This window comes from Micropterus dolomieu, linkage group LG22 (assembly GCF_021292245.1).
Source record: "Micropterus dolomieu isolate WLL.071019.BEF.003 ecotype Adirondacks linkage group LG22, ASM2129224v1, whole genome shotgun sequence".
NCBI lineage: Eukaryota > Metazoa > Chordata > Actinopteri > Centrarchiformes > Centrarchidae > Micropterus > Micropterus dolomieu.
Window position 1 is genome coordinate 12539819 of NC_060171.1, and position 140310 is coordinate 12680128.

Below are 140310 nucleotides of genomic sequence, written 5' to 3' on the forward strand. Positions count from 1 at the left end.
GAGAGGATGCTCCCGAAACCCAAACACATTTCCAGTCCCCGGAGATGAGTGTATGGTAATAAACTCACACACTCCAACCCGATGCGGTTGTGGCTTTTATCTTCAATACCATCTAAGGAATAGGAGTCTGACTTGGCATGTTCACATCGACAACCAGCTTTTCCACAGACAGACGTCTGCTCAATGTATGAGTAACAGAAACTAAAGTCAAATTATAGTAGTGACTGCTGTGTTGGACAGAGCAGATGCAAGTGCTAAGCCTCAAGGAAAGGGAAAAAAAGAGGAATTTGGAATTTAAAAGACACCGATTTGTGGACAGATGCACCATCAAATTGCATGTTTAATTATTTCATGAAAGGGAGGAGGAAAAGGAATTTGCCACTTCTCTGTCCTCCCGTTACAGCAATACAGGTCCTGCCTTCCTAATACCATTTTATGTATGATTCTTGGATGCAGTGCCTTCCAGTTCCCATCCACTTGCAGAAATATACAAAAGGATACAACTTTATATTTTCATCTTTCAAAGAATCTTTTAAAGAGTTAACTGGATGAGCCTCCACAGAAAGGAATTGCCGTTTAACTGTCTTTTACATCTACAGTAAAGAATTTATTGCTTAGTAGTTAATATTTACAGATTTTGTTCATAGAATAAACTATTTCTTTGCAGCTGTTACTCTGCCTGAGGATGTCAGTCTCTCCAGGACCCTCCTCAAGCCGGAGCACATATTTGTCTAAAGAGGGGAGACGTTTCAACATCCTGTTCAGTCCCTTGAACATCTATTACTTTAGCTTATTCTCTGCTTTTTCCCAATGCATTTCTCAACATAAGATTCATAAGAGGTATATGAATAATTCACTTGCAGCCTGTCACATCATTATCTAGATTAAATCAGATCAGATAAAATATTTTCCCTAAGGGGAGTGGAGGAGTGAGGCATCCATAACATATAACCTTATTTCTGTCAACAAGTAAGTTTATTCATTGGAATTTAGAGCATCTGTTCCCGATCTAAACTCCTTTAAGTCTTAATGAGCCTTACACCTTGTCATGACATCAAATGATGTATTGACACCACCACAACTTTGTGATCACTTAGTGTTGACACAGCTCAGTCAGTGCCAGTAATTATTTGCTCAACCCAGATTACAAATATCTGATTCTTCCACCTAAGTCACGCTAAATACAAAAAACATTGATTGATCTACATTAACAAGGTTATAAGATAGCATTACAGTTTAACATAATCAAACTTACCAGGCCGACACAAAGTGACTGTTCGTGCAGGGAATCAGCAGCTGGAGAGCAACCAGAGGTTTATAAGCACAGCATGCAGTGTACAGCCCCGCCTGTTCAGGCTGCAACTCAGTGAAGTTCAAACACGGCTGATGTGTGCGTGCAGTTTGACTTTAGGTATGTATTTAAATTGTAATGCTATTGATACATCTAATTTCAATCCAATCTAAGTTCTATTAGGAAATGTTTTTTCTGAGAAAATTATAAACTTTGAGTTTTTTGGTGCACCACTAAAGCACTGTATGCAATGCATAAGAATTATCTGAATGATTAATAAAATGCTGTCCTAATATATTTATTTTTTCAATTTTATCATTATTTTCAAAGCAATTCATGAACAGGCTTGAGTTCTCTTCCACTCCCCTGGTGTGAATGCAGGTTTGGAAAGAAATGTAAAAGACAGCTATACTTCAGATGCCTGACTGAAATGACATGATGGACCTCTGCAATATAAATTATGCCAATGTCTACCAACATACATGGTATCAGTGCTGCAACATAGATGCATGCATGGGAACCAGAGCATTTCCATCCAATTAGAGGGTTTCTCCCTGGCTCAGCCCCACTGGTTTGGCCAAATTACAGAAATGCTTGAGAAATGTGGAGCCACTCCTCTGGACCCATCTGTGGTAGTCAGACAGACTCAGTTGTTTGTTGTTTTCAGTGGGTTTATGGCGACCAGAATCCAAATTGCAGGCATATCTGTATTTCCCAAACAGCATTGTTGTTGTTTTATAATTTGTTTCTATTGCTCCATCACATCATTTATAACTTTAACTATAACTTTATGTGAGCTTGACATCTGACACGCCTTCCTGTTGTGAAAATTATCAACTATCTTATAAAAATTAAGTTTAAAATTAACACAGAAAGAAAATAAAAATAAAATAGAAATAAATATAATAGAAATAGAAATAATATATTGGGAAAATTTGAATTCCCATTTATTTCAACATGCATACTCTCTCATACGTTAAGGTGGGAACTGCGGGGAAGACATTACATCATCTGACAGAAATTACAAATATATCAGAGTGTTCAACTCTTACTACTCTTAGTATCTACAAACGCATGTTCTTAACTTATCTCTTTTTCCTTTATGACCTAACAGACCAGTGTACAAAATAACAGCGGCAGAGAAACACAACAAACAAACAGGAGACACAACTGAAGCATAGTGCCATACATCTACAAACAAGAGACGCATTACAACATACAGTACAATGAAGTAGCCTGCGCCACACACAGTGGTAACATGAGATGACAAGTAAGGTAGTGCTGCTGTAAGATATAATGTTCACACAAAAGAGTGGCTCGTAACATTTTCACTTGTGTTATTAACATTACCAAAGCAACATGAAATTTCACATACATGATAAGAATTTAGAATTTAAAATGAAGAAAAAAAGTGTGCTTGTGTTTTACCACTAAACTCTGGTTTTCATATTTATCGAAAATAAGGGTATTTACCATTTACATGTTCATTTGTTGCATTTAATTAAGAAAAATCTTAATAATAAAATCATAATATAATAAATAGTGCAAAGCATAACCCAGTTATCACACCAAATAGGCATGTTTGTTAGCCACAGCGCTTTAAACTCAACCGATTTTGTGTGAGTGAATGTACTGAATAAACCTTATATAAAAACATCTTCAGCAGTCTTATACTTAATGAGAAGGCCATTTAACAGTATGAGTAACTCATATGTGTGGGACAGAACAGAATTGCAGTGGTTTTACATATTTACAACATTTCTGTGGCTCACAATTACCCCGTTGTTGGAATGAACAAGCTGGTTTTCAATATCTATTAAGTAATATTTGTTAACGGAGGGTTTTATTCCTTAAAAAGTAGCTGAGCACTATGTTAATACTGAAGGCACAAGTTGAAACGCGAGGAAATAACCCTAAAGCTTATCAATGTAACCAAAAAGCATCTTTAGGAAAGGAGATTTTCCTATTTCTGAATATGAAATATTGCAGGATTTTTCAGCTGCACCAATCTATTATAAATCTTCAAGGTAGAGTTAATGAGTAATAAATAAATAACCGTACAGGCATAAATAAGGACAACTAGCATAAAAATCAGACACAATACAAACACTTCCTCAATGCTTACATATAATACAACTCAACACCGTGCTTAAACATTTACAGTAGTTTCTCCTGCCCCTGACAGACCAGTCTGACCTGTGACATACACATTCTGCATTCATGTCAGGCCACTACAACACATACAGCTACTTCACATCTATCCTTTAAATAGTATTAACAACAATTTGTTGTTGTTATCGGCTGATGTTATAATGAGTTATGTTCAAGCTTTTCATTGTACCTAATAAAAATGTGGCTCTGTCAAGTCTTACAGGCAGTTTAGCGCATTTAAGTTGATGGTTTGGCTTTTCCCTGGTCCTCCACCTTTTTAATTGCCGCCTGAATCTTCGCCTGGTCTCCCAAGAGCTGCCGGGGTTTCACAGGCTTGAGGTTTTCATCCAGCTCAAGCAGCACAGGTATCCCTGTAGGTAAAGTCACGTTGGCAATATCCTCATCTGATATACCTATCAAAATAAGGACAGTAATAATATTAAGATCACACCAGACAAACTAACCACAACCAGGCTTGATGACAGTTGCAGTCTCTGTTTTGTAATAGTACATAACATACATATATACATATGCCTGAACAATGTAATGATATCCTGTTTATTACCTAATGTGTGACACAATTCCATATATATATAGCCTGTGCTGCATAATATTAAGTAATAGGTGATATGTGTTAAATTACAGAGTGCCCTGCGGCATATGGAGGCTCTAAAGCTTATGAGTGCGATTAAAGGTCAGTGTGAACTTCATCGCCACAACCAAATGTAACATAAACTCACTGGCCTTTTTGCACAAGTTCAACCTTCCATTTCTGGAACTTGAATGTTCTTCCTATTTCAATGACTGATGACTAGAAACAGCAGCCTGTAGAATCCAGAAGCTGTTGCTGAATTCAACTCAATGTATTTCCCGCACAAAGACAAAAGCTGAGGGAACACCATTTAGAATAGCTTTGGTCTGTTCAGTAACATACCTTCCAGGTGTTTCAGCAGAGCCCTGCAGCTGTTTCCATGAGCAGAAATGAGCACAGTCCTGCCTTTCCTTATCTCTGGCACCACAGTGCTGGTCCAGTATGGCAGCAGCCTGTCCAACACCTCCTTTAGGCTTTCTGCTCGGGGAAGGTTCTCCTTTGGCACGTCACAAGTGGTGTATCTGCGGTCATTGTAGATTTCCAGAAAGTAAGGGTGGGAATCATCAATCGAAGGTGGAGTGATGTCATAACTCCTTCTCCACAACTTCACCTTTTCATCTCCATGTTGTTGAGCCATCTCTGTCCGGTTCAGGCCAATCAGGGCACCATAGTGGCGCTCGTTCAATCTCCAGGACTTGACCACAGGGACCCACTCTTGACCCATAGCCTCCAGCACCAGCCATGCTGTCTGAATGGAACGGCTGAGTATGGAGGTGAATACTATGTCAAACTTGTAGCCCCGCTCCTTCAGCAGCCTACCACAGTCCTGGGCCTCCTTCACCCCATCCTCGCTCAGCTTTTGGTCAACCCAGCTGCAGAAGCGGTTCTCTTTGTTCCAGGCCCCCTCCCCATGCCTCAGCAGAAAGAGTTTGTACTTGGACATTGAAACACCAGAAGCAGAACCCTGCACACATTCAACAGAAATTAACAAAACGTTATGCAGTTAGTGCATTAAAAATGTGAACATATTACACAAATTCAAACATAATATCACCACTAATATTCAGCTTACAATACACAGCCTCATTTAGTCACAAGTATGTCTATCTAATGTCAGTTCAGGCGCAGTAACTTTAACTTAACTTACTTTAGTGCCAGCAAGAGGCTAGAGCTTCTCTTAAAAAGTGACAGGTTAAATGCAGATAGATACAACAACAGTTACCCTTATTTACTAGCATTATAAAGAGACTAGCCACAAAACAATGTTAGATAACGTCAACTAACTACTATATGCAAATAAGCCATTGGATGTTGCAAGCCTTTATTAAGGTGAAGATAGATGGACGTGTTGCTGTGTAAATAACTGTTAGCATATATTATTGCCGCTCAGATCAAGGTAAATACATAAAACGTATTAAAAACAGAATACAGGCATGTAACACCTCGCGCTAAAACGATCAGAATCTTATGGAAATGTCGTCTTACCCTGTGTGGGATTTAAATCCGGTCTAAATGTAGCTACTACAGTCGAAAGTGTTGACAGTCTTTGGCCGGCCATGTACAGCAGTGTTCCAGTGAACGTTGATGATTGACATTGCGTTCATCCAATCAGAATGGCGTATATCACATGTGGGCAGTGCCTTTTTTTTAATGTTATGCCCATATTAGGAGTTGTATAAACGGCCGGCTAGTCACGTAGGAGGGAGAAGAAGGGTAAATCAATGGATGTGCTAGAGGTATGGTCGGCTTTTTAACTGATGACTGGTGATGTTTTGTTGAAACGGATTTTTTATAGTTTGGAGAGGATTTAGGATCTTTGTAAGAGAAGAACAGCATTTTAAGACTACTTTGTTTAGAGACAGAGGCAAGGGACCATCTAAATGTTATTTGATGCAAGTGCGTGGGAAAACAGTAGGGGGGAATGGAACCAAATGAAACCTTTTATTAGTGTCTTAAAGAACCAATAGCCAATAGCTTAACAGCAAGCTTAACAACAAGCTTAATATAATGTACAGTAAAGCTACTTTAGAAAAAAATTTAAGTTTTTGAATGTTTCAACACAAAAATTGCCGCATCATTTCACATACACACTCTTCCTTTGTCAATAAACAGGATGTATTGATTTACATTGATTCCCTTTAACCCAACTCAAACCCTTAACCAAAAATCAAATCACCACCCCAAAATGTAATGGTTTACCTTGTGGGCAATAGTCTTTTGACCCCAAATGGCATGTGAGTTCCTGTAACATGACTAAACAATTTCCCATATAATAGGGGCAGACCTGTATTAATCCCATCACAGTAGGCCTTTATTAAGTTTTATATTAATATATGTGTCTGTGTGTGTATATGTTTGTCTAGTGCTGTAAGGAAAGCAACAGCATTTCAGTTTAGGCACAGAGGACCATTCTCTGAGCAATGTCACTTACATTTTATTGTTTGATATACAGTTTATAACACTGCTCCTTCTCATCACAACACCACTTAATTTGCTCATCATATGTGACTCCATTGTTTTCTCAGTAAATACAAGAAAACATGTAAATGTTGTTTTCCATGTTTTTATGTTGTTATCCAAAGGCCCTAATTCAAACTATGCTTTTGTAGGCAAAATGGGCAAAGCATAAATTGGACAAATTCAGAACCATAATTGTAGACAAATGTGCGCATCTGCATTTTCTCTGATTCTTGTCTGTTTATTGTTGTATATAGCAGATGTCAAAAAGCAAGCCAGTAACATTACTACAGGTGACCTGGACATCCACTAGTGGTGCAGTGTTCATGAATTCAAAAGTGTGCTAAAAAGTAATACAGTGCTGAAATACTGTCTTTTAAATACATATGTTTTTTATAATACATCATAATTAATGTAAACAATATGTATTATTTGAATTATCATAAAGTTAAATTGCAATTTACAAATAAACTTGAAACAAACTGTGCCAGACCCTTCTTGTTAACCTGGTCTTCATGTTCACTGCCATTATAAAGTGTCACATGATTCACTGGTTCCATCTGTTTTAGACCAGCAAACAACTTCACAAAGACATTCACCACATAATCTACTGCCCAGCATCAAACAGCTTCTTTCTGCCCTCCATACCAGACATGGCATCCACATTCTTACGCCAGTCGGTCACTTCCTCTTTCTGTGGGATGAAAAGAGGATGAGTTTGGATCAGCTCAGTCTGATTAAAACTTGTGTATTTGTAGCGATTTTGTATACCACAAATAGGCATACAGTGTTGGGGAATATTGGGATACATGCTTGTTAATATTAAGCAAAGAATGACATTCCTGCATTGAACATTACTGCCTCAGAAACTGTACAACTGCATTCTTACTTCCTCTGCATTTTCGAAAAAAAATTAAAGGTTGTGTCAGTCTACGTTCTAGTTCCTTTAAAAACATTTTAGTTCCGGTTTTACATCAGGGTTTCATTTTAGGCATCATGTGACGCTGCCATCTTTCATATCTGTGTATATGCAGATATGGATAGTAACACTAATGCTAAAGCTAAAGGTACAAATTCCATTAACTTTAGCATTAGTGTTACTATCCTGGATTCGAGCTGGTAGGTCTAAGCTTCCTTACCAAAACAGTGCAGACTGTTAACAATTATGTGCTGTTGTGGCTGTTTTCAGCCACTAGGGGGTATTTTTGAGTCTTAATTCGGCCATAACTTTTTCTGTGTTTCAGCAAATGGAATGATTTTTGGTGACAAATCTTATTTTGACACATATTTTGGGAAAATGCTTTGAAAAATTTCAAAAACTCAACAGTACACTGTGGGCAAATTCACTACCCTTTCGTTATGTTCGTGGCTGAAAACAGCCACTACTTTAAACTGCTGTAAAAATGTATCGGATAAATATTTAAAATTTTTTTTTTTGCATAAATCTATTAATCAACCTCAGTCCTTATCAAAACTACTATTTAAAAAAAAAACAAAAAAACAGGATTTTAACTCTTTAATTGCCAAATTCATAAATGATGTCACTGATTTGGGAAAAAAACTACACAAAATGACTTATTTTCAATATAAAATGTAATTATGGACTGGATTTTTTTTTACCTTTTATCACAGTCTTGGACATGTCAAAGATTAGAAACAACATTGTTTTTGATGCATTGTTAGTTTCTGTGCAGCATCAGATTTTAACTTTTTCTACCTCATTTACTGTTCGTGGCTGTTTTTGCCCCATTGAATTCCATTATAACCACATTTTTTGATTGCAAAGCCATGATACCAGATAATCATGCATTTTTGATTGTTGGTGGTTTTCCCTGTTGGGAAGAGGTAAAAATTGTAATATTTACTGTTTATAACCAGGTGGCACCATTAACCCTTTATAGGCCTGTGCAAAAAAACAAAACAAACAAAAAAAAACACTAAGCATCTGCATCAGATATATGAACACTTTATTATGAACCAAAATGCAACAACAACTTCAAATAAACTGAACAATGGTTCAACAGTTGAGGATGGATGAAGAACTAAACAATTGAACAAACCACAAACTCTGTGTGTGTGTGTATTTTCAGTCTTTCCAGCAGGACTTGCAGCATATCACTTGGTGCTCTTTGCAAGTGTGTCCACCACAACGGATGCAAGATGCAAAATCCTGATTTTTTTTAAAACATTTAGTAGTTTTGATCAGGACTGAAGTTGATTAATAGATTTATGCAAAATAATTTTTTAAAAATGTTTATCCGATACATTTTTACAGCAGTTTAAAGTAGTGGCTGTTTTCAGCCACGAACATAACGAAAGGGTAGTGAATTTGAACAACGCACTGTTTTATGTATGCTGTACTAATATATGTACCCAGAACTCACAGGAAAGAAACACTAATACAGAGTTGATTGTATTAAATAAAGCAAACTGACTCAAAGTGACACCACATAATATTAAGCAATAAATTGAAGTTAGCAGCCCTTACCTTCTCCTCCTCCTTCTTCACAGTCTTGAGGTTGGCCTTGAAGTCCACAGACTCTTTGACCTTAGCGCCCAGCAGAGCTCCCAGCATGGCGTCAGCAGACACCCTCACCCTCTTCAGGTTCGGTCTTTTCATTTTGCCCTTCAGCTCAAAGATCTTCTGAGACAGGTCCCGTATCTTTTTCCAACACGACAAACCCACCCTCAATGTTACTTTAAATGTATAATTCCCTCATGGTATTGGTGACATACAGTATGCATCCCTTAAATGTGTCAGATGCTTTATGTGAAATGATAGAACTCAAAACTATAAGCTATTCACAAATATTACATACCTCTATTTCATTTTTCATCACTTTAGAATTAATGTCATACCGCTCTTCATCAGCCACATCGATTTTCTGGTGCAGCTCTTTGCAAAGATTCTGTGCACAGAAACCTTTAATTAATGTATTACACTTGTTTAAGTACCAATTGAACAATTTAAATGTAACTTCATGGAAATACTGACACGGTAAGGAACTATGTACAGAGATATTGCAGTATGTGTATGTAAATTTTTTCATGAAAAATGACACAATACTGATTTATATACATACACAAGGGATTTGTAGTGGCATTTTTATGTTCTGGAGATTAATCTAAGTACTGTGCTGTTAACAGTTTACATTGGAAGTGTTATCTAATAAGTCCCTATTAAAACTATTCACATTGATGTCTGTGGATTATTCTGACTAATTCTGAGACATTGTTCTTGGAAAGAGGCACTGTTGTTGAGATGTTCACATTTTTCAATGCTTTGAGCACCACAAACCAAATTCACCTCAACAAATTGCTTGCGGCTAGATACCACTAGGGGTAGGTGAAGTGACCCTTTTAAAGTTTTGTGATTTCAATGTTGACTTTTTTTAGAGCCAAAAACAAAACAAAAACTCCATATGTGGATTAAATGGTACAGTGATAAATATACCTGTAGATCCTGCATAGACAGGTTTGACAGCTGGAGTTCTGGGACTCTCTCGGTGAGGGTTCTCTCTCGTTCATCTTTTCTGACTTGCTTATCATTCTCCAGCATAGTCATGGCCTTCTTTAGCAGTTTAGTCTGGTGCACATACAAAATCACACCTTAGTCAAAGAAAGTAAATTCTTGAACAAGATTGATTGATTTACAGCATTATCATCCAAGATTAACACACAGTAGCACATAATATACCTTCAAGAACAGTCTGCGAGATGCAGAGATCTTTGGCTTTGGTTTCTGGAAAAGACGACGATGTACATGTTAGATTTCTGGCAAAATCTTTAATATATGCAACAGTGGGTTTCCCAGTGTTCATTTTTCTGTGCAGGGTTTGCACATTAGTCATGTTATGATTCATTAAACACACAGAATGACAACATACTATATATATATATATATATATATATATACTACAGCCTGAGTAGAATTATATTATATACCATTGTTATAAGTTAATTGATTTCACGCATAATCAAAGCATTTACGCATATTTGTGAATTTGGCGTGCAGAATATGCAATTTTTTATAATTCAACACAAGTGCAGTTTGCAGTCCTACATACGATAAATGACTTAATATTTATGTATGTTGATATATGTTTAAGACGTTTGTTCTGTCTTTGACAGTAGAATCAACTCACTGAAGACCTGTCCAGTTAGGACGGTGGTGTCCATAATTCAAGCAGAGAAAGAGAAAAAGGTGCAATTTATTACATTTAAAAAAAAAAAATTCTAGTTCTAAAATGTCAGTTATTGTGTGATGAAAGTAAGTGAGACGTGTACTTACGCTTCAGACATGGTTGAAGTTCTGTGTGTCTCCCTGTCTAATCTATCAAAGTAAAAAAGAAAGGAAGAATAACACATATTTCAGCTGATTCTCTGTGAACACACAAAAAAGCTAAATTAAGCAAAACTGACCATTGTTTTTCATCACTGAGAAATCCTATATACCGTAGGTTACAATTCCATAGCAATGGAGACAAACAATGTGTGACATTGTCTAAAGGTCAAACCTATGACTTCTAATTCTAATCTCTAAAATGAATCCAAAAATTTTTGTAATTACCTGATCAGTCAAGACCAGAGAGGGCAGGATTCATTTTATTACATTGAAATCACACAACAACATTATAAACAATGGGAATAGGTTGAAAAGAAGAAGAACACATAAATCAAATCCACACTGGGATGTGTTATTTATAACTTCTACTTGGACTTCTGTTCAAGATCTGAGGAAGCCAGCTGATCTCAAACGTGAACCAAAAAAAACCCTCTCCTCCCTGACTCACTTGTTTAAAATGAAATAGCATTCAGTTGAGACCAACAAATGACATTCAGATGTAAAAAATCATAACTTGCATTGACATAAATGCTGCTTTAAAGTAAAACAATTAAATCCATGCTTTTTAATTCTGATTGATTTGGAGTATTGTAATGAGAAACCTCCATCTGTTGTTTTATCTTGTTTTGTAATATTTCAAAATAAAACTCCTTACCTTATACAGTAGGCAGCAAATACTCACAGGCGACTTTTTCTGAGACGAGAAGGGCAGAAAGAGGTTAGATATATAGATTCTTGCGCTCATGTGAGTGGCTCACTAAAATAGCCCCTCCGTCCGTCCTCACCATTCTTGCACTGCGTCTCTCACATCCCATAAGTATGAGGTGTGAAAGTTCTTACTGGGACTGTCCACCTGTGATGCTTTCTTAGTGCCTCGAGCCAGATAAGTTTGAAGGAGGTTTAATTCAGTATTATGTGTGTGCACATAAAAGTTAATGCCACATACAGTCCAAGACTTTATTATTTATTAGATCACACAGTGGAGAAAAACAATGGCAAGATTGTTATACTTTTTATTGAGAGAACATTGCTGGTTTCGTGTTTGTATCAAGTATGTAAACCAAATATGAAGATAACATGCTTTCACTGCAATAACTTAATCAAAGACTCCAATCCAATCCAATTTTGAAAGTCTGACAAACTACATGACAATGAATCACAGCTAGCCGTTGTTAATTCATGAGCGACAAACAATATTTCTCCAAAGTCAACATGCTATTCTGTATATCCAGTAGTGTCTTAAGAATCTTGTGATGGTCTGAAAGAGTTATGCTGCCATCACAAGGCTGCAAACAGTCACTGCATCACTACTACAAAAAAAATACAAAAAAACTGTTCCTAAATATAACCTACTGATTTATGTTGAGTATTTATATTGAATATAGTATAGTTCTTCTCAACATTTGTTACTTTACCTTTATTTTTATTAAATTACAAGCAAGAGAAACAAGGGTTTTAAGGGTACTGATTCAATGATGCAATTCCAAAGTCGGTAAACTATAGGTAAGACAGTAAGTAATGTTTACAATTTGCTCTACGTAGATCTCATAAACAAAAATATATGTTTCTTTAGTTGCCGGAGGCATCAAACAGCTTCTTCCTGCCCTCCATACCAGACATGGCCTCCACGTTCTTACGCCAGTCAGTAACCTCCTCCTTCTGTTGGAAATATATCATAACGTGGGACATTCAGCTAAAATCAAACCAATCATTTGACCATAAATAGCCGTTACCTGGAAGTTTCCAAGACCCTGAAGCAAAAGCTAGTCTTACCTTCTCCTCCTCCTTCTTGACAGTTTTGAGGTTGGCCTTGAAGTCAATGGACTCCTTGTGTTTGGAGCCCAGCAGGACGCTCAGCATGGCTTCAGCTGAGATCTTCACTCTCTTCAGAGTTGGTTTCTTGAACTTACTCTGAATCTCAGTGATCTTCAATTTCAAGTTGTCAATCTGGCCAGGGGATCATGTCATAGAAAATATTGTATTATGATGGTACCCTCACTGCTATTTTTTCATTTACATGAACATTATATTAAGACATAAATAATACCATGTTTTATTCAATTGCTACTTTTACAGATGTTTAATAATTTGTGGTTAGGAAGTAATCTCTGTTTTATTGCCCATGAACCCAATGATTGCTCAATATCCTGTATTTGATACACAGCTGATCTTGCCCAATGTATTATTGTTCTAACCCTAATATAAAATATAAATGTCACTCTCTGGGGTTTTATATATCATTATATCAGTGTAATAATTCAATGGTTCCAAACATAATTTACTGCTGTGTTGTATCTGCCATGGATTACAATGGAGCATATTGTGTGCTCACAGTTGAATCACACATTTCCAGTTTCTTCCCAGCTTACTGTTGATGTTGTGAAAAACTGTTTTTTTGGGGGGCACTGTTTGGTGCTGTAACAAAGTCACAGAGTATATCTTAGAAAACACAACAGGCTGAAGTCTGCTGTATTCTTATTCTCAGTGCTGCCACTTGGTGACAGTGTTTTTAATTGTTAGCTGTGTGGTGTTGCGACTCTGTCTTCATAGTAAAAACAGTGAATGCAGTAACTTTAGAAACATTCCCACATACATACATCATTTTATCTTTCTATTGAGCTCACCTCTTTGTCATTTTTGGCCACCTTGAGGCCAAAATCATACCGCTCCTCATCTACAACATCAATCTTGTGGTGCAAGTCTTTGCAAAGATCCTTTAAAAAAGTAAATGACCCCCTCTAGTGGTATTAGAATATAACGTGAACTCAAATAGAAATAATTGTGAAAAACTATAATGAAATGAAATACCTGCAATTCTTGCAAAGACAGACCACACAGATTTAGAGGAGGAACTATTTCTGCCAGAGCAGCTTCTCTTTCTTTCATCTTCTGCTCTGTCTCTTTCTGCAGCATCTGGGCAGCAACTGCCAGCAGTCTAATCTGAGGAAAAAATAAAACATTTATAGATGAAAAGGCCTGTTTTTTCTCATATCAGTAGAATCTCTTGAACAGTTAGACCAAATATCCACATAAATACGCACATTTTTAATTTGCTGATAGATACCACTTGACTATAAGTAAGATTCATCCTTCTAAAAATATTTATACATGAATACCACATATGTAAACTGAATGTATAATAGCTAATATTTACAGTCTCTGTTTTTGTTTTGAGAAGAACAAAGATATACATTCTAACATCTTAAATGAAAATCCAATACATTAGAATAAATGGAGAAATACATATTATATATATTAAATAAAGAAAAACTTACCTTCAACCCCAGCCTTCTGGAGGATGAGATCTTTGATTTTTTCTAGAATTTTACACATAAAAATGTTCATTGAAGTCTATACTCTATATACGATATATTGAGGACACAAGGAGGGGTAAATCGAGGGCAACTGGACTTACCTGACATACCTGAATTTGACATTTTGCCTGTCATCCAGTTCTAACTGGCTCAGCAGTTTACCTACACTTGAAGGATAAGGGATGCTCTTTATATGATAAAAATGTTCATATTTTGCATACAGAGGACAGATGGTTTGAAAGAGGAGTAGATGAAGCCACATGCACCAAAGAGCTCAGAGCCAAAGTAGAAACCATCTCTCAACAGGGTTTGGGTTAGGATTGGGTTAGGAAGTCTGCTGTCCTTTCATCTCCTTCCCAGGAGATTCAACAAACACTCATATCTGGCCTTATGTGATAATGTGACAGCGGTCGTTCACACTTGGCCCTGGTGACTCCAACGACCACAACAACTATTGTTACAACAGCCAGGAGCACTAATGAACCAAGTTGTGTCCATCCCCTTGATAAAGACCCCACAGAGGTTAAACACCTGGGACTCCCAACCAGCCAGTCAGAACTTTAGAAGCCTCTTCGGTGGGAGGAAATGTCTTCAAGTATCTGCAGTTATCTTCAGTCAATCCCGTTGCCCTTGATTTAACCCTCCTTAGATAACTATGACATGGATGACTGAGAATCTTCACAGATATATAGGTGCATTAAAAAAAAATTAATATTGTGAAAAAGTTAATTTCTTTCCGTAATTTAAGACAAAATGTGAAACATTTATATATTCTAGATTCATTACACATAGAGCGAAATATTTCAGGCCTTTTTGGTTAGTTTTTTCGTGATTATGGCTTATAGCTCATAGCTCATAGAAATCATAAATCCCTATCTCAAAATATTAGAATATTAGAATAAAGAATGTATACTACAGAAATGTCTACTTTCTCTAAAAAGTTCTGAAAAAGGTTAATTTATGCCTTTAGTACTCGGGTGGTAATCGGCTGCATTGACTCTGTACTGGAGAAAACATGGTGGACCAACATAGCAGATGACTTGGCACTCCAAATCATCACTGACTCTGGAAACTTCACACTGGACTTCAAGCACCTTGGATTCTGTGCCTCTCCACTTGTCCTCCAGACTCTGGGACCTTGATTTCCAAATGAAATGCAACATTTACTTTCATCTGAAAAGATGATTTTGGACCACTGAGCAACGGTCTAGTTCTGTTTCTCCTTAGCCCAGGTAAGACGCTTCTGACATTGTCTCTGGTTCAGGAGTGGCTTGACACTAGGAATGCGACACTTAGAGCTCATTTCCTGGACAAGTTTGTGCCTTGTAGCTCTGACTCTTGTGGCACTGACTCCTGCCTCAGTCGACTCCTTGTGAAGCTCCTCCAAATTCTTGAATCTTTGCTTGACAATCCTTTCATGGCTGCGGTCATCCTTGTTGCTTGTGCACCTTTTTTCTACCACACTTTAACTTTCCAGTCAACTTTCCACGAATATGCTTTGATCCAGCACTCTGTGAACAGCCAGTCCTTTGAGCAATTACTTTTCTGTGGCTTTCTGTTACTTTTACTGAACCAGACTGAGAGATTAAAGGCTCTTCTCAGGTCAACAATTAATTATTTATTCTAACATTCTTATATTTAGAGATGTGGATTTTTGATTTCAATAAGTTGCTAGCCGTAATCATCAAGATTAAAACAAAAAAGGCCTGCAATATTTCGCTTTATGTGTAATGAATCTAGAATGTATGAGCGTTTTACTTCTAATTTTCTGAGATGCACCAGTATATTGTGGAGCACATCACATTTGCATATGTGATTTTATATCCTTCATAGACAAATGAAGGATTGAAAAAAGGTCTTATTAAAGATGTTGTGTGATAAATACTCACAGGTCTGTTGGCCCATTAGCAAGAGGAGGAAAGTACATGTCAGCATGATTAATATTTTCTGTATACTTTGAAGCTGTCAATGAAGACAATAAAATAGAGAAAACAATATTATACTCACGCATCAGCCATGATTGATTTAAATTCCAGCACTAAAATAGGAAAGGTAAAAGAAAATAAAAAGTTTATTTGTAAAAAATTAAAACTGTAAAATCTAACCATCATGCAGTTAATTGCAAACAGAGTTAATTTCCTTCACCTTAACACCTGTGCAATTGAGCTCTATGCTGAAGATTGATGATGTCTTTAACATCCCTGGTCAAAGTATTTCACCCACTCCAAGCATTCATTGGCCCATTATTGGCCCGAGTTATTTATTGTTCACTCTGTTGTTCCCCCATGTAATCAAAGAATAATATAAATTTATAAATAGGTGTAGATTATTGTTACCATCATTCAGGTGGAATTAAAATGAGAATTAAGTAAATGTTATTAGAATTTTAAATACATATTACAACTAGATTAAATAATAGGTTAAGTCAGGCTTTAGTTTGCTGTTTCATATGCACGCATGATACGTCTTTCAAACACACAATACCTTTAAAAGCACTTGTCTCATAGGCAAAGTACAGTTCAAAGTGCTTTGTCAGTGGATGTGTTAACATAACTGACAAGAGTCTCTGCATAGGTGACAAAAAAAGGTGAATGGCCAGATAATCCACAGGCATGTAATATTCAGCTTGCTGTTAACCTTAATCTAAATGATGTCAAAATAAAACAACAAAGTAAAAACAAGACACTACTCTGAATTAGAGATTTTACACATTCAAAATTAGTAATTGTTTTAAACTCATAGCATGCTGACAGGTTACTAGAAGTACCATAGTATTAGCAACTTTGTACCTTGAAGCTGAACAGTCGTATCTCAAAACTGAAGAAAAGCGTGTGTGAGGGAGGCAGCAAACAACTTTCTGAGAGACGATGGAGAAAAATCAATCAGGTTTATAGTGTCTGTGCCAAATGTGAATGGCTCACATAAATAGACTGCGTCTACTGTCTGTCCTCCAACAGTGACATTTACTGTTGCACATAGCATCGCCACAATATTCAAACAGAAAGAGGGTAATAAAACTTCATTTATGGGCTCAATCATGTGGGTATCCTGTGTGGTTTTGACAACACCTGTTGGTGGAAGTGACGGTGAGCATTTAAAGAGGTGACCACATTAATGCTGGGTCAGTGTCACACATTCACATTTGACCAGTGCCAGCTTGTTGGAGTTTGGATCAAGTTGTCAAAGAGTCAAATAGAAGGAAGAACACAAATGTGCAGTGTCAGTACTTGTTGTGTGCCTTTATTTATAGAACAAACAACCCAGTCCAAGTGTGAATCGCATCCATCTCAAGATGTCCATCTATAGCCATCTAATAGTGTCAACAGCAGAGACAGAAGAGGTTTTTAATACCCATTCCCATATCTGCGTTTGTAGTGGCCACATCAACTGTATGTCTTAAAAATGAAAACATTTCTCATTGCTTTGTTTATGGCAATTTGCAAATTCATCCTCGGATTTTAAGAAACAATATAGACCAAAAGAATGATCAGTGTTAATGTTTTTGACAATGTAAACACATTTGCCATTCATTTAAAAAATGTGGAGTGATGTAGTGATTTTTGCGCCACATTTGAAGGTCTGCTTTGAACCGTTGTCACAGCTTTAAAACTGATTTGCGAGTTGCTTTATCTTATTGCATCAGTTTGAAATGAGCTATTTTTTTTCACGACATCATTGCAAAAAGTTAGAAGTAGTATAATGTTCAGTGCACATCTTCTATCCACCTTACTGTATACATCGCCATTCCTTTGCTTTCCTGGGATGACTATTGTCGTCTGAAAACACATTACAGGACTACGTCGAAGGTAAGAACGCCAAAAGTTAGTCAGGTTTTATTTAGGGGACCCGAGGAACAAGGACAGGTGCTGGTTAGGTTTGTAAACTGAGCCAGCCAGAGTTCAATCTGCGTCATTGTTTTAGCATGGAGTCAAATGTTCAGACCCTGAAAGGGCTGCGACTCATGCCCTCACGTAAAGATAGGTAGGCAGTAAACGATTAAACAAGAACAGCAGTTCAAACCTTAGTCAAATACTTTTTTAAGATCACTTCTAATAGTTGCTTTAAAGGAGTATTCAAGCAATTTCCTATTGCACTTCCACAAAGTTGGGATAGTCACAAGAGACAGATAAAAAAAGCATGGTCAGTAGTGATGCAGAAGAGGCAGAGATATCCTGACTGTCACTGGATCCTACATTTCCCATAATGCATCCAACAGCCTCTGAGAGAACAGGAAAACTTCCTGTTAGTGTTCATGCATGGTTACCTTCACTGTTGTCGTCACATCATTAAAATAGTATAAATCTGCAGCTTTACAAGCTTAACGAGTGAAAACAGATACAAAACTGTATTGCTGCTTTTAATTTTACTGAGTCAATTGTATTCGTGTTAATATTTTATTTAGCTGTCACTGCAAGTGATGCAGCCATTTTGCCATCATTTCTTTTTTACATAGCTGTAGTTCATTTCCCCATGTGGGAGAAATTGTTGCTGTCAGAAATTCCCCAAAACTGCGACTTGCACTCATAACTCAGAGGCTGACAAAAAATATAACGTGAACACAGCATTAGATCACTGCCTGATAAACTTCATGCCTCCAGTTTGTGACACAGACATTCTACCACAGAAGGCATTATGTAAAAGTTTAAATAGGCCAAGTACTACTTGCTTTGATTAGTTAACTGACTTTTATGTGTAAATCAGTAGTGTTCCCTCCCTAATACAGAATACTTTGTGTATCATCGCTGTCCTGTATGATTTACCACAGTAGAAATCTTGTCGAGAGAGTTACTAATACTTCCATAGTTCACCCACTGTTAGAAGTCCGTGGTACTCAAAGGTGCTTTGGATAAAAGCATTTACTAAATGGCATCCTTTTTTAACTCACTGAATGGAGTTTATTTTTCAATTTAATGGGACTTTGTTGGCATGGGAAACCGACCTTTACATTGCTAAAGCAAGTGTGAAATGAAAACATGTACACAAACAGAAGACTTGCGCTCAGCGAAACTGGAACCATCAATTTTTTGGTATTTTTGCTTGAAATGTTTAAACAATAATCAATAATCAAAATTGTTGCCAATCAATTTTTTGTGATTTAATTGACAAATTGTCTGAGTTAATGATCTTTTCAGCAGTTGTAGTGTTGATTGTAAATGTATGCTCCAGCTGCTCCTTGTTTCTTTACTGAGAGGTTTATTGCAGCCCTGAACCTGCGACCTCTCTTATTTTTGGACCTTCACAGTTCTTAATGGGAATGTTACTTCTGCTTTGATTTACAAAAGTGATTTAGCAACAGCTGCTGTTGACGACAATGAGGTCGTCAACATGGTATTATTACCAACCGCACTGACGTTGTGTCCCAATCTAGTGTCAAGAAGCAACTAGGATGATAAAGTAGATAATTATTTAAAAAGAAAAGTGCAGTTTTCTGTTTTAATCAAACCTATTTATTATCATGACAGAAACTTTCCAGACATTCAAGATCAAGAAACACAGCAAATATCACTATATGCTTCTCTGTTATGAAAAGACAAATTCAATGTTTTCCAAGTCTGAGTGCAAAATATTTGAATTACAATTCCCTTATTGAATGTTAATATTTTTGCATATTGCAAAAGTTGAAGTTTAGACACTCACACATACACTGTCAAGCTACTATTGTGAACAGTGACATTAACTTCTACCTCTCTATTGCTGCTCACTGGAAAACAGCATTCATATTTATTTCAATGTCCATAAATATTAAATCTACTGTCCAGCATTAAACAGCTTCTTCCTGCCCTCCATACCAGACATGGCCTCCACGTTCTTACGCCAGTCAGTCACCTCCTCCTTCTGTTCATAAGAAGAAAATAACTCTCAGTGAAAATAACCCCAAAATAACAGAAGCAATACCACAGCATCGTGTTATAAAAAATATTTTATATCTTTAAAAACGTAAAAACTAAACTTACCTTCTCCTCCTCCTTCTTCACGGTCTTGAGGTTGGCCTTGAAGTCCACAGACTCTTTGACCTTACAGCCCAGGAGAGCTCCCAGCATGGCGTCAGCTGAGATCTTCACCCTCTTGAGAGCGGGTCGTTTCATTTTACCCTTCAGCTCAAAGATCTTCAGAGAAAGATTTTCAATCTGCAAGAAAAAATTATAAATGCAAGTAAAAAAATATGCAGATTACAATGAAAATACATTAAAACAATGAATAAAAACTTAAGTAAGCTCTTAACCACAGTCAATTAAAATAAACAAGACAAAATGAAACATTTCTATTTCCAGGTGCTGCTTTTTGCAAAGTATCCAGTACAATTAACTTGTTATCATTTAAAAAAACAATAAACACATGAATAAAGTAAACATAGACTTAAGTTCACATTTAAATAAAAAATCCAATAAGTTACCTCCTTGTTATTTTTTTCCACTTTGACATTAATGTCGTAACGGTCTTCATCTACCACATCGATCTTGTGGTGCAGTTCTTTGCACAGAGCCTGCAGACAGAAAGAGAATCATATCATGTCTCAGTGTCATTTATGTATTGATTGTTATACTAGCATTATATTACACTAGGACTACTGAAAATCACTATTGAAATCATTACTTTTCTAATTGTATGACTAAATGATTTGAAAGTTGTTCTAAATGATGGTGTCATCTAAGTGCCCACAATAAAAAATGAAGAGGACGAGGCATCTGTACTCTAATGCATCTACTGCATATGAACATACTGTGTGCATGGCCTCTACGTACATTGGGTGGATGCTTGCGTATAGAGCATTTCAACAATGTTTCATCATAGTATGAAGGGCGGCTCGCGCAGTGACCTGCACATACCTGAAGGTCCTGAATGGACAAACCAGAAAGCTGAAGTGGAGGGACTCTCTCACTCAAAGTAGCTTTTCTCTCCAGCTTCTTATCCTCCTTCTCCTTCTCCAGCATCACAGCTGCCATTTTCAGCATCTTGGTCTATAATTGAATTGATATTGATTAACTTTGCAGCGCAGACCACTCTTATTTTGTGAACTTGTGGGTGATGTAAATACTTTGTATATGTGGTGAATTGTTACCAGTTGTAGTAAAGACAAAGGAGACAATACCTTGAGCGCTAGTCTGTGAGATGCAGTGATCTTTGATTTCTTCTATAATAAAGCAGTAGACAAAAATATTATGTGGCAACAGTTATGCAAAAATAAATAATAACAATTAGCTGCACAACTTTGTAAATAACCTACCTGTCTATAGTGTACATTATGATGTAAGAAAGAGGAAAATATAAGATAAAAGTTAAGATCAATATGATAGATAATTACTCTGATTTTACAAATACTTGTTATAAAAATTATAACAACTTACCCCTCAGACATGGTTGGTTTTTGTCTGTAAAAAATAAAATAATTCATACCAAAGACAAATGCAATATTCATAGACAGTACTAGTTGCAGTAGCAGCAGTGCATAAATGTAGTACAATAGTATTTTACTGGCTACTTAGTTTTTATAAATGTACTAATAGTTTGTAATATCTATTTCTACTACTGTACACACTGTTTATTCGTCTCTTGTTGACCGAGTCAGTCATCCAGACCTTGGTATGGTAACATTAACCAGTCCGACATTAAGCTGTGAAATTAGCATCACTGCACGCTTGAAAGCTGCAGATTGTTTGGATGATTATGATTCTTTTTTTAAACCCAATTGGAGTCGATCCATTTTCATGGCAGTCAGATCAGAATCAAAATCAGATTTACCTTATTGCCAAATAAAACCAAAATATGTAGCAAAATGTAAGTGGATCATATTTGTAATAAAAACTATTTCCCAGTAGCATTTGTTAAAATTATTAAATATTATAAGCTTTCCTGCTTTGGTAATAAAGTGCACATTGCCATTTTAATTACTTGATAAGTGAATTTAATCGTGAAATATACTTTAAAGTAAATACATAGATTTTATAACAAAGTTTTTAGATTCAAATGTCTTATTTTGCACTTGTCATATCTAATATTTTATAAGATCAAACTGTATTAAATAAGGTTTCGGCTGTTCTTTAAATGAATCCAGGTGCAACTGCAACAGGTGAAACTGTCTAATTATCTTTTAGCCACACTGTCGTCATCAGAAAAATCAACATACCTTTTTTTTTTTTTTAAATCTCTGTAGAAATCCTTGAGGTAAGCAGCAGCGGCTGTCTTTAAATGACAAGAAGAAAACTTGAGTCAAATTTATTGGCTTCTATTGCCTTCTGTGAGTGGCCAACTAAAATAGCCTCCTGTGTCCTGACAGCCAGTATACTGTATCTCTACACTATGGCATCCACCAACACCAGGTGTACCACTATACTCCCATTGTTCAACAGTAAGATTGCAGGATGTTAAGACAGCCTCAACTCAGCGATTAACATCTATTTTGGGGGTTGAATACATCATCATGATTATTAATGTTATTGGATAGATTAAAAATAAAAATCTGAACAAACCAAAGAAACCAAGCAGAAAAGTTGTTACAGTGGTTTAATCAGCATCACATGTCAGCATCACATGTATCTCAAATAGTGGGACAGCACCATCATCTGTTTAACATAAATACTGCACTTTGAAAGACAAACTCATAAAGCTAATCAGTCTTCATCAAGCACAATTTCAATATGCAAAGGGAACTGTATACTATACAATTTATATATGGCTATTTTTACATACAGATTTACAATAAAGCAGTGATTCTCAAACTGGGGGGCGTAGAGCCACTTCAGGCGGGTTGTGGATGTTGACTGGACCTAAAGTTACATGAAAATGATTCATGTGGTGACATTAAAAAGTGCTCTGATGCTAGCAAGGCTATTTTGCTAACCTGAATCTTGTCTATTTCAATCGCCTGTATTGTTAATGATTGATAAAAATGAAATCCATTTGTCCAGATTTATTTGATCCTGTAATGGAAATCGTCTTGACTTTGCACAATGATTCTGATATAAAGATGAACAAACGGATTTAATAAAAACAAAGGCATTGAACATAGACCAGACTTAAGGTTTAACGTTGCTTTATTTCACACAGGCACCTGCTTATTGTCCAGCATCAAACAGCTTCTTCCTGCCCTCCATACCAGACATGGCCTCCACGTTCTTACGCCAGTCAGTCACTTCTTCCCTCTGCAAAGACAGAGATACAGATTGTAAGCTTCTTTTTATGTCCATAGCACTGGCTCAGCTGTCCTCGACCAGTTTGAGCCTGTGTCACTCTCAAACCTCACTAAAATAGTGACCCAACTAAAATCCTCACATTGTCCCACTGACACTGTGCCCCCTCGCCTCTTTAAGGAAGCCTGGGAGACAATTGGCCCAAATGTCCAAAAAATCATCAATAGTAGTCTGGCAGCAGGTGTCCCAACATATTTCAAAGAAGCAGTTGTGGAACCCCTGATTAAAAAAAGAAATCTGGATTCCTCGGTTTTATCCAACTACAGAGCTATCTCGAAGCTTCCTTTTATCTCAAACATTTTAGAGAAGCCTGTACTTCTACAGCTGCAGTCTTTTTTAGATGTACATGGTATTTTTGAGATTTTTCAATCTGGTTTTAAAGCATTTCACAGCACTGAAACTGCACTTCTAAGAGTTTTTAATGACCTCTTATTAACCACTGATTCTGGTAATTCTGCCATACTAGTGCTTTTAGACCTCACCGCTGCATTTGACACAGTAGACCATGCGGTTCTTATCTCTCGTCTAGAGCACTGTGTTGGTATCAGGGACACTGCTTTGCAGTGGTTTAAGTCCTATTTGTCTGGGAGATGCTTTTCAGTAAAGCTTGGGGACTTTGGTTCATCCACTGCCCCCCTTCTTTGTGGTGTTCCACAGGGCTCAATTCTTGAACCAATTCTCTTTTCCCTGTATCTCCTCCCCTTGGGAAGCATAATTAGAAAGCATGGTATCTCCTACCACTTCTATGCGGACGACTCCCAAATATATCTGCCCCTCAAAAGAGGTGAAAACTCCCTCGTACCTCTACTAGAGTATTTAAAAGATATTAAGGCCTGGATGGCTTCTAACTTTTTAAATCTAAATGAAGATAAAACTGAGGTCATTGTGTTTGGACCCAGTCGGACTGGTGATATCCTTTCTGTTGACCTGGGCTACCTGCAACAATATGCGAAACCCGTAGTGACAAATCTGGGTGTGAAAATAGACAATGGTTTTAAACTTGATAAACAGATACATAATGTTGTTAAATCCAGTTTTCATCACCTGAGGCTTTTATCTAAAATCAAACCTGTTTTATCTCGTAAGCACTTTGAACATGTGATTCATGCTTTTATCTCAACTCGTCTGGACTACTGTAATGCACTTTACATTGGAGTTAACCAAACCTCTCTCTCACGCTTACAGTTGGTACAAAACTTGGCCGCTCGTCTTTTAACTGGAACTCGCAAGCATGAACACATTACACCAGTGCTGGCCTCGTTTCACTGGCTCCTGGTCCATTTTAGAATACATTTTAAGATATTATTGTTTGTTTTTAAGTGACTGAACGGGTTGGCACCTCACTACATCTCAGACCTCTTACAAGTCTACACCCCCCCACGGTCACTTAGGTTTACTGACCAACTTCAGCTGGTCGCTCCAAAAACCAGGTTAAAAACCAGGGGCGACCGTGCTTTTTTGGCAGCAGCCCCTTAACTGTGGAATGAGCTACCTCCACAGGTCAAATTGGCCCCGACCCTCGAATGTTTTAAATCCCGTCTTAAAACCGACTTGTATTCCCTGGCTTTTAACCCAGCATGAGAGCTGTGTAGTCTTATTGTTTTATTTGTTTCTATGTGTTTCTATGTGTTTTATATGAGTTTTTATGTTTTATTTCTTGTTCAGCACTTTGTAAACTTTTGTTTTTTAAATGTGTTATATAAATAAAATGGATTGGATTGGATTGGAATGTAGTTTCTAATTTAGTAGACAATTGTCTCAGCCACAGGCTTCACCTTTTCGTCCTCCTTCTTCACTGTCTTAAGGTTGGCCTTGAAATCAGCCTTCATGAGTTTGGAGCTGTCGGTGTATGCACCCAGCATGTCATCTGTAGTTTTCTTCACCCTCTTCAAGTGTGGCCTCTTTACCCCCTTCAGCTCAGTGATCTTCTGATTCAGTGCCTGAATCTGTGCAACAAACATCACGGCTTAAGAAAAAACAATAACCACACAACTACAAAATCATGATATGTCAGTAAATGTATTAACTGATATTTGATTCAGCTTTACTGTACCTCTTTTGCATTTTTGTCTACCTTAATCTGCATATCGTAACGTGCTTCATCTACAACATCAATCTTACGATGCAGATCTTTGCAAAGTTCCTGTAAAGAAAAAAAAAACTGTCAACATGATGTTGAACAATAATGTCTGAATCAGCATGATGTGCTACGTCAATACCTGGAGATCCTGGACTGACAGACCTGACAGCTTCAGCGGAGGGAAGCACTCATTCACAGCTCTCTCCTTCTGGTGTTTCTTCTCTTCACTTTCAGCCACCAGCATAGAAGCTGCCTTCTTCAGCAGTTTCGACTGTTAAGATAGTAAGGCGTTAATAAGCCTGGATAACAAGGAAAGAGGTCTTAGATCATGTGGCATACGGTTAAATACTGTTCACATAAAGGTTTACTAGACCTACCTTCAAATGCAGTCGGCGTGTTGCTGAATATTTTGGCTTTCTCTGTGAGAAAGATAAGAATACTTTATACATCAAATAGAGTCATTAATAAAGGTTTTCAAATGTATTTTTAAGCATAAAACGTACAATTCTGAATCAATACTGATGACTGCTAATGATAGTGCAAGAAATCATTTTCACTCACCGGTCTTCATGAACATGTGGCAAGAAAAGTAGACAATATATATATATATATGTTATTATTTAATATACAAACAGTGTGCAGAATTGTAGTGACCTTTTAGAGGCGAATACTCACCCCTCAGACATGTCTACAACTTACAGAACCTGTGGAGCAAAAGTAACATTGTTTATAATTAATTTTAACTGCATTGCACATATTTTTAACACATGATGTACTATAGTTTTACAGACTATATCTTGTATAAATAAATGTAATGATTGTTAAAGTGTAGTTAATATCTGTGATGAGAATCCCACTAGTTTAATAGATTGATTTAGTCTAATTGTCCTCAGGGGCTTGGAGATACGTATTCAGTATTCTTCCAGGACCAGATAAAGGACTGATGAGGGGCCAGTTGCATGGCTATATTTGGCCACATTGCCATCATGCTTTGCTGTGTCCCAGCAGCTGCTGTGACCTGTGCCAAGCTGAGAGAGAAACAGCAGCAAAACTGTGGAGACTGTTTTCTCAGTCCCACTCCTTTAGCATCAACAACCCTGCTCATTTTCTATTTTACTAGGTTGTTAATTGCATGTATCTATCGTCCAAGTATAAAGTTCCCGATTATGGCTAAAGTGAAAATAGTTTGTAAACCAACACTATCTTTCTCTATCACATCTCCTTCCTGTCTGTCTCACTTTCTTTTGTAACATTGGCTTTACAACTACATTAGCTCCTATCTGTAATGAATTTACCATGGTATTATATATAAATAGATTAAGGTGATACAAAAGGATGAATGCATGTAAATGCTTCTGACACAACACAGTAATATATCCAATTGAAATTAAACCAGCCTGACAGGGTGCTAAAGTCAAGGTAAACAAGCAACGCAGGAGGTTGCCAGTTCATACGAGCGAGCCATCATCACTTATCACACCAGCTTTTCGGCAACAAGGATGGGTCAAGCATGTTGTTACCAGCCGCCAATACTTTGGCAGGCCGTTTAAGCATCAGGTTACATTTCTTCATTTAGAGGATCAAGAGATCGTCAAGAAGCTTGAGGTGTTGCAGAAGTCAACCCCCAAGAGCCACATTCAAAATGCTGCTTTAAGACCTTGACAAAAGTAACGACATAGCAGGGATTCCCTCACATAAATACCAAACGCAGTAGCTGTGTCAGGGTCATGCTGGTATGCAGTCTTTACTAATTACTGCATTAAAGCCAGACTCAGCGTTACCCAGAAAAACATACGACTGTAGAGACATGTCCTCAGATACCCCGGCTGCTGTCACAGCAGGAGAAGAGGTCCGTTAATCTTGCAATGTCAAGATAAAGAGACCCCTTTAATGTCTATAATAAATCTGATTGATTTTGTTATGAGTCTTACCTTGAAGGTGAGATGAAATCAGCGAGGGCAGCAACAGTGGTGAGTCAGGAAAAGAAAAAGCACTTTATGGTTGTTAGTGAAAGATTCATATATTCAAAGTCTCATGTGAATGGCTTGCTAAAATAGACCCCCTGTCCACCTGACAATTGCTGCAACACAATGCAGCCCTTTTTGATTTGCCTTCAACCCGTGACCCATTTATTTCATGTGATTGCATTGCACAAGAGCAAACCTCACATGTCACTCACACTAACTGACAGCTGAGCTATCCTCTCAGCAGATAACAGGTGCTATGAGCATGTCTGCTTTTTTAAATTGTGTCATGAGGTGCACTGGCATAAGTTAACATCAAAGACCAGTTGTTTTAAAGGTGCCTTTTAAAGTCATTTTGATTTGATAGGTTGAAGTTTATTAAGTTTTATGATAAAACAGTATCCTCTACATGTGGATGTCTACAGCCACCTGTAGGCTATGTTGTGATATCTTGGTTAAGCATATTGGCATGTTTGCATTTGCTAATTAGCACTAAACACAAAGCTGAGTCATAATGCCCTTAGATTTGCTGGTATTTGGTCAAAAAACAAAGTATTGAAGTTAAGTTAAAAGTTAAGAGCCACACAACTAGCATGGCTAAAACTGTAATTATAGAGCTTTAATGCCATCCAGTATTGAAAAGAATTTACTCCAACTAATTTGCACTAAAGTTGTACGTGTAAGCAAATACAACTTTTTCAAGTGTTTTTTTTTTTTTGGTCAGTGATCAGCAATGATAGGAGAGGTGAAATACATGAGAATTAATGACAGTGGCTAACAAAATCCAACACCACAAAGGCACATTATGTGAAAACGTGTCAAAGTGCATGTGCATTAATCAGTGTATCCACGAGGTAAACTCATCATTTCTTCTACTGTGGCTGTTCACATGTCTGATGGCCTCTGGAAAAAAACTAAACTTCTGTCAATACAGGCAATCTAAAAACGCCTTCCTGGTGACATTAGGAATAGTTATGGATGCTTCAAGGTTGCTTCTGAAAACAATATGCCGTGACACCACTCTCACACATAGGAGAGATCAAATACAGTCTCTACTGTCTATTCTAGTCAGATTTGAGTGGCACACGACTGTCTGTCTGTCTTAGTGTTATGTAAAGTGATACAGTTGACTTCCACGTCCAGTAGGAGACACAGTAATAATGAGACAAAGTGATAGGAATTAACACTTAACTGCAGCCACGTTTCTGTTCTATAGAATTTAATCCCTGATGTCCAAGCAGTGAATAGCTCAAGCTTTAGTGGTCATAATCCAGGCCTTCATGTGTTTATCCTCTGGGCTATGTTCTATTATCTATATATTTAGGTAATGTTGCCTGTGGGTTATGTGAGGTCATGCTGGATGCTAAAAAGTGGTTTAAGAGGTGAAGTGGTGGAATCTAGAGATTTAAGTAGTGGTGGAACAGCGCAGTATTAAAGACCAAAATGTAAAAGTAGCCATTGTGCAGAACGGCCCCTTATATTATTAGATTGTAATTATTGATGTTTTGATATGTATCTGTAAGCATCACTTTGATGTTGCAGCCAGAAAAGGTGGAGCTAATTCAAACAAATGTATGTACCGCGTTGCTTAATCTATAATACAGTAATACATCATAATTAATTTGTTAATTATGATGTATTACAAATCTAAATCTGCAAAGTAACTAATGTTAACTATAGTTGTCCAGTAAATGTAGTATAAATGTATTTCCCTTAGAAAAGTACTGGAGTAGAAGTAAAAAGCATAAAAGCATAAATACTCAAGTAAAATACAAGTACATTAAAATGTTACCTAAATACAGGACTTGAGTAAATGTACTTAGTTACTTTCCACCATTGGGTTCAAGACACTGATTTTCACACATGGTTCAAGTCTGGCCAGGGACCTCTCTCTCTTCACCCATATTTTGTCAGTTTTTTTTTTTTTAAAAAGCCAAAAGTGTTACCTGTAAGCATATTTCCAGCTACCAAAATGCTATTTAAACTGTTGAAACAGGAAGTGTACCACTTGTAAATTGGGTCACTGCTGCCCCCCCGTGACTGTTTGAAGTTTGGACATGTTGGTTTTCAGATTAAGACCACACACTCACAAGCCTGTGGTTTCCATTCCAGCAAGTCTTTTCCATTCTCATGCAATACTGCATGAGAATGGAAACTAAAACCTCATTTGATAAAAGCATCCTTCCTGTTTACTAAGATGTCAGCACCTGATAAGCATGAAACACATCCCATTGGTTGAGATCAGATCACAATGAGCCTCTCTGTTTAATCAGGCAAACCATTGAGCCAGCTTTCCAAATGGAGTGGATTATTTTTGTTTGCTCGGTAGTTTTTAAAGCTTTTCCACCTATATTATGGAGCTACACCAAAATGATCGATGTTCCTTTTTTCTGTTTTTGTTTTGCTGCTGCACTCACAGCCTCGTCTTCTCTCAGGACTCTGGAAAAGCGTCTAGACTGCAATCAACTGGTGAGTCATAGAAAATAAATATAGGAGCAATCATATAAAAGTAAATTGAGGAGAATGTAGTCCTAGATTCGTGAAGTCACTCTTAACTTGTGTCTTATCTGCTATCTTGTTTTTTTCCCCCCCAGGGTCTTAACAACTGTTTAATTAGTAAGTATCTTGTTTTTCAAATCAGTAGAACAAAGTTCAACCAATATGTTGAGGGTGGCAGTATTTTGTCAATATCTTCACATTTGACTGTTTCCATTCCGAACGTTACAAAGATTTATTATTATGCACTGTAGAAGGATTTGTGCAAGAAAACATGATTTTAATGTGACATTTAGGTGATTCATCTGCCCACACACAGAAGTACACATACGTTGAATATATTCCCAACATTATAACATATACACCGTTAAATGTCAGATAACTGCTCAGAGAAACGCATGGTTGTTGGACTCGCGCCTATCGGCCCGGATTGGGATGCTGAGCATGTGGGAGTCTGGACAGACAAAGAAGGGCCAGTTTCTGTTATGAATGTGTCGTGGAAAATAAAGGCTGATGGTAAGTAATGCTAAAAATGTGCTTTTAAAACTAAAGTTTTGTTTATTGTAATTTACATTTTAACATGCATCAAAATACAAGTTGTCAACCAACCAGTCTTTCATCAAAGGGGAATAGAGAACACACTCATATAAAATATGCACTTTCTTCTATTCACAGCAAATGTATTTGCACTTCATGGATCGGAGATAAATATTCTGGATACACGTACAAATCAAAGTATGTGTGTGCAGTTTTCTTACAATCTCGGTAAACAGCTAAATCCAAACTTTAAGATGGTAAGATTGTAACATATTTGATTATTTAACTATTGCCATAACAGTGGCAAACAAAAGACGTTACAGATTCCTTTTCTTTACTACTAGTGGACATTTTCCTTGGATGGAGTTGAGGTAGAGCCTGGGCATACATATATGGTGTCAGTATTTAATTTGCCACAACCTGAGAATGGGGATGTCAGCATTAGAAAGGAAATTATTATCCCAGGTAAGTTACCTCCAGATCCAGACTACTGAAATCTGCATGAAAGATCAGCGAGACATTTTTATGAGTTCATTTTATATGTTTGCAACAGCTACATTGTGTGCTTAAGGCAGAAAACGCATCAGGTATGATTACCACAAGTAAAATAAGCAATGTGAAAATAACATGTGCAGTCTCAAAAAAGGATCCGTTTAATATATATTGTGACAATGGCTCTTTTACCAAAACTATCTCTTTTCTTTCACATTTATCACACTTTGTCACCATTTGGATATGTAAATAAGTAATAATTTGGTGCATGTGAAGAGCCTCGTCAGGCATCAGTGTGCTGGCATTTTTCACTCTTATTAGATAATTATCAGAATTCAGTGAGGGATTTTATTATTCTTGTAAATCCAGCACAAAACAAATAAACTAATATTTACTGTCATGACCAGGATGTGATGACAGGAGAATACAAAAGGCCCAAACGTGTCTGGAAAATGGTAAATTTTACGTTCTTTACATCTCACAAGTTTTAATTGACTACTGTAAGGGATCCAGGACCATCTAGGCATTGTACTTTTGTTATTACAGGTAGTCTATGGGATCCTCACATGACCGCCAATGTGTCTGTGGATATGGAACATAGAAAGTTATCCATTGTTGTGGGATTTGAGGCAGCACAGTATTCAGAAAGATACCAAGTCTCCATTCAGAGTCTTCGTTTCAGTTCCTCAAATAATGTCTCAAAGGTAATTAAGCTGAATTTGTTTTGAGACTGCCATTATATGATTTACTGCTTGTTTAACATGAAATACTGTGGAGTGCGCACATGAAATCAAAATGTGTTTTCTGACTTTGTCATTTCCATGCACAAATAGGAAAACAGAACATCGCTCAATGTGACATTTGAGTTTGGTTTGTGGCAACTCTCGCAATGTGAAATATTGTTAATGGTATGTTCAAGTTTTATTTAACGTCCTATCCCTGACAGTTGATAAAGAAATCCTAACTTGTAGAGATATAACATCCAGAGGTCAACTAACTCTGCTTATTTTAAAGATTCAGCCTTTTTTCATGCGATGCAAGAATTACTGTTGGCGCCCTGAGAAAATAATCGATTACTGCCTATGTAAGTATGATTTTTGACGCATACCGCTTGGTAGATTTTCAATTTGGCCATAAATCAGTGGTCCCCAACCTTTTTGGCTCATGACCCCTTTAAATAAATCAGTGTTCATTTGCGACCCATTGTTGCTGGTGTCACAAGTCTTTGACTTTTGACCTCTAAACTTTTATCTGATTTTAATAAATGTTTGAAACCCAAAATGGTGAGACAATCCCATAATTCACAAAAAGCAAAGATTAGATAAATTACCAAAAAGAAACTCAAAGTTATGTAGCAGAAGGTTTTTATTTTCTAATTTCCTATCCCATTATTCATCTGGCAAGCCCTTCAGATTTATCTCGATTGACCCCCAGGTTGTGAATCCTTTTGTATTTGTAGAGGGATTTAGCCAATCATTATTCTATTTATTCTTATTTAGTTCATTTATTATAAATTATTCTTTTGTTGTTTTTTTCTTTAGATTATCCACCACGGACTTTAATTGTAAAGGCAGCTGTGGGCCTGCTTGTCATTGGTTGCTGTCTTGCTTATTTCTTGTGGAGAGCATGCCATAAAGGTTTGCCTTCCTATAAATGCACTGTATTGAATAGAAAATGCAGCTTGAATTCATAATTAATCAATGGACTTCATCCTTCTCTCAGTTCCTGTGAACGCATCCTCACCTGCTGTCAAAGAGCAACCAGAAGGTTTTCAAGTGCAAGAGAGAAAAAGAGTCCTAGTCATCTATTCCCTTGACCACCCTTTATACAAAAGCGTTGTTCTCAAGCTTTGTGCTTTCCTGGTAAGCAAATGTGGCACTGAAGTGGTCCTGGATCTGCTGGACTCTACAAGACTGGGAGTGTTGGGAAGCATTCAGTGGCTGGACTGGCACAGAGAACAAATAGAAAGCTCTTCAGATAAGATATTAATCCTGTGCTCACGAGGAGTACAAGCCAAATGGAGAGCCATGTGTGGCGACAAAGAGGTTTTTCTGAAGGAGGACGCCCGCTCACCTGTAGGTGACATGCTCACTCCAGCTCTCAGCCTCATGGTCCCCCATTTCATCCGATCTGCCTCATTTGAAAAGTACATAGTGGCTTACTTTGACGACATTTGTTCTGAAGAACATGTTCCTTCACCTTTTAACATCACAGTACGATACAAGCTGATGAAACAGTTTGAGGAGCTGTTTTTCAGAATCCTGGACACTGAGAAGCACGAACCGGGCAGAGTGAATCACATCGAAGGGCTTTCAGAGGAGGAGTACTACGACTGTCCCTCAGGTAGAGCCCTGAGGGATGCCATAGAGGCTTTTCATGCGTACCAGCTGGCGCATCCAACATGGTTTGAAGATGAGTTACTGGAAAGCTCGAAGTTGGAGCTTGAACAGGCATCAGCTGAGTTCTATGACGATGCAAAAACAATCACAAACCTCATTGCATATTGGGTACCCGACTCAGTCACCAGTCATGTAAAGACACAAGAAAGTGATTTCACTGTTCAAATGTGCACCTCAGTTGAGTTCAACTATTAGACAACTATATAGAACATGCTGCCAGTTTGCTGTTGTCACATTAGTGTTTAGAGACATCTGTGAAGATCTAACTCTTCGATGAAACTATCAGAAGTCCAGCAGTTATGACAACATCATAGGAGCAACAGAATCCTGCTGGGCGAAATCCCCAGTGGATACAAACAGATATTATCACACACACTGGAGCACGATGTAAAACCTGATACATTAGATTATACAGTATGTGGCCAATGATTGTAAAATACTTGAACGAATCTGTGTAACTTCTCTCCAAATATTCACCAGATTTCACTGTGAATTTATATGTGGCCACTTTGTATACATGCGTGGTTTGTTTAATGGTTTAGTATTTTACCATGTCCTCATATCTGTTGTGTAGGATTTTTACATGTTTCAGTATTGTTAAATATCCCTTGCTTTCACTCAGGAGATAGTTAAAGAGTAGTTTGGGCCACAGAGATCTGTGGTTGATGCTTGTTGGCTGTGTAAACAGTGTTTGGGTCAAAGTTCAGCCTTCTGGGCAACGTTTCTATCATTTTTGTTGCACTAGAGAAGGTAAGCACTAAACCCAGTTTGTGGAACACTGTTTTTTCTTTATAATGAGCTGATTAAATTTACTTTTTAATATCTCAAAGCACAGGACGTTTTGATTAAATAGTCAATATTTCTACCAGAGGTAAACCGTCTCCTTCCTACTTCATACAGCTTTTTATTTCTAGAAATGAATTCATGTTGATGACTCCTTTTTAGATTTATGCAGCTTTTCAGATGGGTTTGAGTTGTACTTTGGGTTTGTTCATGTGTCTCTGATCCACTGACAATGTAATACATTTCAGCTAACAATCTTTAGTATATAAAAGTAGGAAAAACAGATAACAATACAGACCCAAGCTCTGGAATGTGGGTGTCAGTTAGAGTGGCCCCAAAAGGGGGGTAGGGCGATGGGAGTTTGTCCCAACTAACTGGAGTGAAGAAAGTCCTCTGAATGGCTGAATTGGACTTGTGCCCTGCAGTGACAGAAAACACACTGATTTTCCCTTGAAGAAGAGAAGAGGTAATCTTTGTAATGTTTCGATTTTGTCAAAGTACTTTGTTAAAGATTGGTCTATTTTCAAATTTAAGTTAGCAGTATATTATGAAATTTTGAAGAAAATCAATCCAATAGTCCCTTTCATGCATTCTTGTTTGTGATTCATTCTGAACAAAATTAAGCTTTGATTGAGACATTGTGAAGTTCTTCTGTAATTTAATGCTGTGTTTTGGAAAGGAGATGTTTAGGAGGGGTATTTTTCCCTCCTTAAGCATTTCACCATAATAAATCAGTTAGAAAGAACATTTTAATTTCTCTAAAATCTCTCTCTTAATCTTTTTAGTCTATCAAAGTCACCTACGAGTTTCTACCCAGTGATTCTCTGTGGAGAAGGAACACTGAAGGGGGGCAGAAGCCTTTGGTAGCTTAATCTGCAACCGTCAGCTTGCAACAGTGAAAGAAACTTGAATGGCACAAGTTGATTGGATGGACAAGCACAGTTTTTCACTGTAAAATTCAAAAACTCTTCATGTTTTCAGGGTTTCCCTCAAAATCTAATCAGAATGAGGATGCTGAAGAGAGCCTCTGCAATCATCCTGAGAAGAGGAATTACAATTTATCAGAGCAGAGTGGGCAGAAATGGTAAATGCATCCTGTCATTATATCTCTTGACATTTAAAAGTATAACACAGTTTATAACAAATTGATGATAACAATGATGATTTATGAACAATGACCTCTTCTCTCAGATAGCCTTTTCAGGGTTCATCCATCTGTATCACAGGCGCTGGCAGAAAACAAACCAGTGGTCGCACTCGAGAGCACTATTATCACACATGGCATGCCCTATCCACACAACCTGAGGTACTTTGTTTAACCTTCAAGTGTCATTAAATTGCCTTACCGTACAATACTAGCAGCTAATAGTTGTTTTAATCATTGATAATGAGTTCCATTAATGTGTTAATGAAGCACAGCGAAGGAGGTGGAGGCCATTGTGAGAGCTGAAGGAGCCACTCCAGCCACTGTTGGAGTGATTGAGGGTGAAGTCCATGTTGGTCTGTCAGCAGAGGAGCTTGACCACCTCGCCCGTTGCAAGAGCTCCCTGAAGGTGTCCCGCCGTGATCTGCCATATGTCATCAGCAACGTGAGGATACAAACACAAATTTCAAAAATAATCTCTCTAAAACACATCATGACCGACCTGGTGGTAGGGTTTCATCCCCTTTGATTACCTGCGTCAGTTATTTATGGTGGTGTTTTGAATGTTGTCCTGGATGTGTATATTATTTTCCCAGGGTCTCTCCGGGGGAACGACAGTGTCAGCCACTATGATAGCAGCACATCAAGCTGGCGTCCCTGTGTTTGTCACAGGAGGCATTGGAGGAGTTCATAGAGATGGAGAGAACAGTAAGACTTCCATGGGGAATACTCACATGACTTTTACACATACTGACATAAAACTTAATATTCTTAACAAACTGTGAAAACAGAATCACTGACGGGATGCTTCTGGCCTCCTTTCATGCAGAGACTTTCAGCTGTTTTATGTCAATCTGGATTTGATGACATGAACAGACATTAGGGCTGTTATGCAGTCACAAATATGATCCAGGGAATAGTGGCCATAGGAGGGCATACTGCATGAAGGCAGTCACCAAAGCTGTCAGGACAGCAAGTTAAGAAGACTGTCACCACTGAGTCAATGATTATTCCTCCAGGTCTGGACATCAGTGCAGATCTGACGGAGCTCGGGAGGACTCCCATTGCAGTGATCTCTGCTGGCGTCAAGTCTATTCTGGACATTGGTCGCACCCTCGAGTTCCTTGTAAGAATATTGACACAATGTTGACACTGGATCTGATATTGTGTTTAGTCAGCCAAATATGCATTAGAAGTATTTTACGTTTATGTTGAAGCCAGAACATAGCATGAGATTTAACATAGACACGGGTGTTAGAAAATATAAACATTAGACAGGCTTTACACCACAAAGACTTAGACACATTATGGGACATAAGTGCCAAGTGTAGGTATAGAGTTCGTCATTTGTGTTAGATGAAGAATTGTGATTAAAGGGGACTAGGTGAGGACTATTATGTATTTCTGTTCTGTATCTTTTATTAGGAGACGCAAGGAGTCTGCGTAGCCACTTATGGAGCGATGAAGAACTTCCCAGCCTTCTTCTCTCCACAAAGTGGATTCACTTCTCCATACCAAATCTGTAACCCTGAGGAGGCTGCAAAACTCATTGGTATGTCAGCATTTTATGTCCTGAACATTGATAGTTTCCTTGACCCTTAACACACAGAGGTTATGAATTTGGATCAGTTATTTCTGGCGTTTTTTGTGTTGTTCAGCAAGCACTCTGACACTGGGTCTCCAAAGTGGTGTCCTGTTAGCAGTGCCCATACCAGAGGAGCACGCAGCAGCCGGCCAGCAGATAGAGGAAGCCATACAGGCTGCAGTAACAGAGGCAAGGTGCAGAAAGTCTCTGTGGCTTGTAATCTGTTGTGAATCAAATGGAGTTTTGATCTCAGCTTAAACAAATCATCACTTTCTGTTCTTTTTGATTTATACAGTGCTAAAGGTATAACAGGAAAAAATGTGACTCCGTTCATTCTTCAAAAGGTTAATGAGCTGACTAAAGGAAAGTCCCTTCAGGCCAGTATCCTTCTGAAAATTTCAGTCACTGAGAACTCAAGCGGAAAACATGATAAGATCAAATTCTTTGAAAAACAAAAAGGCTCTAAGAATATTGATAATTTGTTGTCTCACAGACTAGATGTGTGCAGTGCTCTCAAAGGTTCATAAAATGTAAATTACTTTTGCCCTACTGCATATTACGACTAAAATGTCCTTAACTTCTTATGTTTTTAGACATTGCTCTCATTCATAACAATGCTAAAGTTGGCAGTCAGATAGCTTGTGCGCTGTCAAAACAAATGCATGAGAGAAAGTTAAAGGGTAAGACTCATCATCATGAAAAACACTCATCAGACTCAGAATCAGACATTGTGAGTATAAATAAATATGATGGACTTATATCATTCTATAATTTTATATTTTTTATTATAGTATAGTATTGGCACATTTCATCAACCCACAATGCTGTTCTTTTACAGGTTGTCATAGGGGGAATAAATGTTGATTTTATTGCTAAAGGAAAAACAAAAGCACTTCATGTAAGTTTCATTTATTACATGCATTTATTCACAATGCTACAGATAACATAAGACCATATTATATAGGTTATAATGACTTCTGAGGAGATTTGTCTCTTTCAGTTCGGACAGACCAACCCAGGAAGTGTCTGTCAGTCATTTGGTGGTGTAGGCCGGAACATTGCTGGTGATGTTTATCTCCTTACCTTATTGCACATGTTTCATCAGTAATTTAGATCTGAGTTTCTCACACTCACTTCTTTGGTACTTTCCTTCAAGACTCTCTGAGTCGATTAGGCCGTAGACCCCTGTTCATCTCAGCTATTGGAACTGATTCACACAGTGATGCAGTGTTAAACTATTGTAAACATATGGTATGCAAACATAAACTGTTAATACTGAGCATGATTATAATCTCTTTTCCTTCAAATATGTATATGCAAAGTTCTTGACTTTTTATTACTTATTTCTGTAAGAACACAAGTGGTGTGGCCCGACTAGAAAAGCAAAGCACAGCTACTTACTGTGCCGTTATCACTGAGAGTGGAGAACTGAGTCTTGGATTGGGAGACATGGACATCCATCAGCAAATCACAGAGCAGCATGTAAGTTAAACTGGAAAAGTTATTCATTTTCAGCAAAGTTAGCCCAGGATATATGTTCTAATACCATATTCAGAACCATATTCACTATTAAAGTTACAATCCACACATTTTCATTATATCAAAGCCAGATTTAGTTACTATTTATGGTTGGCATTTCATTTGCTATAGCTGTTAAATGTATTTACAGTTACCTCTGTATGTAGTAATTTTCCGGAGCTGGAATGGACAGGAGACAGCACATGCATGTACTGGAAGAAATCATATAGACAGGCACAGCCATGCATGTGGACATTGCAAATAGTTTGTGTTGTTTATATGTCATGTAATGCATTTATAATGTCATTTTGAACTAACCTGTGAAGCACTTCTTGTTTTTAAAATGTGCTATAGGAAAAAAAGTTTATTTATTTAATTGCTATTTCTTTATTCTATCTTTTACTATCTTTTTAAAGGTGTCACAGTTTGAGAAGCAGCTTTCATCAGCCATTCTTGTGTGTCTCGATGGAAACATACCTGTCTCCACCATCGACTACGTTTGTTCCATAGCCACTAAACACAACATCAGTGGTAAGCATGGGGAGATCGTCACTAAATGAAAAACGAATGATTGTAAACACTTGATTTTAATACAATACCAACTATGTGTGTCATAGTTTGGTATGAGCCAACAGATTCAGAAAAGGCTTGTAAGCCTTTCCTTTCAGATGCCTGGAAGTCTCTGTCCTATGCATCCCCAAACCTGGCAGAGTTGTGCACCATGAACAAAACACTGGGTGTTCCAACACCTGAAGGTAAACTGTATTCCTTAATGAGTATTTAATAGATCTACTGTAGATTTGCTCTTATACACGTATTCCCACACAGTTGTTACAGGGTTCTTGTGAAAAATGCAAACAGTCATAGATGAGGATGTGGTTTTGTCTTGTGGGGTGACAGTGCTGCCAAGCTCTTTTGACGACATACTGAGTGTTGGTGTAGCTCTCGCACGCCCCCTTCTGGAGCATCTTCATTGTCTGGTGGTGACTCTGGGGGCTGAAGGGGTGTTGGTGTGTGGAGAGCATGATGCAGGCTCGGTCAACCTGCAGCCAAGAAAAAAGAAGAGGGTAAGGGCAACCTATGTTTAAACTGATAATGATGACGATGATTAATGACAGAGAAAGTGAAGATGTTTACTGCACCTGTGTTCGCAGAGGAGGCAGCTTTGTGCTCTCCATTACCCAGCAATTACTGTGACAGCAGAAGAGACAATGAATGTGTCAGGAGCAGGAGATAGGTGCTAGAAATTTACTTGACCTACTTTCTCTTCCCTATTCATCTTTTAATTTCTTTTCCAAACTTCCTGTTTCAGTTTCATCTACTTTTCATTTCGCGTGACCTCTTTCTTTCCCTTTCATACTTTCCCTCTCTCACAAAATCATGCCTAAACATTCAAAGGAAAGACAATCATGCCCACTTTGTCTGCAGTCTTGCAGGTGCCTTAATGGCTGGGATTCTTCAGCGGCGAGACACAGACAGCTGTGTTCGGATGGGGCTCATGGCTGCACGGCTGTCCCTGGCGTCATCGCACCCCATCGCCCCTACGCTCACCTTAGCCTCTGTGGATCCCATCAAAGTCCAGAGTCAGTTCTGGCCCAAACCCAGCTTCATGTGGATAGATTAAAAATATTTTCAATTTTGAAAAATTACTTCAGGTCAATTGTGATTAGATTCTTGCATGTAACTAATACGAAGTGACTAGTACAAAGTACGAAGATGACACATTTTACAAAAAAAAAAACATGAAATCCTAATTATATTTGATATTTTAAATTGTTCTGTAATAACTGATATCTTGCAAATAAAAATAAATGAACCATTTTTTCTAATCTTTGCTTGAGACAGCTAAATCTTTGTAAATAAATTTTGAAACATTATAACAAGGTACTCTGGTGTTTTGATTTCTTATAATAAAAAAAGGTACATATTTAACAGCAGTGGTGGAGGAAGTATGCAGCACAAGTGTGTGTTATTCTTATTTTTTGTAATATGTAAGCATCATGTTAGCTGTTGGTCAAAGTGGAGCTAATTTACTACTTCATATATTGTTGTATAGTTTAACTGGTAAAAATCCAACATATTTTATAAACTGATCCTATGTTTTGTATGTAAAATTGTAATCTACAAAGTAACTAATAACTAAATAAATATACTATTGTAAAAAAAGTATTTAAAAAATATTTCCCTATGAAATGCAGTGTAGTTGAAGTAGCCTATAAAGTCATATAAAATGTAAAATGTACTTACGTAAAGTACAGGTACCTCAAATATGTAGGCTATTAAAGTAGGCAAATGTACGTTTTGGTATTTTATTTTAAATGCCACATTCTAAATGTTTGCAGGAAATTTGTCCCTGGGCCTATCTTAAAACCCCCTCGAAAACTACATTTCCCAAAAAGTATCTGTCCATCTGCGCAGACTCAGTGGCATTAAACACTTGCCCCACTCCCTCCTCCCTACTTTAATGCTAGCTAAGATGGTGGTTAGAGCGTAAATTGTCTCTACAATACCAAGAGAAGAAAGGGGCAAAACATCTTTATAGCCTTTTAATTACCACAGAACAACACACCTACGGTTATCTTATGTGACCGTCTGTGAAAAAAATTAGATATTTCAGATATATTGGCTCGCAGTCCCCGCCCAATTTGGTGTGACTCCCTTGGAGTGGAATCCTAAGCTAAATACGGACAGGGTAAGTAACGCTAACGTTAGCCAAGTTGTTAGCTTCCATCCTCCCTTAAGAAATAAAGGACAGTTGTGTCTATGGCGATTTTAAAGACTGACACTAGAATACTCGCTGGCTTATTGGATCGCTGCCCAGGTAATCTTACTGTCGTGAGAGCAATGTCAGTTGTTTATAGTGCCAACAACTTGCCTCCAGTTCAGCGTTAGCTTGCGTAGGCCGCGTCGTAAGCTTGGCTCCAAAACTCCGTATATTTCGATGATAATGTAGCATGCTAGCTACGTCGATGCTAGCGGTTAGCATCCAACAAGCTGTCAGTTAAGATGTAGGCGAAAACGTAACGTTATGGCATACGTTTCTTTAAACGTTTTACGCCAATATCAAGTTAATGTTGATCTCTATATGTTTTGTTTTTATGATCTAACTCACAGTTGCTGCTGCACACTTGATATTAGTTAGACCGGCTTCTTTTACCAATTCGGGGCTAATGTTAGCTTAGCCTAACGTTAGTCAAATAACATCTGTCATAATGGACAACCCAGAAGACAGAGCAGCTAAAGTTACCAGTCTGGCAAACTAGCTTGGTATTCTGGCTTGATACACGACTTTACCAATCAGCTGATGTCTGCAGGTGAAGCCGCAAAACCGTGATACTCCTGTACATGTTAATTTATTAGCAGAATGTTGGCATTTCTCTGTTCTCGTATAATTCAACACTGTCGGGTTTTTCCCAGTCTGGGCTTGTCATTGAATTCGCCTGCTGGCAGCAGTGTTGTCGCGTAGAAACCGCGCTGGCGATTAACAGCTAAGAACAGACGGTTCATTTGTAAATAAACTCAGTTTGTAGCATTTTTCTTTCAACGTCCATCGTGACGTTGTGTCTGGTACTGTCAACCCCTGGAAGATACCACAACATGCGCATTAACACGATGACTACTGGTTTTGACTTGTTTTCTAAGACGTACACTCGGTTGTCCTTTTATTAGGTACACGTAGCTTAAACAGAATCCAAATCCCTGCAATAACTCAAACCATCCTGGAGGTTATAATGTTAAGTTTTTGTTTAAACTGTTTTAGAGAAACAGAAACTTCATGCACATTTTTGAAGGCTGTAGTTTGGGACCCATCACAATTTCCTTTTTTTTTTTTTGTATGATCAACACACCAAATATTTGCATTTTTAAAATGTGGGAAACAGCGAATTGTTGACACTTCTGTTGACTGACTGAAGCGATTACTTGCTGATTACTTTCTGTCGATCACCTCATTGTTTCAGCTCTGAAATATCTTATTTACCCTAAATGGTATAAATGGAGTAGACAAACATTACAAACTTCTGTGTACAGCACAACGCAATGCAGCAGCACCACAAACTACAGCCTCCAGAAGGGCCGTAGAGTTGAATCAACACCTATCTAGATGAGATTTAAGTAAGATGTGTTGCATTAGACTGCAGTAGTTTAGCCAGGTTGACCTGTTTCCTCTGTTGCTGAATAGGTAAAACTCTGCAAGAAAGATATTTGTGTGAATACATTTTGGTGTGCTCAGTCTGATACTGTGACCTTGGTGCTCATAAAGTCAGTTTCTGGGGCTACACCATCCCGCTATAAATCATTTGTGGGGGGGAAACAAGTTTAGTTAGTAAAAGGAAGTTGTTCTGTTGATATTGTTTCCAGTCGTGTCATGATGGAGTGCTTATACTTATATCTTTTGTATGTCGTGTTAGCCCTGTGCTCTGTGACCAGCTTCAACACTCACCCTCGCCGCGCCATAGGATGTCCCACAGCCCTGAAATGAAGGACGACCCCATGGAGTGCCCTCTGTGCATGGAGCCGCTGGAGATCGATGATGTCAACTTTTTCCCCTGCACCTGTGGCTATCAGATCTGCCGCTTCTGCTGGCACCGCATCCGCACAGATGAGAACGGCCTCTGCCCCGCCTGTAGAAAGGTGAGAAGATGATGAGATTAACAGGATACCAAAGAAAAGTCATAACAACTGAAGGGTGATCGTCTGTCGTGGGGAATTGTTCAGGAAAACAGCATGATAGTGAGGATGCTGAGTGCCCAAATGCTACTATCGGCAGGGATTTTCATCCCCCCTTCTGAAGTAACTTGTTAGTTAAATCATCTCTTCATCATAATTTTCAATTTACAGCCTCAGCAGTTTGGCTAGCGATGCCTGTTGAACTAGCATATTGACAACTAAAGTCCTCAGTTAATACCCACTGTCCTTACTTAATTTAAAGTAAATGGTGGATTTCTAAGCGTGTAACAAAATTTTCTTTGTGTAGCCGTACCCAGAGGACCCCGCTGTATACAAGCCTCTGTCACAGGAGGAGATCCAAAGGATAAAGAACGAAAAAAAGCAGAAACAGAATGAGAAGAAGCAGAAGGTGACAGAAAACCGCAAGCATCTGGCCAGTGTCAGAGTGGTCCAGAGAAACCTGGTGTTTGTGGTGGGACTCTCACAGCGACTCGCTGACCCTGAGGTGAGTGTAGCGGCACCGCCAAAAAGCTCAGACTTTGGAGTGTCAGGAACTATTGGCATTTTAGCTTGGTGTAAAGAAGGCTGTGATAAACTGGAGGAACTAGCTGCTAGATTTATCTTGGACTTTTCTGACATTCACAGATACAGTGAAAATCATGAATCCTTTGTTCAGGAATCATTTTAATGCACATTTAAAGATCTTCCGGAAACCTCCCACTGAAGCTTCAAGTGATATATACATATATATTTATAATCTTTTTGCATTGTGCCCACAGGTCCTGAAACGACCAGAGTATTTTGGGAGGTTTGGAAAAATCCATAAAGTGGTCATCAACAACAGCACATCTTACGCCGGTTCACAGGTGAGTGATTGGATCAAATTCACAGGAAGTTCTCGCAATTTATACATTTATAAACATTAACAGAACTTAATCAATATACATTTTTAATAGAAGAACAGAAAACTTTTTGTTGTTTACAATTACAAATTATTACAAATACAAAGATTTGTTTGGTTATCGTTTCTCCACAGCTACATACATTATTTTCTCAGCTACTTTATAGATAAAATTGTCATTACTGAGGGATAAAAATGCTAACTGATTAAACATGTTGACAGCGAATAATGGTAAAATTGTACAATACAGCTCTGTAGATCTGTCTGACTTGTATGTTTACTTGAATTTTCTGGGTTTTTTTAGGGGCCTAGTGCCAGCGCCTATGTGACTTACATCCGCTCTGAGGATGCTCTAAGAGCAATACAGTGTGTGAACAATGTGGTTGTTGATGGCAGAACACTCAAGGTGAGAAGTTAACCACAATGATTTGGCTCCATGCTTTTATCTATATTAAGTCCTGATCTTGTATATGGCTTTTATTAGAAGTTTTATGTGCATAAAAGCCATGTGATCTAGGTTCTCAGGCTGAAACAAAAACATTCTTATATTAAACAACCTTCAAAGTAAAACTGCCTTCTTTCTGTGTCTCTGTTACAGGCTTCTTTAGGCACAACAAAGTACTGCAGTTACTTCCTCAAAAGTATGCAGTGTCCCAAACCAGATTGTATGTATCTACATGAGCTGGGGGATGAAGCAGCTAGCTTTACTAAAGAGGAGATGCAGGTAAAAGTATTGTTTCATTGAGACTGAGGCTTTCTGAGACTTGTTTCTTTTTCTGTAATGTGAATAAAAAATTTTCTCTTTGCTGTGTGCGTTGATCTTGGTTTATGAATTTATAAAACTTATAGTGTTGACTCCTTTTGTGCTTTTGTGTTTTTAGGCAGGGAAACATCAAGAGTATGAGCAGAAACTCCTCCAAGACCTCTATAAAATTAACCCTAGCTTTCTACAACCTCCAGCATGTGGAACAGAGAAGTCAAAGAGTAAATCCAACTCCACACAGAGGTTTGTTCTTTCTTACTATGTTCTTACTCTTATTACAGTGAAACCTCTTTAGAGTGATCACATATGTCCAGGTCAAATTTATGACTACAATTGGATGATTATTATAATGAAATGTTTTTCTTTTTTTCTCACGCACAATACTGTGTAATTGACATTTGTATATTTGTGACATGAATATAAAGTAATGAAACAGAAAGCTTCGCTATTTAAACATGTACAGCTGTTTCAAACGCTTTTCAAATTACTGTACCGTCTGTTATTCAAATACACTACAGTAGTAGAGTTCCACGCTATAGATAAAATATAGGTTACTGCAGTTCACATTATAATTAGGCTAAAGCCTAAAACAGCATTGTGCTGTTTACGAATACAGTAACATCAGTGGTGCAGATAGGCTACTAGCCAAAGGTTGATGGCGGTTTCAGTGCATTTCTAAATTTTTAACAGGCCTGAACTGACCCAAGATGAACACTGTAAGCACTACTTGATTACTATTAGTGAATAATTTAAACAGCATTTGTAAAGGGATGAGTTTGTCCCAAGCTTTTTTATCCATACAAGCGTCGGATCACTGTTACCATGATAAGTATACTCAGCTTCCAGTGTACTTCCACAGTATTTACTTGATCATTGTGCTAAGCTCAGTTTTTCTCCTGCATTGTAACAGAACCAACAGTAGCAATGGTAAAGATGGGTGGCCGACGCTGTCAGGACATAACAAACTAGCCAATGGGCTTTCAGAGGACCGCAAGTCTCCTCCGTTGCTAGACTATCTAGACCAAGAAGTTATTACTTCAGATGGGCTAGAAACAGAGCTGGGTCCTGGTCAACGTACCGCCCTGTCCCCCTTCTCTTCTAACTGTGACAGTAACAGGTAATATAGAATATTCCTTGACAATAGCACCAAGGTATTCTGAAAGAAAATTAATTTGTTAATATGTATCTAAATGTGTCACGTGTCATCCGCAGTCCCAGTGACAAACCTCCAGAGTCAATTGGAATGGTGAATGGCGAGACTTTACAACAGGTAGAAAGACCTCCTTTTTATTTTAGTTACGTAGAAACAAGGTGAATCAGATCTGAGAAGGACGATCTCACAAGGGTTTCCTCTCCTCTCTCTTTTTCTAGATACCCACTAGTGACTCCCCCTCTCCTCCCCCTGGTTTAACCAAGCCCAGCCTGGTGGTGCCCATCAGTGTGTCAGACCTCACAGCCCGTTCACCATTCGAGGGTGCAGCAGCTGAGTCCCAGTCTCTCTTTTCAGACAACAGTAACTTCAGACATCCTAATCCTCTCCCCGCAGGCCTGCCCCCCTTTCCTAACTCCCCCCGCGGCAGTTCTGATTGGCCCATGACTCCCGAACCACAGAGCCTCTTCACATCAGGTACAATGGAGATTTCATCATGTTTGGATGAGCTTCATTCATCCAAACTTGATGTATTTCTTAAGTGCCTGTTTGGTTGTGCTTTTTGTCTTTTTGTCAAACAATGAGTTGACCTACAGCTGCTTTATTTCATAATACTGCAACCATTTGCATTGTGCACCATAAAGTGAAAGTAATAATGGTTTCTAATTAATGAAGGCATTTTCTGCTGTTGCAGTTATTGCAAATCACTGTGGTTAGTAAAACTAACAAAATGCAAAAGAGCAATAAGTCATTACTCATTATGGAATGACAAACCTCTGTCATGTCTGTAGAATTGAGTACTAGGTCTTCATCTAACAATTATTTTCATTGTCGATTTAATCTGTCGTTTATTTTCTCGATTAATCGATTAGTTGTCTGGTCTATAAAATGTCAGAAAATGGTGGAACATTAGTCAATTAGTATTCCCCAAAGCCCAGGATGACGTCCTCAAATGTCTTGTAGTGAATTTGCACTTTTTTCCTTTAAAAAACTTACTTTGATTAATCGATTATCAAAATAGTTGACAATTCATTTAATAGTTACTAATTGATTAATTGTGGCAGCTCTGTTGACAAATATGTGTCCGTAAGCTCAAGGTTTTAAAAGATCCTTCTATATTCATTTCTAATAGGAGACAGTTTGAGTGTTTAAGACTTTTTTTTCTGAACAAAGTCATAAAAGGCTTTACAAGGATAAAGGGGGGGAAAAAACACAACAATAAATCCAAAATAAATAAAAAAACAACAATAAGATATTTAAACAAAGAATGAAATCAAAAATTTTTGCTTGCAAGAATGGCAAGGTAAAACCATAAGAAACATTATGTAATTACAAATGCTTTCATATAGAGGAATGCTTTAAGCCTCCCTGATCTCAGTGGCCCCTTTTTCACCAGCTGATAAGCTTACGAATTAGTCAAAGAAATGCTATAGCTAGTCGACTAAGAATTTCTCACGTTGAGAACAGCCCCAGTAACTTGTCTCTCTTCTTTCGTCACAGACACAATACCAGTGTCTTCTTCCACAGACTGGCAGGCGGCCTTTGGCTTCGGCTCGTCCAGCAAACAGCAGGACGACGATCTGGGCTTCGATCCTTTCGACGTCACTCGCAAGGCCTTGGCTGACCTGATAGAGAAGGAGCTGTCGGTGCAGGATCAGAGCCCCTTATCCCCAGGGCCCTTCTCCCAGGGGAGCAACCATGGTCCCAGCCTACTGCCCCCCAACCCTAACCCCAGCGCCTCTCACCACTTCCCCAGTGGCCTTCCCCGCCTCCCGCAGCTCCACCACAGAGCCATCTACAGCTCCTACAGTTTCCCCGGCAGTCAGAACAGCCAGGCCAGTCAGCAGCAGCCAGCCGCCAGACACCCCTGGATGGGCGTCCCCACACGAAATAACCTCACACACTTGAACCACTCAGCCAGTGCTGCCTCACACAGTAATTTCCTGGACCTGAATCTGCCCCCTCAGCACAACACAGGGCTGGGAGGCATCCCCATCTCAGGTACCAGACACCTGGGTCACTGTGGCACCTTTCTGTGTCCTGTGGAAGCAGTGCATGTTAAAACAGATGAGATTCATTACACAACAATGTTATTTGATGTCATGACATTCTGTATGTACCCTGCTATGTAGCATTGTGATACTTGTTTTGATTAACTTTTATTGACCTTGCGGAAGAAACGGACTCACTGGTGGATGCAGTTATGCAGCTGACCACTGGTCTGTGATCAAAACACCCGAGGATCTGATGTGTGTTTTCCTCTCCTCCTCTGCAGAGAACAGTGGCTCTATAGAGGGTTTAAATGTGAAAGAATGGCAAGACGGCCTGAGAGCTCTCCTGCCCAACATCAATATCAATTTCGGGGGCCTCCCAAACTCCTCATCCTCCTCATCCTCCTCATCCTCCAACAGTGTTAACCACATCGGTGGGCCAGCGGGGCCAGCAGGTATATCACACAGCCTGAGCTGGGACGGCACAGCCAGTTGGATGGACCCTGCTATCATCACAGGTACAAAGTAACTGAAATGATTAAGGAATTAGTGAGGTGATTGACGGAAAACAGTCATTTTGATATTCAAGTCATTCATCGAGGGAAAAGAAATCCCAAACATTTGTTTGTTCCAGCTACTATTTTAGACCCTCGTAAACTGAATTAAGGCTGCAACTATTAATATTTAAGACAACAATTTCCTAAAGCCCAGCCCACAAAAAGACAAAGAAAATCAGCAAATTCTCACATTGGAGAAGCTGGCACCATCAAATGTTTTTAACATTTGTGAGAAATTACTTAAACAAGTAAATTAATCAACCCATCCTTTGAGCTATAAATTTAATTTTATAACCAGTGTTTCCCCTATATGCATTCAGGAGCGGCGGTGCGCTGCTGCTGAATCATGACCACTGCTACTAAAATTTCCTACGATCATTAAACTATGCGCTTATGTTTTCAATCGCACACTGTGCAAGCACGGCAACACTCAATGCTTGGCTGCTTCCTGTCATTGTTCTATACAAAACATCTACATGACAGATGCTGTTATGACAGCAGCGTAACTCCTGTAAGGAATCGGGAGGTGCGTAGCGAGTGTGTGTTTGTCTGAGCGGTAGAAAGTGACGGTGAATGTGAGCGGAGGAAAATATTTTGGCAGTAAATGTACAGTGTCTGTTGCAGTGTGTTAGCTTCTCAAGACCAAGAAAAGTCTGTTGTTTCCCCAACTGCTGGAAAAGTGAAGCCTGTTTGCTCTAGCTAACATCTCCCCCTTCTGACTGCGCAGCTGAGCAGGAAAGCTTCTACAGTAGGCTGCGTCTTTTGGCTGCTATGTAACTTAACATTAGCTCAATTTATAGAAAGTAACTGTTGCTATATTATTACTGCTTACTTTTCCAATGTTGAGAACATCAGGTACAAACTGAGAGTAAACTGGCATAGCCTACAGCTCTGTCCTGTACAGACTGATTCAATTATTTTTCAGATGAGTCTGTAGAAGTGGTTGTTAGGAAAGGAAAGGATGTAGGTGACTGAAGGAGCTGAGGTTAGTAATGCTAATTAGTGATGCAAACTAGTCCTTTTAAGCTAATGAGGAGATGTTTCTTTTTGGATTTTAATGTGCATATAAAATGCACCTCAGAAGGGAGGTGGTTTCTCATGTTGCCTATTTTTTTATATTAATGTCTACAGATAAATGTCAAAAGCTGTAAAATGAAGACACAAAAGAAAAACATGAACAATCCTACCTATAATGATTATGAGGTCACATTAACAGGGTTTTCCTGCCATTAAGGCTTAGGGGGTGATGCCCAAAACATGCTGTGCCATAAATGTTAAATCACTGTCGAGAGCATCATAACCAAACAAATTACTTTACCCAAATTTAATGGTTGTAGTTCCTCCCCAGTAGACTGATTTTTATTTATTATCTGCTCTAGCTTTTCCAGTTCTTTGTTCAGAGATATGGTGAAAATAATGGCCCAATATGATGTGAAATTACATATTTTTCATTGGAAAACGTAAATTTTTCTTGGGGAAGGACCCCCAAACCCCCACACTCCCCTGACCACAACCAACAACAAAACATTAATCTAAACCTCACATTTAAACTGGGAAAACTGACATTTTCATTCTAATGTGCAGCACATGCTCATGGACACAAGAGCAATGTTGCTGAGACATGTTGTGTTGGGGTTTTATATTCAGACAAAACTTTTGCTTCACCTCCACTGCTACAACTCCATCCTAAGGGAAACACTGATAACGTTAAAAATGTTCGCTTTGTCCTCTGGGCAAGTGTGATGGGCGTTTTCACTATTTTCTGACCTATTTATCAACTTAAATCATACGTTAAATCTAACTAAAAATAATTCTCAGTTGCAGCCTCGTTTACACAAGTTCTTCATTCATGACGATAGTAGGAAGCTAAGACAAAATACCAGAAACGTCTTATAATACAAAAGCCTTTGGGATTGTAGTAGAAGTTTTGATACTCTATTACATAATTTAGCTGTTTCTGTAAATGCACCTGCATTTCAAGCATTAGTTAATCACCATTTAAAGATCCGGCAGCTCTGCAATTATTATTTTCATTATTGATTAATCTGCCAATAAATCCATTCAATTAATGGATTAATTATTTTGTCTTGAATGTATATGTATTTATATTGATATGGTGGTTATATCCCACCAACAGTCCAGACAACTAAAGACATTTAGTTTACTGCGGCAAAAGGCTGGAACCAGTGAATGTTTTGCTTTAAAAACAGATGCAGATTAATTTTCTGTCGATTGATTAATCCTTTCAGCTCTAAAGTCAGTTATGTGAATCTCATCACGTTAAATATTAACAGTATTTGTCGGCTTTCAATCAGTTGTTTTGAATAAGTAGAAAAGTAACTTATAGTACAAGAACACCAGATTGTGTCAAACGCTAAATGAAATTATCACACTATTTGTGTCTACTGCAGTGTCTTATTTGTCACCCAATGTATTTTTGTCATCACTCATCTAATCCATAACCCCCCCCCAGGCATCCCGGCCTCAACAGGAAACAGTTTAGACTGTCTCCAGGACGACAATCCCCCACACTGGCTCAAGTCCCTGCAGGCGCTCACAGAGATGGACGGACCGGCCGGCTCAGCCGTGCCCACTCCCCAGCCCCTCCACACCAGCCTCCTTGACGCCCACCTCCCCCTCCACCACAGAGCCGCCGGCGGCTGGGCTCCCTACCTGCCCCCTCCCACAGCCAACCCCGCCAGCCAGTTCCACTCCCCTCCACCCGGCTTCCAGAGCGCCTTCAGAAATCCGGGACAGCCCACCACAGAGCTGCTACAGAGTGCCGCTGTGGATCGCCACTGAACACAGACTGCAGCAGACACCCATCCATTCCCCCTCTACCACTTTATACCCACTCATCCTGTACCCTGCCCCCCCTCCCCCAATGCAATACACACCAATCTGCAGAGTATGAAAAATTATTAACAAAGTAACAAACATGCTTTCTTCTTTTTCTCTTCCTCCTTCCTTTTTGTCCAAAGGCCTTTCTGTTTTTGTTTGTGGTACACAAGTTATCAGTACCCTCTCTCTGCAACCATCACCACTCCTTACATTCTGGGCAAAACATGGGATTCATTGTGTAGCTCACTGTTAACGGAGAGCAGAAGAAATGGTATAGCATCGAGCGCCCAGTGGTGACATAAGAGTTTAACTCTACAAACTGGCAAAGAAACAAATTAGCTGAAGTGAGGTCTTTTTAAAAAGTAACTAATGATTAAGCATGAACAACATTTGTGTTTTTTGAAAGTTGAAGTCACGGTTAGTTTTCGAGGAATGAAGAAAGCTGTGAATCTGCTCTTGAAGCTTTGCCCCAAAGACCCTCATCCTCCCCACTTTAACAGGAGACTGTGAAACGGTTAACCCTTACAGCTAAGTTGTGAATAAGGTGCAATGAGACAGGAAAAAGGGAGTTGGTACTTAGCTTTTTGTTTTTTTTTTATTTAGTGGTTTTTTTTTTGTTTTTTTGTTTTTTTTAAAGAAATGTTTAAAAAAAAAAAGAAGCTGAGATTTGGTTTGTAGAGCGTGAATGGAGATGACACAGGGGAGTTGAGGGCACAGGCTATGCATGGGCTCCCTGTTAGGTAGGGACACTTGGCCCACATCCCGTTTTTAGTGGAGGGCCCTCACTGGCCCTGTCCTGCTGGAGGGAAAATTTTGCTGAACCTCTGTATCAGAGGATAGAGCACTGCCTAACCGCGGGGAGCCAGGGCTTTGGGAGATCGTGGCACACATCCTGAGCACTAGGGTTAGACTCTTACTCACAGTGCCACTGTGTGGTACCTTCAGTAGCTAGCCCTAACATGGACAGCCACCAAGTAGGATGCAACAGATGAGTAGATGGATGAGGAAATGTCAACAGTACTAATGAGGGTAGCACTAGGGTTAACAGGTCCCTTTGTGCGACCCACGGGGGCTTAAATGAGGCCTTAAAATGGGCAGCTGAGATAAAGATGCTCAAGTGACTGGAAAGACAAGTATAGATGCAATGATTGCTGAAAAATATGCAATATTGTATGTGACTTCAGCAACTGTATGTGAGTGTGTGTCACAATGGAAGGCACTGCAAGACAAACCGAGTGCTGTTGTAGTGATTGTAGTAGTGAGCTCTCAGCCTTTTAGGATTTGAGATCGACCTCTCTGACCACCGCCTTTTTTTTTTTTTTTTTCTTTTTGAAGTCTTAATTCTGATCTGTGTTTGCGCTCTCTCTTTCACCCCTCTCTTACCACCCACCCCACCCCACCCCCCTTCCTCTTGCTGTTCCCTATTTAACAGTATTCACAAAAATGAACAAACTCATCCAGGAGAAACCAACACAGAGTCATACAGTGAGTTTTAACATGATGTTGCGAGAAAAAAACAAAACAAAATTGAGGCGCTTAAAGGAAGTGAACTGTCCTCTGCAGGTCTGGAAAAATGAACCTTAAATAAAACTGAAAACTCAGCTGGTGTTTGTCTGCTGTTGTGTTCTCAACACCCTGATTCAAACATGTCACCACCATACTGTACATAACTCCTCCTCAGGAAGGTCACTATTAATCACTTTTTTTTTTTTTTTGGTCATTCCAATGCCTTCCACTAGGGGGCAGATCACTTTCTGTCAGTGATTAAGCTCTGCAGTCAAACTTGAGTACACACAAGGTTACACAAAATGACACTGATACTACAGTTTTTCAGTTACACCAGTTTTTTGTTTTTTTTCCACTAAACAATTTCAGTAGTTCTAAGTGTTTGTTAGTATATAAATGCAGATAAGACATTTTTCAGTGCCATATGTTTGTCTTTTCAGTTGCACTGCTGGGAGCAGAGCATGCGAGCATATTGCAGCCTCTCATTTTGCAGCTCTGCACTCTTCCCCAGCCAATGCAGCAGTAGATACCTGCAACAGAGAGTCTTTTTTTTCTTGTCCTTTTGGACTTTAGATAGACACAGGGAAGAACACAGTCACACAGGCTTCACTATTTCTACTGTTAGATTTCTGAATCCCGTGCCATAAAATGTATGAGACTGTCAATAGACATATGAGTAAACTTATCCACAGTTAGTCCTTTTCATTATTAAGTCAGCTGCAGTTTATCTTTTTAATAAATAATTTTGTCCAGGGGTTTTTGAAATTAAATGGCTTTGGGAGGTGATGAATAATGTTGCCATGGACTCCGTTAGCTGTTGCCTACAGGTTGGGCCCCGGGCCCCATTGTTTCAGTCTGTTTGTTTACATTTTGCCAAATTAACGCCACTGAAAGTAAGCTATGAGCAGTACCTGTTTGCAGTATGCCATGGATGTACAGACAACTATCACTGGAATACTTTGATACTGAAGAAAACTTTAAAATGTGATGATTCTCAGGCAAGTTCTGAGAGTTATAAGAAGCATCTTAAAAGTGTATTTATTAATAACATTATAGTGTAGTTATATATAGTTATGTAAGGACAGTTATTAAGTAATTTAAAGGATTTGCCAAAAATGATGACTTCCTATGTAGACATATTTTATATTATTAAAACTGTGTGTACTACATTATTACTAGCCTTTATTAAAGTTGGTGTATAACAATATAATATCCGTTATACATCAGCCTCCACTAATTGTTGCCCACAAAAGGAGTTACAGCTGTTACAAAATAGGCTACATTAATAAACACTTAATTCTCCTGTATATCTGCTTAAAGCTTCATTATAGTGTGTTATAAACAATTCGTTAACTGTAATATACAGATTATAAATGCTAAATAGGGAGGTTTAAAGTAATGTTAAACAAAAATCTGTCAGACAAACAGGAAAGAAGCAAATCCTCAAATTGGAGAAACTACAACCAGGAAATTTGTGGAATTTTATTTTCACTGTTTTTGTTTGTTAACTCTCCAGAGTTCAAGTTAATTTTGGTAAATTCTTCCCGACTTTCTGTTTTCAGTTTGACTTTGTTTTGCAAATTTTAAACTGTCCTTACCCCACATGCACAGTATCCTTTTTCAGCACAAACTCAGCTGACTTCTCATTTTATAATTTAGCAAAAATACAAGAAAAACGATCATCACCATTACTGAGGTAATGTGTGAAAGCCCTACAGCAGCACTTTCAACCTCAGCTTGTCTAAGTTATATTACTAAAAATAAAACATGTTCACAAATGTATTTGATTATCAAAATAGTTAACAATCTTTTTTTTTTTAATCAACTGACTGATTGGTTAATGGTTAATAGTTTCAGCTCCTGGTGTAACTGGACGTGTGGGTGAAACATAGCTGCCCCCATTTGATTTCAGACTCCAGGTGCTGAAGAGGCACTAGCAGAGGAAGGTAAGTGTGTGAATAACGCAGGCAGGCAGCAGATTCAGGGGCAGTGACAATGAGTCAGCAGCAACACAGGAGGGGGGCTGTGCTGAGAGTGTTCCCCGACCAACACACACTCATGCAGACACTGCACTGAAACATAATGGCGGTATCTTTGTGATGATGCATACCTGACATATTCAAGAATAGCATCTGTTTATTTTCTACAGCTATAGAAAATGATGTTGGGCTTTTTTTTACTGCTCTAGTGGGAAAAGACAGAACTGCCTAAAAGCATGCCCGGATTTAATTATTAAGTGCTCTGTGACAGACAGCGTTGCCTATAACGAATGATTAGTTTATTGATTTGCTTGCTTTGCTGAAACTGCATATTCATGCTCATTATCATAAGGAGAAGGGGAGGACTGGGGAGTGAGGGTGAATGATGAAGCAAAAGAGGTTTAAAGTAATTCACCTTTAAATTGGATATTGAAAAAGATCTGGGTCAAATAGGAGCAGTAAATTATTCTTTCTGGAAAGCAACAGAATTGGGATTTTTACAGCAGTATGGTGTCTATGTCAAATGTCTAACTTAAGTATGCTGAGTGTCTGCAAATAAATGTCCGCAAACAGCATTTAACGATGGTCAGGTGTTAAGGACAAGCAGAAAAAGCCCTGATTTTTCATTCTCTTTTCCACAGAGCTGTCCTCTGCGGGGGATTCAGTCTGTCAAACTGCTGAAATCTCGCTTTCCTTGCAGCTATAAGGGCATGTGTAGAGGGCACAGTAGCTGCAGTGATATACTGTTAGGAATACGCTGTCTGTACTGAGAGGCGTGGATGGATTATCAGACAACATACAATAACATATCAGAACAGCCCATATACTGAAATAGTCGCATAATGACTACAAACGATGTGTCTCAGTGACATTTTGCAGGTGAACCAGAACTCTCAGGTGCTGCTGTTGCACCTGCACTTCAGTATTGCTGAGCTTCAGCAATACCCACTCAATCAGTACATGCTCTGCTGCAATGCCACAGTCTGTCATACTACCATCTGGCCAGAGATAAAGAACTTTAAAATGAAGAAGAGCTTGCTTCAGCAGGGATTTTGTCTGTGAACTGCCTCGCTGACACTGTTGTGAGCATGAAGATTGTATGTATTATCTATATCTGTACGTTGCTGTGAAAACAAATCTCCTTCTGGGTCAACAAAAATCTAAGTCTAATCTAATTTACAAAGACTAGAGAGACTCCAAAGGTGCCCAGCAGTACTACAGGGGAAAGTTGAGAAAAGGTCAACTTTAATCGTCCAATCAGCATCCATAGCAAATTGCACTCATTTTGATTCCCGCATAAACTGAGGCACAGAATTGTTTACTACTTGCTCCAGCACAGACAAAGGACCACAAGTCTTGGGTGTCATTGTATAAAAAAGGTAAACTGCAGAACTATTGTTCAACAACTGTTCTGTTCAGTTCAGTGATCTTAGTCTGTTCTGTCTTATGGAGTTGCCTGTGTTACTTTGTCTAGCTTGTCTGTTCTGGTGTTTTTGAGAAAGACATTTAAATTTTCCAAAAAAGTAATATTTAGAGAGACTCAATACGAGATTGAATGACTGAATAATGTGGATATTTTTTGCAGTGTGCTCTCAACTGACCCACACAAGCCTTTACTGTAAATTCCACCAGCAGTCCAGTTAATGTGTCCTGGGCAGGAAAGCTGACATGCTCCTCCATCATCCAACAAAATGTAATGGCTCTACTGCATGGGGTCTATATGTAGTGCTATACGGACAGAGGTTGATGTCCAACAACGTCTCTGTGTCCCTTCCTGTAAACCTCAATCAAAGGACATGTCCCATGCATGTTCTATATTCCTTGTTTGGCCTTTTATCCAGAAGACATGTTGACTATTTAAGAGTTGTCAATATTTAACCTCAACATCAAAATGCCACAATTGTCATGTAAGGTTATTGTTTTCAAAAGCACTGTGATGCAGACGTTTAACAAGCAATACCAAATCAATGGAGTATAGTAGTGTGTTGGAGGAGAGACCTTAGATGAGTGACATTCAGGATGTAGGTGAGTTAAATAAATGTGTCTGGTCTTCGAGTATGGATGGTAGAGGAGACGGCTGGCCCATTGAATGAATCTATTATATTTAAAGGAATAGCTCAACATTTTGGGAAATATGTTTTCTTTCTGGGAATTACATTAGAAGATCCATACCCTTCTTAAATCTGTGCGGTAAATATGAAGCTACAGCTAGCAGCCAGTTAGCTTAGCTCAAATATTAGAAACAGGGATACAGCTAGCCTGGCTCTGTCCACGTGTGACAAAATCAGCTTACCAGCACCTCTGAAGCTCACTAATGAACAGGTTATTTATTGTTTCTTTAATTCGTACAAAAAATGAAGTGTAACAATGGCAAGTTATGTTTACTCACGTTTTTAAAAAACATGCCTATTTAAACGTGATTTTTGTGTAAAAAGTTGGTGTTAATCAGCTCTTTAGACAGTGCCAGGCTAGCTGTTATCCGGTTTCAAGTCTTTGTGCTAAGCTAAGCGACTGCTGACTCTAGCTTAATATTTAACGCACAGATATCAATAGTTTCATTTAACTCTTGACAAGAAAAGTATTCTTTTAACTACTTTCCCCACCAGTACGCCTGAAGGTATCAACTACTAAACCCCCTTCCAAGCATTACAGTGAACTAGCAAGCACAAACGATGGTCAGGTTGTGTGCATCTCAGCACAGTCCTCATGCCTCCTTTTGTGGTTTTGTTTTTTTCCAGCCTCCTTGAGCGCTGAGCAGTGATGTAATTGAAGCGGGAAGGTCACAGCGCCGGTTTTGTTGATGTTAAGTTTTGAATTTTCTTCCCCAGACAAGCACGCTGACACTGCACACTGGACAGGGGGAGCATGTAAACTGAGATCCACAATGCCTGATACCACAAGGACACATCCAGACTGGGAGCAATATAACAGATTCTACAATGGCTGGATAGATTACATTGCAAAGAAAATGTCTATATTGATAAGCAATTCACTATCAGTATTTAAATCTTAAACTAACTGAACACATCTACCACGTTTTTTAGCAACTGTTGGATGGATTTTCGTGACATTTTGTGCAGACAATTGTGGTCCCTAGAGGATGAATTTCAATTTGACAAAATTTCAGTTTGTCCAATACTTTGATTTATAATCACATATTCACAAGATGAATGACTTTCCCATCAGCCTCATCTGCACTTTGTGTTTAAAGCTAATTTGCTAATGTTCGCTAACACACTAAACTAAGATGATGAACATGGTAATCATTATACTTGCTAAACATCACCATGTTAGCATTGTCATTATAAACATGTTAGCATGCTGATGTTAGCATTTAGCATGAAGCAATGCTACACTAATGTACAGCCTCACAGAGCTGCATCAGACTCTTAGTCTTGTCCCACCACTGTTACTTTACATGGATGGGTGGATGAACAGATTGTTTAATTATTACATAGTTTATTGATTTATTGTTTTATGGGCACATGGAGGGATGGCAAGCAAACAGACACATTGATGCTTAATAGTCAATGTTCTCCATCATGCACTATTCCTAGAACATGGTTTGATGGTAGACACTGCACTACATGATCTGTAAGTGTGTCTACGTCAATAGAAATTGGATGAAGTGATAAAAAGATCAGTGGGAAATTCATGATGAACTCACTCCTTCTGATCCTGTCATCACTGGATTGTATCGGTTCTTCCATATGGCCACAGTGATGTAGGGCTGTCAGTGGCCGAGGTAAAGAGGTACATTTAACTGGCCCGACTTTCACAGAGACCATTTGTGGACTTCCACAAGGACGAGGAAATTATGGACGTGCCCTTAATTATTAAACAAGTGTGTCAGCAGCCCGGCCTGATGGAGGTAATGCAAAAAGGAAGTGGGCCAGAGAGAGGGCCTCGGGGATCAGGGGAGATAAGAGAGGCTGGTGGGCTTGGACCTGGGGGTGGGGGTGGGGGTGGGGTGGTGTTAGACCCAAGGGCTTTGGCTCAAGCATGGGAGATCCAATAATGCTGTCAAAGCTATTTTGCACATTGTTAACATTCAGAACTTACTGGCTGTTAGAGGTTGACTACTTTGCACAGGCATCTCTGTGATTTGGTTTTACATAGCAATAAAACCAATACCGGAGGACACTTGTGATTTGATATAGAGTATTCATCTGATACCATGCAGGAACAGCTGATTGGGCCACAATGAAAAGGCCCTTGAGAAACTTTTTGGATGACGTCAGCAGGAATGGCATGGCATTTTTGGTCAAGGGATATGGGATGAGTGTCTGTCTTCAAAGAGATCGATTGGGGAATATCAAGTGAGCCAGAGGCCTGACTCAGGCAAACCGGTCATCCTTTGTATGTGTGTATGAGAAACAGAAAGCCAGAGGCAGTGAGGGGATGAGCACATGCTGCCACAGGACAATTGCATGCTGTGACCACTCATTCCTCGATAAGAACACATTTTCCTAACAGCTGACGGACAATTTTTCATTCAAGGAAATGTGTTCAGGCAGTTGTAAGATAGAGCATAAGGGGGGGGGGGGCATTAAGCTCGATGGAGGTCTACTACACCACTGACCGACAGCGTCCCAATTAGTCCAACAAGCTGATCAGGGATTACCAAGACAGTGGCTTAAACCACAGTTTCAATTACATGCTTCTCATTTGCATGTGGAGGTTTACACCTAGCTGCATGTGTTGACCTGAGATGTAAGTGAGTAAAGTGGCTTTTGCAAAGGATGATATTCTATATTTTTCAAAACCAACAATTAGCTGATCCTACTAACAAGTATTACCTGTGTAGGCAAAAGCGTATATATCCTATTCCTCTGTGCCATAGAGCTCCATCCTTGTCCAACATTTTAAAACAAATCAGTGAGCCAAGTCACTGGACAGGATAACATGATGCTTTCTTACCATAAACATGCATGTCGTTAATTTTGTATTTAAGTCCTGCATACACCATCCTGCTGTTGTAAATACGCACTAGAGTGCCAAATCCTCTGCTGAAAATAGTCAGCATGAAATGCACAATTTACTGAGTAAAACTGTTTGCTGAAAACTGTGTCTAGCTGTTTTAATAAATTATTCAGCCTTTTATAAAAATGAAACTGTAAATTTGTGACTCATTTGTAGATTATGTCTTTGGTAGGAATTAATGGGCTTGGTGCCACAAATGGACTGGAGAAGTCAGAAAGTATTGTGAGACAGACTAACACATTTTTGTTGGTTTTTTTTGTGGAATTTGGTGACAACAAGAAACATACAGAATATCAGCAACCTTGCCCTTTAAACATCACTGACCCACAGGTGGGGCACTCAGTACAAACTAACCCTCTGCAGCAAAACATTGTTCAAAGCCAAAGGACTTTATTTCCAATTCTAGTGTAGATCCTAAATATTCCAGAGATACAAAATATGTCACGTTGCCTGTTGGGAAAATAGGTCTGAAATGATGCAAAAGACATTTAGAATATTTGGGATAACATGTTAGCAAACAGTTGCCTGTCACAGTTACGGAGCTACATTAGCTTAGTCATGTTTCAGTCCAGTATTCACTCTCTTTTACCTCTGTTTTGGTCTCAACAAACTCCTGAGGGAAATATCTGACTTCGGTTGTTCCACTGTGTTCACCAGCTACTGGCCAACTGTGGCCAGTAGTTGATGCTGGGCAGGTAGCGTACAGTGGGTTTATATCAGAGCTGTAATGAAAATTGCTGCCTGCTTCTGCCGGACATGGGGTTGATGAGAGCAGTGAGACTAAACCAAAACAGTAAAGTTTAAATCAAAACAATGAGCTGAAAGACCATAAAATGCTTCTAAGCTGAGGTGAACTGCAGAGTCGGGTGTTAACTCTCTGCGGGTTCATTACTGCAAGCAAAATCTTTCACATTACATAGTGATTTATTCCATTGGTAATGTGAAAATATTGATTGGTGTGGCTTTAAAAAAAACACTCACTATAAATGGTGATGGATGACATGGAAAAAGTAAACATGAGCACGTAGGCTGTGAGTTGTTTGGATCTTTGAATCCCTATGTGTGCACATGTAAGTACTGAAACAAGAGAGAGAAAACTAACAAAAGCAGGTGTGATATTCTTTGCTGTGACTGAGCTCCTCTTCTGTGTGATGCTCTGTGCTACTACAGTTCAGTGGAGCCTCACAGCACTCAGGAGAGGAGGAAAGAGAGAGAGAGGGAGAGAGAGAGACAAAGCCAGACAGAAAGAGAGAGTATGTGTGTGCAGGAAGAGTGGGACCAGCGCCAACTCACCCCACCCTTACTGCTGCTGCCTGCAGAGTGAGGAGTGCTGCATTTCCTGAGGGCAATGCAGAGGACAAGGAAGAAGAAGCGCATTTCTAGTTAGGGTCACCATACAGAAAAACAGAGCAGGGCTGCAGACACAGACAGCCTGCGGCGGACAGAGAAACTGAGAGGAACAGAGACACAAAGAGAGAGAAAGCTAGAGAAACCAATGGACAGAAAGGGACAGATGAGCTGTAGCATTCAGCGTGATGTCTAATGTTCTCCACAAATATTCAGCTTCACGCCATCAGAGGACAGAAGTGGAAATGAATCATCTCCACTCGCCAAAGATTGCGCCCACATCTTTCAGTTTCATGTCTTGATTTGTCCTGTGACAGTTCTAGGATTGGATGTGTTTGTTTGTTGGCTGTTTTAGGGGCTACTGCCCTCGACAGCTGCACGTATTAGATGTACAAAGACCTTTTCATTATGAGGTTTCATCTCACATGTAGTCAAAATCACAATCTCAGAAACAAGTTGTTTGAGAGTATGCTTAAAAGGGTTATTATTCTAAGTAAATAGATGGTTAAACCTTATTTTAAAGTTTAGTTGAGACAGAAAATTATTCTGCAACTATTTTGATAACTAATTCATATTTTTATATATTTTTCAAGCAAAACTACCAAACATTCCCTTGCTGTTCTTTGTCTTACGTGATAGTACAATCAGGATGGACAAATAGAGCAATTTGAAGACATTTCCTTTGGCTTTAGGAAATTGAGGTGGGCATTTTTCACTATTTTCTGACGTTTTAGAGATCACTAATAAAAATAATTTTTTGTTGCAGCCCTCATAACCTTATAATTCCACAATAATTCCACACTCAGCAAATGCACAACACCTCAGAGTCATGCTCAGATGGTCTTGATGATGTGTCCATGTGAATACAAGAACAAACAGAGTGAGGAGGGGAGCTCTTCAGGCCCCTGAGGTGTGTAAAAACTTGGAGGGAATGACAGAGGTAAGCGGGCTTCTCTTGGGACAGGAGGATTAGTGTGGAACCATTACCTTAGCCCTGTGAATCACTGCTAATGGCTTCAGTGAGTACAGAGTTAGGACACATTTCAGATTGAGACCTCTAGTTCTGTAACAACACACACTGCAGCATATTTCTCCTGTTAGCGCAGTGCAGAACAGGCTGTGACAACTTAGTGTACAAGATGGTTTTATTTATGTAGCTTTTTGTGCAGGTCCACATTGCAGATAAACACCCCAAACCCTGAGCCATAATGATCATACACCAGCAGATCCTTAAAAATTTATTGAAGTTAATGAAAATCATAAGTGATAGAAGAAAAACAAAAACAAATAACCCTTGCATAGATCACAGACCATGCCTTTGTCATCATCTGACAAACTGAACACATTGCAGCATAATCCTTTGGAAACATAACATGACAATGACGGCTGGATTGGATAACACAATCAGAGTTTGGTTGGCTTGTGGATGAAAAGAAGAGCAAAAGAGTTCAACAGTCCTTTTTGCGCTTTGCTCCAAAACTTTCCTACTAACGATTAAATGTGCATTCTTGACAGAAAAAAACAAACTCATGGCCATCACACTTCTAACGTCATATCAACAATCACCTTTGGCGAGTGAGGTACACAACATCCCAACATTTGATCTTGTCAGTGCCTCCTCAGCAGGCAGAAAGCAGTCCGAGACCTTCAGCAAACAAGAATGCCTTAAAACCAATGTAGTACAGAGGAGGGTGTGTGGCACAGGCCCTGCTTAGACATGATGGGCATGGTTCCCACAACACAGTATCACTACAGTCTAGACTGAGATGACAATAGGCAAAATGTCAGTTGAAAGAGCGTTTCAGTCCTAGAATAGAGATAAAGTTTGAGAAACTAGCCCTTAATGTCCTTGCTCACATTCAGAGCCTAGCAAGCACAACCTGAAAATCACAAACAGACGCTGAGTGCGGCTCGGATACCCAACATCGACTTAGTGATGAGGTCAGCGCTAAGGTGCTTTTAAGAAATCCAGCAGAGGACACGTTTCACGACAACTTCTGAACAGGGCCTTCCAGGAAGCCTTGGTACAGATGAAAGCAAGGGTTTCTTTTTTTTTTAATGATGCAACTGTATTATAGTTGATCCACTGTTTGAAAGGCAAAACTCATGCAGTCGACCATGCAGTTTTTTGCGATAAGTAGATTGCTGTAGAGATACATTATAGCAGTAGGTTCAGCAGTGGAGATTGGAAAAATGTGAATATGGTGTTTGAATGAATCCAAACCATATGTTTTTTTTTGTTTTTTTTTATAATAGTACACTTCTTGACCATATCATTTAGTGTATAGCAATGGATCATAATACAGTAGTTTCAATATCATGACTTGCCAAAGGGACATATTGTCTTTGATATTCCATTATATGGCATGTTCTTCCTAAATCAGTCATGTTACAGTGACAAAAAATAAAAAAGGAAAATAAAAACACACATTAAAATAGTTTTTCATACGTCATTGCAGTATATAGTGGTTACTTTTCTTTATCTTATTGTAGCTAAATTGCATTTTGTTCCCATGACATTTCATGTTTTTTCTCATACTTTAATTAGGTTAATGTCATTCTTTAGATCTTGTCTCTCATGTTTGTTTGCAGAAGCATAACATCTAACAGTAAGCTAAACAAAGGAATATGTAAAACATTTTAGGCACCTTCTCTGACTTTCTCTCACACAGCTGATCAGTCCGACAGACAGAACTGATGATGGATGCTCTCTCTAAGTGAATTATGGGCTCTTCCTTTGGGACTGTGTTGTACGTTCAACTGAACACTTCAGCAGCCTTTGTTCCTGACTGCAAAACAACTCCAGTCCAACCTGGGTGGTTAATGGGGACTGCCACTATTACAAAGCCTATATTTGTATTTTTCACGGGGTTCTCTCAGTAAAATATCAGCCTCCATGTTTGACCCCACTGACCTTACAAAATCACATAACAGAGGGTGAGACATTAGTACATAAACAGCCCTGTTGCAAGTTCTCTGTCAAGTGATAGCAGTTTCTCTGACATTCAAAATACATTTGTTTTCCTATTTTTACAAAAGCATCTAAGAAGCAGGCGATCTGTTATTCTATTGCTGTTAAGAATGCATGTTTCTTTTGTGTAATTGAATGCATAGCACCATCCATACATACCTTTACAGCAAGAGTAGCAGAAGCACTGCTAACATGAGGGATACCATTTGTATTTTCTTCACCTCACTATCGGCTGTTTCCTGCATGACATGTTACACACATCAAGCATCAGTTGTACGAGAAACTTGTGACTAAAGCAAACAATTTCCTGATAGCTGCATTTATGAGACTTCTATAATTACCTTGTATCTCTCTATATAGTAATATAATGTATGGTATTGGGTATTATTTGTGTCCTTCTGCATGAGAGACCATATACAAATTTTAGATCCCTGACACAAATGTGTATCTTTTTTGCTCTCACGTTAAGCTACTGACAACTAGCAAGGCTCTTGAAATTGTACCTCACCTGAGGCAGACACTCTTCAGCAGTACAGTACAAAGATCAGTTCCAAATAAAATGACAAACGTCATTACGATTGGTCGTAACCAACCAGCCACCAAAAACAAAACAGGAGCAAGGATTACACAATGAAAAAAGTTTTGTCCAAAACAATTAACAAAGGCTTACATCAGCTGATGCTTCAGATAACGTGTGATGGAACAATACATCAATGGTAGTCCTTTACTAGCACCACAAAGGATAGCCATTGCACCAACAGAAATAACTATGACATTCAAGACAAGTACAGGACCTTGTCAGGGGAGTGCTAAATTAAAAAAGAGCATACAGTACAGTACAAAATCTTACTATCATTTGGGTGAATTCATCTCAATGCTGAGTGTAAATTAGTGTACAGTAGCTAGAGATGTTCAAGTACTTATTACAGTTTCCAAATCTATCTGCAGTTAGCCTGTCTGGAACAATATGCTGAGAAGCAATGCACTAGTTATGAGCACAGTGAAAAAGTAAAACAAATTCACAAGCAAAATAATTCAGGCTACAGAACAAAATCCTTAAATCCAAAAAAGACGGGCTGCACCTTGCTGTGCATAATGCCCACGGATTGCAGGATGACAGATTTAAATACCATGATAAACATCTTTACCGTCTTATACGTGTGTGTGTGTGTGTGTGTGTGTGTGTGTGTGTGTGTGTGTGTGTGTGTGTGTGTGTGTGTGTGTGTGTGTGTGTGTGTGATGTGTGTGTGGTGTGTTGAAACACATTCAGGTGTGTTTCTGTGACTCAACAGTAACTTTGATACCACTGATTCAAAGAAACTAACATATAAAACAGTCGATCTCATCCCGTTAAGAGAGTCAAGCAATCTCTACAAATGAATGTTCTGATTGTGCGTAGCTTTAAGTGAAAAAAAGGAGCAGGATTGTACACTATTTGCCTAAGTGCTTGTGTAAAGGCTATGCTTGGGACTCTCACATTCAATGTTGCATGAATGCAGTTTACACTTAAGGTTCCATTTTGCATTATGGTATTGGAAGCCCTGCATTGAAGCTTGCAGCTCTGCAGCAAGTTTGCAATGACCTCACTGAGGTAGAGACCCTGAAAGGATGCATGGTGCACGAAAAAAAAAACAACAAACATAAATAAAATATGTTTAAGACCTATGGATATTCCCTTTTGAATTGAACTGGTAAACATGCAGAGTACAATACATTGCTGCTTAAGGGCATAATTAAGTGCGTGACAGCATGAAAACTGTGTTGTGCATAACAGCCATGGATCATCTTTTCTTTTTTTGACCACAATCACCTACTGTTTCAACCTTGCTCATCTGGCATTATTAACATCAAAACCAACTGTGTATCAACGCTAGAACAGAAGGTACACCTGCTCAGCTCAACCTCACAAATCCCCTTGTACACAGAGGCACTATCACTGGTCCTGTTGGTGAAAGGGATAAAGGCACTAGCAACTAATGTCAGAATAATCCTCTCTAATATGAAGTGAAATTTGGTATTGATCCTTTTTTTTGTATTCCAAACCAATATGTATTCAAATTGACGTGTAAATGGATGCATGACTAGCGAAATGTGTAACTTTTCTTGTTCAAAGAAGGTCCATGCACTGCACTATTGACATAATACTGTAATTGGTGCTTATTATGATTATATGCATTTTTGATAATATTTATTCAGTTTCTTTGACTACTTTTTAATTAGAAACTCTGCATCCTCCAAGGTGGGTTTGGATATATTTGATCGCAATTCAGAAACATCCAGAGTTTGATTTCCTTAGTTTCCCTGACAATAGGGCACTGCAGAGTGCCTGAATTGCAACAAGCTGTATACTCGTGTCATGCATTAAATATACCAGGATACAAAAGTACCTTAGTCAGTAGACCATAATGCAGGTTACTTTTTTCATGCTATGATCTCATTTATGTACTGTTCCCTTAAGATTTAACATTCAATGTCTATACTTCTAAATGATTAACATTTCAAATTAAAAACTCATCCAGTGCACTCAGTATGAAAACAGATGAGAACGGGGGATGGAGGTAGATATCCAAAAGAACATCCTTTCCATTGTGTGTGATATGTCTCATGCATGCCGTTATCAAAATGGAAAGTCTCTAATCATGCTCGTGTGAAGCTCACTTTATCATTGTGCTGTGTTGCATCTAAAGGGCATGGCATTGAATCACTTGGTGATATCACAATTATAGCATCTGCTAGAAAACAGCAGCATTGCGGATGTCCGTGAAGCGTGTAGATCACCATCTCTTTACATCCAAACAAGAGAGATCAGTCTTCCTCCTATAAGGTGCTTTGCTGAACAGTAGATCCTTTGTAGGGAGAGAGGAGAAAGGAGGAGGGGTGGCGGGGGTCACCTAACATCTTGGCGCTTACCACTTGGCTGCAGATGCTTGCATGTCTCTGCAGACTTTTCTGGTGCATTGTGCAACTTGCTGAAATGTTATCTGTACTCCATGCATAAGATTTTAATTATCACGCGGTCATCTGATAAGACAGTGTGTGCTCTGCGTCCTCCAGGGAACCGTGTGTATGTGTAATAATTGATGTTTTCTTTTTGATGTACCTATATATTTGTAGGATCAGAAGAATTAATTATTCTATCTACCTGTCACATACCCTAAGAGCTTTTTTCTGTTTCCTTTCTATATAGCTGAGCATAGCTGTAGGCCTATTGCCACAGAGCGCTTTGGGGTGGTAGATTAAGCATTCCTAACTGATGGTCTACTCCATATATGACAGTCCCATAGAGATCCCAAAGTTCCTAACTAGTGTCTAAACATCTGTAAGTAGCTTGCTTTTATTTACACAGTTTTGGTTGGCTATAGTGCAATTGCCAGTTCTGAGGTTAGCCTCCCTAAAATTGTCGATGCTATTGTTTATGTCTCCATCAATCTCCATGTACTCTGACTTGCTGACGGTGGATGAACTACGGCGACTGGAGTTGGTTTCAGAGGGGATGTTGGGATTGCTTACATTGAGCAACTGGGCCTGCTCTTCTCCCTCAGTCTCCCTGTGGTAGAAGTAGTTGAAGTTGGACACAATGACAGGCACTGGGAGCGCAATTGTCAACACTCCAGCAATGGCACACAGAGATCCTACAATCTTGCCTCCTATAGTGACCGGGACCATGTCCCCATAGCCCACAGTTGTCATAGACACAACCGCCCACCAAAATGCATCGGGGATGCTGCCAAAGTAGGATCCTTGCTCCTCTGCCTCAGCAAAGTAGACAGCACTGGAGAACAAGATGACTCCAATGAATAGAAAGAAGATCAGCAATCCAAGCTCTCGCATGCTGGCTTTGAGGGTCTGCCCCAAAATCTGCAGTCCTTTGGAGTGGCGTGACAGTTTGAAGATCCTGAACACCCTGACCAGGCGGATCACCCTGAGTATGGCCAGAGATGTTGCCTGCTCCCCCACTCCCTCTTTTTCTGGGTCTTCAGCCAGCTCTGTGCCAAGTGTAATGAAGTAAGGGATGATAGCCACTATGTCGATTGTGTTCATCATGTTCTTGAAGAAGGCCGGTTTGCTTGGGCACGCCAGAAAGCGTACTATCAACTCAAAGGAGAACCAGATTATACAGAGTGTCTCAATGACAAAGAAGGGGTCAGTGAGGATATTTGGCTTGTAATACATAGTAGTGTTCCCAACTCTCACTATTCGACCTGCTGGGTCCTCTTTCAGCTGTGGTAAAGTCTCTAAACAAAATATGACTATTGAAATCAGGATTACCATCACAGACACTATGGCAATCCCTCTTGCAGGGCCTGAGCTTTCTGGGTGCTCGAAGAGGAGCCAAATCTGACGCTGGAACTCCTTCTCTGGTAAAGGACGCTCTTCCTCCCTGATGAAACCCTCATCCTCACGAAACTTCTCCATGGCATCCACTCCCAGCTCATAAAATTTTATTTCTTCTGAGAACATATCCAAAGGGACATTCACTGGTCTTCTCAGCCGACCCCCAGACTGGTAGTAGTATAGGATGGCATCGAAGCTGGGGCGGTTTCTGTCGAAGAAATACTCGTTTCTCAGAGGATCAAAGTACCGCATCCGCTTTTTAGGGTTGCCCAGCAAGGTTTCTGGGAACTGGGAGAGAGTTTTCAACTGTGTCTCAAACCGGAGACCAGCTATGTTGATTACCACCCTCTCGCAGCATTCATGGTCATTGTGGTCTGGGGGGTAGGTGTCCTGAGGGTGGCCAGGGACAGCCGAGGTCTCGTCCATGTTATCGCCTGCTACCACGGTCATTTTGGGAGGAGGAGGAGGTAGAGGAGGAAGAGGAGGAAGTCGAGGAGAAGTTGTGTTGGGATGTCGGTTAGTCTGACTGAGTGGGCATTCAGGTTTGGGGGAAATTTTCCACTCCTCAGCTTCCCACACCCCTTAAACTGTTGGAGACGTCCCCAGAAACGAGGGGGCTGGCTGGCTGCTTTGCCTCAGTGCGGCTCCACTGCGGTTCTCGCTGACTTGACCATTGCTGCTCTCCAGTGCATCTGCTGCTGTTGTTACTGCTGCCTCTGTCACCCAGAGAGAGAAAGAGAGAGAGGGAGAGGGAGAGAGGGAGAGGAGGAAATAATGGGATCAAACAGCCCAGATATTTGCTGGCTCAGCATTTTCTGCAGTTTATTTATTTATTTACTTCTCTCAGCCTGCAATTAGTGCAGTTATCCAGTAGTAAAGGTAAAAAACATTACCCCAAGGAGAAATTTATGACATTTCTGTAATATAGGCATTTACAGTGTCTCTGTAGTACTCAGTACTGAGTAAATGATCATTTCTGCATTATCTTAAAATTCCTATTGGTGTTTTTCTGTTGCACTCATAAGTTATTTATTTACAGATGTTGTCTTTAGTTTAACACTGAAATACCATGGCTCTGTGCATGGTGCATGTGATCTATCCTATGCCACTATAACCAGCCTGAATTATAATGTGACGCATAACATCTGATACTGATATTATACCAAATCATGTTTCTACATGCACAAAGCCTGAAGGCCTATTGCAAAAGATGTAAAAATATAACTGAGAAATAGAAAAACAACACAATAGTTGTCTGTTATTTTTACATCAACAGCAGTTGTTGATAAACAAATAATCTAACCGATATCTATTGTACAACACAGCAGTTTCGAATCTTACCGTGAGTTGCTCTTGAAAGGTCTTGAATGCGTCTTATCCTCGAGTAAAATCATCCAACGGCAGGGCACCAGCGGGTGTCATGTGGCAACTTTACATTGCACCTACCCAGAAAAAAGCTTAGAGCCTTACAGTGTTCATCCCAACAGAGTCCGCCACAAAGCGCCCTCAAACATGTGTAAACGTCTTTAGACGGTGAAGCAAGATGAGGTAAAGCAATGCAGGTGAGTCTAATGAGGAAAGCCTGAGGTGGAAAAGGAGCGAAAAGATAGGATGGCAAAGCTGCAGCGGCGGCACCGTGGTGTGAACAGCTTACAGTATACCGCAGGAGAAAATCTTGCTCTGCAATTCAGGGGGGGAGATACAGTACGGGGCAATAAGCGAGCCGTTGACATTTCCAGACATCGCTGCATCAGCAGGAATCTGCTGCTTTTGCGAGGAGACAAGATGACGGGCAGATGTGTTTCAGCGCGAGAGAGTAGAATAAAAAAATCTAAATGGATAGTTGAGAGACAATCAAGTGCAGCGGCGAGGTCCCAATGTTTCCTCCACAATGTCAAGCAAGTTTTCTTGTGCATTTTACATGCAAGTGCCGGAGAGTTGAGGGGAAGCGAGGAGCGGAGGATAGGGGAGGGAGGGAGGGAAGGCAGCAGCAGGAGGAGGAGTTGGAGTGTTTCGACGCAATGCAGACCGGCTCTACTAAAGCACGCCGCCAGAAGTTCTCCATACACCACAAAAACAAGAGCGCTTGTGTGCCAGCACTGGCGCAATCAGTCTGCAAACACGGGCAGTGGGTAACAAAACCTCTAAATTTACACTGTGTAACATTTGAGATCGTCTATCATTAACTAGCCCATCATCAATTGGTGGGAGATGAAATCACCTTTTCATTCGATCACTTTTAGGGATTGCACGGGCGTTAGTTGGACGTGTCACGGTTTCAAGTCAGAGGCTATGTGACACCAAATTTCATTTAACAGTTTTTATAATGTTACTAGTGTGTTTGCCCTGCTATATGAAACATCACTTCAAGGGGAGTTTGCATCCAGGATGTGCACATCTCACATCCAATATCTCGTACTTTATGACACTGACTAAGTTATAATGTCTTGTCAGTCTCCACTCATTGTTAAATATGGCTCTAAAAGCCAATCGGTTTTGAGACAAATGCAGGAAATGTGGCATAAAGCAAGTATAACGCTCTGCAGAGGATGGAGGATCCGTTTCAGCACCACGGACAGCGCAGATGATGTATTCCCTTCATGGGAAACGACTACAAATCCCCAACACAAACAAATTCAACTGATTGCAATAAAGTATCATGACAAATAAGCAATAGTATAACCTATATTTGTCCATTGCTTTCATTGAGGGCCTGTATGTATATGGGTGTTTTTAAGGGGCCTAAAAACACAGTGAGGGGCAGAGCTGAACGTACTCAAAACAACGTATCATCTAACTTTCTAAAAACTCACATTCAACACAAAATCATGTCATCAGACGTCATCAGTATAATTTGTTAAAATGTGCCTCCAGCCAAATAACCCCGCTTAATTTGTCACTATGACTTTTTATTAAGTTAATTGGTTTTGTGGCGAGACAATCCATTGTCTGGTTCTGCGCCTTTCCCCCATCATTCAGCACCACTCCTGATAAAGTGTATTGAACTAATTAATGGGCATGGATTTGAAATGTTCTCACAAACGACGTGCTGTTTGCCTTCTGTGAGTCTGATCTGTAGCATGCTTAGAGTGAAAAATAACGAGTGGCAGGCTACAATTTTCTGATTCATAATTTATTTATAAAAAAAACGATTAAGTTAAGTTCACATACATGTTTAAATTAGAAAAATAAATATTTTATTACACTTAAAATTCACTATGAATCAATGTCATGCAGACGTTGCATCGTAATGTGCTGGGCTATGTTGTTGTCTACAGCGAGCTCCAATAAAGTTTGAATGTTTGTAACAACACAGAGGTAAGTTGCGATTTCAACTTGGCATAATAAGCTGCATAAGAAAATGGAAAATTCAGAATTTCTAAAAAACGCAGTATACACAAGCTTTTATACAAATAAAGCGTGGTCATTCATAAAGCCTACACAAAAGAATGTTGTTGTTTCTTCTACTGATTATAGCCTACACACAATTTCCATTAAGTCAGACTGAACCTTTTCCAAGCGTTTCCACCGTGAGGTCTCTGTAGGCTACAACACTGGCAATGCACGAATATCCCATGAGAAATGTATCCAATTTTTTGGGAGAAGAAGAGAATCCCACACTTCTATTTTGTTGCGACTCTGAGGGAGAAACACGCTTCACTTAATCGTCTGTGTCCTGCAAGTAAGCAGAAAACAAAACTCACTATGTAAACATGAGGAGGTATGAGAGAGCAGTCAGGCTTCTGGTGAGCTTAGTTAACCATCACAAGCATCCGGATGCATACTGAGTCAAAGTGCATAATCTCAGGGGCTTATTACTAAATCAGACCAGGCCAGCTGCAACAGTGCAGATATACTCAAGCTGAAGTATTCATTTTGCACACAGTAGAGCCTGAACAGAAGTGTTGTCTGCAGGAGTATTTATCATCCACGGAGTGGCGCTCAGAGCTCACTTGTTCTGGCCACTCTGATCAAATTCACAAGAAGCATTTTCCAAGTTCCAAAGAAAAATAAAAAAAAAAAGTCAAAAATGTTTTCTCCGATGTTGCATTTTCAAAATTGTGAGAGTTTTATTTATTTATTTATTTTTAAATAATAGGCTATCGTAATTATGAAAAACTATCCTGTGATTACATTAACGAATACTGAACCCCTTATTTTGAAAAACATGCAAAACTCTTGATACAGTACCGCAGTACCCTGAGGGATAGAGCCTCAGTTAAATGCTTTACGCTGTACCCGTCTCAAAATAATCTAGACCTGACGACAACCAGTCTCCACAGTGAAGCGCATGGCGAACGCCAGACACACACACAGTGACACACACAGAGACACACACAAAGCCTCTATAAACCCACAGTCTGTCTAACTCTACTGCGAAAGAGAGATTCATGTCTTGGTTTGTGTGTCTGTGTCGGTCTTTCGCCGTGCACTCCTCCTGCACAGAGCTGGTGCGTCATGGGCGCTTTGACGCACAGCTGAGCTCTCCTCATTTAGTTTATTCAAAGCTTTGGTGCTTTGAGAATAGGCTACATGCTTTTCTTAACAGAAGAAAGGCAAAGTTGGTTCGTGCTTCTCGTTTCCCTGTGTAAACACCACTTAAGAGCTTCTTTTTATTTGCCTTAACTGAGAAAATAACTAGAAAACTCCAAAATGATTTTCTCTTTGGTTATTGTTGTCATATGGCTCAGTTACTGCTGATGGTATTTCAAATATTCCAAAAGTATTGCATGTACCCCAGGGGTTCCCAAATGTTTTCATGTGGGGCTCACTAGTGCACAGTTCCCCACCAACTGATTTTATTTAGCCTGCATATCAGAAAGTAAAATATGTTGCAGCAGTGGGAGGAATGATGATCGCTTGTCATTTAGTGCATTAAATTGCAATGAAATTAAGCCAATGGTCATTTTAGTGGGGGTTATAGCATGAATATCTGAGGCTCCACATTTGGGAACCACTGTAGGAAGGGGCCTAAATTGTATGTCCAATGGAAGACAACTCACCAGAAATAAAAGCAACCTCCAACTGTTTTATACATCTGTCAGTTTCCCTGTGTATGTCTCCAGTGGGTCTACGTTTGGAAGTGTCAAGGTTTCCAAGTCGTCGCTTTCCTGATAGGACTCAGTCTTGGAGAGCGACTGGTTACTTTTGTTTGAATCACATTCACCAAAGGAGAGCTGCTGCTGTCCGCAAGTCACGTGTATGTACTGAACATTTTCCTCGTCCTCGTTCTCTCGGTGGTAGAAATAATTGAAATTTGACACTATAACTGGGACAGGTAAAGCTATGGTTAGCACTCCGGCAATGGCACACAAAGATCCAACAACTTTCCCCCAGATGGTGGAGGGATACATGTCTCCATATCCAACGGTGGTCATTGTCACCACAGCCCACCAAAACGCATCAGGTATACTTGAAAATCCAGAGTCGGGGTCTTCTGCTTCTGCAAAATAAACAGAACTGGAGAACAAAACAACTCCAATTATTAGGAAGAATATGAGCAGTCCCAGCTCCCTGAGGCTTGCGTGAAGCGTTTGGCCGAGAATCTGGAGACCCTTGGAGTGTCTAGAAAGTTTAAAAATCCTGAAAACACGGACCAGACGGATGACCCTCAGTATGGCCAATGACGCAGCCTGCTGACTGCTGCCCTGATGCTCTGCGAGATCAAGGCCCAGGGTGATAAAATAAGGAGCTATGGCCACAACGTCGATCAGGTTCATGATGTTTTTAAAGAAAGCTGCTTTACTGGGACAGGAGAGGAATCTCATGGTGAATTCAAAAGAGAACCACACAATGCAAAGTGTCTCCACCATGAAAAACGGATCTGTGAACGGACTGTGCGCTTTGCCGTGAGCACTCCCATTGGCGGGATTGTCGTACACTACAGAGACTTCCCTAAACTCGGGTAACGTCTCCATGCAGAATATAATAATAGATATTAAAATAACCATGACTGACACAATGGCAATTATCCGTGCAGGTCCTGAACTCTCTGGATACTCAAACAGGAGCCAAAACTGGCGTTGAAACTCGTTAGTAGGCAGCGGGCGTTCCTCTTCCCTCGCCAAGCCCTCATCGTCTTGGAAACTCTCTATTGTCTCTTCCTCAAGTTCATAAAACTTAATTTCTTCAAGGAAAATATCCACAGGTACGCTTACGGGCCTCCGAAGCCGCCCTCCTGACTGGTAATAATAGAGAATAGCATCAAAGCTCGGCCTGTTCCTGTCAAAGAAGTACTCATTTCTCAGCGGGTCAAAGAAGCGCATCCTTTTACGCGGATCTCCCAAAAGCGTGGTCGGAAAGCGGGAGAGTGTTTTTAACTGCGTCTCAAAACGCAGACCCGAGATGTTGATGACCACCCTTTCGCTGCACTCCTGGTCCGCTGGTTCCAAGTCAGCAGCATCTTGTAACAAAGGAGTTACGACCACAGTGTCGTCGTGGTTCTCCTGGGACACCACAGTCATCTTTTTACCCCTCCGAGGGTAAATCCGCCACTCACCTCCTTGGTGCTTTCCTCTTGCCCTTTTGCCTGTGTGTCCTCCCAACTCTCTTTCTCATGCAGCCGCCTGAGATTCAGGCAAAGTTCCCTTTTTGCTCCCCAAGTCCCAACAGTTTTAGTTGCAGTTATCCAAAATCGTTGTGCTGTTGTTGATTTACACCGTCCTTTTGTCAGATTAGTGCCTCTGAACTGTCAACTTTCAATGGTGCAGACAGATCTCCACTTGCATAAGCTATACCGATGGCTATCATATTCACACCATTTTAAACTCCAAAGCCCTCCCCAAGTTGGAAGACCAGATGACACTTGCTGCTGCTGCTGCTGCTGTCCCTCTCACACTCACTGTGGCAGTGCGGTGATTTCAAAGTAAACGTGCAGCCTTCCAAATGTAATCTTTTAAGTTTTAATCACAAGTTAATGTTTAAATGATCCAGCACCAGTCTTGTTTTGTTCAGAGCAAGGTCCAATGAGATTCCCAGATCCAGAGTCAACTCAGAAAGGGAGCCTCTCACCCTGCGGGTCCCTCATTCATGAAATCATGGGGCTATTCTTGTCACAAGGGGAACCTCCAGGACCCAGCCCGTGTCTACTTTGGGTCATAGCCCACAGTTTTCAAAACCAAGAGTACAGACAAAGGTGACAAATAGATCCATCTGCAGCTATTAAATGTGCCTTGAAATAAATAAGACAAAATAACATGAATGCTTTGAAGCACAGAGCCTCATAACCACGGGCCCTCCTGGACCCAGCCAGTGGAAACTGCTGGCTTGACTGACACTTGAGTAGCCAGAGAAGATAGCGTCTTCAGGAAGCCACAGCCAAAATAACACTCACCGTTCATAGCACTTACACGGCTCAATTGTACAACTTGGAACACGGAGACCCCCAGAAGACAAGTGACCATAGTCACAGGGTCACTGAGATACTGAGGTGTAAAAAAAAGAAACCTCAGCTGCAAGTACTTCCACTCTTATTAGTTCCTTATCAGACCCTGCAACTCCTCTGCAGTCAGGATAAAACGAGTGTTTTATCCAACACAAACTTAAAGTCTACTTTCTTTCACATTAGAGTTGAATAATTCTGTTACTCTAAGTTTAAAATATGTGGCCGGGTGTATAGAGTGAAGTTATGTGCAGTGCAGCATTGTGATCTATTTATAGCTTAGTTTTGTTCCACTTTTATTGCCTTCATTAAGCTGTATTGTTATGTCAGTCACTGCCGTTGTAGACACAGGAGCACAACAATAATAGCACAGGGGTGCTAATCAGTGTTACTAAAACCAACCTGGAAAGGTTGGCATTATTACGTAGATGCGGACAATCTTTGATGCGGGTATAACATTCCATCGCAAACCTTTATGTCAGAGTGTTTGTTTTTTAAGTCAGATTAACAAGCACGGGTTCCCAGAGGAGCATCATTTTGTTGGCCTTTCCATTATTGAACAAAGGGTTGGATTTCAGAGTCAAATGTCAGTGTCAGGACACGGTGCCGCCTGCTGCTAATGTGTTAGCATATAGCTTTCACCAAATGACTGTCTGGGTCAAGCCAAGGTGTCAGGCCTTGAGCATATCCAAGGAAACAAACCATAACAAACAAGCTGAGGAATGGACACAAGGCTATATATATATATATATATATATATATATATCAGAAAATTTAAAAAAAACCATTTAAGCTTCATATAACTATCAACATCTGCAATAACCTCCATGTGTCACCTTAATTCTTAATTAAGTGTTATTTCTCTTTCATCTTTGTGGGATCAAAAATCTTATTTAAGCATATTAACTCTTGATTATTTAATATAATAACATGTATACTGGGTTGTCATGCGTGTTTGTGGTGGGTTGTGCCATCTATAAAAAAAATCCATACATTTTTATGTGAATATAGACATGCATGTATGTGCATACTTAACAGTGACTGCATGTAATGAGACATAGTCTGGGAGACACACCACAAAGCCTGCAGGGTGCATGAATGTTGACAGCAAGGAACTTCCCATTGAAGGGCTCAACCTATGAATGCAGGAGACCCCCACTGTAACAGGATACTGTGGATTCACTCACACCGAGAAAACATCTGCTTTCTCAGAATTTTTCCCAAAACATTTTTTGTGAAAATAAGTGATCTCGACTAACATTTATATCATCATGATTTAATAACTATGATAATATGATGATGAATACATTTAACAATCTCTAATTGTCACAATAGTATGATGAATACATTAGTTATGACTGGATTCTTTTTAAATTTCATAATAGATAATTATGATGCCAATATTAGATAATTATATATTTCAAATTGTGCTATAATGCATCGTTTGAGGAATGCTCAGATATCTGGAAACAGTTAATTTATTTCTTTTAAAGGAGACAACATTTATTTGCATTTTCATAAATTGCTCTTCATCCTCTTAAACTTGTCTTTGTCTAAATATAGACAGAATGAGGTTTCTTCCTAACCAATTACACACATGAGGTAATCACAGTAGCAACTTGTGTGAGTGGCTCTCCTTGGCTTTCCTCCTTCCGAACCCCTATGCCAAGTATTTACAAAGTGTGCGTGTGTGTGTATTTCTGTAAGTGTGTATCCGGCGTCGCTATTAGTACGATCGGTGAATGAATGTGTGCGTGTGAGAGTTTGTTATAAATTGAAAGAGGGGTTTTAAGAAGGTCAGCCGTGCTAGTCAACAGCTCCTTTGGATCACGTCGTTCTAGTTCCAACTACTCTGCTCGAAATCAAATAGGGGGCATTTGACCCAGTCTGACGTATGCTCTGTAGGGCTGGGGATGACAGTGTCTCAGACATGGAATGACTCTATAAAGGTAGCGCTGTATCTGGGAAGCCACTGATTCACGCTGCTTTACTTTTTAAGTCTACTGACTTTCTACAACACATGCCTTTGGTGTGAGAGACCCGGGTTCAGTTCCCCACTGTGACCCATCCACCATTGTGTTCCTGAGCAAGACACTTAACCCCTAGTTGCTCCAGAGGTGTGCGACCTCTGACATGTATAGCAATTGTAAGTCACTTTGGAGCGTCAGGTTAATGTAATTACTTCTATACAGCTACTGGGTTTGCACAAAAGAATAGTACTGTATGTAACATGAGATGATATAAATCCATCTACCACCAGAGATTTTTCCATAATGTTTAACTGTGGTAACTATCACACAAATATCTCTGGATGTATCAGAGCTCTTCTGTGGACATGTACATATGTTACTCAGTGAGTCTACTCACGCAGCGAGACTGCTTTATAACAGTATTGAATTTTACATGATTTTTGCATTAATGTGATGAAATTCTTTGATTCAACAGATAATTTATCCATTAAAAAATTTCTCAACTGATTATTCAGAAGAATCTTGTATATCATGACATGTACAGATGAGACAAATTAAGGAAAAACAGGCCTGCAGCTTCAGTGCTCCTTGCCAAATCTGTGAAACTGAACTTGGACTGATAGACACCGTTTTTCCACAAGATATTCCCGCAATTATTTACACTACCTTTATTTAATCAGGTAGTTTCTTATGCAAGTATACTTGTACTTATACTTATGTATCTCTTTTGCAAGAGAGACCTCTTGAGAGTACAGCAGATGGAAAGAAAAACAAACATAGCCAGACCATAAAGACCATAGTATTTTAGTCATCATTTTCATATTCACCAAAACATTCAGTGAGCCCTTGTACAGGAAGCATCTTCATTTGATATGTTTCTCCACTCATTTATTAATGTTTTCCATTTAATTTGCCCTTGACTGTATATGGATATTGTGCACCAGCTGCATGCACTGCATCACATTTTCTCCACTGAAATGCACCCTAGAGTTTTTTTAATCTATATTCCTTACCTCCAGTCAAACCTGGGTTAAATTTGGTTGATAAACGAAAGTTTTTAGACAGCTGTTGTTGAAATGCTGTCAAAACAATGGTTATAAGTAACCCAAACATCTATCAACATTTATCTTTTAACAGAATGTGGTTGAAAATGTAATATTTCCCGTCTAGCCAGTACTGAATTTACAGATACCAATATCTATATTTAACAGTTTTTTAAAAATCCAAAATTGATATCAGCTGATGGTAATTTTGTTTATAAATGCATTGCATTAACAAATGTTTTTCCTTACATTTTTACAGTTTTTGTTTTTAAATCTTGACCTTGATACACTATATTGCCAAAGGTTTTGGAACGCCTGACTTTAAATGTACATGAAGGTTAATTACATCCCATTCTTAATCTGTAGGGTTTAATATGGAGTTGGCCCACCATATGCAGCCACAACAACTTCAACTCTGCTGTGAAGGCTGTTCACAAAGTTTAGGAGTGTGTTCATGGGAGTTTTTAAACCATTCTTCTAGAAATCCATTGTGAGGTCAGGCACAGATGTTGACGAGAAGGCCTGGCTTGCAGTCTCCGCTCTAATTCATCCCAAAGGTTTTGGGTCAGGACTTAGTGCAGGCCAGTCAAGTTCCAATCCAAACTCGCTCATCCATGTCTTTATGGACCTTGTTATTATTATTTTATTATTAAGTGTTTATTTCATATATATATGTAAAACACAAACATCCGACAAGAAAATGCAATCAAATAGCAAATCAAAATGATTAACTAACACAATAATAAATTAATTAATAATAATAATAGTTACAGCCAAAGAAATTTTTTGAGACGCTTGTCAATTTCTTTACATATTCAAAAAAGAGATGGAAGAAGAAAAAAAACTTGCTCTTGTGCACTGATGCGCAGTCATGTTGGAACAGGAAGGGGCCATCCCAAAACTGTTTCCACAAAGTTGGAAGCATGAAATTGTACAATTTCCTCTTACTGGAACTAAGGGGCCATGCCCAACCCCTGAAAGACAACCCCACACCATTATTCCCCCTCCACCAAACTTTACATTTGGCACAATGCAGTCAGGTAAGTACCGTTCTCCTGGCAACCGCCAAACCCAGACTCGTCTATCGGATTGCCAGACAGAGAAGCGTGATTCGTCACTCCAGAGAGCGCGTCTCCACTGCCCTAGTGGCGGCGTGCTTTACACCAATGCATCGCTTCCACTTTGTTATAATACCACTAACAATTGACCGTGGAATATATTAGCCTTCGTCAATTTATCAGATAAATAATTCAGTGACAATAATAGCATCTTATCATAAATCTTAACTGCATACTGTAAGATGACTTTGTAAGGGTTACCTTATACATTTTAGTCTTCACTCATCAGTCAGTGTATATGGCTGAGATATGAGGAGTGTGTGCAGCTGCATCTAATTAATAGTGTGAAAGTTTCTGACTAATAGAGCCTAAGCTGTGTTTATGCCGTCCGCATCACCCGATCTGCAAGTGAGCGGAGCACACAGTCTCCTCACCCTTAGGTGTCTGAACCCAGGGCTTCCACTATAGCAAGTGGATACCCCAGCCAAGCTCCTTGCCAGTTCCTGGGTTTTGATAGCCACCAATTTTAGCCTGCTGTCATCTGAAGTTGATGTTCATGTTTTTGCTGATAGGTAACCAGACATGTAGCGAGAGATGAAACTAGATACCTCAGATCCGGAGGGTAGGGCTCCTTGGAATTACCTCTGCATGTCCCATACCACGCCTACCTTGGATTATCATTGCACTCCTTGATCGAGCCTTTCCCTTTTTTAGTAGAGAGTGTCGTCCAAAATCCAGACCGGGGGCAACTGTGGGGAGATCAGTTCACAGGAGAACCACACGTGGGTTATTAATCAAGGATGACTTCAAAGGTTGCAGAGTTAAATTTTTATTGGTAACTTTATGTTTATATGATTCTAATCTCTCTCTCTCTCGCTCTCGCTCTCTCTCTAGGCATTTGGTTTCATATCCACCTCCAGGCTGAGTGAGCTCCTGTTGATTTCTATCAGTATAATTTATTTAAGCCCTCTTCATTCTCAGTGGGCGGTCCCTCTACCAGTATATTATAACAATTTAACATTTAACAGTACACAGTATCCTGACTACAGCTGAAACACTCAATTAATTACTCAATTAATTGACATTTCTCAGATTTTATGGTATTATAGAGTAAACGAATATAGATAAAATCATTTTTATAAATAATAATCCTTAGTTGCTGCCCTAACCCCTACACCCTTACGCTGCTTTGGATCAGACACTGATCAGAGCTAAAGTCAAAAAAAGATATAAAAATAAATTACACCACCCTTTAAATAACATGGTGCTAATCTGCACATGAATGTTTTTCCAACGCCACTTGTGGAGGGGTTTCCCTGTTGGATGAAAACTGTTTAGTTTAAGAAACCCAGTCAGACCAAAGCGACCTAGTGATGTTGGTGCCTCTTACACCTGCACCAGCAAAGGGTTGTGCCAAATTGATAATGTCAAACACAGGAACTCCTTCTCTACAGATAGAATGAAATAGATTTCCATGCTCTACTATACAACCTGTCTGGCTTCTTCACTTGGCATGCTGCTGAAGACTCTACCGCCAAATCATCAAAAAACATTCTGCTGTGCAAATAATTTCAAGAATCATTTGAAGTGAGTGCAGGTTTCCCTTTTTGGGATTATTTTCTTTATAGGAAGAACCATATTTACACTGGCACTTACAGGGCCTCACTTGTTCAGAAGCTCAAAGGTTTACTCAGTGTTAACTCAAACATTTTCCTCTTTTGCACCTCACCTGCCATGTCCTTTACATGTTACAGTGAGGTCTACAACGTAAACAGACTGCTGAACCGTAACATTAGGTCAGGCCGAGGCCGACCCTGAGCATCTGGACTGCAAGATGCTGCCATGTGTCTGATAGCATTTCTAAATCCATAGCTTCCTTGAAATCTTCTAACTTGTGCCTGCTCATTAATAAGTATTTCATTGCATCCTCATACTCACAAACAAGGCCAATTCAGAGCATGGGGGCTGATTTCCCTCCTTGTTTAGAATTTTGCTTTTTTTTCTCAATTGTTGCTGCTGGAGACATGTTTGTTCATTTTTGTTGTGTTTGCATTGTGCATCTAATGTTAACATGGCAGTATGTTTTTGACTGCAGAGGACTTGTGGGTTCCTCATATAGCCACTGGTTAACTGGTTTTGGGATGATGACAGCACATGCTGAGTTACGGGTGCTTCAACTACTGTAAATACAGCACAATAAACTAGGCCTATAGATTCATATTAAGAATTTATACACATGTCTGTGTCTGCATAGATTATGTATTTTCAGCTTTCACCAGAGCTGTAATTGAATCCAGCTCAAAAAGCAACCCTCTGCTGTGGAACCTTAGAGACTCCTATAAATAAACAGGCAACACTCCTTCAACACTTGCCTATATGGCACATGGAATGATTAGCTCATGGCAAGAGCCCTCTGATCTTGCAGTGTGTAGCCACAACTATTTTCTGTCAGCTATGTGCATTGCTTAGCTCTTGGAGCGTGTCAAGAATGTGGTCTCTTAGGAATTCACAAAATTGAGTTAGCCTACACTGTACGTTGCCACACATGGATGTTGTAACAGGGTAATTTGTAAAGAAACACTAATCCTAACCTTTATGTAAACGGAATATGTAGGTAGGTTAATATGGGTTCAATATTACTGTATAATACCACAAAATAAGAGGTTTAACTCAACCAGTGGTGGTGGGGTACTGAAAGGTGGAGTAAGTGATTCTGGAGAAATCCAACAGCATGACAAATACCATGATGTAGACCAGGGGTTTTGTGAGGTGGGCCTCCCCAGGGGGGCTCCAAACAGTTTCAGGGGAGGCTCAGTGAATGGAAGTGAAACAATATTACATTACTTATTGCATTAGTTATCAAAAGATGATCACATAGTATACAGTAGTTTTGGGGTATTATTTTCTCCCCATCAGAGTCAGAAACTAATAAATGCCTTAGGAGTGACCTTTTTTAAAACTATTTGGTGAAATCAGGAATTATGTCAAACAGCAATATTAGGCCAATGGCTAAAATGCTGAGTGTCTTTGGGATCTGATAATATAATCATTATCTGGGCGTTTCCCTAGCTTTGTCTGAGGAGAGGCCCGCAGTCTCTGACTTTGAAAACCCCTGATATAGACTGAACAATGACACAGCAAGTTATGTAAGTAACGTTAGCTTAGTTGTGGGTTAGCCTACTGTGGCTACAGTTGCTGCTGCAAAGCTATCATTCAGAGAGGATGACATGGTTCCAGAGCAAGCACACCAGCTCCATGCAGTGATACTCGCAACTCTCCTGCTACTATAGCTAACATTACAACAACAGCATGTCTTGGCAAACAAGAATAGTGTTCTGTATTCTGTTCGAATAGGCTAGAAAATAATGTTGAAATAACCCCCCAAAATTACATATTTACTTCAGAAAGCATAGGAGTCTGAGGTTTTATTAAAGAGGTGGTATAATTCTCATTTTCAGGTTCATAATCTTATTGAGGGGTTGTAGCAGAACAGGTTTACATGGTTTAATTTTTTAAAAAAACACCATATTTTTTGTCATACTGCACATTGCTGTAGCTCCTCTTTTCACCCTGTGTGCTGAAGGAGTGTCGGACTAGCCGCTTGACGAGCATTATGACGCGCATTTTGCTGTGTCATCGCAGTGATCAAAGGGAAATGGCTGGACTACAAAGCTATTTTCAGGCACATGCACAAAAAAGATATATAACTCAATAAAGGAGAGGGGAAGCTAAAAAGCATAATACCACCTCTCGCAATATTCGACCACAAAGAGTCAGACATCTGACACACTGCCTTGATGTGGTATCATTTGCTTATAGTTGTCATGTAATCTGTTAGCAAACAATTGCCTACTTAGCTACATACTTGAACCTTAAGCTCCTGGCCACTTGATGAATATTGTCCGATATTCACTTACCTTTTAGTTTTTTCTGCAACTCCTAATAATAATATCTAGGTCTTTGGGGTGCACTTAACAGCCACTTCTTTCTTGATGTTTTGCAGCTACTGGTAATGTAGAGTCTATTGGCAGACCGAAGAGCAAAAAGGTGATACATACTAAAAGAGACCAGAGGTAAGAGGTAGGTTGTAATCCATACAATAAGGATAATTTGAACATTCTGTCAACATTCATGGAAACTTAATAAATAGCCATTGACCCTTCTCAAGTATAAATCCAGCTGTTAATGGCTGCTGCTAACTCAATAATTAACATTATTCTCCGTTATGTAACCTTTACTATATTTGTGTATTCCCCAGTTTTAATTGGGTGAAACGGCAACCCTCTGGAAAGCAATTCGATTGTTTGGTGAGATATGGTATTGTGCAACAATGTAAGTAGCAAATAATTTCAAGTCGACCACAAAGAGGCCAGGTGAAGGTGGCAGCCCTTCGTTCATTATGAGAGAAAAAGTTAATGGTCGACGGTACTGTGGCTTTCTAAATAACTAATGAAACCACTAAAAATTGACTATCAGCTTAATATAAATAAAACAACTAGTTACAACTTAGTTTTGTCAACTAACGTCGTTATAACGTCGTTGGGACTGGTGTTCTTCAGATGTCTGTAGGTGAGGCAAACACTCCCTCTCCTCTCTCTCTGCTGGCTTCCTTGCTTTCCTTTGGCATAATGTCTTGTCTGTATGGCATAATGTTACTGTGCAACAGTTGGGACAATTTAGTACAGTAAAAGTAGCAAGCGCAGTGTGGCAATAGTAAAGTACCATAAGTAAAAGTCCTTAATTCAAAATTTTACATTTTTATTTTAAAAGTACAGACGTATAGAAATCAACATATACTTAAATTACCCAAAGTAAAAGTAGGCTACTCATTATGCTGTCTGACACATTATATTGTTGGATTATACTCATTGACACACTCATGTGTAAGCATTTCTAATATTGCTGCTTGGCCAATGGTGGAGCTAATTGTTACTAACCTAAACTGCTGGTTAGCTTAATCTATAATACATAATTGTTTATTAGTCTATAAAAGTAACCAGTAACTACTTGTCAAATAAATGTGGCGGAGTTTGAAGAACATTATTTCACTCTGAAATGTAGTGGAGTAGAAGTATAAAGTAGCATAAAATTGAAATACTCAAGTAGTAGATAGTAGATACACTGAGTTACATTCTACCACTGCTGTGCAATTGCTAATGTGGTTATGTTGCTTGTAGTTGGTCAAATGTAAGTTACCTCGTTTTGCCTTAATGTTTGTGATAACTAATAGTCGTCACTGATGAAGTTTGTTATTGTGTGCTGTTTGCACACTATACTCAGCACTATGGACAGGGCTTTCAAATCTCAAATTCACTTAATTCATATTATTAGTTGTCAGTGCAGTGGTCTAGTCTAGTTGTCACATGTTGGAATGTTTTAATCATTTGCTTGATTTCAAGATGTGATTTATAATACATATTCTTTATTGTCTCTAGAGGAAATTGGTATATATAATAGGCTATTTTGCATATCATGTCATGTATTTGATATATACAAATAGAGAAGTGCGTCCCTGAAGTTGGCCGAGCATGGTGTTCAGAGCCAAATTGGCAGAGGGGCCAAGACTCTTACAAACACTTGCGCTTTTCCATTTCAGGGTCAATGTTTAATGGCATTTTTGTAATTCACTGCACTGCAGGTGACTTCCACAGTTTTTACCAACCATAGGAATAGGAAACTGTAACTTTTAAAAACATATTTTGTGGCATCAGTGTTGTTGCAGTCCTCTTGCAGTACAGGACCTTGCAGACACAAACGTATGTAGTTGTACCAATTTGTAAAGTCAGGTGCAGGTATTTAAATCTTAAACACATTTTTTTTTTTTTTTTTACATTTAATGCATTCATTAGAAGGAGAGGAACACTATTATATGGTAATTTCCCTAAATGCATACTGTTTAGCTTTTAGAAGACAGTGCGTAGGTAGAGCCAACATTATGTCTATAAAACCATAAAAACAAATTGACTCTTTACATTGAGCAGGCGTGAGATTAAGCTGTACCAACATTCTTGAAACAGACTAGATTGTACACTCTTGCTTATCCGATGATACTGTATATGATAATGATGAACAAGAAAATGTGGTGGCTGTCATGTTTATACACTTAGATGTGTCTGGAAAGGCTGCTTCTAGTACATAGATGCATAGTGACCATGGCAGGGAGTTTTGAGTGACAGGGTAATTGAATTACATTCTGGCAGCAGCTCCAGCGTGGATGTTCTGGAAATAGGCCCTCCAACCATTAAAGAAATTGTTTAACTGTGGGCTTTGCTGGGTTTTCCTGACTCAAAGGTTTTGCTGGTAAAAGACTGTCATAGTATCAACGTAATAAAACTCTCCTGAGGAACATGCTGACTCGAGAAACTGAGGGTGTGCAGGCCCAAAGAACAGAATATTTTGTATCTGATAGTTCGATGGAAATGTGAGGATGATATGTCACCAGGGGACATCAGAGATAGTAACTGCATTCCTTTATTTTAATTAGGGCTGAACAATTAATCCTTTTCAAATCAAAATTGCGATTTGAAAGAACGCGATTAGCTAATCGTGAAGATGGCGATTAAGATGTAGGTAAATTATTTTTAAACAGTCGTGCAGTTACAGATGTATGTCGTTGTCATCCTTGTGTGACAGATCTGCTCGCCAATCACAAGTGCCATGCGCCTCCTGTTACGGTCCTACTCACCAATCAGAGCGGGCACAGGATGTGTACATTTTACAACAACAAAAGAAACTAGATGGAAACGTGTGTGATAATGGCACCAGCGTGCAGTTTTGCATTTATTTAGAAAATCGACCTGATTCTCTATGCCTTTCTGTCTGACTTCCTGCCCAGTAGTCTTCTCTGTGCTGCTTGACGCGACTTCTGTCAAAAATAGACCGGCAGTGAATGTTGAACTTTAGCTAAACTTTAGAAAACAATTCCAAATCGAATCACAATCGCAATATCTGGCAGATAAATCGCAATTAGATGTTTTCCCCCAAATTGTTCAGCCCTAATTTTAATTAGTATAAAAGGTATGCAGGGAATTTACACACCAAGTCATTACGAGTGGCTCTGTCAAAACAGAAACAGCAACAGGAGCATTCAGACCCAAGAAGGATTGTTATTACCTGATTATGAGTTGAGTTAAACAGAATAAATAGTAAAACTAGACAAAATATCAGCCTTTCCCAAAGCTAATCTTATGTTATCAGTTGAGTTTCAAGAAATGTTTATTCACAAGTTGAGGGTTAGAAAGCTATAGGGGAAAACCGTGGATGTAGACTATGTCCTGTTAAAGGTTTCTGAATGGACGTTTTGAAGCCCAGTTTTGGGTTCAGTGCTGACAACCGCGTTAGACTGTAGTTGATAGTTAGGAGGTGCCTGCCAACAAAGCAAAAGCCCCCAAAACAAACTTACTTTTAAGCCTTTTACATTTATGTTTGTTCATTTGGCAGATGCTTTTTTCCAAAGCGACTTACGTTTGAGAAACAACATACAAACATCAGTAAAGTAAAAAATCTACATGTGACAATAGATACTAAGAGCAGGAATAAATGCTAGTAAGAGCTATTAGCACATACGGCATTAATGATACCTAGGAGAAGAAGTAAGAGATGAAGAGTTTTAGGGTAGTGCCGGATCGAGGTGGCGGAGCCCCTGCCTCTGATTGATTTTCTATGAGAAGCAGGCTAGTTTCATTTTGTTTTGTCCAACCAACAATCCAAAAAAGGTATTCCATTCACTTTCATAGAAGACCGAAAATACCATAAAATTGCCACACATAAGAAGCTGGAACTAGTAAGCTTTTTGTGATTTTTGCTTTAAAAAATTAGGCCTATTCATATATTTCTTGATTTTTAAAATGCTTGTCATTCAAAATTATTTCAATTGGTTAAATGACTACTCAATCTGCTGTACATTAAGTATATTATCTTTGTTCTGACATAGAATATTATTTAAAAGCATCTTCTGCATTGATGTATATTACACGTATCAAATCTGCAACAACAATTGAAGCAAACACAAAAATTTCGATTGACAAACACGGATCTGCCCACAAGCAGCTGTTTCTGCGTGATGTTGTTGTCTCCTAGCAAACCCTGGTTACCTCATCACATTGAGTCTCCAGTAGAGCTGAAACAATTAATTATTAGATGTTAATCAGTTAATTATTTTAGTAATTTCCAGCAAAATTGCTGAACATTACGTGGTTCCAGCTTCTCGCTTGTGAGCATTTGCTGCTTTTCTTTGTCGTATGTGATTAAAATGAATATGTTTTGTTTTGTCACCTTGGGCTATGGAAAATTATGATGAACATTTTTCACTATTTTACGCATTTTCCACTATATTAAATTTTAAAGTAAGCAGTTAATTGGCTAATACATAAAATAATGGGCAGATCAATCAATAATGACAATAATTGTTAGTTGTAGCCCTAGTCTTTGGGATGGTGGTTATTATTTGGTTAATCTTTGCTTAGTGGTTAGCTCGAGTGCTAATGGTAGCTTGTGATTGTCAGAGGATGTGGTGCATTAACAGTGGACATGTTAAGCTGAGCAAAATATTGACATTTGTAAAATTCAACTAATAGTCTGTTGATAATGAACTGATAATTAGCAGTGTACAGTCCAAATTAGGTGACTGAAAAACATGGTAAGTGGGCATGAGAACTAATTAACTAAGGGACAAAGGGCAGGCAACTGAAAATCGTAAAAACAAATAGCGAGGGTGCATTTCGCAGAGCAATTTGCTTTTCTTTAATTGTTTATGGATACTCCTGATTTGTTCCGAGGTTGCAGAGCAATCTCTACACACATACATTCAGTAGTTTTACTTGAAGCGCTTCAGCATGTGCTCTTTAATACTTCATCATATCTGACATGCTGATGGTCTACATATGACGGTCTGTATATGAGTCAGGCCAGCTGCCCTTGCAGTACACTAAATAGAAGGCCAAAAGTCAGGGGGTGAGCTGACTGAGGGAGGGGCAGGTTGTCTCCTATTACAGCAGTGGCCACCAGAGCTCAGCCAGACTCGTCATTCCCTTCCACAGTCCCTTTGCTTTCTCTATAACTACAACACCTGCTGCATGGCCCTCTGCTTACTCGTCTCCCACTCCAAACTTTTGGCCTGTAGCTGCATGGGAAAAAAGGGAACGCAGGTGTTTTTATCTGATGTGTGAAGAGAATTAAGCTGCTGGCATTACTGTTGATCCACCCAGCAGAAAGCTAACAGATACTTGATTGGAATTAAGCAAATATTTTAAAGAAGCAGTCATCCCTAAAACCCTCAACATTAGTGTTGGTAATGCGCCTTCCATTTGTGGGTTTTGGTTTTTTTTCTTCCATTGTGTAATAAGATCGGGATTAACCCCATGTCAATATCTGACTGGATAGTGTTATGACACATCAGGATACAGCCAGTGCAGCAACAGTTCTGCAACAGTGCAGAAGTACAAAGTATTGAATTGTATTTGAATTGTAACTGTAGTTGGAAAAAATATAAGTAAAAGAAAGCAGTAACACACCTGTATTTACAAAATCACAGCCCAGTGCAAGTACAACTGTATTTTGGAGAAATATATCTGAACTAGGGATGAAACGATTACCGGTTTAACGGTAAACCATTGTAAAATTCCCGACGTTTATTATTACCGTACACATTTTAATTACCATGATACCCGGGTACGGTTAACCGCGCTATTATAATCTCACTGCAAACACTGTTCAGCGTCTACCAGAAGCAGACGCGCACGCGCACAATGCAACGTGGGTTTGTTTGGGTCAATGACTACATGGCGGAAGACAACGCTGCGGAGATTTATAGTGAACGCAGGGTGAGTTAATTTGTAGATTTGGTTTGTCTGTCTGACTTGCTAACAGCGAGTTAGCTGCTCTTGTAGAAACGCTACTGTTGCTGTGTGCGTCGTGTGTCGGTAGAGTCTATTCGTCCACTGCACATGATAACACGTTATGCAGTTTAGTAAACCAACCAGCATATCTAGAAACGCTACAGACTCCTCTGTATTTATGTCAGGTTTTGGGCTCTGCAGTTACTATCACTGTCTTCTAAAGACTTGTAATTGTAATTATGCACGGGGTCATTGTATTACCTATATAATTTAATATAAAATCTTGATAATGCACACTTGGAATAATTTCATATGTTTACAAAAGGTATTTGCTGTTATTTTATTGTTCTAAATAGAACACCTGATTTTAAATGTACAGTTGACATGAAATAGAAATAAAATAAATGGAGAACCACTTCACTCTGGAGTAGGAATATGTTAGTAAACTTTTTTACTGTAAATTAGCATGTCAGATAGACCTGCTATCCTGTCCTGAGTTAGTTAATGTCCAGGATTTTGTCTTGGTGTTACTGGTGAGGAGACAGCCTGACTGCTCCCCATACCTACTCAAACACACAAGAAACAAAGACACCAAAACCTCACATACTTTGCCTTGCTTCTTGCCATTGAGAAAATAATGAATAAAAAGTTTCAGTTTCTTGCTATAAAAATAACATTCTCCTGCGTCATTCAGGACACTGTTAAAGGACTACAGCATAAATTACAATCAATCATTAATACATTATTTTTGTTAAGTTATCAAGCTACAATTTTCTCAGAAGACTAAAAACATGTCTTAAGATAGATGTTTGCAATGAAGAAGAAATGATCCTGTGACAAAAGTGGTGCACAAGTGGCATACAGATACTACACAAAATGCATCTTATAAGGCTTATTGTCATTTTACTAGGATCTAAAACAAAACAAAAAGTGGGCCAAAACAGTAAGTGAAGTGTAGGGCACAGACACATTGATACATCTGAAGCAATGAAAAGTAACAAATCAACAGGACTATGATGTGTTTTCCAGTTCTGCATTATTAATGTGGTAGTAATGGGATAATTACAATGGGCTTACATCATTTCAGCCTCAGTTATTATTTTTTTCTAATCATCTTATTTGTACATTTGTACCTCAAATATGGAAAGGAAATCTGAAAGTAATTACAAAACATACATTTTATTGCTCACAAAAGTAGTTGAATTTTATTAACACTAACTTCTGAAAAGTCCCTGAATGTCACCATCCCATTGCTTGCTGTTTGACCAAATGAGGTGTATTTAAAAGCTGTCTGTGGAGACGCTGACGACCTGTGGCTGCACTCTGTTCCTGTTACAGTTAAAGAGCCAGGCCGCCCTCCTGTGGCAGTAGCGCTTTGACAGCAGCACATAGAGTACAGGGTTGATACAGGGGTGCAGGTACTGCAGCACTGTACAGATAAAGTAAAACGTCTCCCATGCCTGTCCATGGCGATACCGCCCCAGGTACACACACAGCTCCAGCACATAACCAGGCAGCCAGCACATTGAGAAAGTAGCAGCAGCCAAGAACACCATGACAGAGGCACGGCGGGTGTTCCTGGCACTGGACAATGACATTACAGGACTCTTGTGGAGAAAGAGAGCCAGCCGGACATAGTTGAAGGCGATGATTAGCATTGGAATAAAGTAGAAAAGTACAAACTGGCTTAGGACCACTTGGTAGTGGTGCTCATGAATGGTTGGAAGGCAGAAAGTGAAGTTTGCCAGGCTTGAGCCCACGCTGTCTTTGGTGGCAAACATACGCAGCGGCAGGCTGATGAAGAAGCTGAGAGCCCAGACCAGGATAAACATGAGGATGACCAGGTCCAGGGTGGGCGGCTGATACGGGTTGGTGATGATCATGGCACGGGTCATGGATACGGCACACAATGAGTAGGTGCTGGCGGCCAGGCTGAAGGCCAGCAAGAACTGGTAGACCTTGCAGGAGATGTCACCCAGAGGCCAGGAGTGGCTGACGGCAGAGTGCAAGGTGAAGGGGATGAGTACGAGGGTGAGGAAGTCGGCCAGAGTCATGCTGAATAGGAGGATGTCGAGGCGGTTCTTACGTAACGAGTTGTACTTAGCAAACAGAGAGAAGACCAGCAGGTTGGCACAGAGCCCAATGCCCAGGATCACTCCACAGGTGCAGGCAAAGATCAGCCCATAGGTATTGGGAACAGCCATATTATCCCCGATTTGACATCACCTTATAAATAAAATATATTCATCATTTATATTTAGGAGATTAGTTGATTGACAGATTGACAGTGACTATTTTTTGTAATCTCTTAAATGTTCAGTCATCTTTCAAGCAAAAGCTGGTTCAAGCTTTTCAGGATTTTATGCTTGTCTTTGTCGGTTATGTAAAATTAACGTCTTTATGTTTTTGACTATTGGTTAAACAAAACAACACATTTAAAATATTTTACATTGGGCTCTGGAAGAAACATTTGATTATATAATATATAATAATAAGTTGCTGCCCTATTAATGTTATTCCTAGAGAAAGAGGAAAGTTACATTTCAATTAATATTCATTTACAATCACTACAAATCTAAATTGTTTCTAGTTTGGTCTAAATGCATTTTTTGATTAAGCAAATATCATCTGAAAGTGATTTAACACTTTCATAACACAATGTTCTGCGTCTGCTAAAACACAAAATGTCTTTTCATTAACATTTTGACAGCTACTCTTAACTGCTGTGTTTTAGCTGATAGTGTAACGTACTGGAATAGGTGTTTGTCTTATCAGAATTCATTGCATTTTAAAATGGTGTCAGATGTAACAATTATCCATCATTGTGATGTACTCACCATCGTCGTTCCTCATAGCAGTATCGTCAGGCTCATGAGTGAATTATCATTATTATGTAAAGTGGTGAATTCTCTTTCAGTGTTATCCATCCTGTTAAACTAGACTGAAGCAGGGAGTGGTGGCAGCCTTCCAGGCTTCATTACAAAGTGTGATTGTTGAATGTGGAGGGAAGAAAGGCAAACATCACTTGGGTCAAATTGATTCTGGATGACTAGGTTTAAAGAGAAACGGCCTCACACCAGCTGCTGAAAGAACAGGGACATACTATACATGCCTGTTTTGTTATTATTATAAGTCGATGTATGTGTATATTTCGGTTTTGTTTTTAGAAACAGTCTGATCTAATCTGTGCGTCTACAGTATATCAGTTATTTTGGACTTTGTGAAGTATAGAAATACCTCATTGACTGAGTCTGGGTCACTGACCTTTCCTGACCTCTCTCTATGAAGATGGTTTTGAGATTGCATTCATACTGTATGAAATATAATTAAAAAATAGCACTCTCCAAAGAACAAAGAACAGTCCATTGATGCTGTTCTCTGTTCCTATCCCTTCTCTGGAGATATTAATGTCTCTCTCCATTGCTTGATTGATTTCTTCAGCTGCAGGCTCCTGACGGCGGCTTTATCAAGCTTTCCACAGCATTTATGACTCTGTGTCAGCTAATGGCCTACGGTGTACACTGCTGCTCTTAGCACAGGATATAGCTGATGCTGATGCATTTGCTAACCCTTCCATTACCAGTGCCGTTCAGTCAGCGGCTGTTAAAACTGCCAAGTTCTCAAGTGTGACATTAACAGCTTTGTTGTGTTCTACCCGTGCTAAAAAGTCAACAGAAACATTGATGTTTCCTTTTTTATAGTAAATTTTACTTTATAGTAACCTTTTTATTTCCTTTCTACGAGCAGAAAACCCCTGCTCCACCTCTAAAGCAAGGTTAAAGGTCATGATAAAATGTACAAACCAGCACTACAAAAACTGAAAGGGACTCAATGATTTGCTGAAAGACACTTCAGCAGGACAGATGCATATTGCTGATTGAACTCAGGCTCTTGGTCTTTAAATCACCCTGTTTTCTACCCTTTTCTACGTTTAGCCACTGATTCCTTAAGAAGAGGTGGTGTGCATAGAGATCTACTCCATATCAACTTAATTTATTAAAGATTTTAGGGATAAAATAGGTAACTCAAGGTATAGGTAGGTATAGGTATTCTCAAATGTGAGGATTTGCTTCTTTATTTGTCTTATGTGATTGAATACTGAATATATTTGGGTTTTTGACTGTTATCTGGACACAACAAGCAGTTGAAAGAGGTCACCTTGGGCTCTCTGAAATATCCACATCAGGTTTCAGAATTAAAATAGGTAGCTGACTATGTTGCTGGTTAATGTGATTTGCAATCAATCGATTGTTGTAGTACACTGATTTATGCATATTGCTCCTGATACAACCAACACTTAGTACACATGCAATCAAAGGGCAGTAAAAAGTAATTTTGCTCTATAAAATGTCATAAAATAGTGAATAGGCCCATCATGATTTTCCAAAGCCCAAGGTGATGTCTTCAAATGTCTCGATTTGTTTGACAAAACAAAATCCAGATATAGTCAATTTAATATCATAAAAGACAATAAAAAAGCAAACCCTCATATTTTAGTAGTTAGAATGAGGTAATGTTTAGCCTTTCTCCTTGAAAAGTGACTTAAAGGCTCAACCGCTAATCAAAATACTAACTGATTGATTTCATGCTGATTGACTAATCGAATACTTGACTAATCATTTTAGCTTTACCTGTCATAAATGATTAGTTGCACATTTGAGCCACATGGCCAGTGAACAAAGACACTATAATCAAAATAATTTCAAATGGCTACACTTTTTAATGTTGGATTAACTGGAAACATATACAGTATGCCCTCAGTGCAAGTGAAGAACATTAAGTGAGTCTGACAGCCCTATGACTTGGGCTCGCTCTATAAAAGATAATGTAAAATCGTGAGAGTGATTTTGATGGAGCATCCAATAGGTTACAGGTCCATGGGGGATCTAAGGTGGGAAATGAAAGCAGGACCATCAAAAAGAAACATCAAATTAAAACTCAACCACAAAAGAACATGTACAGGATATAACTAAAGTGCATTATGGAATTTAGTCAGCAGCACCGCGATACATTCACAAAATAAATACACACTTTCAAAGTGAAATAAATTATGGCAGAACAGTTCGAACAGATGTATTCAGTGAACAGTTTGTATCTAACTGTAAGTCCACAATAGTCAACAAATACAGAGCCAAACAAAAGTAGACCACTCAGCCTCCAAATTTTGTGAAGTTACATTATATTCAGGAAATAAATAGTTCCTCCTATGATCTACTTGTGCTCACAGCTGGATAGAGATGACAATATATGGCATCGTTTTAATGTAAATCAGGGTCACAGCGGCCTACAGATTTTCCAAATAAATATGGATCTATGAAGATGTTTTAAGATAGTTCGTGAAACTTCAGGAAGTATGAGATTGAAAATACAAACATAGTAAGATATTATAATAACAAGCACAATCTCAGGGCCATAATATGAAGTGACTGAGTCAGCAATGGGTCGAGTCTCTCAGATCACAGTCTAGTTGAACCTATTCAGTGTCTTAGTGCAGTACCATATAAAGGCTATTGGTAGTCTCTTAGCCTGGGTACTACGTCCTTCATGGCTCCTTTGTTGTGACAGACCGTGCCCGCCTCCGCTTCTTGTCGCTCTCTCTACGTCGGCCTAACCTCACCTTTTTTTTTCTCTTGGTGGCCACTTTAAGTGGCTGGTCCTTATAAGCCAGAGCCTTGTTGGTCTCCTGGGGCAGGTTAGGGCCCTCTCTGTCCAGCCTGAACCTTTCAGGGATGTTCTTGGTGCCCCCTGGGGGCTTCTCGTGTGGGACATTCCCACTGAAGGGTTGGCTCTGGGTTTTGCTCTGCACAGGTGGAGCTTGCTCTTCGGCTGTGTGCACCTCCTCCAGCAGTGTTTGCAGCCAAATACGACGCTTGAAATCCTGCAAGGAGCGGCTCTTGTCATGCATCAGCTGGGCGTGGCTCACTGACCTCCTCCTTAAAGCATGAAAGTGAAGAGACAGAGTCAAATCAACAAGGAAGATTACATAAAAGCATCCTTAAATGCATGAGAAAGGACCAGTACCCAGTTCACTTTTCTTTAAGTCTGTCAGAATTGTGTTAGATTTATGTTGTTGAGTTAACACCAACAATCTCACAATTGTCCCTTTTGTTTGTAATTTCATGTTGCACCACAGTCTTGAGTTTATGTGTGTTTAAAAATGGAGACAGCTGAAATTCAGTCAGGCACCAGGAAATCTCAATACAGTAGGTGGCAGCATAAACAAGTTTCTAAGAGCCATCACTAATCTGAGCTCAAGACCCAAGGACGAGGCACAGTTGAAACACAGAAAACCTCCTCTACCTTAATCTTTAAATCCAAAAAAGCAATTTTTCAAAATGTTTGTCCCATGTTTAATTATTAACTAGTTCTTAATTGTTAATGTTCCAGGTTTGCATAAAATTGAATTACTATTCTAAGGTTATCAAAATAACTCACATTCTGTTACTAAGTACATCAACTGGTTTTCCATCAAGAGTCACTGGGGAGCACAGCAAGAACACAGCCAGACTCCACTGATGAAGCATGAATATTGAGCACATCCTTGAGCCTAAGATCTGAAGAACACAAGAAATACTATGTCAATCACTTCAAAGAATTAAGTTAAACTTTGTGTTATAATTTTCTTCAAAATTGTTTATCTACTATTCATTAGTTTATGTCAGTAGCAGCGTAGACAGCTGGAAAATGACACTGTTCCTGAGTATGTGACAACCTCAGATGGCATTATTTAGTAGAATAAACAGTTTTTTAAAGTAAAAAAGAAACTTAGACTTACATAGTGTGAATTTTTACAGTGAAGATCCACAGCAAGGCAAGTTCTTAAGTGATGATCCTCGTTGAAAAAATGTATTGGCAAATAATAAGAAAAAATTATTCAGAATCCAGATCCATTGGTGTGAAGGCAGCCTGGGGAAGTCCCATGTCAGTCTGCTCCATTCATTTGCCTCCCAACAGTGCGCGCTGAGCTATTTATTTCTCCCCCAGCGTCGCAGTTAAAAGAGAGATAAAGATGGAAAGAGCAGCAGCAGCAGCCCATCAGCTGCAGAGCTGCCACTCCACTCAGTCTTGCGATAATCTCATGAAGAGTAACAATGAAGCATCTTCTCTGGTGGCCGGAGCCGGAGAGCAGAGCTGAGAGGGTTTTTCAGTCCAGCACTGTGAGCGAGCTGTGTGAGTCTGTCTGAGAGAGACAGAGAGAAAGTCAAGCAGCTCTTTGGGTGAAGATGCAGGCACTACCTTAGCCCCTACCCATGAAGTCCAGTCCTAACACCCTCCCCAACCTCCCCACCCTCGCATCTCTCCCTCCCCCCAACCCTTCACACACACCTGCTGTGACAAGAAGGTGGCGCCCACACAACATCCAAACCACCACACAACAAAGTATACTCAACATCAGCTTGGAAAAAAAGAAATTTTTTAATCAGTTTCAACTGATTTTTGCTGTACTTTGTAAATAAAGTCTACAGATAGTTTCATCATAAAGAGGTCAGAAATGACAGGTGTTCACCAATGGAGGTAATCATGGGTTACCAAGCAGAGTGTAAAAGGGGAGGGGCAGTGTTACTCCAAAATAAACAGCCAGGCCTAACCACTTTCCCAAGGGAGAATGACCATAACCTCAGAGAAACCCAACCCACAGCCTCTCACTGCAGACCATTCAAGTCACCTCCACTCTGCCTCAGCAAACCAGCAAACCAGCTCACCACCGAATGGTCACAGTGGCCTATGAGGTATCTCTCTCTATTCTGCTAATAAAGAAAGTGGAGAGCTTTGCGTTGAGGCAGCCATATACAATCCCAGGTTCACGGCGTGTGTTTAGGTGATGAAACCAGACTGAAGCATCCAGCCACAATTTCACTGAAAATGTAATTAATACAAGCATTAAAGGTCAGTTGTCTAATGCAAGAGGTAGCTGTGGCTAAACGTTCATGTATTTTTAGCATCACTTTGATTGACAGAGCACTACATGCCCACATGTAGTAGTAAATGCAATAAGGACAGGGCAGTTTTTTAGATATCTTGTAATGCTGTACAGCTGAACATGGTTCTTCTCTTTAAAAATCACTGAAATTACTTAATTTGTGATTTTGCATATACATGCTAATCATTGGATATAGTATTGCCATTTAGACATGTTGGACTTTTTCATTGAACTAGGAACTAAAATGTGATGTGTGTGATGTACAACATAAGTTAAGTTTGTATCAAGACCTCGTGAGGAAATCCTATGTTGGAAATATGTTTCCAACCAAGTAGGCATATCAGGTGTGTTTTAACAGGAAGCTTACTGTACTGTAGATAGGCAATATGTGTAGGCCTATACTCTATGGTAAACATAGTACGAGACAGATGCATCCTCCTTGTTGCCCACAACAAAATTACATAGACCTGCTACAAGTTTTGAAAGCTCCGCCTATTTTCCTATACAGCTTCCCTGAACTCCTAGTCAGATGTGCACTGAACCTTGTGGCAAGCGCAGCTCAAATCGCATTGTGTTTGAAAGGGCCTTAAGAGTCTACAGCAGCCCTATTCAATTGGCGGCCCGCGGGCCAAATCCGGCCCCAAAGCGACCTCCCTGTGGCCAAACCAGCATACATAATCTGAGATATACAACAAAAGTAAACTACATGTATAGTGTATGGAAGCAGCTAAAGAGTGAACTATATTGTTTCCTTCTCATCTTTGTTGAGAGTTCACATGTGTTGTACTCATCCCCGGTACAGCGCAGCGTCCGACCTGCTGCCTCTCCCCTCCTCTGTGTGTCTGCAGAGCGTCTCCACTCCACATACACACACACACGCAAGCGCACACGGAGTGAAGTCAGCCAACTGAGTAGTGGACATTACCGTCGTTGACGAAAACTACGCTTGTTAAGTAGGTAGTGCAATTAAACCTTCGCAAGTAAAAAGCCAATACTTTACCAACACACCGGTTTAATAAGCATAAACACGCAAAACACAATGTTATAATCTGTTCAGTCTCTCATCCACCGCAGCTGTGTTTTGGTTTTACACAGGCACAGCGCTAGTTCAGCTAATAGTTTATTGTCAAAAACAAGCTAAAGTGAAAGCTGTCTGTCTTTAGTAACTATTTAGCTTAGTTTGCCAGTACCTTAAAATATGGCACATTATAAAATCAGCTGCTGGAGACAGACCAGCCCTCCTCTCTACCAGCAGCAGCAGAAAGAGAAAGAGAAGGACAGGAGGGTCTGAGTTGTTGATTCTTTCTAAACTTCACTCAGTATTTTGATGTCAGGCTATGTCACATAGGCTATGATTTATTTGACATTTTAGATTTGTTCCTAGTGAGATATTAGTGACTTTGCTGTTGTAAATCCTGTTGCTGCTCTAGAAACTACATTTAGCCTAGTTAATAAAAAATATTAAAAGTTTTTTTCAAATAATATATTTTTTCAAAGGCAATTATTTAGTAATAAATAGGACTGATAAGAGCATAGTTAAAGAACTGGACCAATAAGAAGTACCAATACAAGTGTGTCAATAAAATCCTAATAATACCTATCCCAACTCGTGAGAAAATGTAGCCCGTCTCCATGTCCTGGTTTTAAAATCCGGCTCAATTGAATTTGTAATTGAATAGCCCAGGTCTACAGCTATGCTAGCGGCTCTGTGAGGGTGTACTTAGGCACAGCTGTGCTTTGAGCTAAATCCTAGCTTCAGAACTCTCACAATGACAATTCTAACAAGCCTATGTTAAGAAAGTAAAATGTTTACCATGTGCACCATCTGAGTTAACATTAGCATTTTAACATTTGCTCATTTTTACTAAACAGAATATACAGCTGTGGCTGACAGGAATTTCTAGTGCAGTATTTGGTAAATTTAAGTTTTGACCTGATGGTGACGTCAGATGAAATGAGTAGGGATCACAAAAGTTGTTACAGTTCAAGGCAATCTGTCATATAGTTGTGAAGACATCTCACTCTGAACCACAAATTTGAACCACATGGTGGTAATAGATAAAAAGTCAGAGGATCACCAAATCAATAGGATTCATATACTGGGGACCTTGAATTTCTGTACATTTCATCACAATTTGTCCTTTACTTGTTGAGATATTTCAGTATGAATAAAAGTACTGAAGTACTGACATGCACATTTATGTTATAAATGCAGCTGCAAGAACAAAACTTGTTTGAAAATGTTTGATTTTAAAGTGAACATATTGTAATTATAACTATTCTAAGTATCTATTAACTCCCCACTACTCTGCCAGTAGTTCCTGTTCCTATCTGTGAGATGTCTCTTTTTTCTATGACTCACTCTGAGTGTTTTGTCAGAGTGATTGTTGTTTGCAATGCTGTCTGGGCTGAGAGATGTTTTCTCTACTCTGCTCTGTGCTGGACTGCTTGTGTGTAACCATCGTCTCTGCTTCTCACAGCAGAAGGTTTTGTTTACAAGTTTTGTGGTGAATAACAGGTAATGTACTCTCTGTGCCATCTGTGTGCATATATTAATAATAATGAAATTAATTTATAGGGCACTCAGAAAAATAGAGTACAAAGACATAGAAATGAAATAACAGTGAATGATAAAAATACATGAGGGGCAAAATGAAAATAAGAATTGATGTGCTGTGATGCGCTATTGCTTCGCCTGGCTACAATTACTGCTGCCATGATCACTGGAAAGTCTGGGTGTGATACCCCTTATCAATGCTCTTCAGTTACCCCCAGCTCTCTGAAGATGCTATTAATTTTACTCTAACTGTGTGTGGCTGTTGATGTTTGTGAATTGGAGTTTATTTGCAGTGAGGCTCATTTGCATAGAAAGGGGTAAATTTTGCGCCAAATAGCTCCAGAGCACCAAGACGCCATATGTGTGGCAGCACAGTTAAGGTTGCATTTCACCCTTTTGCGAAAATTTTTGTCTTACTTCTGCAGGTTTAGTGGGCGCAAAAGGTCCCAATCCTTTGTGTGAATTTCGCCCCTTAGTCGTTTTTCACTTTAAGTTCTTTCAGATTTTTGAGACTTCTAAATCTCTTTATTGCTTTCATTGCAATCATTTTGATTATTTTATTAGCCATGGAAAGCTCAGTATTGCATACCAACTATTTACCTGCTATTCTAAAATATATTAAAATAATTATTATTAACCAGTACTTGTTCACTCTTTTTTATACGTGTATTGTGTTGTCATCATTAAACTGACTTTCAAATGACTAAAATCTTACATAAATTTAGAAACAGAAAAATGTTAAGAAAAGTGAAAAGTTTCCACTGTAACATTTATACAATATGGATACACTGCATCTTGCCTTATTTGTTTGTGTTTTAAGATGAATGCCGTCCATTCGAACTCCTGAGTCATTTATGTGGTCACTGTACCTGCTCACACTGTTTTACTGGATGGAATAACTTGCATTTCTCTTCATGAATAAAACCCATAAATTACTTCTGTGAGAAGTGATGATTAGTAGAATCACTTCAGGCTAGACTGTAGACCAGTTGGTGGTAAATTACTTAATAGAGGGCTCAGTATTTTACAAGCAGGCATGATTCAATTCAGCAAGGGGTCCAGAGGGGTTTGGGGCTGGGACAAATATATGGCTATATGGCAAAACTCCGCTTTCCTCTGTTTCCAGTGAGTCTGCCCCAAACTTCCAACACTTTAGGTACTACTTTTGGTAGGGGAAAAAATACCTCATTTGATTCCATTCTGCAAAGAGTTTACCTGCAAAAAAATATGAAAAAAATCCCATTTCCTGGCAGACGGCAGTGTATGGAACGAGAGCCTGGAAAGCTGCTTTTGATTCATGCTAAATTGAACTCTCAACACAGAACAGTATTCCTGTCCGTTTTTCATTCTTTTCACACTGCACCTACTTCACATTAATACATACAGACCTTATACACACCCACCCATCCTATTTCTAAAGAATTTGTACCCTCATGTTCCAAGCATCCAACTCATACACACTCATTTCATGGAGAAAGTGTTCAGCAACTATTGTTGGATATGTTGTACCCATTCAATGTATTGGCCCACCCTGTTATGTCATAAGTCCTGGCTTTAGTTGCAGCAACAGTTCCTGCTTTTGTTGTGGCATTACATTCAGAGTCACTATGTACTTGGCATGTACATTCAGTTCTGTCTGTGCCAAAAAGTTCACTGTTAATTACCACACAAGTCACACTCTGGTCCTCTCACCGTTCTCTATTATTATGGCACCACGCCCCTTTAACTCTGAACACTGTCCCAGTTTAAGTGAAATTTGGCAAAGTGAAGACATGTACACTAAAAACATCCAATAACCTTTTTTTTTTAAATGTCAGTGCAGTTTCGGTTGAACATGACATTCAAACAACTTATATAACCCTTCAAATGTCATCTGTAGCCATATACTTAGCTGCAAAGAACAGAGTCAGAGGTTTTACAGTGTATTCGATAATGGTCCCTTTATGATGCAGTCAGGGCTTTGATAGCTTGGCCATTTGTTCACATGAGAACTTCAGGTTTGTTGTCCTGGAAAACCTCACTTGAAAAATGACTTCTGCAGAGTTACTTTTCCCTCTTAATGGTTTTTTAACGGTGAGTTACTGTACTGGCCGTTTCGGTTAGTTCATTTGAGGCTTGCTGTATAATGTTGTATTGTGGGCTTTTGGGAGAGTTTTCTTCTAATCATTCACACCTACCAATCATAGCTGTCATGCCAGGAATGATCTTTATTCCTCTTTTACCTTCTTCTGGTTCAGCTATTTTCAACAGCTCTGCTACTTAGGCAGCGTTTTTATTAATAAAAGCTCAGGATGTCTGTTTTCTTTTCGGTTGGTGGTTTATTGGTGTTGATGTGTCACTTTTTAAGAGCAGGGTTTGCTACATTAAACCTGGACACCCTACAGTGACATCAGTTGAAGAATAGAGCTCTTCATCAAATTTACTTTGGGAGACAGCAAAATAATGCATTGAAATACAGTAAACATTTAGCCTTTAACTGCAGTTGATATGCAGTGAATGTCAACTGACTCTGGTTAAATAGTGATTTATTTGGTTAGATGGAAAACTCTGGAAATCAATTGTCTAATCACTCTAAGTATGTGATAGGTATATGTGATTTTCAGGTTTTCAGACCACCTGTTATCACATGATCAAAGTTTCATACTTACTTGTAGTCTTGTAATGACAGCTGAGATATCTTTATGACAACTGAACAAAATCCATCTGCCAAGAAAGACAGTGAGATTGAAAGCTTCATAAAAAGCTAGCAAGAAGGTTTTGAGTTAGGATTTTTGGCTAAAAAGTATATTTTACATTTACTAATAAAATATTTATGAAACATATACAAATATATAAATGGTTAAAGAAAGTCATGATAACATATTCTACATTTGTATTGTGACTATGATTCAATATATGACAAATAACAGCAGCAAATCCTCACATTTGAGCAGCTGTCACCAGTGAATATTAGGCACTTTTGCTTGAAAAATTATTGAAACAATGAATTGATAGCAAAATAGTTAACAGCCAATTAATTAGTTATATTACTTAATTATATTGTTTAAAGTATTCATAAAGAAAATTTCGCCCGATGTAAGCTGGGATTGGCTCCAGCCCCCTGCGACCCTGTATGCAGGATAAGCGGTTGACGATGGATGGATGGATGGATGGATGGATGGATGGATGGATGGATAGATAAAGAAAATCGTCAAACATCCATGAGTTGCGTTGTTTATGATCCATCAATGACCAACCTGGATCCCAATGATACTGTGGATGTAGCTTAGTTATTGAGATAATGTATTTCTCACACCTAAAACAATAATGTTTAGTACCACATTTTACATTTGCACACCCATTGTATTATTACATACATTTAAATGTACAGGTTTGAGTTGATGTTTCCAACAGTAAATGCAGACTTTTAGGTTTTGAGCCTCAATGCACAATGGACAGTTTAGTCAGGATGTCAGAGAAGGGTCACTGCTCCACACTTTAAGACGCATACATCCTGAACATTACCTAATTCCTGCTCAGGGTTACCCAAACACGCCCTCCTCCGTCACGCATTTACTTGATCTGAAAGTAGCTGCAAGATGTGTCTGTTTATGTTTCTGCTGCTTGATATATGATAATCCTCCCCAGGTAGCATTTTGTGGCTGATTTCTTATTTACAACTGGATTTTTTAAAATGTTAATCATAAATGTCAAGCTCATGGAGACAGTGAGTCGGGGAGGTCCTACTAGGACAAAAGCATGTTGTCCAAACTCAGTCTAGTGCGCAGGTACATTAAATCATTATTTTTCAGACAGGAAATATCTGCCATTGGACATTTTGCCTGTAAAATGTATTTCTAAGATGAAATGATTCCTGCCTGGTACAGCTCTACTCTCATCTTAGCTGGAGTCTTTTTACACTCATCTATTAAATGTTAGAGCTTGTTTCTAGTGAAAAAACGTAAATGTTGTTCATCTAACAATTAAGCTGTGTGTTTGATCATGTCGACGATTCAGAGCGATTCAAAAAGCAGAAAAACAAGTCCAAAGCTTGAGTCTTTGACCTGGCCTTATGAGGTGCCCACCACATTAGCATTTCTCTCTTGGCAGATGTTGATGGTGGGGTGTCTGACTATAGCCAGCCTCTCTGCAGAGGCCCTGTGCTCCAGGCTCTGGGGAAGGGGATGGGGAGGGCTCCTTACTCACACCCCACCCCATCCCCCAAACCCAAACCACAAGCTGCCCCGTGTCTGATGCCCCCCTTTCACTGTCCTGACCTCAGAGGCAGACCCCAAGCCAGATGGACACAGCCTGAAACCCCACACAGTCACCACACAGCCACCACCAATGGCTGCCACCCTCCTGCCCCTGACCTATCACCCAAAACATTACCATAAACTTCAGCCTGGCTGCCAAGCAACACACACAGCAGAACTTACAGTCAGACTCTGCACTGCTCGTCCATGTAAAGATAGCTCTGTCTGAGGGGAGAAAGTGGAGCTGGTGGAGAGGGGTTAGTGCCCTCAGTTATGATGGCATTTTACACGCGACATAAAACCTACTGTGGTGTTTTATGTTTTGTGGCTTGTGGTGATTCCGTGGCATTGCCTGTGGAACAGACTCCTGCCCGCTGCAGCGTCCGCTGTTCAGTATTTGAGGCTGATGAAAAATGTGTCCGCCTGTGTGTGTGTGAGAACCCTTTTGAAACATGCCACAAGTCTGCATGCTCCATGTGTTTTGTTTTTTTTTTACTCAACAAATCGTGCCATTTCGCATTGCCTCAGTCTCGGCGAAAATTGAAGAATCAATAGAGGTCTGATTGAGAAGACCACACACACATGGTGTTACGGTAATAACGGGCTGAGTCTGTTTGTTTGCATAAGTGAAGAGCAGGCTCAAATCGTTAATGAGTGCTTTGCGTCCAGCGTGCAACCACAGCTAAGCCAATAGGTCAACAAGGTTGGCCAGACTAACCACTGTGGGTGGGTGTGTGTGAGTGTGTGAGAGAGAGAGAGACAGAGAGAGAGAGAGGCTGTGTGGACAGTTTGCATGTTTTCTGCATGTCCTTGAAAAGTAAAAATAAATGTTTACATGCAAAGACTGAAGTAACATCACAGTTTTTGAGACTTCTCTTGTTTTCCTTTACTCTTACATCATATATAAGTACTCGTTGTAATGTTTCTATATTTAACACCCTTCTATATTTACTTGTGCTCTGACACACAGATACTGTTTTGTTTTCCCAGTGAAAAATATATATATATATATCTGAGACCTTTCAGTGAATATTTAAACACTGAAGAAAAAAATGCTTTAGTTAAAATTTCCAAATCGTTATAATGCACGGTGCAAGCCAAGTGCACTTCACAGACTCAAAGCTGATCCATTTACTGTAAATGAGCTTGTCTCTGTTGGTTTCCTGACCAATTACTGTACAGTGAACTTAGGTCCTGTATTTATTTATCCATATGTTATTTTAAATGGACTGCACTCAATGTACAGGCCTTGTTGAGCAGTCTTGTCCTCCCAGCCTACCCTGGGACATGCTAGCAGTGCTTGGCAGACAGACACGGATGCTGAAGGCAGCCTCTGGACAACTTTATCCTGCGTAGAGCGAGGCCACCCGCTTGGTGCTCACCAGGGCACAGTGACTGGCACGGCGTTCCCCGGCCTCCGTTTTTACCTCTCAGTTTTCTGCTTCTCCGAAAGAACTGGAGAACACTGTACACTTTTTAAAGCTGTGTGACCTTGAAAGGATATCAACGCAAACCAGAGAATAGTTGGGATACAAAAAAAAACACTCCAATGAAAGGATTATTGAGTGAATTATATACATTATTACATATATTTAACATGAGTTAAGTACGACAACAGTGAAAGTAATTTAAATGAAAAGTAAAAATTATATTTAGTAAAGACTAAATGGGTTTTAGCTTCCTCATTTAAGACTGGAGCTGAAACAACAGTCACAACAACAGATGATTAATAGATTACCTGATCGACACAAAAATAAACAGGAACTATTTTGATGATAGAATAGTCGTTTTTCAAGCAAAAATGCCAAATGTTTCCTTGTTCCAGTTTCTCAAATGTGATGGTTGGCTGCCTTTTTTTGTCTTACAGTGTGTAATAGCAATATGAGGTTTTTTGGGGTTCTGGGCTGTTGGTCAGAAAAAACAATCAATTTCATGACATCATCTTGGGCTTAAGGAAATAGTGATGGACATTTTTTAATATTTTGTGAATATACAGGTGAAACCAAAAGACAAGAAAAAAAATAACGAGATGAAACTGGGTCACTGCAGCAGCAAATGGGATACACAAATCAAAACACAGTGCAAATTAAGTTTTATGACTGTAGCAAAAGCAAATTTCAGAAGGAGCCATTTCATTGTTAGACTCACTCGTGCTAAATAGAGAAGGGATATGTCATGTTTGATAAGTTATTATTAATTGGTAGGGTTCAGTATGTGGTCTTGTTTAGCAGAACTCTTTTTATAAAATGAACTGTTAAATCTGCAATATTCAAAGATGGGACTTGTTATTTTATTGAAAATGTGTTCCAGTTGGTTTATAGAGCTAAAATAGTGAAATGTGGTGAACACTGACATCATGCTCTTTTACAGAAGGCCACATCTTTTGTTACTAAAAATTTCACCAAACACAGACAGACAGACATTTAAAATGACATGAGCTCGGTCAGTAATTTTTCCTGTGAAACACAATAAATGAGAGCAGCACTAAAAACGTGAGAGAGGACACTTCATGGATACAGTATGTACGTCTCTTCAGATCGACACTAAAAATCAAGAGACTTGACAAGGAAAAAATAAGAACCATGTCCACTGTGAGGCATAATAGTTTGTGCAGCAAATATTTTCAGATTAATTTCTGTAAACAAGCATTTATTTTTGATAATTGAAATAGTGTAGCTATATCTGAAAATAAAGTAAAATGTCTGTTAAAAACAGACACTAAACAAAAACATAATATAGGCCTATCATATCTAATTAAAATCAGACTGATACTAAAATCAAGAAAGGAAAAATAAAAATACAATTTCTGCCTCCTCTGTGATTGATAGGTCTGGCAGTGAAGTGGCATATCTTTCTAATAAAGGCAGAAATCTGTGTGTGTATGTCTGTCTGTTTGTATTTCAATTATGTCGAGAACCAATCATCCAGTCGACCTCACATATGGCGGGTGTGTGGCTGCAGACCCAAGGGGCTGCAGTGTCGCATTTGGCGCAATTTGGGGTACACTAGCAGGGGCGGGGCTTATATGCTCCAATGTGGTAGTTAATTGTTGAAAAGGAGTTATCGTTACCACGCAGGTTTGATAAACTTTATAAACGAACGTTAGAAGTTCTAAGGAAGCGCTGAATATCCAGCAGTATCTCGGCCATTGTCGTGTTGTTTCAGCTGTCTTATAAATGCTATAGGTGAAATTAATATGAGATGCACATTTTGAACAAGCACTTCACTATCTAAAAAGCGCAAGGAGGCGTCAGCAGTAGTATAGTTGAATTTTACATTGAGAATTGTAACTTACATCTTTGTATACATCTGTAAAATTGTAACACTACAAGGATTGTGGTAGTATTGGGCAGGCTCAAGAACATGTACAGTAAATGGACACAACATATAGGTCAAACATCAGGTTTTGTCCATGGAGCTGAGAAACTACACTAAGGTTGTGATCAGTTTGATTGTATTTCAACAAAGGCCACAGTATCAGATTCATGGATTGGTCCTTTAAGATAGTTAGTAATGTTCCCTTTAAATCTTTACGATGTTCTGGTCTTGCGTTGACCTTTTAGTTGATGAAACTGGTTCTGTAATTCTGTGTGTTTCAGAAAAGTTCATACAGAGAAAAATATCCCCACCCTCTGAGCAAAAACTCTAAAATAACTTTTTCTTTCATAAATTGAAAACACGTGCTCAGCCTTGATGATGTAAATGTTCAAAAGTGTTAATTCACTAATGAACAGTGAGTCCATTAGACATTTGATTACATACTCTGGGCAGGAGATAAATCAACACTGAGTGTAATTCAAACATGGACTCTGGCCAGGTGGCTTGATTTCTGTCCGACTGTGGTTTTCCAACAGTCTAAATCCATGAAACGGATTTGCTCACAACAGCCAACATATTTCTCCAATCTGCATCCCCTTGTAAAGCAAAGGAAGGAAGGCAGAGCTCATAACTGTTTGTTTTGTGCTGCCTACGGTCTCACAACCCTGTAACATAAGGCTAGGCTTTCATTGCTTTCTCCACTGCATGAGCAAAAGGCAATTAGCTTTTAAAAGTTTGTTTTGTAAGAGTTGTAAATAAAGCTGCTCTGATTCAGACCTAGAACCCCTTTCTCTCAGATGGGGTATGGGTTGTGTGGGTGGCTTTGGAAATACTGAGGCATGCTGAATATGTTTATATTACACTGTCCCCGAGGAGAGTTGAGCTTTGTGGTGCAGATGGATTACAGGGGGAAAAGAGCTGTTGTAGACCTTTTAAGTTCAGTGTTAATGGTGGGAGTGAAGTGGCTGTGTAGGTGTGATATGTTTATTTCATAGGTCGCTGGCATTTCTGTCCATAACAATTAAGGGACAGGGGCAGTTTAAAGCTGCATTGATATCACATGACTACTTGTATGTAAAAATGATAATGTAATTTATGTGACCTGTCCAGCACCAAACAGCAGACAGACAAAATTAGTGACTAGCGGGTGGTGAACATAATAGAGCATTTAACAGCTAAAAAGTCAGACATTTCCCTTAAAAGAATTATTTGACATTTTGCGAAATATACTTATTCTCTCTTTTGCCGAGAGTAGATGAGAACATTTATACCATTTTCATGTCTTTCTAATGATTAATAAAGAACTTGCCAGCAGTTAGTTAGCAGTAGTTAGCTTAGCTTAGCTGAAAGACTGAAAATACCCTGTCTCCGAAAGTAACAAAATCCACCTGTGAGCTCTAAAGTTCACTAATTAAGACTTTTTAAGCCATGATAGTCTTGCACATGGCCCGCCGTATAACCATTTGTTGTCTTTACACACAATTATTATGGAATAAACAAATGACATATAATGTATTAATTCATAGTTTTCAGTCACGTGACATGCGCAGTGACCTGGAGGCCAAAACAACACACCAAGATAGCTGCGCACCGGACTCCCTCATAGAGACGCCGCAAAAGCAGTTAAATTTTATTTGGATCATCTCTCAACTCAAGATAGATATGGACACAAACTACAAATGTTGGGCACTTGAGATCCATTTACAGCAACCACTGCCGTATTTCCACTGTTAAAAACCGTCAGGTTCCTGTCAGTGCTCGACTGTGGTAATGTTTACATTTACCTTGAAGAGAATCCCTCACCTAACACAGCCCAGGCTTGTCTTCTCGTTGATTAGTGCATCCGAAAACACAACAATCATCCAGCATTTTGGCAACGCAAAAGTAACAAACTCAAATTAAGTGTATCACTTGCTTCCTGGTTGGCAGGCAGCAGAAAATAACGTCTTTTTTGCCCTCCAAGGGAGTGTTTTCTTTGGAATGTGACGTCACCTGAAAACTATGAATTGTTAGCTTTAGACATTCTGGAAGGAGGATTTTGTTATCTTTTGACAAAGCCAGACTGGCTGTTTCCCCGTATCCAAGTTTTAAGCTAAGCTAATCTATCTGTAGCTTAATATTTAGGCTTCTGTACTGATAGGAAAGTGGTATCAATCTTCTCATCTAACTCGGCAAGAAAATTAAGTGTATTCCCCAAAATGTGAAACTATTACTTCAAGGAGTTGGTGGAGACCAAAACAAAGCCAAAAGAGAGTGAATATCGCCCTTGAGTTCGTCAGTTGGCCAAAAGCACAGCTCAAATAAATGCTAATGTAGCTCCTCATCTACTTGATGTGTAAATATCTATTTGCTAATATGTTCAACAGAACAACTTGAAACAACACATCCTCATATCTAAACAAAATAAATAGGTAGATTGTCAATTGTCCCAAAACAACATATATAACTGTTTATTCCCCAAAACAACAAATCTGACCATTGGAAAGTACCAGTCCAGCGACAGGCTACCAGACCAGAAGTATTTTACGTACTGCAAGTCATGGTCACATGATGTTAAACACATGGTAAATAATGTGTAACAGTTGCAGTTTGGTTCGGTTTAGGCAACAAAAATACGTGGTTAGGTTTAAGAAAACATCATGGTTTGGGTTAAAATAAGGATTTGCGTAACTCATATGACTTAACTCACGTAATAAAAGTCACCTATGTAACGATATTTAACTTAAAACTTTAAATAACGTGTGTTTGGATTCACACTGGTTTCTAACCTTTGTCTCCTAGACTAAAGTCCTGAATTTCTTTAACCTATCCATTTACCCAAGCCACATCTATATGCTAATTTTGGTGCTCTTTATAGTACGTCAGTTGACTTCACCCATGCTCCCATCATACGGCCACTAGAGGTTGCGGCTAAACAATAAACAGAAATAAGGGTCATAATAAGCTGCTGCATAATCAAGTTATATGGCAGTTTTTTTTCTGGTGAGGACGGGCTGACTTTATAAGGTGATAATACAATATGTGATTGTTATGTTTGCTGCCCCCAAAGGGACAAAAAAAAAGTATTTTGACAAAACAAAGTCTAGAAAAGGATGAAAGTACATGGGGGGGCAAAAGCAGTAAAAGATGTTGATAGATTAATTTTAACACCTCCACAGCTGTAGATATGTGTTCTCAATCAGGACTTTTCGTGTAAGAGCACACCGGCTCTCTTCTACAGTAATGAACCACAGCGAGAGCAGTCCTGTGCTGTTTGGATGGGAGTGTGTGTGTGTGTGTGGGCGGGCATGCCTGAGGTTGCTGAGCTTCGGCGTTCTCCTCAACATTAATAAGGACTTCCTTCCTACCAGACAGAGTCAAACACCTGATCACTTACCAAGGAGGACATGCCCACGCATCCCTCATAGCTGGCAGCTTTCAGCCGCTAATAAGGATCAGCCTGTGTTCTTTAGCTGCCCATCAATCAAAATGTTCACATGCCGGACATCCATACACAAATCATGTTTTCTCTCCGTACTCCACCCGTAATGTGTGCAAGTGTGTTTACGTGTAAGTTCAGAGTTAGATATCATGGGTGGCAACTATATCAAGGGAGACAGAGCAAGAACTAATCCCTCTCTCTCTCACACACAAACACACACCACTTCAGAAATTACAAGTTTTTCTCCAATAGCAATAACATTTGGCTTCTTTTAAAAATGTCCAGCCAAGATACACCTGGTGAAATGTGCATTTTCATGATGTGCATAACCTCTTGTTTTTCCTTCTTAAATACCAGGTTTTGAAATGGTTTTTCCATAATTGAATTAGAGTGGCTAGTCACAACTGACTCAAGAACACCTCGACAGAGTTTTCAGCCCAGATGCTGTCAAAGAATCACTTGGCTGAAGTGATACCAAGAGTTGCTGAACAGAAAATTGTCGTATTTATAGGGCTCAAGATTTGTGTCAGAATTACCTCAGAGGTCTCAAGCGCAAAATGATGATTAAATTATCACTTTTCCCTTGATATTACATATGAAATCTCTACTGCAGTCCACACATGTTGGCTGTCATGAATCTGGCTATGTTCAGATTAGAGTTTCATGGTTCACATTTTGTAAATATACCTCCCACGAAGGTAATTTTTCAGTAGTAAGGGCTACTCAGTTTGTGCTTAGCACAGCTAGCAGGGAACAAAATATCTTTCAAACTTAATGAAATCCTGTCCTTCACTCCTTCCGCTACAGAGTAAATTAGTGGTTTAGATATGATTATAAAGAACCAGTATCATCTGGCCTTCATGTTCTGTAAGCAACAATATAAAATTAATGCAATACAAACAGTTACAGTGATTATACTTGTCCTATGTTGCAAAACAGACACACTTTATAACACTGTCAAGCTTAAGATTCTTTGGCTTTGTATTGTACCATTTACATGTTAACATAACAATAGGGTGGTGTCCCAACAACCTATTTTAAGGTAACATTTACCTCTGACACATATAGCGACTTACAATTGCTAAATGTGTCAGAGGTCGCGCGCCTCTGGAGCAACGAGGGGTTAAGTTCCTTGCTCAGGGACACATTGGTGTCTCACAGTGGATTTGAACCCAGGTCTCTCACACCAAAGGCATGTGTCTTATCTACTGTGCCATCACCACTCCTCAGGTAACACAGTACATTTACCGTGGTACTGTACTTAAGCACAATTGTAGGCGTTGTCATTTTACTTGAATACCGTATTTCCATTTTTTTACCATAAAAATCAACTGATGTACGCTGTGCATAATGAAAGTATTTCACATAAAGTAGCTCTGTATCAATCTGTTGTTAGCACACATCATTCCATTAATTATTAGCATTTGTTTTTACTGCTCTGTCCAGGATTTTGATCTAAAATTAAGAGTTACTGCTGTGGTCAATATGTTATTAACATTTGAGCTTTTATTGTTTCTATTGATTTCTGTCTGTTGCTTCTCCTGCTAAATACACAGTTTTTGTGGTATTTGTTCTAAATAATGCACTGTCCTCCAGTAGTACAAAAATCACTTCTTTTCTGGTGTTTCTCATTAAAGACCATTTCCTTACCTCAGTAAGCAGCAGTGTGGCAAACTGGACATTATGCTGTGAAAATGGAGTAGAGCTTCAAAGCCATACAAAGCTTAATGTATGTCAAATCCCTTCCATTTTTAACACGGAGCAGCCACCATTGGGACTGGTGCAGCTCAGGTGGTAGAGCTCATAAATCGTAGTGTTGATAGTTTGATACCCGGCTCTACCTGTCTACCTGTCAAAGTTGTCTGCCAAACGAATGTGATATAATGTCATGTAACATAGTCATCCTAAGTCTGACATTTGGCCTGCATTTAGGAAAAGCATTCAGTACCTTAAGAGAGGCTGATATTCCCTGTTCTCCACCTCTAAGAGCTGATAAATCAATATTACAGCAAAATAGAAACTTTTTTCCAGCAGATAACTCTCTGTCCTAAGAAACCTGGGCATTTTGTCACTTTGGAAAGCATTACAGATGACAAATATGACAAATAATTCCCTTTAGCTGTCTTAAGTTGCATAGTTAGATATGCCCTATTTGCCCCATGCTTGGTACTTCTACTCTATATGTTCAAGCTGAAACCACAAAACTCAGTGGCACTATCATAGACAAACAAAATAAATCTTTATCGCGCTCCATTTCCATAATGCAGTTTCTTTTTGAATATCCCTCTATGTGGGTTTTCCACAGTACAAGTCTGAACAAATTCAAGCCCGGCTATTCTACAGTGCTAAGGTCCTCAGCTCTGTTTGATTAGGGCAACACACAGGAGGTCCACTGCCACGGTGTTTTCTTTACCTGGGCCCATAACTCTTAAAAACACACAAACACTTGGGTTGTAAATGACCTGTTCATCACACAGTGACAGGAGAGGTGATTCTGGACTCTTGGTGGGCCAGGTGTGCAGATCAGGACAGCTGTGCTGTGCCAAGACCTGTTGGCATTGCGACGCAGGACCATGGAAAGTTCTGGAATCTGTCGCTGCTGGCAGGGCCGAGCTCCTGAACGGGACTGGTGTTGGCTTTGCCTCCAGCTGTTTCTTTACAGACATGCTGAACGCCAGCAACAGCCAGGGGCCAAGATCAGCCCAGCGAATCTGGCCACACACAGGCCACTTACACACACACACACACACACACACATATATATATATGTATATATATATATATATATATATATACCCCCACAGTTATACAAGCACACACAAACAAAAAACAAGCATTTTCTGCAATAATACTGTCTCTGCCAGAGTAACAAAATGCAACATATTTTCACTGTTTTCTTCATAGTCCCATTTTCTTATCATATTATATTAGTATCATTATTCATTGAGTATTTTTGTGTATATATGTGTGTTTGTAGGTAGAAATCATACATTTAAACAGCAGGCCAATCAGCTTTGCAGCACTGAGACCTTTCTGTGACTAATTATTTTACAGATGTTACTTTTTTCGATGAAAAATATATCCTTCCAGTTCTTAACTAATTATAATGCAACAATGTAATACAATGTAATACTGTCCCCAGCTTAGTACTATCAGGGGTGCTTGAAACCTCTGATTGGGGAACCTTTGAAGGTGGTGTCAGTGAATAATTGCTCTGTTGAAACAACCCCACCACAGAAAAATAAACTTGCCATCTTTTGTTTTCTTTGTGTGGTTGACGGTAATTCATTGAGTAAAGAGAAATGAGAGGGAATTCTTTTGAGGCTTTTGTTTGCTAATTCATTACGTTCTTGAGACCAGGAAAAGTGGCTGCGGAAATTAAAATTTATTGAAATCTATTTCAGTGGTAAAGTTGGCTGTGTTTCTTGGAGTATCTAGCCCTTTTTTCTTTTTTTACTCGCACACTGAGTTTTGGTCAATGGGGAGGTGACCTGCTTTTGTGGCTGGAATGTGTAGGTTTGTGGCCGGTGGAAACCTACAGTTAGAGGAACTGGTCATAATGGCAAAGTATAGACTGATCAGCAGTCTTTCATGTTTAAAATGAAAACACTGATTCTTATTCCTGCGGAAAAGTTGCAAGACTGCCAGTTTTGACTCGATGATAGGGTATTGCAGCATGAAATGTATCCATCAAAAGCATCAGCAAGAGTTTCATCTTTTACATTAGATTCATTCAACAATAGTAAGGAAGGAATCCACCATAGAGGAAGATAAAATTTTACTATTATTACTATTTACTTCCAGCCTCCTCAGTTGTCCATCATGCTTTTCAGCTGCAAGACATGTTGTGTACTGACCCAACTCTCATGCTCTTTAAACCGGAAAAAACACTGTCATCATATCAATGTAACTGTCTGTCCAAAGCAGAATTCATAACATTTTAAGGTACTCTGGGAAATGTAGGCCATCACTAAAGGAAGAATTAAATGATAGTAGGTAGTTTAAAGTGAGCTTATGTAACTTTTGCAGATACTGTGTTCATGTTATCTCAGAGTTAACTTTATTACTGTTTAAGAGCTCCTGAGCCAATTGTAAGTATTAGTATGTGTGCCTATTGGGCACATTTTAACAATTAATTGATCTAGTGAAATAAAGCCAATTCTTTTTTTTACTGTATTGACTGTGTTGTTTCCACCTCAAGCTGCTAGTGTTGCAGCACTGCTGTCCCTAATGACAGCCGAGCATTATAATGTGCGCATTTCAATGCATATGTGAGAGTGAAAATGAGAGCCTGTGAATGTGAAAAAATGATTTGGTTGCACCGGTTGTGACACTGGGGATGGCGAATTTGCAACCATTGATGTTTTCAGTCAACGGCGAAGCTGCGGTATCAGTTGCTACAAGCTAAAAAAAAAAATGCTCATTTAAGAGTTATTTCTGAAAGTTGACGCTTTTTTCTCCTTGTCCCCTTTTATTATTTCTGGCTACTGCACAGGTAGGTGATATCGCATTCTTAATCCCGCCTACAAAGCTTTGATTGGCTAAGCTGATATTATGCCGTCAATAAACACTACACCAGACATTCTTTGAATCGCTGAAAAAATGGCTATTCAAAGGTCTGGAAACAGGCTAATTTTGCAGGTTTCATTAAGTCAAAAACTATGCAATCATAACACTTAAGCAAAAGGAAATGCATTGTTAAATTGTGGTGACCTCCTGAACACACCTTCAGAAACTGTTTTTGCTGTTTTTCTCCTTTGCATTGTGTCACCAGCAGGTTCCATGTGTGCAAAGTTTCACTTAAAGCCCTGTCCATCGTCCAGCAGCTCAATAGCCTGCTGAGATGAAGTATGACCTGACCGACTGAAAGACTTCCTCTTTGCTGTCCCTCTCACTGGGCACAGAGTGGGTGGATATGGTTAGCAGCAGTCATAACAGGCATTTTTCAAAACGAGCTTCATCTGATGACAAGCTCGGACATATTGAATGCCCAACAGTGTTTTCCAGTCCAAGTCTCTGATGATGCTGTCCAACAAAGACTTTGCTCTCCAACTATTTAGAGGCAGGAAATAGAAAAAAATGTTTTTGGAAATGGAGCAGACATCATCCAGGACGGCAATGTTATAAGCATCTTACACACCACTGGACATGCACGGTTTCCTCAAGCTGCTACAACAATTTTCACTGAATTTACCCCAAATCATTATGTTGTCACTTCAATTTGAGTCTCACATATGGCATTATAGGTCTTAAAGCATGTGGTTACTACACTTATTACTTTACCAGAGAGTGTCCATCAACTTACAAAGCTTCACCAATAACCTAATTTCCATTTACTGTCCATCGTTGATTTTGTAAGTACATCTTTGCTTTCCATATCCGTAGTGACTGGCACACAACCCACCCATCTGGTCTCATTTTGACACCCGAGGTAGCCATCTTGTAAGTCAGAAAAAGTAAGAGCTATAGAAAGGTGACAACAGTTTCCCTCCTAGTTTACCTCCCTGCACCACACTGAGTCTGACAAGCTGCTGAAAAATAAGGCCGAGTCACATTTCAGCCTCAAAAGAATGTGCAGGGGCTGTGAGTAACCCTGTGGTCTGCCTCGGCATGTTTGGTCTGGCTCTTCATAATATCATGTAGTGTGCCATTGAGGATTGAGGGCATGAACACCAAAGAGAAGTGCCGAGGGCGTTCCTACTTTGGACCAAAATCGATGCCAAAACCTAATAGTAGCACTGTAATCAGTCTTCCCCCTAATATTAGCACCATGGCTTTTTTCTCCAGGGTGGCGGTTGGTGTGTTTGGCTCAGTGCATCCTCTTTGACCTTAAATTCAGTCCTGCGGCTTTAAAAAGCACCTCTTGGCATAATCAGCAGTCAGCACATTAATAAGATTCGACATTTACCGTGTATATGATTATTTTACCTGAATTTAATACAGAAGATACCAGATGATACCAATGATTTTCAAAAACAACCTCAATTTCAGTACTAATCCTTCTTAAAAGAAAAAACGGATTACTGAATTGATCCATTATGCCTCTCAGCATGTCAGATATATTAACTTCTTGAGCTACCTTGGCCACATGGTTTTATCATTTGAACTCCGTTCAGGAAATCTCATGGAACTGGGTTCGCTTTTATCAAAACCATAAGTGCTGGCGCTGGCGGGCTGAAGCAGGTACTGAGAAAGAGTCCAGTTACACAGAGAAATAGATTGTGTGTCCTAAAATGAATGGACATGAACTTTAAGATAACTTGGTCACTGCTCTTCAAATCATGGCTGATATTCAATATCACCCCCACTGGCAATTGTTGCACCTCTTACCCTGCAGGGTTGCTTCTACTATTGCACCTGTGCTGAATTTGGAGGAAAACTCATATCCTTGCCCAAAAGAGAAAAGCCTGTCAATTAAACTAGAAGCCGGTCTCTGGTCAATCAAGCCACCCAGTATGCGCTCTCACTGTGAATTAAAATTAAAATTGATATCCCCAGCAAGGCCAATATTTTTTTTTCTGCCACTAAACGCCGGCGATTTATCATTCAAACATCCCAGGGTTTTGTGTAGGTACTTTTGGACCTCAGGTTCAGTGGGTTTGATGCTCAGCCAGGGACAATATCGAATCCATGCCAAGAGTCCAAGCTGTGAACGCTTGTCTGAGAGTTACCGTAAATCCTTCTGCTCGCACCGCTAAGAAGCTCAGAAAGCCACAGCCCTGCTATTTGCCACCCCTGTGGTCCTTACAGGTAGCCGCTGAGACTCCCCAAATTATGCTCTTCGTGTATAGGGGAGCAATGCAAGAACAGAGCTCAATGGATAAAGGCCTACCTGTTGCCCCTTATTTTCCTCAGTGGATAAGGACTGGGGCTGTCAGTTTTCCTATGCGTTGATTAATCTGGCACTTTATTGGATATGATCCTGATGATTAATAGCATATCATCCTGGAAAGTTTGCCCTCTGATAAAAACATTCAGATTTCAGACATTTCCTGGTTGAACCTGATATTTCTGGCTGTTATTCCTTAACACGCTAAATTTTGGATGTAAATCTGACTTTATTCAAATTATACTCAGTATTAATTCCCTTTGTAATGATGAGTGCCTATATTTTCTGTTTTCACCTTGATGAATGAATGTTAAACCTTTCATAAACAATTAACTGATAATGGTCATATATCCATCACAGCCTGAAGTGGACCGTGCTTCGTTAATGTTTGAGATCCTCTGTGCTAATAGATTTCACTTGTAAATCATTTAAGTGTTAAAACAATTAATTAGCATAATGTCAGTAAACATGATGTTGTTCTTAATTTAGACTTCTGATGGAATATGGTCTATCAGAGGGTCCAGAGGGTGAAGTCCAACACTGCCCCCACCAGGAGTTCCCAGCAGGGTTTCAGGGATTATACATCAAGGTCTGTCGCTGGCCCTCGACCCCTGCCGAGGCCTCTGTGATGGGGAGGAGCCAAGATTGAGTGGGCCAGAGGAGACAACACACCATAGCTGTGTGCAACTGCACAGTGAGTCTTTTCGCTCGTTGCCATGCTGAAGCTGACCGCAGGATTGTAGTGTTTACTTAAGAGCCGGTGCATAAGAGAAAGGCGGACCACCGGCAGTCACCTCCCGCTGGGCCCTGGGCAGGACCTGGGGCTCATCTTTGTTGAAAATGGCTCTGGAACCTGCCACCTCCCACTGGGCTGGCCTATATTTAGCAACAAACTGAAAAACTTCTTCATTCTTAAAAAGCTGTTTAGGTTTCCATTGAGAATGGGGTTCAGAGGAGGACGGGTGGTGATGCTACACTCCTGTGGTCTGAGAGGTGCTTCTCTTTGTCCTCACCTGTACAAGATATTTATGTCTATGTCTATCTCTGAAGGACAGCCAAGTTAAATTTGGGAAAATAAGAAGACGGGTCCTGGGAGACATTGCCTTACAGCTACATAGTAGTGTAGAAAGAAGGTCATACGATCAGTATGTGAGAAATACCTCAAACACATACTGTACTGTATAAGCACTTAAGCACTTTGCTAATGCACCTAATTTCTTTACGTAGGTTTATATTGAAACTGACACCTACTCTTATGACATAGTCTTAAATTAACATGGGAGGTGACAATTGAGTCTGTAGGGAGTGTGAAGCCTAATATGGGAACAAATGTTCATAAAGTCAGTCATTACATAATTACATGTGAAACAGCTCTCAGTCCAGATCAACAACACAATATCTGATGAAAAAAGTAAAATATTGAAGGTGCAGGCCAAATTCACAGTGAAAGCAAAATGGTCCACACACTGAATCTACAAGCTCCCTTTAATAGTCAAAACTCGGCAATTCAGAAAACAATAATTGTTTGTCAACAGTGCTACTTGGTTATCAGAAGATAGGACTTCTGTCCTTGATCCAGGTGTCTACTTTCTAGTCTACATCTAAGTTTCTCAAAAGTATTCTTTTAAGCATTTGAATGTTTAATGCTTGGCTTTTACTTTTACTTGATTTTTGCTTCCATTGCTTAAGAAATCAGGTTGCATGTTTCCTTTCTAATGAAAATGACCATTTGCTGACTCTGTCTTTTTTCTGTTTGCATGCTGTTCTACTCTTCCCACTTCTCAACGTCTCATTGAACTCGGGAGGAGGGCAAATCCAAGACAGGACATGCGTATTACATGTTTTCATTTGCCCTCATATATGCCTGAATAGTGAAACAATCCCTCTTTTCATGCCCATGGTTTCATTCAGTGGGTGGCGAGAGCACCACTATGATTGAGGATGAGGGAGCTGGGTGATTTTTTCCAAGGTGAGCACCTCATGGGAGATGACTGCTCACTGCCATTAGTTTAAGTGCAGGAGTGTCAGTTAACCCGACACTGGCACCAGGAATACTTAATGCCAGATGGAGGGAGCTGTCCTTGAAGTCGTAATAAGCAGGCACAGAGAAACAAGCCTTTATTCAGTGTGAGAGAACATAGAAAAAATTGATAACTTAGCAAGGTTACCACAAAGTGTACGTTAAATCCCACATAGGAAAGGAAGGGATAAAGGAGACTGAAGGGGGTGGAGAGGGGCAAAAGTCCAAAGTGGATAAAAACACAGTTTAGATGTTGCTGACTGAAATTTTTGATTGCATTCAAAATATGCAGGAATATTAAACAAAGCAGTGGTTGTCACGCTAAAGGGTCCAGCTGCTTAAGAGGTGTCAAATTATTGTACCTCAGCTGGATACATCGGTGTTGGAAGCCAGGGGGGTGAGAAAAGAGCCAAACCTAGCAGACTTTGGCACATTTGTCCTTCACCGCTGGCACGGATGAGCCACGCTGTGAGGCTTCAGAGCATCGATAGGCCCCTGGTGTTTTACTACCTCAAACTATGAGCTGCTACAAGAGCCGAACCTTCACGACTGCCTCCTGGAAGAACAGTAAACATGACGACAAGTGCTTTTTCCACACTGTGCACCTCCTAGTCCACAGACCAAATAGCTCTGATGTAGGTCCAGCAAAAAAGCAGTCCATTGAGTCAGCGAGGCAGTGTGAGGCCTAGAAGTTTCAGTTTTCAAGATTGAATAAATAAGATCATATCAGCTGAAGTACCAGGCTTTTGGGGAATGTGTCCTGGCTGCAGTAGGCTCAGAGCTGAGAGCTATTACTTAAAATAACTTGACACCAGAAGGACCAGTAAGGAAATTACATTCATGTCAGTCTATGGAAGCACCTCACACAAAGGTCCCCAAAGAGGTCTCTTGTTGTCAGCTTTTATGAAATCCACTCCCTTTTCTTTTTTGGTACTTAATTGAAAATTGAGTTCGAGTCCTGCCAACAATTGCAATAAAATGCTGAATTCACTGAGCTGTTGGCATGTTCTCTGATCTGGCACTTGCAGCTAGGAGTGCTGCTGAGTCTCTGTTGATTGTCTGCTTCTCATTCATTAGGTACAGTAAATGCTGACGCTCCCGAATGGTGACTCCTCAGTTGAGTGAGGGGCATGTGAGCTCAGAGCAGAGAGGAAACAGTTGAGGGGCACAGCGGTGTCACAACCAACACATCACAGGAGGCTTTTGAGAAGTCTTTGGCTCTTCCCATACTGGTCCGGTACCAGTGTTCAGCCATGTGGACAGAAAAACTAAGCAGAGGTAGGTCTGTTGAGAGCTTCAGCCAAGTTAAGCACGGAAATATTTCTTTCCTGTTAACTCAAGAGTCTGGCAGTCACCTGTGTGAAGTTGCCCTCTCTTTTAGTTGTGAGCCACTGGCCATTCGGTTCAGCCGTGACAGGCATGTAAAAAAAAAAAAAAATAAAGGCCTACCTGGTGGTGAACCATGAGGGAAGTCAAATATGTGGTTTCCGAAAATATACAAAGTAGATGAGTGTTTTGACACTATATTGCAATGTGTGTCATTGTCTCTTAACTAAGAAAATTTCACTTTACTGGTTGTGTTGGCTAAAAGATGTTCCCTTAGTTGTTGAAGTATTGAGTTGCAATGTTTTGCTGAAGGCCTGGCATGGGGGATCAAGGTCTACGCTAGGAGACAGTGGATACATTTGGTCAAGACAGGTGATTGTGTTTGGCACACAGTGGCTCATTAGTACGTGCTCTCTTTAACCTGCATTAACTGATTTTTTTGGCCTCTTGGGGGCAGTGGAAACAAGTCAAAAACACAACATTAACATTGCCTCACAAAGCGTATTTGGGGAACTTGTTAGCAAACATTTGCTTATTTAATCATGCAGATATGAAGCAACCTTAGCATTCATTCGAAGTTATGTTTCTGGTAATGTGATGAATGTGAGTCCAGTATTCACTCTTCTTTTAATGCTATTTAGCAGCTAAATGCTAAACTATGCTAACCAGCTAGTCGATAACCTTTGCTGTTTTGCACTGATCAGGTAGTGTAGAGTTTGATTTTTTAGAACTTTTTCACTGCCAGCTGAGTCTGAAAATGACAGCATGAGAGCAGTGAGAGTGAACCAAAACAATAAGGTTATCAGCTGTTAAACTAGAGCAATTAGCTGAAAGATGCTTAAACGCTCCATGTAGCTGAGGCGAACTGCAGAGTTTAAGTGACCATTCTAAGCGGGTTTGTCACTATGAGTGACCCCATTCACATTACATGTAATCATTTGATCCACTGTTAATATTAAAATATTGATTATAGCCACTTTAACTATGTGGGCCCATGCTCCCCTGAACTGTGAAGTGGATAAAACATCTACATCAGTGAAGCTTCTTTGCATTGCAGTTTGTTTGTAGTGGTCACCAACCACTGCAGAAGATGCACTTTCAGTGGCTCTGACAGATCAAATTTGTCTTGATCCTTTTATGTCAGTGCATTACATTTTGAGAGGATGGATGGCCTACATTAAGTTTTCCCCCCCAACGATCCAACATGGCATCCCATGGGTGCCTCTCTGGAGTCTTAATGGAAATGCTTCATTCACTAGATGAAAATTCACACACAGTAATGTTTGCCTTAAGTTCAGTGAGGACATGAGCAAGAGTGTCTCTGTACTCAATGGCCAAATAAAACGGGAAAAGCCCAAATCATAATAGCAATGCAAATATATGGAGGACTACTTATGATACAAATAGGCAGGAGGCCAACTAGGCATCAACAAGGGCAGAGAGGGAGTCTCATTTTTCCTCCTGACAGATATGTCTACAACTAAGCATGTGTCCTTTAAGTAGAGTTTGGATTGTCAACAGATGAAAATATACTGTGAGCACTACTAGATGGCTGTTCCTAGGCCAGGACACACAAATCTCAGCTCCTATGAAATACACTGCTCCTGCTGCCCGCATCCTACCCTCCGTTTTGCACAGGAAACTGCCCAGGACTTGATCTTAATTAGTTTGGCACTGGAGTAACAACATCCACTGAGGTTTAGAGATTGTTGTGATAGATTAGTGCTGGAAAACCTTTTTTTTAGTTTTGCATGGTACAACAAAATTTCTGGTAATGTAAACATTTTAAACGTGAATTTTCTAAAACAAAATAAACATGGAGAAAACAAAGTATTTATACATCTAACAACACATGTATGCCCAGGAGGTGGCAAGGTGATCCCTGTGATCGTACATTGCACTGAAATTTCATAACTTCAATTAATTTCACAGGTATGTGTTTTGTTGTGTCAGTGGAATTGGAACAGACATTCTCTGGGTGGTAAAGGTTGACTTTTCCTAAGCTACTTCTGTGGTTGGCTCAATTGGGATTTAGAAATGCCTAAAATCCAAGATAAACTCAACCCAGGAGTCTGTGTTCAACATTTGTCTAAGTGATCAGAAATCCACCTTTATTTTCCCATAAATTGCCTTTTGTCTTTCTCCAGCCACTTGTTTAATTTGTTCACTAGATTTATTTTACAATCATCTGTCAAGAAATGATTATACTGACTGTTCGACATCAGGTGGAACAATTCCACTTTAAATGAACTCATTCTGAAAATGTGAATGTTGACGATTAAAGAGCAGGCTTTGATCATTTTTCAGAGGCCATGACTGTTATGCTTAAAGAGGCACTCTCTATGATTCTTGGCCCGTGCCTTATTTTCTGTATAAATTACATACAAAGAAAGCTTAAGAGGTGTTTCTCAAGGGCTCAACATTTTTTATGCCTACACTCCATTGGCATATGCACTATGGAAAAGCTGAACTATACTTGAAGTGCCATATTTTAGTGTGGTTTAGAGCTGAGGTGGGGATCAATTGCTTGGTTTCTGCAGCAGCATCCCAGAAAGCCTCAGAGAGGCAGGTCTGAAAGACAGGTGGGGAGCCACATAGTGCCACCTCAAACCACTGTCCCCACAGCGGGAGGCGGGGGGGGGCTTGCCGCAGAGTTAGAGACCTGCCCAGAGACTGAAGACAGGCGTGAGGTGGTCAAACACTGCCATGACTGTGTGTAGGGCTGCAACTTTATTTATTTTCATTATTGATTAATATATCAATTATTTGTTTCAATTAAACATTTAGTCTATAAGATGTCAAAAAATATTGAAAACTTTGCCTGCCTCCAGACCTCTGAATTACTGCCCTCATATTTATTCAGCGATTCCATAAGGTGAAACAAAATGGCATTTCAAGTTGATTATAACAAAAAAAAACTACATTACAGTTTCCCACAGCCCAAGGCGATGTCTTCAGATGTCTTGTTTTGTATGAAATAGCCTTAAGCCCAAATATATTCAATTTGCAATAATATAACACCAAAGGCAGCAAATCCTCCTCACTGGAGAAGCTAGAACCAGTTTATGTGTGTTCCTGTTGTGTCCCCCTTGTGTCATTGATTTTATCATTTTAATTAAGACTGTGTCTGACCACTAGGTTCCTCAGATCTTTTGTGCAGATTAACTGTTACAAGGTCAAGGCTGAAAACTAATGGTGATGCTGTTGTGGCTCCTCAACTCTGGAATAACCTCATACAAAGTCCTACAGAAGTCCTAGAGAAGCCAAATCACTGCACATCTCTGAAAACTTTTTTAAAACCCAAATATCCTATATTAACCTTTATAACTTCTGTGCTATATAACTTGCTGGCTTGATATTGAACAGCATGACGCCTCAAATAAGACTAACTCGTGTTTCTTTTGAATAATGTGGCTCATGCTGCCCTCTTCTGTTACAGAGGCAGATTTCATCTAAATGGCTTGACATTCTCTCACTGCGACATTATGTATAATATGAAAACATTTAGTGGCACTGTAGTTATGTTGTATTAACTTCTAATCCATTATTTCATACAACAGACATGCTAGAGACTGAAACTGGCCATATATTAACGCGAATAACACCCGGTGTTATTCTCCCGCCATTAACATTGTTCTGTCGCCACTCAATGCGACTCGAATTAATTACTTAAACTCGCATTTGTGTAGTTATTAAAATCAATAAGGTCAGTAACGTCAGATAAATCAAACAACAGTAGAAATATCGTCGGTGAGATTTACATAAAGCTGTTATCTAAAACACACAGCCTGTGGTTTCTTTGTGGCGGCGGCCTGTGAATCTTCCATTCATAGCAAGCCAATCAGAGTGGAGCTTACTGGGGCGCTCCGTCCAATAGCGGAGCTGGTTGTTGTTTGGCCCTGTTGCAACCGCGGACAGACAGAAGCAAGTGGGACCGGTTTGAAGCTAAGCTAATTCAGTCACATTACAGCTGGTTAATTTAGATATTTGCATTGGTTTCACTTGCAGCACACGCGTGGATCGGTTTTCGAAAAATACAAGCTACCCGCGAATGTTTTAGCTTTCAGGCTAACACGCAAAACTAGGCGTATATTTTGTTAAACCGCTTCTGTCCTGCTAGCTGAATTGGCAGCGGGTTAGGCGCCAGTCGTGTTTGACAACAGTGCTATTCGGTCACGTTCCCGGTGTTGTTGCTCATAGCTGCCGAGTGAACGCGCTAATTTCCGTTAGGTGGAAGCGGCAAAAACAAGAAACTAAAATAAAAGTTTAAACATGGCAGAATTCCTGGAAGATCCGTCGGTTCTCACGAAGGATAAGCTGAAGAATGAGCTCGCAGCAAACAATGTGCCACTTCCCAGCGGAGAGCATAAAAAAGAAGTGTATGTGCAGCTGTATCTGAAAAACTTGACCGTGCTTAACAACAAGAAGAGCCCACCTGCAGACACCTTCTCCAGCGACGAAGAGTTACCTGCCCCCGTGGTGTCCAACAAAAGTCGATCTGGAAGAGTAAGTTTTGTCAAACTGGGTCTTTGTTTTTTTTCATTTGCGGGAAGCGCTGTGATATGATGTGGTTGCCTGCTTGATAGAACAAGTGTAAGGTATGACTTGCTGAGTGATATGTAACTTAAATCTTTATTTTCATTTTTTATTTTCATTTTTTGCAGAAAGCTACCAAAAAGACAGACAAGCCTCGCACAGAGGAAATGGAGGTGACAGATCTCACTGATGAAGATTTAAAACAACAGCTGACAAAACATGGTGTGGACTCGGGGCCCATTGTTGGTAAGGGCCGTCTCAGACTTTTGTGGGAGGGAAGAAAACTTATTTTTCCAACATGAGAAACAAGATTAGATTGGAGTTATTCTAAAATACAAAGAATCGAGGTAAGGAATACATCTATTGGCAATATTAATTCGTTTAGCATAAAGTAATTCACCTAAAAGAAAATGTATGTACTTTGTCTTTCTGTTGACCAGTTTATCCAATTTAACCAGTCATAACCCAACTGAGTAATTTGGCAATTTATTTGGTTCCAAATAAGTTTTAAACCATAGTCCAGCTGATATATAAGTTTTAAAGATCTAATAAATAAAAATACAGTGTCTAACTTTTTTATATACTTGTTTGGTATGAATTCCTTAAATTTTTTTTTTTTTTTTAAAGAATCTTGACCAATAGGTGTGTTTTGAACGGGACATTTTACAATTGAAAAATAGACTGAATATGTAGACACCATTTCTGTTACCTCAGACATATCTATGGAATTTCAGTACTGCAAATTTGTGTTACTTATTGATCAACATATACATGGATACCACTTGATATGCAAAATGTTTATCACCTGATCTATCAGCCCAGCTCAATAAATGAATACTCTATTGCCCCAGGGGTATTTGTTTTGCACAAAGAGCATAAAAGATATGAACGTCAACAACCAGACATAACAGCACATTGTATAACATAAACTTTGTAAAAACATCATAAAAAGCATTATTTTGGGAACTTGATAAAGGACATCAAGTGTAACTTCAAGAAAGTGCCAAATTCAGACCATGTGATCAGAGCTAGTTAAGCAGCTGAATGCTGTGTGAGAAAGGATCTAGTTTGAACCCTCAAATTATCTACTAAAAAAAATATAATTTAGGTATTTGGAAAATATTGTGTGTTCAAGTAATCAAGATTTAAAAAATGACTTAATTTAACAAATGTAGAAATCCTTGAGTTAAAGTACAATGTGTTATGTCATTTAACCTTTTCTTCCTCTCCTCCACTCAGCCTCCACCCGTAAGCTGTATGAGAAGAAGCTGCAGAAGCTTTTGGACCAGCCTCCAGCTGAACCTCCTACAGACGTCACAGTTCTCCCCCCCAAGGCAGACAGTAACCAGAATGGCAACACAAATTCTGACCAGTACAGTGACAAGGAAGATGGTGAGCTCTGACCCACACATTCCTCATGATCATTTTAAATTTCACATTACTTACCAAGACAAATAACATGACCCGATTATGTCAGTATATTTTAAAACATGTTTTCTTTTATTTAGTAAAATGATCCAGACAGTTTGGTAAACCTGCTTGCTGCAGCAGGTCCCTGACTAAATGTTGAAAAAACACTGATTACTGTACTGATATTGCAATGTTGTCACTGTTGTTTTTACATTACGTGTGGTTTTTCAGAGGAGATTGTTGCCCCTGAACCAGAGCCAGTTCCTGTGGTGGAGAAGCCAGTGAGGAGCAGGGGTAAAACCCCAGTTACCGTCAGAACCAGCAGCAGACGACAAACCAAGGTGAGGCAGTTTTGCCATTCCCACCTTCAAAGGTGGAGGAGTAAATTTTAAGTATGTGTGAACATGTTTTTATATTACTCCGATAGGTGGTGGAAGAAATTATTACTGAAGAAACCCCGAAGAAGGTCAGCGAGAGTGTTGTTGAAGATATCCTTGCCAATGAAATAAGCACACCAACAGGCATGAGGTAACAATTGATGACTTTTCTAGCAATCTTTTTTTCCCCCCTTCTTCTTCTTTTGAGACCCGCACACAAATCAAGTTCTGCTAAATATTTGTCTTTTATTATAAACATTGAACATGAAAGAGCATCCTTTATCTTGGAAACTCAAGTTTCATTTAAGAAGGAGGAAAAAAAACAAAAACATAACACTTATTAGCTTATTCCGGGAGCTTTCAATTGCATTTCACATACTCACCAATGGAAGCAGCAGGGGTCACAGGGGCCGTGACCAAAGCTTCTTCAGGGTTGGTTTATGGCATCAGATGTGAAAACTGTGCAAACTTAAACTGCTGTTTAAGTGCAGCTGTTCTCATGAGGGAGAGGGATGGGTGAGCGAAAGCGAGAAAGGGAGGATCAAATCAAATCCAATTTAAATAGGCCTAGTAAGAAAATAATTCAAAATCAATATGTGGCGGTCAGCGTTGATATTGTGGCGGGCCGCCACAAATAAATGAACGTATGGGGAAACACTGAATTTTTTTTTCCCCAATAACAATAAGAAATGTTCAATAAATATTCATTTTTATTAAGATTTGATTTTGTTGAGGAAAAAGTACTAAAAAAGCATTTACTTAATTTTACTTGTGCGTATTTGTTAACAAAGATTTTATCATAATTGTTTTGAATGTTCTACCTCAGATTTATGAAGTGACCCACTGTTTGGCCTCAACTGTTGACCATAAAGAAGAGTTTAAACCACAATTAACCATCAAGTTTCTTCAACTTTAGCTCAGGAGCAAAAATCAGCCTTTAAACTCGAAAAGAAATAACTATTTGATACTTATCGTGATAATTATCAGTATCGAAAGATATGAAACTATTTATTGTGATAACATTTTTGGCCATATCATCCAGCCCTAGTCACTAGTAATTATTCCATTAGTTACTAGTAACTATTCCTGTTTTACTGGTGACAATTGATTAGATACTAGTATTTAATTTTAAGTTACTAGTAACTGTTCCATGAGTTACTAGTAACATGTAATTGCACATTTTTGCCATTGAAATCTATGGGGCTCCGTGGTTCATCTTTTCATTAGTTACTAGTAACTAATTGAATAATTACTAGTAGCCATTTCCATTTTACTAGTCACTATTATTTAGATAGTAGTGCGTATTTTTTTGTTACTTGTAAGTCTTACTAGTAAGAATTAAAATGTTACTAACAACATGCCATTTTACTAGTCATTAATGAATAACTAGTTACCAAAACAAATGTACTAGCAAAAATGAAAACGTTACTGTTAGTAATGTTAGTTAACTAGTAAATAAAAATTAAGTACTAGTATCTAATCAATTGTTACTAGTAAAACGGGAATAGTTACTAGTAACTACTAAATAAGTACTAGTAGCTTCTAAATATTAACATTTAAGTTTTAAGCAATACATTTTAAAAAGGCTTGCCATAGACCTTGAGTTAAAAAAAAGTTTGGTGTTGTTCTAGGCCTTAAAGTTTGATTCTGTTTCCCTAATCAGTGCAACCTGCAGGCGTCCAATCCGAGGGGCGGCTGGTCGGCCACTAAAACCAAGTGAATACTGGCTGGATGAGTCCCGTGTGCATCACGACGTCCACACTGAGACCCGCTCTTACTCTGAGTCTTTCTCCAGAGTCGGCAACACCGCCTCAAGCAAAGCGCCAGCTCGACGAGGAGGCTTCCTGTCTATTTTGCTCAAGCTCCTGCTCCTTGTTGTGGTGGCTGGTTCTCTCTACTATGCCTACCAGAACCTGGACGTCGATCACATCAACACCCTCAAAGGCCTCGTGGACACCGTCGTCGTCCCCCTTGAGGGAGCTGTGAACAACGCAGCCACCTACCTGGGCATCAGCAGCAGCAGTGCTACCGAGAGCACCGGCAAGTAAAGACCCTCGGCAGTCTCTCGCCGTGCCCACGCCACATCCCTGCCTCAGCACACCACAACTCAAGCAGTAAACTTGGCTCACCTCTTCGTTTTACCTACATGGTTGGACAAAGGACACAGATTTAATTGGAACGATAAACTGTCTCCTCTCCGGACTCCAGCTTTCCTCTCACCACAAGAGGACATAGTAGCTTCTGGATAACGATGTTTTGCGGCAGTCAGAAGAGACTCATTTAAATGTTGATTTTAATCTGTGAATTGTTTGTGTCTGTGTGTATTTAACCCTCATATGTAGAATCAAGTGCAGAATTGAGAGGCCAGTTTATCCGTGCATGGTTGTAGTTTTTGAAGGTCATACTGTAGTTTCTAACTCTCTGTGCCAGGTGTTTTTCTGACTGTGAAGTGCCTGGACACTGTTAGCACTTAGTGCCCTCCCATTTTCAAGCACAAAGCAGTGCTACTACTAATACCAGAATGTCTACATGTTTCTGTATGACGTTCAAAATTTGCTCTGTAGTTATAGGGTTAGATAGAGTGATTCATTATTTCTATGGTGCTCAGGTCAATTTAGATCAATCTTTTTAATGTGGTTTGTGCTGGGAGGAGACACATGGTGTAATCTGGTCACGTCGCTGCATGAGGAAAATCCGCCCATGTTCAGGATGAGGTATGAAAAGGTTTGTTTTTATTTTTTGTTTTTCTCAGTGGCTGAGCGCTGTTTGAATCATTGTATTTGGGACTCTATGATTATAACTAAAATGATTATTCTTGCCACTTTGTATTGTAATCATATTTACTGTACTTATGGGATCGTTTATCAACATCTTCATCAATTTACAAACTATTCTAAATGACACTGCTTTTTAGTATTGATTATCTACCATTTATTTGACAATTACTCCTTAAACTGAAATTGCAGTGTTCGATCATAGGTTATTGATTTTTCCAGCGCTGCCAGTGTGCCCATTTGAGTTTACATGCTTTGGGTTTTAGTGCTCTGTTGTGCTTTTATTTTTGTTATGTTTTTGGTTTTTTTTTAATTAGATTTCTGATCCTTCAGTCCTATATGCAGGATTGGCTGTTGCAGTGCACCCACATAGCCCACCTCAGTGACAGCATGTGTCCAGACATGACAGATCTGCAAAGAAGACACATGGAGAAAGTTAATCCTATTGGGACACTTCTGCCTGTGCAAATTACCACAATTAAGACACTGTAGGTTACTCTGAAAAGCGGGGTTGTTTATCGAGGAGGGAGGATGCATTCACTGCAGGTGATGTGGGTGGGAAGATTTCGGGGGCATCTTTATTTCTATTTTGATATTTTTCTAAAGTGGCGTGTTCAACTTTTTTATAGCAGATTTTAAAAGGTAACATTTAAAAGCAATATGTGATCCATGCAATTGATACTGTATCTTAATCTGAACCTTGCTGATTTAACACAAGTGATTCAACTCCAGGCAGCTCTCCCACGATGGACAGAAACGACAGGGGTTATGTGGGTAAGGATTTTTAATCTGTTTATTTATGATAATGTAGGCAGTGTATCATTAAATAAACTTGGTTGTTACCAGATAGTTTTTCTTTTTCTTCTGTAGCTCCATCTGGGAACATTTGTAATGAGCTATATCAGTATTTTCCCTTGTTTTAATCACTGTATGGCAACACGTATAAAATGCCACTAACAATTGCATGTAATCCATACTTTTAGTATTTTAGAAAAAGTTTTCCATTCTTCTAGGCCGGTTCAATGTTTTGGGGTTTTTTTCCACATTAAGGACCCCTAAACTGACACAAATTAGACCATGGGCCCATGTTTTGGCTTTTAGATGTTTTATTACCAAAAGTGTATGAAACCCATGACCAAAACAGTCATACAGTCTGTCATATTACATATAGATGGGATTACAGTGAAAATCAATTATTCCCATTTTTGCTGGGGACTTCCTGGAGCCCCCTCAAGGACCCCAGTGGTTCCCAGAACCACACTTTGAGAATCATTGTTCTAGGCAACCATTGCTTTCTACTCATCTGTATGTGTACGTTCATCACAGAGAATACCATGGCTACTTACAGTAATAAAAGCATGGTGTAATGGAGCATGTCGAAGTGGACGTGGTGCATACAGTCTATGCGTGGTGCTCATACTGGAGGATTACGTTGCAATCTCAAGCAAGCTGATTTGTTTTATGTAACGTCACTGAAGTCTGAAACCGTGACGGACCTGACGGGCGGGGCTCTCGAACTGGACCTCTCGCAGTTCGAAAAGAACAAAGCCAGCGGCAGAGCGGGGTTAAAATCAAACATCTTATTGTTTTAAAGGGAAACCCGTTAAACCGACCTAACCTTTTTACGTTGCTACAGACGGTGGTGGTAACATAGATGTTAGCTGAATACAGCCTGACAACAATATAACGTAATTCCTTTTAAACGCAGCTAGTTGACTAAACATGGACACCGGTGAGTAAACGTAACGGAAGCATTGCCAGCAGTTGGCCAACAACATAAACGTTAAGGTAATACATGCTAGCTCACGTAGCAGTAACGTTAGCTTGCCAGACGTTTGGACAATGCGAGTTGAATCAGCAAAGTTACTTCACCACAATGAGAGTTTCATTTAACGTTTTCTTACCGTGCTATGTCCCCCATTCGTGTCCCCTGTACATATAAATGTGACATAACTGCTTGAAGAAGAAAGATTAGGTCGACACCAGTCAGATTGGCAGCGGCGGCTGTGCATAATAGGATAGGATGACACACCCTGCTAGGTTTCCTCTGTTTATAGTGAATTTAAAGTGGAAACACACTGTGCTTACACTTAAAAGTTTTCCTCTCCCAAGTGTCTTGCAATATCTCTCCAGATTTCAGTATTTGTTTTATCTGACCATCTCTGTAAACCTTTTCTTAATCCACTCAGGGACACCATTGTCTTGCAGTGCTGTGGTGGCCTTTGTGAATGCTGCAAGGTGGCCTGGTGTCCTATATCACCTGTGTATTTTTCATTTCTAATACTAAAAAGCCCTTTTTTATTCAGATCATCCTCTGAAACCTTACTTAGGCCATGGGACACTAAATTCAGACCCAGATTAATTATTCTTTCTTGTGTGTTGGCAGTTCTTGACAGCAGCACGTCTGGAGAAATAAATACAGACTCATTTTACATTTTGCATACTTATGCAGCCGTGGTTAGTAAGGAACTTTTTCATAACTGTGGTGGACAACATGACAGGCTGATTGTTAGGACTAATACTAATAGTCAATAGCAATATTGAGTGTAGCTGCCCTTCACAGCTAATGAGATGTCTGTCTTCTCTGGTCACCCTACTGTTTGTTTCTGTCTACCCCTGCTGGCTCAGTGGTGTCTGTGCTTGAGTAAGAAATGCTCAGCAGTCAGTGTCCTCAATCAGATCCAAGAGTGAGTAAATGACTGAACCTCAAAATCTGTTGTCTGTGGTAATATTACCTAAATTAAACCTAAACACATACTCCCAAAGTCCATCTGTTCTGGAGCAGCTCCCTGGCTCTGCAATTGGAAGTTCTGGAGTAATTTTCATGTGAAGCAGCCAAAACACTGCAGTGGTCCTTCACTGGACCTTAACCAGTGCAGAGAAGCTATGAAGCAGGTATTTATTTGCAACTCCAAATGAAGTGTAATACTGAGTATGAAAAATAGATTTGATTTTTTTTGTAGGTTTGCAAAAAAATCTTATTTAATCAAACATGGGATTTAGGTAATTAATGACCTTTGTCAAAGTGGTAAATGGAACCATTTTTTCTGTCTTTTTCTCTGTTTTCTTTTTTTTGAGTAAATATATTTGTTGTTGTAGGTGAAGGTTGTACCAGCTGACTGAGGTGACCAAACTGAGACTTTGTAGGGGATGGAGAGGCTTAAGTCAATTAAATCCAGCAGGCTGCAGTCTGACAGAACAGCAGGACGAGGAGCAGGCACACAGTACAGCACTCCAAGGGTAAGTCTTCCTGTAGTGCAAGAGAAAGAACAAGACATTTACACTTAAACTAACTGGACCAAAAATGTAAACTAAAAAAGTGACCAGCCCTGATATTCATTGTTATGTTTGACATTTGAAATATCTGCCAGAGGCAGATATATTTAGTCTGGATATGGTTGGATTTTGGTTTGTTTACACTAAACATGGGAAAGGTTATACTGTAAAACCTGTTCTTTATGAAGCAGCTGAATTTGATGTGTTTGTGTCTTGCTCTTCATGCGCTCTGTACCCCTTGTGCGGATTTTAGCAGGCATACCGAAATGACATTTTTCAAGTGCTTAATGTGTGGTCAAACATTCAACAGTTGGCTCCACAGCTGTCTTGTCTGAAAATTTTGCATTGACAGGGCAATTCTCTGATGATGCTTTGGTTCTCTGATTATTCAGGTACCAACCATGTTTTTATTTTTCTGTAATTAACAGTCATGAAATGTACTGTCCCGTGACCTTGCAGGCTAAGCCCCCTCATTAACCGCTCGTGTTTACATGCGTTGAGTGTGCAACGATTTCTCTTTGTAATCCAGTTTCATTCAGGGTGAATGAATGGGCAGTTCATCATTGCACTTTCAACGGGACATTATCCTCTTGCAGAGATGGAAATTTGTGAGATATATAGCTATCTTTTGTAGATTCCCAATAGTATGATTTATTTCAGGTTTGGTACACTGGCATCTTGTATAATAATTTATTAACTTTATATTCTGAACACCGTTGTTAACTTTAAAGGTGGAATCTCAGTTGGAGAGACAATGTAGTGCCTTTTGTACTACACAATCTGCAGCATAAAGTAAGACCAATTCCCAGATGTGTAATGAGCAGAAAATTCAGAGGCAGCTAGATCAGAAATCTGCCTATTGCCTATTTAACAGTGGCAATATTGTATTTGTAGTATAGGACAATGCATTATAGTGTTAAATAATTTGTAGAAGAAATTTGTTATTGTGGTTGGGAGACGTCCTTTTAGTCACAAGGTTAATGTTCATATGTAGTTCAGGTGCAGCAGATGGAGACAGCGTTAAGGGATTACAGTAACTCCTTAACAGTCTGCAGTCAGTCAGTCAAGTTCAGCATCAGATTATAGTGCTTCGTCCTCCATTTGGGGAGGAGGGTGGAGGCAGAGGAAAGGAGAGGGGCCGGCCCAGAGTCACATGTGCTCTGTGCTACTGCTGCAGCTGACCGGATACCGGCCTCGGCTGTCTGGATTGCACAAACAGTGGCTGTGGGAGGTGTTGTGGATGCAGGGGGTACGCAGCTCTGTGAGAACACACCTTAGGTATCCATTCAGTTTGCCATGCTGATTACATGTTGGTATTTATACCTCGCTGCTCGGAGCATCGCAGAAAAATGCAAGTATTGCTGATATTTTTGTGTCAGGCCGAGTGTCTTTTCAAGGTGAACTCTACAAGGGGATAGTGTGTAGGACGGAGCTCAGTCAGTGTGTTTTCTTTTTTGTCTTGTAATGGATCTAGATGTCAGAGAAGTCATGCTTCCACTGACATAAATGTCAGGCTTAAGTTGTAATCCCTCTACACAATATAACACGCAATGTCCTGAATGTAGTATTTATGCAGTTTGAGCATGCAGCCTGCTCTCTAGGTGCAGGACTGTTTCCCTCAGTCGTGTCTCTGCTTTTTAGTGTCTGTCACTTGTCCTCAACATGTTTCCTGACCAGGAACACTCTTCTCTTTTTCCTTCCTCCCCTTCTTCAATGTTACACTCCTCAGCACTGAGAATGGCCTCAATTATGCAGAAGCTGATCACCCCACTGTTCAGTGGTCCTCCTGAGCCCCCTAGGAATAAAGTGACAGTGGTGGGTGTGGGCCAGGTGGGCATGGCCTGTGCTGTCAGCATCCTGCTCAGGGTAAGAGCCCCACTGGTTATTGCCTCTGCTCAGATTACCTTCACGCCTGCTGGTGTCACAGGATGGGGTAATACCCAGGATCCTCCTGGACTGACACCAGATTACTGATCTCTTGGTGTCTGATGACTTTTATCCCTTCACTGTCCTTGTTAAAATGTGGGGACAATGACAGTACAGTAATAGTAGCAGCAACTTTACCATATTGGTTTACTACACTGAGAAATCCCTTTATCTAATTTTAACTGTCATTATACCATGTGCAAAGCAGATCACTGCTGACAAAGTAGCTAAGAACAGGGAGAGGTAAATATAGATTTATGATCAGGTTTTGATTTGTGACTAAATATATGTTCATCTTGTTTTATCTGAATTGAGTTTGAGAAAATCGTCAGACTGACCCATCCAGTTTTATATGCTAATTATCCTGCAATAAAATAATTTTAATTTAGTCATTAGGCTTAATTTATGCTGTATATATATAATTGAGTGTGATCTGTGTTAAAGTGATATAAAATGCAGCGATATAATGTCTCCTTATGGGAGAGCATGCATGCAGAAAACTATAGTTTAAAATAACCACTTGATGTGCCAGATGGAGGTCGTTCAACAACAGTGAGTCAGATATATTTAATCCCTCAAAACAAACAGCTTGAACTTCTTTATTGAGGTTATTTCAACTTGTAACTTTGGCCAAAACAAGATATGTTGCTGAATGAGTGTACTGTGGGGTTAAAAGTGTGTGTTGTTCTGAACGTCTGTGATGTGTGTAGGAGCTGGCTGATGAGCTGGCTCTGGTGGATGTAATGGAGGACAAGCTGAAAGGAGAGATGATGGACCTGCAGCACGGCAGCCTCTTCCTCAAAACCCCCAAAATAGTTGCAGACAAAGGCAAGTTTACGCGTCAGACATGGCAAGAAACTCCATCTTAGTTTGATAAACACAGATCGGGTATTTACAGGGTGCAGCTAACTGGCAAGCATTGTGACTGGAGCATTTATGTCACTATTGGCATTAAAAAAAGACATTTGAACCTCTGATTATCTAACTGTACCTGGGTAATCTGAAAGTGAGGACAAATCTACTCCTCCTCTTCCTCCGTGTCTCTCAGACTACTCTGTGACAGCAAACTCCCGCATCGTGGTGGTGACAGCAGGAGTCCGTCAGCAGGAGGGAGAGAGCAGGCTGAACCTCGTCCAGAGAAACGTCAACATCTTTAAGCACATCGTCCCTCAGATCGTCAGATACAGCCCTGACTGCATCATCATTGTGGTTTCCAACCCAGGTACTGTCCAACACACATTTCTTCAGTCTTTTTTCCACTCACATACAGACATACTTTCTAATAACAACACCCTTCAACAGTTGACGTGCTGACCTATGTAACCTGGAAACTGAGCGGTCTTCCCAAACACCGCGTCATCGGCAGCGGCACCAACTTGGACTCAGCTCGCTTCCGCTTCCTGATGGCTGACAAACTGGGAATCCATGCCAGCAGCTTCAACGGCTGGATCCTGGGAGAACACGGAGACACCAGTGGTGAGCAAGCAAAACAAAAGTATCACAATATATTATTGAGAACCAGATTATGACAGTGTGATGTGTGAAGTATGTAGTTAATGGTCTCACTGCGTGTCGTAGTGCCTGTGTGGAGTGGAACAAACGTGGCTGGAGTCAACCTGCAGACGTTAAACCCAGACATTGGCACCGACTGTGACGAGGAGAACTGGAAGGAAACCCACAAGATGGTGGTGGACAGGTAGGCTGAAGTTCACCTGGGTTACTCCCATCTCCTTGAGTAATACAATGTTTATTATACGCCTCTCGATGTAATCATATTGTGACGAAGTACTCATCTGTAACATTTTTGCTCACTATTCTCATGTCTAAATGAATGGTAACATCACAATAAGCTCAAAGTTTTATTAAAATCAGGTCACAACATTAGACCTTAAATAATAATTTAAATATGTTTAGTTTTCAGCACATGTTTTGAAATGTAAAGGATTTTTTTACACTTTAGTTAAACTTTTTATCATCTGAATTTAAATGTTTTGACAATAAATGTCACATATCAAAACAGAGACAAAGTGATAACTATTGAAATATTATATATATTCATAAATGTCATTATGCAACCAACCGCCAGCAGATGTTGCTTCTAAGAGTGTTATTGTGTGTGTGTTTTAAGTGCCTCTTATCCGCTTTATCACCATTTAAATCACCAAACTCTAATAAATCCAAACATTAAGCAGTCTGAAAATGAACTTGTGTCTTATGTCTCTCAGTGCCTATGAGGTGATTAAACTGAAGGGTTACACCAACTGGGCCATTGGTCTGAGTGTAGCGGACCTGACAGAAAGCCTCATAAAGAACATGAACAGGATTCATCCTGTTTCCACTATGGTGCAGGTAAAGGCTGCTTCCACACACAGATTCATTTTTGCATACATTTTAGAAACTGCATCTTTAATTTAAAACAAATGCATCAACACATCCAGTTTGGAGATAAACCAAAAGCTATGTTGCTATGTAGCATCATCTAAAACAGTTTAGTACTGTGCACTAAATTACTTTTATGTTACTTTCTTAGCATTTTAGCATTTACATGTTCATTATTTTTGATTTATTGCAAGAAATGTCAAATGTCAGCAAATGTGGGTCTTAATTTTTATAAATTATAATTTTTCATGCTCAAATTGAGGTGTCAACATTTTTTATTTGTAAGCCAAAATCTGAAAGTAAATATTATTTCAAGCTGATTAAAATACAATGTTGAAAGTGTGCGTGTCACATTTAAAACATGGTTAGAACAGACAAATTAAGTAATATTGACTTTTAGTTTCAAACCTTTGCTTTCAGCTTGAAGTTGTGGCTTGGTTCAGTCTTTTCAAATATGAGCATAAGAATTTACATTCTCTCCTGACACTTGTTCATTGTCAACAGGGGATGTATGAAATCAGTGATGAGGTGTATCTGAGTCTGCCCTGCGTGCTGAACAGCGGCGGTGTGGCCAGCGTGGTCAACATGACCCTGACAGACGACGAGGTGGCCCAACTGCAGGCCAGTGCCAACACGCTGTGGGACATCCAGAAGGACCTGCAGGACATCTAACTAACAGCTGGGGGCACTGTACCTTCCTGGCTTCTCATCACCCGCAGTATTACATTCAGCTTCAATCCACTGCCCTTTGTAGATTCACAGGCGTATGGGAGTTTCATCCCGCCAGATTTAGCCATAGGTGTCAGTTTGCACACTTCTGCTCGCTGGACACCAAATGTGACATCAACTGAGTGAAACACTGCTCTGACTCATTTGTCCTCGACTATGCTGAAGTGCGGGACCCCTCATGTTGCTTTGATGTTTAATAAAGGAAGTTTGTGGTTGCTTGAACAGGAAGTGCATGTGGTCAGTTATTCCGCGCTAAAGTAGAATTTACAAGATGTTTCTATAATGCTTTTAGTTTAAATTGGTCAGCCTGAAGCAGCATTTGGTCAAAATGAGCGACTGGACATTGTCTTATTCACAGCCTACTATCAGAACTCTTTTTGGATGTCAGAAACTCCTGAGAAAAGCTGTAGTTCAGGTCTTTTTTAATTACATGGGCCCTTAAGTGAGTCTTTTCCAATTTAAAGACGTGCAGAATGTCTTTAATCCAACAAGAATAAGAATATCACTCATCTTGCTTGCTAACAAGGAGACAAAAGCTACAATGTCCTTTTATACAGGTGTGGTGCAATTGTTTCTCCAGTAATATATCTCTGTCCACTCCATCTTTTAACAACATTAAGAATGGCCTAAACATGTGCTAAGGTTTGCAGGGGAACACTGACACATCACATGTAGGGGAAACATAGATTTTAGATATCCTGGCATTCATTTATTAGTTGTGGTGTACAATTTTGCATTGTAGGAAGGCATTTCTAGCACCAATATAAAATATTAGTGCATAGGTCAGTTGATATTTTCTATCTAAATCTTCCTCCCATTTCTGGTCAAGTTTGATGTAAACTAATGAAACTAAGCCATTAAAAGAACAGTGTGGTGTCATAGTATCACCACCAGTTGTGAAACAGGAAACCCAGAAAATTCAGCCTGTCCTCACCAGAAAAATTAACACATAGGCTGTTTGTTTAGGCATCTTATTACGACCCATATTTACTAGGGGTAGGGGGGAAAATTGATACAGATAGTATCACAATATTTTTTTGTGGCAAAAATGTATCGATACACAGACACCAAATAACAATCTTTTATAATATAAATTGCTCGTGAGAAATTAACTTGATTAACTTGAAACATGATGGCTCATCTTACACGCCACCATTCAGAGGTAGTATTAGCCGAGAATGATGAAGCTAATGCTAAATGAGCTCCAAGTGAGATGAACAAACAGAAATATATTTTTTTAGATAAAACAGATGTTGACAAAGTTGATTGTGACAAAAGTATCATGATAATATCATATCGTGGGGCCTCTGGTGATTCCCCACCCATAATATTTACATTTATTGTGGCTGAGACCTCTAGTGGTCGTATGGCTTGTACTTGAGTCCCATGTGAAGTCCAGTAAATGCGGAGTTTTTTAAAATTTCAAGTAAAATAGCGTTACTCACTTTGCGTCACGTAGGCTTACTTACTTACTACCCAAAAGGTTTCCTAAACCTTACCAAGTAGTTTTGTTGCCAAACCAAAATGCCACCATTTCACAACGTTAACTACGTGTTAACTATGTCACCTGACTTAAGTAGCCTGTAGGTGGACTGGTAGGAATCTTATATGTGTTGTTTTGGGAGGTATTAACAAATTACCTATTTTGTCATCTAGGTAT

At 39.4% G+C, this 140310-nt stretch overlaps 14 protein-coding genes and 1 long non-coding RNA gene across 22 annotated transcripts; 5 read left to right on the forward strand and 10 right to left on the reverse strand.

Moving 5' to 3' along the window:
* Positions 1-2209: 2209 nt before the first annotated feature.
* On the reverse strand, positions 2210-5649 carry bpgm (2,3-bisphosphoglycerate mutase). The gene is made up of 3 exons (XM_046038701.1): positions 5520-5649; positions 4377-4998; positions 2210-3855 (listed from the first exon to the last, which is right to left on the reverse strand). Exons 2-3 carry the CDS (start codon positions 4975-4977, stop codon positions 3680-3682), a joined length of 777 nt encoding a protein of 258 aa, XP_045894657.1. The 5' UTR covers positions 4978-4998; positions 5520-5649; the 3' UTR covers positions 2210-3679.
* A 1449-nt stretch (positions 5650-7098) lies between these two features.
* Positions 7099-12141, reverse strand: LOC123961573 (troponin I, slow skeletal muscle-like). Its single transcript, XM_046037062.1, has 7 exons — positions 12137-12141; positions 11151-11178; positions 10189-10233; positions 9946-10077; positions 9311-9400; positions 8980-9153; positions 7099-7185 (listed from the first exon to the last, which is right to left on the reverse strand). The coding sequence occupies exons 1-7, from the start codon at positions 12139-12141 to the stop codon at positions 7099-7101; spliced, it is 561 nt and encodes a 186-aa protein (XP_045893018.1).
* LOC123962027 (interleukin-17 receptor A) lies at positions 9001-34006 on the forward strand. 2 transcript variants are annotated; one of them, XM_046037901.1, is made up of 12 exons: positions 9001-9096; positions 29802-29851; positions 29977-29998; positions 30257-30394; positions 30554-30672; positions 30760-30880; positions 31315-31362; positions 31454-31611; positions 31741-31815; positions 31922-31991; positions 32449-32544; positions 32630-34006. In XM_046037901.1, exons 4-12 carry the CDS (start codon positions 30277-30279, stop codon positions 33499-33501), a joined length of 1677 nt encoding a protein of 558 aa, XP_045893857.1. In that variant the 5' UTR covers positions 9001-9096; positions 29802-29851; positions 29977-29998; positions 30257-30276; the 3' UTR covers positions 33502-34006. The 2 variants fall into 2 exon arrangements, with proteins under 2 accessions (XP_045893857.1, XP_045893856.1); XM_046037900.1 differs by lacking the exon at positions 9001-9096 and having other exon boundaries at positions 29753-29851.
* LOC123962028 (troponin I, slow skeletal muscle-like) lies at positions 12406-16168 on the reverse strand. Its single transcript, XM_046037902.1, is given in 6 exon segments — positions 12406-12495; positions 12610-12783; positions 13461-13550; positions 13645-13776; positions 14112-14153; positions 16154-16168. Coding segments are annotated over 6 exon segments (543 nt in total).
* On the reverse strand, positions 19899-21507 carry LOC123962029 (troponin I, slow skeletal muscle-like). Its single transcript, XM_046037904.1, is given in 6 exon segments — positions 19899-19985; positions 20105-20278; positions 20545-20634; positions 20978-21109; positions 21241-21282; positions 21493-21507. Coding segments are annotated over 6 exon segments (540 nt in total).
* On the reverse strand, positions 23204-25995 carry LOC123961574 (troponin I, slow skeletal muscle-like). The gene is made up of 6 exons (XM_046037063.1): positions 25980-25995; positions 25796-25857; positions 25558-25689; positions 25392-25481; positions 25114-25284; positions 23204-23290 (listed from the first exon to the last, which is right to left on the reverse strand). Exons 1-6 carry the CDS (start codon positions 25993-25995, stop codon positions 23204-23206), a joined length of 558 nt encoding a protein of 185 aa, XP_045893019.1.
* Positions 34007-35094: 1088 nt separating the features above from the next.
* On the forward strand, positions 35095-40207 carry zgc:136858 (uncharacterized protein LOC678543 homolog). Its single transcript, XM_046037525.1, has 18 exons — positions 35095-35173; positions 35281-35395; positions 35504-35678; positions 35830-35941; positions 36253-36359; positions 36659-36785; positions 36892-37012; positions 37114-37199; positions 37412-37548; positions 37657-37716; positions 37819-37882; positions 37975-38069; positions 38172-38300; positions 38753-38867; positions 38954-39091; positions 39237-39403; positions 39491-39573; positions 39765-40207. Exons 1-18 carry the CDS (start codon positions 35095-35097, stop codon positions 39958-39960), a joined length of 2106 nt encoding a protein of 701 aa, XP_045893481.1. The 3' UTR covers positions 39961-40207.
* LOC123961812 lies at positions 38905-41817 on the reverse strand. 3 transcript variants are annotated; one of them, XR_006822789.1, is made up of 4 exons: positions 41631-41817; positions 39754-39941; positions 39479-39527; positions 38905-39379 (listed from the first exon to the last, which is right to left on the reverse strand). It is a non-coding gene; the product is annotated as an uncharacterized LOC123961812 (long non-coding RNA). The 3 variants fall into 3 exon arrangements; XR_006822790.1 differs by having other exon boundaries at positions 39754-39895; positions 41584-41816; XR_006822788.1 differs by having other exon boundaries at positions 39754-39895; positions 41631-41809.
* On the forward strand, positions 40790-52808 carry cnot4a (CCR4-NOT transcription complex, subunit 4a). Of its 3 annotated transcripts, none has more exons than XM_046037522.1 (13): positions 40790-41028; positions 42746-42968; positions 43312-43509; positions 43784-43870; positions 44210-44311; positions 44504-44629; positions 44787-44911; positions 45579-45785; positions 45881-45938; positions 46040-46295; positions 47319-47819; positions 48094-48327; positions 50840-52808. In XM_046037522.1, exons 2-13 carry the CDS (start codon positions 42795-42797, stop codon positions 51166-51168), a joined length of 2397 nt encoding a protein of 798 aa, XP_045893478.1. In that variant the 5' UTR covers positions 40790-41028; positions 42746-42794; the 3' UTR covers positions 51169-52808. The 3 variants fall into 3 exon arrangements, with proteins under 3 accessions (XP_045893478.1, XP_045893479.1, XP_045893480.1); XM_046037523.1 differs by lacking the exon at positions 40790-41028 and adding an exon at positions 41062-41157; XM_046037524.1 differs by lacking the exon at positions 40790-41028 and adding an exon at positions 41983-42005.
* Positions 52809-67302: 14494 nt separating this feature from the next.
* Positions 67303-68778, reverse strand: LOC123961993 (potassium voltage-gated channel subfamily A member 1-like). The gene has a single exon (XM_046037851.1). It carries the CDS (start codon positions 68776-68778, stop codon positions 67303-67305), a length of 1476 nt encoding a protein of 491 aa, XP_045893807.1.
* A 4580-nt stretch (positions 68779-73358) lies between these two features.
* Positions 73359-74863, reverse strand: LOC123961997 (shaker-related potassium channel tsha2-like). Its single transcript, XM_046037855.1, has one exon. The coding sequence runs from the start codon at positions 74790-74792 to the stop codon at positions 73359-73361; it is 1434 nt and encodes a 477-aa protein (XP_045893811.1). The 5' UTR covers positions 74793-74863.
* A 16033-nt stretch (positions 74864-90896) lies between these two features.
* On the reverse strand, positions 90897-91820 carry LOC123962043 (galanin receptor 2a). Its single transcript, XM_046037928.1, has one exon. The coding sequence runs from the start codon at positions 91818-91820 to the stop codon at positions 90897-90899; it is 924 nt and encodes a 307-aa protein (XP_045893884.1).
* Positions 91821-94313: 2493 nt separating this feature from the next.
* Positions 94314-102788, reverse strand: LOC123962044 (parathyroid hormone-related protein-like). Its single transcript, XM_046037929.1, has 4 exons — positions 102743-102788; positions 96392-96796; positions 96052-96170; positions 94314-95549 (listed from the first exon to the last, which is right to left on the reverse strand). The coding sequence occupies exons 3-4, from the start codon at positions 96153-96155 to the stop codon at positions 95159-95161; spliced, it is 495 nt and encodes a 164-aa protein (XP_045893885.1). The 5' UTR covers positions 96156-96170; positions 96392-96796; positions 102743-102788; the 3' UTR covers positions 94314-95158.
* A 22350-nt stretch (positions 102789-125138) lies between these two features.
* On the forward strand, positions 125139-131185 carry tmpob (thymopoietin b). The gene is made up of 6 exons (XM_046036757.1): positions 125139-125749; positions 125908-126025; positions 127019-127171; positions 127421-127530; positions 127617-127717; positions 129230-131185. The coding sequence occupies exons 1-6, from the start codon at positions 125516-125518 to the stop codon at positions 129612-129614; spliced, it is 1101 nt and encodes a 366-aa protein (XP_045892713.1). The 5' UTR covers positions 125139-125515; the 3' UTR covers positions 129615-131185.
* Positions 131186-132143: 958 nt separating this feature from the next.
* Positions 132144-138872, forward strand: LOC123961403 (L-lactate dehydrogenase C chain). 3 transcript variants are annotated; one of them, XM_046036759.1, is made up of 9 exons: positions 132144-133235; positions 133440-133580; positions 135346-135482; positions 136253-136370; positions 136591-136764; positions 136845-137018; positions 137121-137238; positions 137768-137891; positions 138426-138872. In XM_046036759.1, the coding sequence occupies exons 3-9, from the start codon at positions 135354-135356 to the stop codon at positions 138591-138593; spliced, it is 1005 nt and encodes a 334-aa protein (XP_045892715.1). In that variant the 5' UTR covers positions 132144-133235; positions 133440-133580; positions 135346-135353; the 3' UTR covers positions 138594-138872. The 3 variants fall into 3 exon arrangements, with proteins under 3 accessions (XP_045892715.1, XP_045892716.1, XP_045892714.1); XM_046036760.1 differs by lacking the exons at positions 132144-133235; positions 133440-133580 and adding an exon at positions 134815-134894; XM_046036758.1 differs by lacking the exons at positions 132144-133235; positions 133440-133580 and adding an exon at positions 134826-134967.
* Positions 138873-140310: the final 1438 nt, after the last annotated feature.

Bases quoted from the DNA above. Each gene is read 5' to 3' on its own strand.
- bpgm (XM_046038701.1), bottom strand. From the start codon at position 4,977: ATGTCCAAGTACAAACTCTTTCTGCTGAGGCATGGGGAGGGGGCCTGG. The intron at 3,856-4,376 runs GTATGTTACTGA...TTATTTTGATAG, and splicing joins TCTGCTGAAACACCTGGAAG to GTATATCAGATGAGGATATT.
- LOC123961573 (XM_046037062.1), bottom strand. The intron at 9,154-9,310 runs GTATGTAATATT...TGTTGGAAAAAG, and splicing joins TGATGAAAAATGAAATAGAG to ATACGGGACCTGTCTCAGAA. The intron at 7,186-8,979 runs GTAAGGGCTGCT...TTCATCCCACAG, and splicing joins TGAAGAAGGAGGAGGAGAAG to AAAGAGGAAGTGACCGACTG.
- LOC123961574 (XM_046037063.1), bottom strand. The intron at 25,482-25,557 runs GTATTGACGTAG...TTTTCTTTACAG, and splicing joins TGTCAGTCCAGGATCTCCAG to GAACTTTGCAAAGATCTGCA. The intron at 25,285-25,391 runs GTACAGTAAAGC...TTTGTTGCACAG, and splicing joins TAGACAAAAATGCAAAAGAG to ATTCAGGCACTGAATCAGAA.
- LOC123962027 (XM_046037900.1), top strand. From the start codon at position 29,753: ATGATCGATGTTCCTTTTTTCTGTTTTTGTTTTGCTGCTGCACTCACA. The intron at 29,852-29,976 runs GTGAGTCATAGA...TTTCCCCCCCAG, and splicing joins GTCTAGACTGCAATCAACTG to GGTCTTAACAACTGTTTAAT. The intron at 31,363-31,453 runs GTAAATTTTACG...TTGTTATTACAG, and splicing joins CCAAACGTGTCTGGAAAATG to GTAGTCTATGGGATCCTCAC.
- zgc:136858 (XM_046037525.1), top strand. From the start codon at position 35,095: ATGAGGATGCTGAAGAGAGCCTCTGCAATCATCCTGAGAAGAGGAATT. The intron at 35,679-35,829 runs GTGAGGATACAA...TTATTTTCCCAG, and splicing joins TGCCATATGTCATCAGCAAC to GGTCTCTCCGGGGGAACGAC. The intron at 39,092-39,236 runs GTAAACTGTATT...GTGGGGTGACAG, and splicing joins GGGTGTTCCAACACCTGAAG to TGCTGCCAAGCTCTTTTGAC.
- cnot4a (XM_046037522.1), top strand. From the start codon at position 42,795: ATGTCCCACAGCCCTGAAATGAAGGACGACCCCATGGAGTGCCCTCTG. The intron at 44,312-44,503 runs GTGAGAAGTTAA...TCTCTGTTACAG, and splicing joins TTGATGGCAGAACACTCAAG to GCTTCTTTAGGCACAACAAA. The intron at 47,820-48,093 runs GTACCAGACACC...CCTCCTCTGCAG, and splicing joins GGGAGGCATCCCCATCTCAG to AGAACAGTGGCTCTATAGAG.
- LOC123961993 (XM_046037851.1), bottom strand. From the start codon at position 68,778: ATGACCGTGGTAGCAGGCGATAACATGGACGAGACCTCGGCTGTCCCT.
- LOC123961997 (XM_046037855.1), bottom strand. From the start codon at position 74,792: ATGACTGTGGTGTCCCAGGAGAACCACGACGACACTGTGGTCGTAACT.
- LOC123962043 (XM_046037928.1), bottom strand. From the start codon at position 91,820: ATGGCTGTTCCCAATACCTATGGGCTGATCTTTGCCTGCACCTGTGGA.
- LOC123962044 (XM_046037929.1), bottom strand. From the start codon at position 96,155: ATGTGCTCAATATTCATGCTTCATCAGTGGAGTCTGGCTGTGTTCTTG. The intron at 95,550-96,051 runs GTGAGTTATTTT...TCATGCTTTAAG, and splicing joins GATGTACTTAGTAACAGAAT to GAGGAGGTCAGTGAGCCACG.
- tmpob (XM_046036757.1), top strand. From the start codon at position 125,516: ATGGCAGAATTCCTGGAAGATCCGTCGGTTCTCACGAAGGATAAGCTG. The intron at 127,172-127,420 runs GTGAGCTCTGAC...GTGGTTTTTCAG, and splicing joins GTACAGTGACAAGGAAGATG to AGGAGATTGTTGCCCCTGAA. The intron at 127,531-127,616 runs GTGAGGCAGTTT...TTACTCCGATAG, and splicing joins GCAGCAGACGACAAACCAAG to GTGGTGGAAGAAATTATTAC.
- LOC123961403 (XM_046036758.1), top strand. From the start codon at position 134,913: ATGCTGATTACATGTTGGTATTTATACCTCGCTGCTCGGAGCATCGCA. The intron at 135,483-136,252 runs GTAAGAGCCCCA...TGATGTGTGTAG, and splicing joins CTGTCAGCATCCTGCTCAGG to GAGCTGGCTGATGAGCTGGC. The intron at 136,371-136,590 runs GCAAGTTTACGC...CGTGTCTCTCAG, and splicing joins CAAAATAGTTGCAGACAAAG to ACTACTCTGTGACAGCAAAC.